Here is a 143,447-nt window from a genome sequence, read left to right on the forward strand (position 1 = left end):
AGCGTCATTACAGTGATTCTCAGAGCTGTCGGCTGAAAGCTTGGCACACACCTGCCGATGAGCTAAATTATGATGTGATTCTTGAGTCTCGTGCAAGATCCTCTGTGGCTCCTGTTTAGGCCTCACCCCTTCAAGTAATTTCTATACTTATTTCGGCACACATTGCGCAACATGCTGTTCTCCGTTGACAGATTCCAGGCAAAATGATTGAAATGGTGGTCAAAGTCCAAAAGAAAAAGCTTTAATAACTCAAGAAAGACAGTAGAAGCAGAGCTTGAGACCGGTTTTAAAAGACTTCCAATAAAAAGTCAGGCTCATTGGAGGCAAAGTAGAAACAAACAAGGAGGGGTTTAAAACTTTTGCACAGTACCGAATGTTTAGTTGACTTCACATATTTCTCACAATTTTTTATTTTTTTGTTGTTGTTGTTTGAAGCCTACGCCGAAGCATATTATCAGTTGTTAGGGAGGTACAGCCACACACTCAGTGACTAATGTTGAAATGATGAGTACAAAGCACCATAAAGCAGCATGTGAATCAGCAAATTTCCTGGTAAAGGACCGTTAAAAGCGAACATTCTGGTAATAATTCATTTATTTAGACACAAATCCCAAGTCCTGACAGTAAGTCACCGTAGGTCATAGATACTCCCCACCACATGTAAAATAGATCCAAAGAAGAACCACTGGACTTTCTCTGACATCAGTCAGACATCTCTGAACCTGTGTAACAGGCATCAGAGGATATCACAAAAAACCTTTCGCTTTCGTACTCTTCCTTGCAGGTTCTGATCTTGATTCATTGGAAAGGAAAAAGAAGAAGAAAAAAAATAATAAAAATAAAACATATCTCCAGTTTCCACAGCCTCTCTAATCACAGCAGTTTGTTCACTGTAACCAGCTGGACTGTAGTGAACAACTCCCTGACCAAACACCGAAGCTCCGCGACTTGTTTTCTCACATTCTTCATGGTTTCAGAGGACAGAGGTGATGGAGCATGTGGTCATTGTTTAGTTAGTCATACTTTTGCATAACTGGAAGCTTGCTTGTTCCATAGCTGTAGTCGGCTGCAGCTATGGAATGTCATAAATGCGTTGTTTGCAGTCAGAGGCGGCCCGAAGCTTGTTTGGGGTCCTGAAGAGAATGTGATTTTGGAGCTATAAGACCACAACCTCTGGCCACCAACGGGAGATCTAAAGCAACTTTTAAGTTGTACAAGCTCGACTGAACAATTACTTTGACTACACCGTGGAATGGGATTTTTCTTCACTGCATAATCCAATGCTATTTGATTCTTTCAAGGAATCAACAATATTTTTGAAAGTTTAAAAGAAATGTCAATTCTTTGGAAATTTTTGGAATAATTTTTCAATTGGAACAATAAGTGTACTTGTAAATTTGAATCTGGGAGGTTTCGTGTACATCCTGGACCTTTGAAGACTCTAAGAAGCTGCTTAGATTGCACATCCCTTGGGCCGGCTTACCTTACATTACAATTTTGTTGCAATTTACTGAAGTTCATAACATATGCTTTCCCGTTTTTCTTTCCACTTCATCTCGGTGGAGGAAAGTATGCTTCAGAAATGTGTGATTCAGCATTACTAAATGCTTATTGTATGTAGGAGGTTTTTTAAAAATAATCACCCGAGTTATGAGCTTTATGTAGATTTACTGCTAGTTTAGCAATCATGTCTGTTGGAAAGAGCAACCATAAGCCTGGTTACCGGCCTTCCAGTTTATTTTTCAGTTTTGGTACCTTTAAAATAAATGTAAACATATTCTTGTAGTTATTTAAGCTTTACAGTTGATGTGCACTGTTTTTCTCTCCCAATCTTCACTCGTGTATCCGACGTCGCATTAGTAAGGAGTTATGAAACAAGTCGTGATTGCAGATTTTCTGCGTCTCTCCGAATGTGACCCCTCCCCGCCCCCCCCATGCTTTTTCACAGTCTATCGTAGAGAACCAGACGGGCAGCTGCTTCAGACACGGCTCAGTGGTTATCAATGGAAATTTAATTTCTGTGACAGCTCAGACGTTCTGAAGGACGCTGCTTAAGATCAGCCTCTGCGTGAACAGAGTGCAAGGGGGAGGGGGGAGGAATAAAATCCTGATTAGTTGTTCAGCATGAAAACAGAAAATTGGGCATGTAAAATGAACCGAGATGAAGATAATTCACATCAATAAAATAAGAAAAATAATCACTTTAGTTAGCCTCTTAACAGTCATGAGGTTATTTCCTGTTTTTTTTTTTTGCTGTTTTTTTTTTTACTGTTTTATTCTGTTTTACTAACTTCTTTTATTTTTGTCTTTTAGTTGTAAATCTCTGTAGTCAGAAAATAATAAATAACAGTGCAAAGAAAGTAAGCTAAGCTCAAGATATTCCTCTGTTATCAAATGATTAGGCAAATGCAACTTGAAATGACTAAATCATTTAGTCAACAAAACCTTGAACAAAAAATAAAGAAAAAGTAGATCCTTACTGCTTCTGTAGAAAACAAGAGCAGGCGTAGCAGTCAGGTGTTGCTAATCAAACTAATATTCAACTAAACTGTGAGTAAATCTTCATTTAGCTATTGGGATATTTCCAGATAAATTCGAGTAAAAAAATAAAAAATAAAAAAAAAACACCCACCACCAATAAAACCACACTTCCTCCAGCTTTCAAGACGTGGACATCCCACCAACTTCACGGCGAGCAAACTACACCGACGAGAAACTCTAGAGCCGTAGATCAGACTTTACAGCTCCCGGTTAGTGTGTAAAATGTTAAAGTTTATCACGGGACGTTTGGAAAATAACTGAACAGCCGTGTCTCATTTGGAGAGGTTCCAAAGTGGAAAAGAACAACCAGCAGCAAGCAAGCAAGCAAGCATATAACTTCAGGCCTGAAGCAGTACAGTAGAAACGTTTCACAAAACATGAATGGAAGCCAAGGAAGAGATGCTAAGTCATAAAGCACGGCAACACGTTTAGAGAAAACCCAGCGCAGCATGTGAGCTCATTATGCCGAGCATTCACGCATGGTGGTGATGAAATGACAGAGACGTTGCAGCAACTGAGTTCTAACTATTCTGCACAACAGTTTCGTCTCCATAAGGCAGAACATCAGCTCCAACGCCTGTGTCTATTTTGAGTCAAATAGCATTTGGCAACTCAAATCAACCTCCTTTTTTCAATTTTGCACTTAAATCAGTTTAAGCGTTCCCTTCCTTGCGTAAGGGAACGCTTCCTTACGTAAGGTGTCATTAAAATGACAACACCAGGTGTTGCGTCTACGTTTACACAAATAGCACAAGTAAAAACGTAATGAACACACATGTTTTCTGCTTGATCTACAGCAGCGTTTCCCAGGTCTGGTCCTCAAGGTCTGCATGACCTGACCTGCATGTTGCAGATGTTTCCCTGCCTCAACACACCCCGTTCAGATGATCGCAATTCAGCAAAAGCCTGCTAATCAGCCATCAATTGAAATCATGTGTGCCGAAGCAGGGGGAAATGCCTAAAACATGCAGGGCAGCGAGGAACCAGGGTTGAAAAACACTCGTCTACGGTGTATGGATTCGTGCTGGCGGTGCGTACGATTCTAAAAATACTCCGATGATGTTTAAAGACTAGAATTGGGTGCACGAGCTTGAGTTTCTTGTGGATCTTCTCCCCCTTGCACAAGGTCAGTTTTATATGTGCTGATTCAAAGTTATACATACTCCCTGCACTTGAATTTAGTTTTATGTCGCTTCGTAAGATGGTGCAGCAGCAAAACCATATACAGAGGAAAACTCTGGCATATTTCTGACTGGATATTGGAGAACTCTTCCCAGCAGGAAAGGTAGAGCTCATTCAAAGTGCTTGAATCCCAGTAAAGACCCTGTTTTTTAAGGATAAGCTTAAGGGTTTTGAGGTAGGGGTCATTCCAGAAGCTCAGTGTTTGCCTAGCAAATCTAATAGACGTTTTAGTTTGTGAGTTTGGACGACCTATAGCCGTGCCTGAGTTTCAATCATCTAAGCGGCTGATTTTAGGTGAACCTTTCTTCATCGTTTTATCCTGTTTGCACGATACAGCAGTACAGCTGGCAGTTGTACAGACCCTAAGCATGATACTGCCACCACCATGCTGTGGAGAAAGTTCCGTGTTCTTACACTTAGTTCTTAGACTGCGTTCCTCCGGACTATCATCCAGTCATTGTCTCTAAATTACTCGGTCTTTGTTTCATTTGACCTTTACCCAAAAGGAATTTGGTTTGCCCAAATGGGTAGCGACACATTTCAGTCATCCCTGACGGTGCCGATTTAGAAGCGGTTGATTTGTGAGCAGACAAACAAATTATTTATTCGTTGACAAACAATAAATTATTTATTCGTTGCTGGTGATGAGTGTGAGTATTTTGGTTTCATTTTAATAGTTTGCAGACTTGTGCATATCTGCATACTACTCTCTGGATCTTTTCCCCGCATGTGAATTTAACAAAAGCCTCAGTTTGTCTGTACGCTTTACATCCTCATACCAATCTGTCTAAACACATGAGGGGGAAAAAAAAAGTCCTTCCATACAGCTCGCATTATTTGCAGGGATGACAGCTCAAACGGTAATTAAACGAAGGTTTCAGATGTGGTTTCTGACTTGTTTTTCTTTTTTTTAATTGAATCGTAAAAAAAAAAAACCCTTAAAATAGAATGTGAATATTTTTTTTATCTTATATACCACTTGTAATTTTACTTTGATGCAGTTGAGCAGTCCAGGAAAGAGATCAGTTATCGACTGAAAGTGCATTCAGTTTTGCCACTGTGAACATGAACACAATGGCAAGAGATAAAAATAACAAAACAAAACAAAAAAAAAAAACCCCGCTTCACTTCAAAAAGTGCATCAGATCATGAGCAGAAGAAACGCATTAACCGAGGCTGAAAAGCAACTTGCTGTCGAACAGGTTGGGTTTCCAGGTATCCACCATTTCTGGGCAGAGTTGAAAGACGAGTACGTTTTCTACCGCCGCGTAATTAGTTCCTCTAGAAGTAAGTATTTGATGAATTAATTATTTGCTAAGTGATAAACGTGAGTCTTGATCCAAAATGATGCTGATGAATACGGATGGTAGAGGAGCTTTAGTCAAGACAGCCGCTGTGTCTGCATCGAAGGAGTGAGGAGTTCTTCCACAAAGTCAACGTTTCTTTTCATTGAAATTATTCATTAAGTTCGTATGAGGTCAACCTGGAGAATATTTCTGTGCGTCGGCGTTCATTAATTTGCAGGCATAGAAACTTCACTGAAGACTCAGAGGAAGTTAAACAAGGATCTTGGTGTTGACAGTAGGAAAGACTCTTCTGTTTATCTGTTGACTTTACATCCTCATACCAGTCTATTTAAACTCACAAAGGGAAAAAATATGATGTTACTGACAGCTCAAATGATCTTCACTGATGACAGTTATGATAACATAAACTAAACCTGTAAATTCGAAAGTCCAGTTTGCCTTTTTGTTTTCCTTTTCATTCAGTAAAAAAAAAAAAAGCATTTATATATTTTTAGATTTTATATACCACTTTGTCATTTTGTTTTTGATGCAGTTCGGGGGAAAAAAGCAAACTCTAGAGTGAAAGTACTTTCAGTTTTGCCTTGTGAATGTGAACACAATAGCACATGGTAAAAAAGTCAAATAGGAAAACAAAATGCTTCACTTAAAAGAGTGAATTCAAAATATTAGATGAAGAACAAAAGTAACGCATTAAGCAAGGCTGGAAACAATCTGCTGTCGAACGAGTCGAGCTTCCAAGGCATCCATCATTACAAGATTGATGGATCTTGTAATGATCCATCAATTGAAAGACAAGTAACTTTTCCGCCCTCTGAAGAAGCTCCACGAGAAAGCAAAGTCAAGCCAAGATCTTTGCACTGACACAGAGAAAGTCATTGTATTCATCTAAATAAATCAAACTTCTCCATTTCATTTCCAATGAAATAAAGCTTGTGTAAAAACGGATCGCTTAGTGGTGTGGAAGAGTGTTTAAAACATGCAGTGTTGCATTTGAGACCACGGTGATGAAACTCCCACCTGTCTCAAAAAAACACCAGCTGCTTGTACGCACTTGTGTGTATTAATACACAAAAATAGATTTTGTCTCAAAGGACTTTCTGGTAAAACAGAGGCTGAATAAATAATAGATAGTAGAAGGGATTTCAGTCTGTTCTGCTTTCTATAATTTCACAAAGAAACAGAAAAAGGGTTTAGAATTGTTTCGTGAGAAATTTTTCAGTTTTGCCACTAAAGTCACTTTCTAACTTCGACTAGACCATAACTTGTTTGGTTTAAACTTTAGTTCTAAGCTAAAATTTTTTCTGCTGATTTAACCCAAATCATTGCTAAGAACCAGCTAACGCTAACCTCCTACCTGCCATTTGGATTTCTTACCAACTCGATTTCTCCATGATGATCTGCCTTCTATCTATGTTTTTGCTCTCAAGTAGCTCAATGGGCATTTCTCACTGATTTTATGCTACAGGCTCTAGTCTATACCATAGGTTGTGTTTAAACAACTGATACTTATCTGAACAAATGTGGCCTTCATGAAAAGTTTGGGTACATCGTGCAATACATCAATCAGGGTAACCTGCTCCTCACGTCAGACAAAAGTCTTGTTTTTAGACCTTGGTGCTGCTGCATTACATAGATTTACAGAGTATTAAATCCACTGTATTAAAATGTTTTTTTTTTTTTTACTCATAAATTTCCAGTCCAAGAATGTACTTTTTTAAAAGTCTTACATTCACCAGACCAGCTACTTGTCTGAGACTACAAAATGCCCAAGAAGACACTCTCACTAAAAGTTAGAAATATTTAGATCAGTGTCTTTTTGAAGACACGTTAACATGCAAAAATCAAACTGATAGACGTGGGAAATAGTGCACCACGCTCACATAAATACACACGCACACACACACACACACACACACACACACACACACACACACACACACACACACCGAGATGTGTACTCTGCCAGCTAAATTAAAAGACGATAATTCCTTTTGGCTGTTGCCTAATTAAAAGCTTGCCCTAACCTGTCTGACCTGATACTATCCACTTTAACTAATCACTTTAAGTTTGTTTAACAACTAAACATGTCTAGCAGGTTGTGGAGTTCTCAGAGACGGACAGCCAGTGTTTCTCATTAACTCTCTTCCCTTCCTTCCTTCAGATTATCCTATTATATGATGAGAGGCTCTCTGATGCCTGAATCCCCCTGATGCTGCCAAAATATCCCCTAACACCTACACAAAGTTGCTGAACGCAACTAATCAAGCACACAAATGCACAGAAAAGCGGAGGATCACACATGTGATGAGCTTCTTTCTTCCCCTCACTTTTTTTTTTTTTGCAGCTGTGCGTCATTTGAAGTAAATTGTATGAAACCTGGTATTCATAACTGCTGGCCATGATTCCACCCTGGAGTCCTACTAACATCATAATGGTTTAATCTGTGCGGTCCTGACCCGGGTCTGTTGTTCACATCTGACCTGAGTGGGAGAGAAGACGATCGTTCAGCGCACACAGCATCTGTGAGCTATTGTTTCTTTCCTCCTATCTGTCTTTCTATCTAGCTAGCTATGTAGCTAGCTAGATCTAGCTAGCTGTGTAGCTAGCTAGATCTAGCTAGCTGTGTAGCTAGCTAGATCTAGCTAGCTATGTAGCTAGCTAGATCTAGCTAGCTAGATCTAGCTAGCTTTATAGCTAGCTAGATCTAGCTAGCTTTATAGCTATCTAATGACAAATTACTTTCCACAGGACAACATTGTTTGGCAAAACACAAATCTGTTATTTCAGGAAGAGGAAAGTCATTATTGAACATTTCAGTAGAACATGGCGGTGGTAGCATAATGTGCGGCTGCTTTTCTTAATCAGGGAAGGTGTTCAGAGTAAGAGGACGGATAGAGCTAAATACAAGTCAGACCATGAATAAAACATGTAAGAATCGACAAAAAAAATAATAAAATTAATAAAAAAAATAGGGTCTAGGATGAAAGTTCACCTTTTAGCAGGATGACGGGGCCCTGAATTTTCAGCCGGACCTCACACACGTTGCAGTGGCCCAGCAAACCTCAGACCTACATCTAATTGGGAATTTGTGGCTAAAACCCAAAAACAGTTCTTCTCAGACGCTCTCCATCCAGTCTGACCGAGCTTAAGATGCGTTTGTGTTGGGAACAAGAACGGACAAAAACCTACACGTGCAAAAACCGGCTGAGAACAACTCCCAAAAGCCGCTGTCTCTGAAAACCGACGTGTGAGTCACGGCGTAGCATCTGGGAAAGATGGCAGCTCGGTGTCAGATCCCCTCTCTAACGCTCTCTCATGCCACGGGACTGGAAAGCGACTGCGTGACGCCCGCTGAGAGTTTCTCCACACCTTTGTGCAAAGAACAGCTTATAAGAAGGACCTAATTAGCCGGTGTCAAAAGTCCACCCTTATCTGGACAGGCCCTCTCTCCTGGCCAAGCGAAACCATATTTCACGTCAAAATGAGTGGCTGACATTTTCCAAACAATTCTTCACGTATAGCCTTGTCGCTGCGGGGATGTGAAAGAATAAAAAAAGAAAACACGACAACTTTGGTTAATCATTCCACATCGTCTAGGATCCAGCCCTTTCTTTGACAGATAAAATATATGACCAACGGGAGAGAAAAAAAGTCACAGTAATAGAAAGTGTTTTGTTTTTTGTTCTGTTTTTTTCTCATGTTGCTTTGCCTCCCTCTAAAACCGGATTCTTCAGAGCCGAGTCTCTAAACAGGCGATAACAAGACGCAAACCTCCAGGTATATCAAAGCAAAAGCCTCCGTATTAAAAGAAAACTATAAATATAATCACTAGACCGATGATTACATGTTTAACACGTACAGAGAAGGTGTGTGTTTGTGCATGCACGCGCGTGAGCGAGTGTGAAGGTTAAGTGCTTGATTAAAAGAGTGTGTCAAACGTTGCACATAAGAAGGGTGGAGACTCCAGACATTGTGGAGACAGAGGTTATAAACTTGGCAAAGCATTCTCTCACGAAACTCCATTGTTAGGCCACTTTTATATTTCAGATGACTAATGTTTCATGATCTGTCAGGACTCACAGTAGGCGTTAGATTTATTGCGCTTAAGCTGAATTCGTTGAATTGGTAAGTTTGGGTCCCCAAAGAGGGAGTTTGCCGTTTGGAGCTGATTGGGATTTTTTTTTTATGCGTGTATATAAGGTTGAAAAAAAAACAAAACATATATAGGATCTTCCTGTTGTCCAAATTTACTCAAACACTTGGTATTTTTTCAAGTTTTTTCTTATTAAAATCACAAACTTTCCACGTATTTTATTGGGATTTCACACGATAGACCGCCAAAGAGTAGTGAGTTGTGTTGTGGAAAAGGCAAATTGCAAATAAAGATTTCAAGAGTATGGGGAGATGTTTATACAGGGACCCCGGTAGGTTAACTTTATGGACAAATCTTTTACATCTTCAAGAATTTTGGGAATGCCAAAAAACTCAAACTTATTTGGGATCAGATGGTGAGAGCCTGTGAACATAAATGTTCAAGTCTTTCCCCTGGCTATTAAAGAGACTCAGATGTAAACTTCAACAGCTTCATTTTCACATATGAACAAACTGGATTTGAGTGACTGTAGCACTTTCTATCAGAGATTTATGCTTTCTGATCGCAATTAGGTGCACCGGATGTCAAAGTGAAAGGAGAGCCTAATATTTTGGCACGTCACCTTTTCAAATGTTTATTTACAACAAAGGATTTAAAAACCAATCCATCATCTCTCTGTGATCCGTCCACAGTTGAAACCAGAAGTTTCGATGCACCCAAGAACATTTTTTCCTCACCAACGTAAGTTAAACCCGGGTAAACTTCTCTTCTTTTAGATTACATAGGATGACCTAAGTTACTTCTATTTGCCAAATTCACAAAAATAAGATTAGAATATGTCACAGATTTAGTTATTTATTCAGATGTTTACATACTTGACAACATAGGGAATCCCAGATGATGTCACGGCTTTGGAAACGTCTGATAGGCTAACCGTCACATTTGAGCTAGCTGGAGTAACAATGGATGTATTTTTAAGTCACACTTCAAATACACTGCTTCCTCATTTGACACAATTAGAAAGTCGAAAGTAACCAATTAAAATATCTAGATATCTATATTTATTTAGATGTTAATATCTAGATAGATATATTTTTATATGTTACTTTTTTTTTTACCATTTTCTTCTTTTTTCAGTTTTAAGCCTTGGATCATGCTGCTAAAATAAGTCATGCATTTCTCTGATGACTTTTTACTATATAAAGGAAACAACAAACTGCTGGTTGTCACGGTAACAGAATTAGAAAGGAAGACATTTCAAGGAAATAATAATTCAATGCTTTTGTTGGTATTCACCAATTTGAAAACCAAGTGATATCCAATTAAATTCTTGTTCTTGAAAACAACAAAAATAATAATAGTGGAAAAACCACCACCAACAACAACAAAAGTTTTCTCCTTTCTTTTACACCAAGATGACAAATAACTGGTTACTGTCACAATTTAACTCATGTCAATTTCGTATTCCTGAAAAGCTTAAATTTAATTGAATGTTCAGGTTTCAATCCTGAACCCCCCCCTTCCCCCCAAAAAAACAAACAAAGAAAGGCTGACAGACCGAACTAAAATAATCTGTTCTTAGGAAATTCTTAAGAACAAGAACATAAAATCTGAGAAGTAGTGAAGAAAAACAAGAGGTTTAAAAACTCATCAAGAGAACAAGTTACTGGAAACAAAGAACAGGTGAGACGTGTGGCCAGCTGAGAAAACAGACTGGAATAGCTGAAAATAACAGGTTACCAAAAAGGTCTTTGAAAAAAACAAACAAAAAAAACCTGCTATTCTGATGAGATTGCAAATCCCACCAATGAAACCTCTCTCTTTTTTCTTTTTTTTATCATTCCCCATCACAGCGGTTCAAGCGTTCGGCGTCTGAGGGTTTTCCTATATAACAGTCTCGATTTCTTTCACTTCGTTACGTTTAACGACGAAGAAAATAAATGTTTGACCTTGGTTTAATGTCTTCTGATACCAGTCAGGGCTCTTTGATTGTGTCATAGTGAAAACTTTTGTGAAGCTAAAGAAAGACAGCAGAGAGAATGGGATTTGGTAGGAAAAAGTATTGACATCTGTTTAAGATGACGAGTCATCAAGGTTCGTTAAACAGGCAAAACATTGGTTGAAAGTCAAACGCTTTAAAAAAAAAAAAAGGACTCATGATTCATGCTGCTGAAACCTCTGCTTTTGGGACTTGAGACAAACGATTGAGCCGCAGTTGACAACAGGAGTCTGGACTTTCAAAATGCTTGACTGAATATATTTATTTATGTGTTTAGTTGTTAGAAAACGTGTTCATCTTTACTGGCTTCTATGAATTCATTTTCACACAACCTTGATTTCTAGAAGAGCATGCTATAAGCTGGGGTCATGAACTATGTAATTATATATTTTAATGCTTTGTTCAGTGCAAAACTGTAGCGCGTTATCACATAGAGATGCTCTCCTTGGTTTCGCATGTCGATTCTTGTCTTTTTCAACTAAGAATCCTTTAAATAAAACTGGAATTTTCTGAACTTTAACTCGTCTTGCATCCATTTCTGCCCTCTTGTCTTCATTTTGGTGAACATGATGTTCAATCCTCGCTTTACTGAATCAGAATTTCCTGTTTTTTTTCCTCATATTTGGGAGCCTGAGATTAAGAAAGAACACACCAATTATAAATGAAGTAAATTTATAATAAAGTCTATGCATAAAGGATTAGCTTTTGACAGTTTTACGAATTAAGTGTACATGTGGTAGATTTTCTTAAAGCAGGATTTTTAATGTTTGCGTCTCTATTTGTAGAAAGTCAAAGTTTAACGTGTTTGCTTCTTACTCCCGTACAGGCTTAGTTCCTGTCTTTCTTCGACAGCGTCACGGTCTGTCAGTCTCCCGTTTTGCTTGTTTTACTGTGAAAGACCAACATCGTCATCATCGACGCTACGGTGTCCCCAAAGCGGGATGAGGCGATTAAAGCCAGGGCTGCAGATCAATAAGGCTTGTTGTTACAGGTCTGCGTGCTGCCGCAGTCGCTTCTCCTGGAGGTGACCTCCTCCGATCCGACTTCTCCTGTTTGCCTGTTCTTCTCAGGAGCTGTTTGTGGTTGTTTGAGCCCCAGAGACGAGCTGCCAGTCGGCTCCTCTGATCTTTTCATTGTGTAACTTCACCACAGGCCTCTCAGTTCTGTACAAATCATTGTGATTCTTGCTTTCAGGCATGGGAGAGTCTGCTTCAGTCCTCACCACCTCTCTCTCTCTCACTCTCTCTCTATATCACACACACTGTCTCTACCACTCTCTGTTGGGGGCAGGAATAATATTTTCTTTGAAAGCTTCTTCAGCTTTGAAGATGGAAAAACAAGACATTATTATTATTACTACTATAATTATTATTGTTAAGTTATTATTGCCTTTCTTTCCTGGAGGTTAAGTTATCTCCAGTTTCTAGGAGCTTCGCTGGACAGTCTGTTATTGAGCATGTCATCAATAAGGCAGGAAAATAATCCAGTTACAGTCTCACTGTAATGCTCAGGCCAGTTATAATCAGTTTAACCTCAGTCGGAATCAATAGACTGACTGGGAGAAAAGAAGAGGAAATTAGGATTTGCTGCCCTCTGCCGGTCCACTTTCACATTACATACAAAAGAATTTGCTTCAGCTCTGCAGCTTTGTGAGCGAAACCAGTTGCTTCCAAAGCTGTAATTTAACCCCGAAAACCTTTAAATAAATAGGTCAAAATGACCTGGTGAGGTTGTTTTCACGCAGTATCTTTTAAACACAAAGTTGCAGCTATTTCATGTTTCAGCTATTTACCTAAAAATGTTTTATTGGTATTGCATCATTTCAATATTTTAGCGAGCCTGTCGTGGCTTTTTCAAAAGTTAGTATTTGGTGTTTTTAATCCAAGCTTCCATTAGTAGGTCAAATGTGGCCCGCGTTCACTTCCAGTGGAATTTCATTGGAATATTTAGAATGTAGACTATTTGTGACTGCAAATAAAATTGCTACATTGAACGTATTATCACACTATACATAATTAGACATACATGGTGAGGATAAGATACGATGGCACTGGTTTCAAAATCTAAAAGTCTGTTGAATTAGAAAGGCATTCTTTGTCTTTGTTGTCCTCAAAATACCAAATGTTTTCTCTAGTTTGTAAAAAGCTTCAGCTTTTCAGTCATTTCCATTGTCTTGTATTTACCAAAGAGACAACAGAAGAGGAGGGGCTATTGAAATATCCAATAAATGGCTGTCAAATAGAATGAGCAGCATAGGAAGACTGAAAGAGATTTCTGTACACAACCCAGAAAACATAAAGACTGCATGTTTTTCATGTACACTGGCTGCAACACAAAGAAGCCCCATTATGAAGCAAAACGTGAAAAAGCCGCATCTCGGTGCATCACGGTGAATAGGAGGGTCACTCGATGCTGCTCCGCTCTCTTTTTGCAGCTGGGGCTGATAACATTTTATTTAAAAGAAAAAGAACTTCAAAAACTGCCCTTTTTCCACCCTTTGAATATGTTGCCAAGCAACCATGGTTTACAAAGACCCCTGTGAATAATATATGCTTTGAAAGGAGTAGAATTGAAAGGAGAATTGTCCACTCAAAACGAAAAAAATCTAAGTTCAGTAACATCCACATTGGCTGCAGATTAGGCATCTATTTTATTTTATTTATTTCTATCCAACAGCTTCATATTTACTGCTCAGCAATGGTGCAACAACAGCAACAAAAAAAAACCAATCACTTTATGTCATCTTAAAGGCTTTCTACATTCACTCCAGTCTGTTGGTAAAAATAAACAAAGCATCCATCCATGATTTTTATTTTGTATGTTGAAAAGGTAAATAGCATAACAATCAGTCGGTACACATTGTGATTTTGTCTTTTAGTGTTTTTCTATATTTGTGTGGGAACCCAGTTCATGGACGAAACGGACAGCTCAAAAGTGAAAAAAAAAACGCTTTTTTTTTCCCCTCCTTTTTTCAGTTTTAACAAACTGTGCAGTTTGTGGCAGTGTTTGCCAAAGACAGGATGTAAAGATGGTTAAGCCCTAATTAGAGGTTTTAAGGTATCTGTGTGTCAAATTTTAAAAGCTTGTTAATAGAAAAGATTTTTGAGAAAAGGTGAAAATGTTGAGGACAGCAGCCATATATACAGGGCTTTGTAAAAGTATTCATTCCCCTCAACTTAGTCTTTTTTATTATTACAACCACAAACTTCGATACGTTTTGTGAGATGAAACCAACGTGAATTACTTCATAACTGTGAGGTTTGTTTTCAATTTTTTGTACATATTAAACAGAACATTGGTGAACAAACAGCATCAGGGAGAGCAAGCAACACAGCAGGCATGCCAAGGATAAAGGTGTGGAGACGTTTAATGCAGGGTTAGTTTATAAAACAGTTCGATCAGCTTTGAACAGCTCGTGGACCAACGTTCAATTCATCATCTGGACATGGGGGGGAAGCACAATTGGTGCTAAAAAAAAAAAAAAAAAACTTACTATCCAAGGTTTGTGGCTGCAATGTGTCGAGTTGTGAAGTTCAAGATGTGCAAATACTTTTGCAAACTTTCTTTAATCCTTTCTATACGCAGCCCCAGGGGGTGCTGAACATTTTAGCTTCATGTCATATCTCCTTTTCTTTTTTTCTTTCTTTTTGGCAATTGAGTGAAAACATTTGCCTATGACGTAATATCAAACATTGTATTAAAATCATGAGGTGACATGAGGTGACATGAGAGACGCGCTCCCTCGGATAAACAGTGTTAGTTGGTGGCAGTCCGAAACATTCATTTTTACAAAGTCCAGCGGTTCACACGCACAAGAGTAACAACAGCTATGATCAGGATTAGTGAGAGGATAAAAAGAAGTCACAATCTTCAGTCTGAGACGGAGTGATTATCATCAACATGAAACCAAATTACAAACAATCGTCCTTCTGTCGCAGATCTACTCTTTCATTTTCACCCTTTAATCATTTGCGTTTTTTCACATATATGTTATTCATTTATCTACCTATATTTACACATCTCACCTACACAACCAATGTGTATTTGACTTTTTTTTTTTTTTTTTTTGCCCAAAATTAAGAGGATCTTACTAGCTTCAGAGCTTTCAAAGTGCAAGACTGTGAAGGGAGTGATGAAGGGGTGGGGGTGGGGGGAATGAACGAGTGAATCACTCAACGAATGCCGTCGTATCACAGTAACATCATGTATTCACACACGGAACCATGCTGACACAATACTTTTCACACATATAAAATTCTTCACAACGTTTTCCCAGCATAACAACAGGAACGAAGCCCCACCATGTTCAGCCAAGCTAAGCGAGTCATTCTTCAGACGGCAATATGGCGCAGTTTTGTTATGTCACATCAAAGTCAAACCAGGACTGGCATCATCTTAACCTGATTGCCTCTAGACCCGGTTTTACCCCCCCTCCCCCACCGCCCGCCCCGCTTCCACAGTGAATCTGGCCAAACGTCACTGTCTGAACGCAGCCCTGAACGGCGGCCAAGTCTCTACTCACTGCCTGGCAACGCCGGAGCGCTCGGACGTTTTCCGCCCTCTAAAACTCAGCTATACCTCACTGTGAAGCAGGAGGAGGGAAAGGACTCCTGCCAAAAGCAATGGGACTGGCAATTAAATGCTTAGTTGGGTGTAAACAGTGTAATGAAGTTATGAGTTTAAAAAAAAAATAATGAAGAATTTATGTATATAAAAATAAAATCTAACAGATCGATCATTTTAATTAATCAGTTAATCTCCTAAAATGAACCACACAGAGCCTTCCAAAACGTATTCACACCACTTGAACTGTTTCACATGATGTCAGATTACAAGCCCAAAACTCCAAACTGGGATTAAACAAAGTAGTGTGTAAGGAAAGGAAGGAAAATGATGCATAGTTTTCAGTAAAAAAAAAAAACCTAAATAGTGTTGCGTTCTTTTGAATGCAGCACGACTTTCGCAATCTTTGCAGTGACAGACCATCTTAGCCACTTCCTCTCTGCCAAACAGCTCAAGCTCAGTCCGGGTTGGACGGAGAGGATTTAGGTGACGGACGCTGACAGGAAGATGTTCTGAGCTAAAATCGTTCCATCGCGTCTGCGGTTTGCTGGACGGTCGACCCCTGCCACGGTCTGAAGGCGTTTGCAGCCTCCTAACAGGTTTCCTTCCAGCTCATTTTCCATCCACCTGGAAAACTTTCTTTGTCTCTACTGAAGAAATGCCCCCAAGCAGCATGTCACCGTGTGAGAAAATGTTCAAGTAGTATGAATACTTTTGCAAAACCCTGTATGGATGTCATTTTTTATTTTTTGCTATTACAGTTAGAGAATAATAATAATAATAATAAAAAAAACTACAGTTCCAAAGGGAACTTTATGGCTTTGTTGTCAGGATTTTTCTGATGTGGGCAGTTGTGATGGGCAGATGGACACGGCGTCCCTTTTTACCGACGATGCGCCCCTAGCGAACATGGTGTGCAACGGAACGACACATTTGGGTCACAGGTGTCACACGCTTCAATCCTCAGGCTCGACATCAGACACACAAATGGCAGTTCTACTTACTGAACACACACACACACACGCACACACACACACACACACACACACATACGCAATTATTTCACAGCTCGCCTGGAGCTAAAATCTTTTCCACACTTAATAACACAAACGTCAATCTACATTCTCAATGCATGCAGTGTCGTGTTTACTCGGACTTAGTTACAAGGTGCCAGGTGTGTTTTTTAGTTGTTTTTTTGTTTTTTTTAGATATTTTGAGTTTAATTCAGGCTTATTAAATTGTTAGATAGTTGAACTCTTTGATAAGACTAAAAACTTTAAGGTGACATCATTTCTGAGTGAAATCTGACTCATTTTGTTGTTTCTTGTTTCGTCTCTGCTTCTGCTGACTGATGTCTGCTGACGCCCGAAGTGTGTGGCTAACAGTAGCAGCTGAAGCAGGGGGGGAGCTACCCCAGGTGGCTCTTAATAATGTATACAGTGCAGTTGTGTGTTAGTGAATATTTACATGGGCAGAAATTAACAACTACGGGAAGAGAGAGACGGGAGCTTGGCACACTGACACAGACCCAGGAAGGTCTGTACAACCAAGTGGAAATTAACATGTGGGAGAGATTGTATTTCTGTCTTCATCCTCTGCCTCTTCCTCCTCCTCCTCCTCCTCCTCCTCTTTCTTCTCACTGTGTGGGGGAACAGTCGTCCAGATCCAGCAGCTCCCTGACCAGTCTCTCTCCAAACTGCGCTCGGCTGTAGCGCTTGACGGCGTAGGCGTCGGACATCTTGTAAAGGATGTACGCGTTATTGATGGCGATGCTGATGCTCAACCAGAACACCTGCTGCCAAGTCTTGTTGGGCTTATGGAAGATAAAATATCTATAAGACAGAGAGAAAGAAACAAACCAAAAAAAAAAAAAAAGACGTGTGAGACCTGTGGTGCTCATGCAGTTTCACTTGTTGACCCCTTTTCAGGGCGGCTTATATGGGAAATAAAATGTGCTAAAGAGGTTATTGTTTGTAAGGCGATGTTGGAGTGTTACTTTCCTATTGCATTATGTCTTCCTACACCACTGAAATGAAGGACAGATACAAACTAACATGTTAGGGGTAGAACAGATGAATAAACTATATGAAAAAAAAAGCTGTTTATTATTGTGAAAAACTAAAAACATCGCAGGAACCTTTTTACTGAACCTAGTGGTCGTCATAACCCGGGGTTTTATGTTTAAATTTAGATCCTAAAATGATTTCCTGTTCAACAAGAAGTTTGTTTATGGTAGAAATGAGACGGGTCTCTCAAAGTAAAACCTATTGTAAATCGAGAATAATTCATGAAAATTTAATTATCATTTTTCTCAATAATCAGTAGAAACATTTTTTATTAAAGCAAAACAAAAAATAAATAAAAAAAATAACCCTTATATAATAGCTGGCCAGCTTTCAGCATGTTTCTACTGATATTTTGACCATTCAACTTTAGCGATGAGCTCAAAGCAATCTTCTGCTCCCTCGTCTGATTCTCAGTGATGTTCAAGTAAGGATTATTCCAGTAAATTCCAGTCAGTAGAAACAACATCGCTTTAAATTTCAACCTGCCAAGTGTAGTTTCATCTAGCCAGTACTGAGAACCTGGAGAGAACAAGCGAGCCCCATGCAGAGGCACCGTCAGGTCTGCACATACTTGCTGTACTTGTCGTCGTATTTGCAGATGTAGCTGAGATGTGCCGCAAAGGCTTCGACGGCAAGGGGGCACGGGATTTCTCCGCTTTTCCTCTTAATAATCACTCCTGCCAAAAAAAAACAAAAGCACACACAAGAAATAGCAGAGAGGTAGCATAGAGAACAGGAGAAAGAAAGAAATCCATGTAAACATACCTGCCACCATTTTTGCATTATTTTGTTGCACATTTTCACTTTTGCTCAATCGCGGAAATTAAAACTTGATACCGTTTCCACAAATATCAATCGACCGCGGTGTTGATGCTTCAAACGAAATGAAAGGATTAGAGGCTATTTTGCTATTAATTCCAGATTACAAACCATTCCCACACAGACTCCCACACACACACAGGCCAAAGAAAATCAATACTAGATAGTAACCGTTTAACTGATCTGCTTCCTCACTTCCACACTCCTCCAGCACAGAGCATGAACACGGCTGGATTTAAAACCTAACGAAGTGGATTAGACCGTATGAGGGTGTTTATGCAACATCATGATCCTCTCGGCTCCTAAAGAAAGGATTATTGTGGATTAAAAGCTCTCATTGTTTCTCAGTGTCAGGAATACTTGATAATGGGGGGGAATCTACTGATGGCAAACTCACATCGCAGAACAATGTTGAAGTTTATTTCACCTAATCAGAAGACAGTTTTCCTTTCATGCAGCAAAGCAGATTGTGTGTTAGAAACAGACATTTCAACCTAAAGCTGTTTAAACAGGACGCATTGAAGAAGGTCTTATTTCCTCATTCACCTTCTTTAGTTGGTGAGTAGGCATTAGTAATGAACCTGAAGTGTCCCTTATTGTACCAGCTGATCAGAGACATGCTGCCCTTCATCATCACGCGTGACTGGCCGCGCTGCGCCGGCGTGGAGCTGCAGACCAGCATGCTTTGGGGCAGACCTGTGCAGTCACTCTTCCTGGTGCTCAGCAAGCCACAGCAGTAGATATCTGAACAGAGAAGAGAGAAACATATACAAGCAGGGTTTTTTTTTTTTTTTTTCATGTCGCTACCTGTGATGGTTTGTAATATTAAATCTTAAGAAAATGCACAGATTCTTTTGGTAGCAGAGCAACAGAGTGTACAAAAGCCCAAGAGTGTGTGTGAGCACTTTTTCAAGGCTGGCTTCTCGGGTTGGATTTGGCGGAAATATAAATTTGACGAACGACTAAATGACTAATTTACGAACCACGAAGAAAGCTTTCGTTCCGTCTTCCTATTTAGTTTGGGAACTGGAAACCTGCAGGACCGTTTCGGCTGTTCACCCTCTTTCATCAGTGCGTACAATTGACTCTCTTTGCCTCTTCCTCGGGCGAGAAAGAGGCAAAACAGGCATGTGGGCGGCCACCGCTGATGTGTCAACGGTTCACAAAGCGGCTTCCGTCTCCGCTCACGAGTGTGCACGACTGCTGCAGAATAGCGCGGAGCAATTAAGTCCCCTAATTAAAGACGCGAGATAAAACTGAGAGACAAAATTGTTGGACAATGTGTGTTCAGCCAGATATTTATCGTAAAAGAGGGGGGGGGGGAGTGTTTACAGCTGCTACTAATAGTGATATCACAATGTTGATCATATCTGAGGTCTTTTAGTCGTCCTGGTGGAGGGACACTCAGGCTGAACATAACAGAGTGAATGCACTGTCACTTCACTTTCTCTGGTTTTTGTTTAGAATAAAGAAGCGCCGCCAGGCTCTTTATTATAACGTTTTGGTTCAGTACTGTTCTTAGCAATGCTAATTAACCTCGGCCAAGCGGCATGTCTTTTGCTTTGTACTAAAAAGATGCCACTGGCCAGAAAACAAGAGCTTAAATCACTAACTAGGAGCAGAGCCATTTTATTTATTAGTAAAACTGAAATCTATACTCTGATTGGTTTCTCTTGGATTAAGTGAAAAGTCCTAATGAAACCCAATTTCATTAGTGGGACGACATCTGACTGCAGAGAGGCGCCAGTTACTCTTGATAAATTAATGAGGCCCTGACTAATCAGATCAATTTTCCCTTGATCGGCTCCGATCTGTGCTGGAGCACAAACTCTCGGCGCGTTTATTCAACGGAGCAACGATTTGTTCTGTGACGTAAATCTTCAGAGGTGGAAGCGAGGCTGAGCAGTCTTTGGTTTTAATGCATCAATGGAGAAAATCCTGGACTTCCTTAATTTTCGGTTCAATTGGTTCTGTGGTTTCCTTGGTTTCCTAGACCAAGGAAACCACAGAACATTGTTTTCACTTTCATGTTTTAAAGTCCCCCAATAAAAAGAGGACGTTTTATTGGAGATCCGGTCAACAAGGCATCCCTGTTTACGAGGGGATCAGTGGCTTTGAACTGCTGTTTCTCTCTCAGTAAATATTTTTTTTTGTGGTCTTCAAAGCGAAGATTTGGAATCGGGGTAAGGGTGAGGGAAGAAACTACAAGTTTAGTTTGCTAACATAATTTTGGGTTTAAAATAGGTAAAGACTGAAATATAATGAGAATCCAAGCTACGATCTTTTATGTTGCGTGGTTTTATCCTACGCTAGTCCTGCCTGTTCTGTTTCAGCCTGAGGACTATGCCATCAACCCCGCTTTAAAACGAAACAAACAAATCAAATTTGTACAAAGGCAAAAGTGGAATAAGACAACGGGTGAGATTACAATCTGTCCTCCGAAGCCAGAGAAGAGGAAGCCGTCTGCTTGGTTACCCTGCTTGCTGAATTCAGAGAAGAGGCCGAGGCTGGTGATGGACGGCCCCGTGAAGATGACGGCGTTCTTGCCGGAGATGTTCTGGCAGAGCTGCTTGGCCACGAGGCTGTGGAGCTGCGGCTTGTTCTTCAAGGTGGCCAGTCCGTCTGCGCCCTGTCCCTCCTTCAGATGGACGGAGATCTGCACGGTGGGCGGAAACCAGACGGAACGTCAGGTACAGAGGGCCAAACGCTGAGCTGGTTTCAGCAAAATTCCCATATTGTCGCTTGTTCGTAGAAAGCCTTTTGCAAACTGGGCATTAAATCTGTACATATTAGAAATATAAACTTAGAATTATTAGCAAACAGTTTAATTTTTCCATTCTGCACTGAGTCAAATGGCATTAGTCTGATTATTCCAGATCTACATTAGCTATGGAGCCATGAAGCTGAGTGGAGAGAGTCCCTAATTCTGTGAGGTGCTTGGATATTATTTTGTAGTCCCACAGACGAATGATTGACATTTTTTTCTTTCCTTTTTTTTGTTCTCCTGTCCCTGATTTAGATGAAGAATACATCAGTGGAGAATCAAGTTGATGTGCAGCAAACTGGTGAAGGAGGAGCTGCTGCCAAATGGCTGCAGTCGGTGTGAATGCTAATGTTTCTTCTCTGAAATGGACGAGTTAATGGAACGTGGCTTTAGCGTGTGAAGCACAGCGCATAAAAGGTACTTTTATTTGAATAAAAGCACAAGAAATCTATGAATAAATAATTTATGTTGTTTAACAACTGCTTTCATGTAAGGGAAAAACAATAAATGTTAAAAACAAATGGTTGAATTTCAGCGCATCGACGCTTCTCTTTAAACTAAAGCAACTCTGGCTTGTTTTCCGGGCTAACTAACGAAACGCATGTTGTGTTTGTAGTTAAAATGCTAAATTTGATCTATTTATGGGTTCCTTGTAGTAAATTTACAATGTCGTATTTTTGTAACCTCTCTAATCGCGCCAGAAGTGTCGTTTTATTTGTTGGTCAGGTAATTCTCAAATTAAAAAGTGCTTAAAATTATGAGTCCGCAGCTAAAACATTCCAACATGCTTGGCTTCACTGCACCTTTCAAGGTGGAAGTATCAGGTTATTGTCTTGAAGACGTGACACCAGACTCTTTCTTCTTTCTGAGGGCGTTTCTGTCTCATAGATGAGCCTCGCTCTCGTGTTTCACGTCTTTGAAGAAAGTCTGTGTGCTTACAGGCCAGAAACCCTTTACTTTTTGCTGACCTTAATAAGAATCTCTCGATATTGTTTGTTACATATTGAGTTGAAGTTCTAAATTGAACTACTTTTCATTAGATTTGTTTTTTTTAAAGACAGATTACGTTGACAGGGTTATATAAAGCAGGGTTTTTCTATGTGAAACCTCCGATTTCACTGATAAGCTAGTCAAAAAAGGTTTTATGAACCTTACTGTCGCCTAGTAAAGGTGACAGATCTCCATTTTTGAGTAAGATGCCAGTAAGGTGGAGGAGTCCTTATTCCTCCTTACTAAGAGGAGTCTGTTGGACCTTTTGTGTCAAAAATCAACTCCGAAACCGACTGATTTGATGTCAGGAATGTTTACTGGAAGGTTTTGCGTTATTTTTGCATAATTCTCACATGGAGAGATGAAAATAAAAGAAAAGTGAGATGGGGGGTAAATGTGTGTTTTTCATTTAGTTTGGTAATTTCTCCCAGTAGTTGTGCACGTCAACATGTCGCCCTAAGAAAGCCAAAACCTCACTTTCACTTTCTCACAAAGTCACTGTTTCAAGTTTGACGTTTTGGGTTAACCGAGAGCGCTGTGGTTGGTAATTAATAAAAAATAATCCTAAAAAAAAAAGAAGAGACTTTTCTAAAAAATAAAATAAAAAAAATAAATAAATAATGTGCACACAGCACAGCTTTCAGGAGGGTTGGACCGATCTGACAGTTCTGGTCCTCGGAGGATTCGCGGCGTTACATAAGAGACGAGCGTAGGAGCGGAGGGTTGCGTCGAGGGCAACGCCGTCAGTCAGCACAGCAGCTCTATCTGTGATTGTAATCTGAAGCCAGAAAATACTCCACTCCGCGGCATCAAAAAGGAAACTAACAAACCAGCGTTTTAGCCCAGGAGCCATCTCTCACGCTCACATCCAGTTTTCAAAGCGAATTTTGCAGCCTGTGACCATCATTCCCCACAAAATGAAAAAAAAAATGTATTAAAGCTGTTTTCCTCTGTCCGGCGCACACAAGGAACGGGTCCAGACAGAGATCCGAGGCGGGCCCGGATCAAAGCCGCTCACGTCTTCATTAAAAGCCTTTCAGATTTCGGCCTGAGTGGAAACTTCGCTCTCTTATTCAATAAGTCGGTTTTTTTTTTTTGCCATTGTGTTTCAAAGCAGAAAATTAAAACGGACCCACATCCTTCCTTTGCTTCTTTCGAAACGTGCCACAGGTTTTTATTTATTTTGCTCTCAGCCGGCGCCTCTACCTGACAGATGAATCCGGTGGAGGTGCACTGCCGGACCCAGAGGCTGAACTTCCTCTTCTTCCTCTTCCTCAGATCTCTTTCTGTGCAGGTGGTGATAAACACGGGGTCCTCATCTATCAGTGGCTCATGAAGAACCTGGAAGTGCACAGAGGATTCAGTAAACGTTAGCTCGTGTCAAAACATTTCCATGAAACTAAAACCAATATTATTACTCAGGCTTGAAGGAAAAAAAAAAAAAAAAGTCTTCAATCTGAAGAAATCTGAAGAAAGCAAAATGATGATTTATTTTAAAATTACATCTTTAATCTTTGGTGTTGTGGATTGTGATATAGAGGTGATCTTAAATAATCCACATGCAAGAAAAAACATTTCACAAATCAGAAGTCAAACTGAGCACTGTGCTGTTTTGAAACCCCCAACTAGAGCGATGCTAATGTTATGAAACACTGCGTCAAATCTAGAGAGTCTTAAAAAGCATGAAATTTTTATCATGGAGACGTGTTAAAGACGCCGTAGCGCAGAAGGTGCTACTGGAGTAACAGGCTGGCTGTCAGTGTGGAAAACTAGGCAGAGAGTACAGCCATTTGAAGAGTAGTTTGTGTTTGAGTGGGATAATGATAAAAAAAAATGTTTTCAGCAGAAAAAAAAAAAAACACACCTTCTGGTTCGCAACTTTTGCTTTTTAATCACCACTGACACTTCCCCCCTACTGTTTAGATGCATTAGATAAATGTAGAAATTGGTGAAATTGCCAAACCTCATGACACTGAATATAGCAGCTGATAAGGATTGACTTTATTGTTGGTCGAGTAGCTAAAGTTAAACTTTGCATCTGACTTTTCACGATACATTTTACAAAAACAAATCTGGTTAGCTGTCAACAATCTTTCCTGATTAACTTAAATCATTTTAGACAGAACCAATTCACAGCAATGTAATCTCATGTGATCCCTTCACAAGACAAACAGATATCCACCTACATGCAATAATATAATATTAGTCCAATCATTTATATTGTGTTGGACTCAGTTAGATATAATCGCCATGTTTTTGGACCGTCAGAGGAAGCCGGAGCACCCCGACAGAAACCGTGTACACACAAAGAGAATATGCTAAACAGCAGAAGTTTAGGTTTGTTAGTTTAAAAAAAGATGTCTTTTTATAAGGTGTGTGTAAATTTATGTTTCCTGCTGTTTCTCTGTTGTCTTTTCTGCATGCTGAATCTGACTAACGCTGAAGGGAGCTGTGACTGTAAGCTCAGTTCTGCTCTGCCGTCAAACAGGACATTTCCCAGTCAAATATGAGTTTATCGTTTCATGAAAAAATAATGAAGCTTTCCAGCCTCTCGCTGAATGACTTCATCCAAACCTCAGATCTCCCCGTGGGCTTAGAGTCCAACCCGTAATGACCCAAGGCTTTGTTTCAAACAAACAAGTCCTTAGTTAAATCTTTACTGCTCAGCCTCTGAAGAAACAACAACAACAACAACAACAAATTATTTACTATCGGTGAGAATAAATATAAGGAAACAATATTGTGCTTCTCTTTTTCTAACCCCCCCAAAACACTTGCATATCAGACACTGGATCCATGAGGAGACCATTAGTGGGAAGAGGTTTAAACTAACAACAAAAAGAAAACAGGACAATACAGTTACTAAGAAAAGTCTGTTTCTCCATTAAATGTGTAAACTATTGTTTGACAAAGCAACAGTTTCACTCTGTGCTTCTCTCGGTGTCTGCACCCACTCTGTCCCTGGCACAAGTCAACTATCAGATAAAATAAACTGTCCTGGATGCGCGCGCACACACACACACACACACACACACACACACACACACACACACACACACACACACGCACACACACGCACACACACACACACACTCCATGGCAGCCATCCTGCCCTCATTATTTCAATTTTAGATGCAAGCAGATTGTGATGATTTAGCGTAAAAAAAAAAAAAAAAAAAAAGACAACTCGGGTCTATTTGACAATCCAATAACTCCACAATATTTAAACTGTTTCCTTTAAATTTGCAGAGCTGAATTAGATTTGGGTGTGACACGACAGAGGTTACGAGATTCCCAAATGAATTTCTGGAATAGTAGGGATCATCTTTCATCAGTTACGTTGATCCGAGAGGCACTTAAGCTGCTCAAACTAAAAGCAAATGAATCAGCTAGTTTCCTCTACTTCCATTACTTTTTTTTTGATGCAGGCATGAAAATTGATGCTCTTGAAATATGATTATTTATCCCAAGAGACCCTTCATGAGCAAATACTGACTATGAAGTACAGTGTGTTGGTTATTAGCAATGGATAAAGTGGAGCTAAATCAATGCTTTTATAAGAGAAACAAAACATGCAACCACTTGGAACATACATAAGATCTTTTTCTTTTAATTTCTTTATATCAACTGCACTTATTTGCTGAATTGTAAACAGTCTGTTGTCTTTTCAATGTTCGATGCATAAGCACATCACGTATTTATATAAATGCACTCATTCTAAAATCAAATTACAAAAAGTGCGGTATTTGCTAACTAATACACTTCTGGAAGCTGTTGGTTGTATTTTATTTCGCAAAACATGGGGGGTTTGAGATATTTGTGCCACACCTTATAGCTTCATTTGTTAAAAGAGCGAGACAATCACGTGCAAGTCTCCTTTTGGTTTACCCTGCGAATAGCAACAAAAACAAGGCTTAGCAACATTACTATTCATGCATTCGTACTCAAACTTGTTAAACTATCCACCAAGTCCATGAGCTTCATATAGTAGTTTCCTTAAGTAGTGACTCATGTTTTCAAACTTAAACTATAAAACAAGACTTTATGGTAAAGAACTGTTTGACCTTATCTGGGTTTTGAAAAATGAAAACATTGATCCAGAGCCTTTTATTCAATGATTTGTCTCAGATGCTATCAGTGCTGCAAACTGTGCACATGGTGTGATAGGGCGACCTCAGTCTGAGGTTACATGACCACATCTGCAAATGCTGTGCAAAATAAATCTCTACTGCACACAGCTGACGCTAGTAAGGTTCTGTTTTTTTTCTTTTTTCTAAAGTTGATCTATTTGTTTTTGGGTCAGAGCTCTGCATTTATTTATCAGGTAAAAATCTGAAACGCTTATCCTTTATTGTGATGCTGCGTGAAAAATAAGAGGACTTCTTCGACACAGTTCTCACTGCGACAGTAGCCGCCAGAATAAAAAAAAAATCCCTTTCTTTTAACTGTACATGTATGAAATGACAACTCATATTCATATTCCAATTCATAAATACTATATTGATTCCAAAGGGAACTTCAGTGTTGTTGTAATTTATATCAATGTGAAATTCCAATAATTTTGCATGTGCGAGTTTTAACTGAAACACATGAGTTGCTTTTGAAGGCCAAGCTTTTTGCCAGAAAGTGCAACCTCTGCTGTTTCATACCAAAAAAAAAAAAAAAACATTACCGTGAAATATTACCAGGAATATACCAACAGCGTCAAAAAGGGCTGACATTTCCACTTGAAGCAAAAGGAGTGCTTTCATGTCACACATCACAAAAACAGGCCACATCTGCAAAAATCTGAATTTGATGGTGGATTTCTGATATTTGGTTCTCTGAAGATTTGACCCGGCCAACAGCTTTAAGAATTATACCTAACAACAATTATTGATTATTTACATTAGAAGCAGACTGTGTGAAGCAGGGTTTTACTATTATCTACTATATAAGACAAAATGAGACAATGCTGACATTTTAAGTTGTCTTTAGCGTCTTATATAAGCGATTAGCATGATGAGCGTTGGCGACCGTCAACAACCATCCATTCTTTAAAGAATGTAAATCCATACAGTTTCATGGTAGAAAGAGGTTGAACGCTTCGATGAATACAACAACTTTGTTACTTTAATAGTGCCAGATTTTGTTTTCCTTATCCAAAAAAATTAAAAAGAAAGAAAGCATATAAATAAAAAATAAATAAAAAACATAAATAAAACGTGAACTGATTGCTACTTCTTCAACAACAGTGCTGCTCATCAGTAGCTGAAAGTTTTGGACATATTTCCTGGCAACCCAAAATAGAAAGTAAAAATAGTTCTCTACTGACCCAGTTGGAAAAGTGAGTCCAAACTGAAGCCAAAAAAAAAGAAATTTTGGAGGAAAAGCCAGATAATAAAAAAAAAGAAAGAAAAAAGCAAGCTGAGCTTTCCTACATAATTAATATGTGGATGGTTTTCAGATTGAGGTTCACATTGCTTCAAGCAAAGCCCTTCCATTGTCTCATTTTAAATGGAAGTGGGGCAATCCTTGCCTTAATGTAAAAGTTCACAGATTTGCTCATAAAAGGTTAAACATCATCTAAACTGCTGAGTCAGTAACCATCTGATTTAAACACTTCTACAACTACTCTTTTATGTCTAAATCTAACCTTATCTCCAATTTGACTTTGACTGCAGTTCAGAGAATTGGAAAACTGTCTAAACACAGTTGAAAACTTGCAACTTGGAGAACTAATTAGCATTACGCTAAGTTTCTCACTGAGCCACAAAAGCAAAAATGATTCTGCTAAATGACTCCTCATTTAGCAGAACCATTTCTAAACTTTTGCACTGTACTTTGGTTCCTCACATTACAGCAGAATGAAGAGTCTGAACAGAAACATCAGCCGGCGATCTGGAGACTTGCACGTACCTGTGTCTGCGAGGGCCTGAAGGTGCAGCTGAACGACTGCTGCAGCGAGTCCAGGAACGGCTGGATCTTGTAAAGGCCCTGATTGCTCCCCTGGGACGGGCGGAAAGCCACGATGTGAAAGTACTTGAGGATCTTCTCGAAGCGCGACTGGCTCATCTTCAAGGCGATGCTCCTGTTGCTGAAGAAGCCCGAGCTCCAGATGCTGAGCACCGACTCGCAGCGGTGCACGCTGGTGGAGATGACGAAGCCCAGGAAGGCCTTCATCTCCTGCGCCGTGACGGGACACCAGCCTTCTTCGGAGCCGAAGCGCTCCTGAAACTTCTTGGCGTACATGTTTGTCTGGGTGACCATGTTTTGGATGCAGTTGTCTGGGACGAAGAGCTGGAAAAAGTCCAAGGCAGTGGCAGTGGCCGGCATCTTCTGAATGGGTCCTGGAAGGAGACCGAAAGGAAATAAGCGAAATGCTGCAGCAAATGACACAGAACGACAGGAAGTCGGACATAAGCTTACTATCGGGAACGGCTGTCAATCTTAGCTCTTGAAGTTCAGTAACAGACTTTAGTTTGGCTCTTCTGCTCGATGAAATGTTTACTCTTTTTGACACTTTGACAGGAGAAAGTGAGCTGTCATTCTTTAAGCAGAGGAGAACAAACGCAAAGTGCTTCTTGCTGACATAAAGCACAATGTCACCTCAAAAGTAGAGAAAAAAACAGCATCAAAACAGTTTTTTTTTTTTTTTTTTTTCATGAATGAACCGTGTCAGCCTTTGGTATGAATGTCAAAGGCCGTGGGCCGTGGCTGGAAAGTTAAGAAGATTTGACAGCCGCCGCACTGTGGCGAGCGTCGGAGTTTGTCGTTTCTCTGCTCGCGGAAGGTCTCAGTGTCTCGTTGCTTTATTGTTATGGCAGGAAATGAGTCAGAACCGCGTCCCCAACTAGCTGAATCAGGCTTCTGACATCTGCCAATAAAGCCTCGGCTGATAAAAGATAGCGGCGCTGGGACAGGAGCATTTATAATTTAGTCAAGCAGACACACACGGCAAACAAACACTGATTAGGTGGTTTATAAAGAGACGTATGCTCGAAACGCTGCAGCTGCGGTTAAATATAACCCTTATCTCAGAGAAAACACAGATAAAATGTCCATTTAGACATAATGAGTAAAATAGCTTAGTTTGAATAACATAAACGGTGGCTAATTGTAGGTTGGAAGATAAATGAATAGAGTTCACAGTTCAAAAACCTACTTTCAAAGTAGGCTTTTCCACTATTTTCCACAGTTCAAAGCAAAAACATTAGAGACATTATATAAGTAAATGATTTCAGATTTGAATTGATAAATAATCGCAGCCTTACTTGGCTCACATTTGAGTTTTGCTCTGGTTGTTGTAGTTTTTTTTTTTTTTTTTTTCAGCTTAAGGCTTTTAACACTATAGACCACAGTCCCTCAGGGCTCAGTGTTGGGAACCAAAATTATTTGTTTTATTTATTAACGATATTTGCAAAGTATCCAGGATTCTCAAACCACTTTTATTTGCACATGATAATAATATATTTTGCTCAGGTAGTGATTTACAATTACTACCTGAAATGGTTCAAATAAATAGAAAAAAAAAAGGGATCAACATAGAAATGGTTCACAAAAGACACAATTACAAATTCAAATTAATGGGGCTAAGAAGAAAAATATGCAACATATTCTTTACTATTCAGTAATATTTCCATATTTAAGCTATTGTGCTGAGGTTTGGGAAAATAAACTGCAGAAGAACCATCCATCGTCTATTTATTCCACAAAAAAAAACTATCATAGACAACATCCACAACAAAAATCCAATACGGATTGTCATTTACCATGTTGGTTACAGAGATAACACAATTTTGCTGTTTTTAAAATAAAAAATGACGAGGATTTTACTGAATTCCCCAAAAAATGCAAATTATATTTAAAGCCAAATGTTTTCTGCTACCAGAAAACATTTAAAAGAAACGGGGAATTTCAACTTTCATCAGCTATGCACTGAAAAGCGTTTTACTTACATACTAATAAACAACAGTGTTAAGTCATTCTTCATAGTATGATGTGAGGGTGAAGCTTCAAGGATGGCAGAAATAAATGTAACTATCAGCTGATACACTAACATCCCTCACCACTCTGTCTGGTTTTTACTGGCTCATCTCAGTTAGAGGTTTTCTCTGAGCTTGTTGACTGCTTCGAAAAAAATAAATAAATAAATAAATTGGAAATTGAGTGGAACAATGTCAAGCTCAATTGAACACCAACGTCTCATTATCTCTAAACAGCAGACAGCAACATTTTCTCCTTGGATCGCTTCTCTGGCTTCTCTGAATGGTTTGCATCAGCTGCGTTAGCCTCTTAAGGTACAATTACAGACAGCGCCATCGGGACGGGACGTTAGAGCTCTGCAGGCCTGGAGGAGGACAGGATGTGGACAAGAGGGACATCGGGAACAATCACGAGAAAATGTCTGCCGCTTGCAGAGGAGATGGCCAAAATATGGGCAGGCTGGCTCAAAGCCAAACTCATTTATGTCCAACTAAACTTTAAAGTTCAATGTAAATCTAAGCAGGATGTAGAGGCACGTTTTCTATAAGGAACAAAACGAAAACATAGAGAAATGGCCTTGAAAATATTCAACCTCCACATTTTTACATGCTACAGCCACAAACCCGTGCAGTTTATTTGGACTTTAATTTGCAGACCAGCGTAAAGTAGGTAAAATGTCAGAAAGCAGATGTTTACACCTTTTCCTCAGAGATCTGGTCTCCGATGAAGAAACGCCAGTTTGTTTTTAGTCTAACCGGCAAATATGCTGTTTGCTACCATTGCCTGATGTACGTCAACCGGGGATTGAAATTATACATTTTCTAAATCATTTACTACCAAATCCACTCAAATACCCAGGACGAAGAAAATCCTACCTGCTGATCAGCTGATATTTTTTTATTCCAGTAGCTGGAGGACAAACATCTGCCTGGTAGAGAGCTTTTATATCCAGGGATTACACAGTGGGAGATTACACTATATTTGTGGCGCATAAACCCTTCACCAAACTGAACACGGTTCAGGCTCAGCTGAGGAGCCAGGAGAGAACTGAAAATGATATTTTGCCTGTCATCGTTAAGAGGGTTTCCTAAAATAAACTAAGATGGTCTGATTTTAATATTCAGAAAGCTATAAACAGAAAAACGAGACAAAAATTCAATGTGGTAAAATAAGCAAAGACAGAGAAAAATCTGAAAGGGGTTAAAATACTTTCTTTTTTTTTTTTTACAGAATACCTTACTCCTATTATAAAAATGCTTTGTTTCAATATAATATGTAATATTTAGAAAACTTCTGTTACAAAGAAGCGCAAACATCCAATATAAACATCTAATTGAAAGTCTACTGAAAAATGCATTTGTTCAGATTTCTTTAGGCATATCTATAGATTTCCTCTTCAGAATAGCCCATTGAAGTTGAAAAACCTTTATTATTTTTTGTGTCTCTGCATCAACATGAAGACAGAATGACATTTAGAAATGCCAGGTCAAAACATGTAACTTGGTATATGGTGAGGAGCAGCAGTCTAACAGGATGTCAGCAAAGTGAGTGAACTCCTAACTCCTCACCATAAGTTGTTTGTAGAATCTAAAGGTTTAGATATGGGTTTCATAATGCCTTGCTCGCTGTGCAGAGAAAACAAATTCTCATCCGACTATGAACCCTAAAAATCAACTAAAACCTGACCCGAGTGTTTCCTCTAGATCTGCACCTGTCTTCTGCTGCAAAACCAGAACAAACCATCAAGGGTTTGCATGAGGTTTGTGAGCGAATGCGTTCTGACAGGAGCCGATAATTTATGAACACATGACACGGCGTCCAAAGAGTGGAGCTGTCACATCCGCAGTGTGTTTGTGTGACGGGCAGCACACCTTGACAGAGAAATGGGCAGGCAAGTGACAAATATGCAGCCAGACAGGCAAAGCAGTCCAGACGTATTAATATCTCCCTTTGCTGCAGCGTTGGCCGACTTAAGAAGCTTCTGATGCCGTCAGTGTCAGACGCATATTCGTGCACCGATGTTCAGACCGGAGAGCTCCAGATTATTAAGTCTGCAAACAGTTTTGTCACTTTATGTGTTTTTATCTTCGCAGAGTAGCAGCCAAAACCCAGGTTTGCCGTGTTTGTGCAAACAGACACTGAATGCTTTTCTTTTGCAAATCCACCTCAGACTAAAACAGACAGACACACCTGCGCGCTACCTTATAATAACTAAAGACCAACACCACACCCACTTCAGGATGTGGGAAGTACAAAGCATCTTCAATACAAAGCTTTCCTTATCTCCATGGGAACTCTGGCTCAAAAAAAAAAACCCATATGCGCTCTTACATTTCTAATCATAAGAAAAGGTGGATTTTTTTTTTTTTGCAAGCAAGTTATTTCTGATTCTGCAGTGCTTTCCTTGCACTTTACCCAGAGCTGGGTTCTCATTTGTAAAAAAAAAAAAAAAAGGTCAACAAACAGGCTATGAGCACAGCCGGGCTTGGTTCATATCTTCCAGAGCCACATGCCGCAGCTGCATCCAAAGCTGCAGCGATGCTCTATATCACTGTGGATACAGACTGGCATTCCCTGCTGCTGTGGATGAACACGCAGAAACTGAAAGGGATGGACAGAGCAGGTGGATGGGTTCTCAAAAACACACACGTCGAAGTCTCCTTTTCTCTTCGCAGGAAGAAAACTGAACCAGGCTTGTAGCAAGTGCTAAAAACCACCAAGATTAATATAGCCGAGAACCACACAGCGTAGTGTTTAAAAGAACACATTTTTCTATTATAAAAAACAGTTTTAAAAAAAATCATTCAGGCAATAATTATTATTATTTCATGGTTTATTTCCTGTCACTGCAGCTCCATTTGGCCCTGACACCTCATTGGTCAACATGCACAGCTTGTAAACTTCACACCGATTACAGTAACTTCTATAGCTCTAGCCCTGCCCACTGACTGACTGAATGGTAAGGCAAGGCGTGTGTGTATGTATAGGACTACTCACTGACTTGTGGGGATATGTAATTGGAAATTATTTAACTACAGCATTGGCATTAAGCTTTTACAGTTTATCTGATTCCCCTATGAATAAGTTAGACAGTTTGTGTGAGGTACCCTGCTGCTTCTCTAAATTACACAGCATGTCCCTCCGCACTGCAATCAAACATGAACTCAGCAGCGTGTGTATCACAGCACTGAGGGGTGAAGTATCAAAGGCTAAGCGTGTGTCATTAACCCTCCAGTGCGGTGTCACTGCTCCTCTCCATCGCACATGGATGGAAAGGAGGCGTGCATTCAGTTGCGTTATCACTGCCCTACATTTTCGTTAGAGAGTCAGAGAAATGGCCTGTCTGACCTGAAAACCCACACTGTGTGTTTCCATTCACCTTAAAGCCAGGGGGCATTTCTTCTCTACTGCACAAATGACCTTATTCGTTCGTCGCGAATCGTGTCTCCCTCACCGTATGTCTCTTTGTACGGCGGGACCGTGACATCCTGCAGCGTCTCCGTCCAGCCTTCCTCCTCCGCCTGACTCCGGGTGAGGGAGCCCGGGGGCCCGCTGCTCCCGCCCGCAGACCCGCCACCAGACCCCCCGCTGTGGCCACAATCCTTGTCCCCGCGTTTTGGATGGTGGTGGTGCTGATGGTGGTGCTGCTGCTCCTGCTCGCCCGCCTCGGCTATGTAGTTGTCGGAGTCGGAGTCCCCCGAGGTGCTGTAGAAGGGATTGTCGCTGCTGTCATCCCCGGACTCGCCGAACACATCGTCGGATATCTGCAGGCTCTCGTACCGGGAGCGGGCCGCTTCCAGGAGAGACAGCGCCTTCCGCCCGCATTCGGCCATCTCCCTCAGCAGTGATGCTCCTTTCCCCCCACCCCGCTCCCCTTCTTCCTCTTTCTCTCTCTCTCTCTTTCTCAGTCTGTCACTACGTCTTTCCTGGCGTGCAGGTAGTCACGATCTGCCAAGATCTTGCAGGAACACGGATGTGTGTGCCTTCACCGTGACACACAGCACCTTACCGTGCACTAGGGAAGCTGCACATTTAAATCCACCTTCCTCTCCCGGCTCGGATGTAGAGCCTGGCGGCCAGACGACTGAGCAGCCGGGAAAAGCTGCGCTTCAAAGGTCCGGAAATAATTCCGCCCCTTGCTGTGCCGACAGGGCTGCGCACTGGGCAGTGCTCAGCATCCGGGTTGATAGAGCGGCGATCTACGCTCTCCACGGAGGAGCAGAAGGAGTAGTAGCCGTCTGCGTCCACATCACCTGACACTGAATCCCCCCAGCGTCGACCAATAAGATCACATTTCCTGATCCAAACCGAGAGGAGGACTTGCACTCATAACCCATGGCAATAATAATAATAATAATTTAAAAAATAATAAAATTATGTTATGAAAGTGGCCCAGTTTTTCCAGCATTTGACTACACAAATAAAACATAGAAAAAGAATGCATTAATGCCTGTTCGTTGTATGTATTAAGGAATATTGTGCATCACTTAAATTCTTAGAAATACACCAAGTGCATATAGATGCATGCAGCCATTTACTAAATACCCGTATAAATAATTGAATGATGAAATAACAAATTCCAGATAATGCATATGGCACAGATTTTCCATGCAGCAAAAACATTGCCAAAAGTGCCACCATCCATTAAAGATTTGTTGAATACTATTAGTAATCGAAAAAAAAGAACACTTAAGTAAATAATACAGACCATGTATTCAAATTAAAAGCTGTTGATTATTTCTGATATAAATAATCAAAATAATTAAAATGCATACTATAAATATGACTATGATTTTTTTTTGCCTTAGATCAATTACATAAAAAAATACAAAACAATAATAACATTACTTGATGACTACATTAAATAGTAAAAAAGTGTTATAATCCAATTGCTTATGTCTTCAAAATAAACTACCCCTACATATTGCCCTCAATACCTACTGACGTCAAAAAGTGTCACAATCCAAAAAATATGTATTTTGTTAAAGAAATATTTGTATATGTGATATTTGAAATTATGAAGAAATTATCTAGAATTACTTAAATATTCAATAACTTTTTAAATACACAAATTCAATCATATTCAATAAATTTGAATATGCGTTTAGATGAGGCTTGACATACCTTTTGGCTATTACAACCTTTAAGCAAGTTTTAACGATTTTCAATAACCCCACATCTCTGTATTAAAAATGTGTTTATTGATCTGATGTCATTTTCTAATCTTAAATGTCTTGTTTTCATTAGCTGTAAAACATCCACCAGTATGTAACTGATCTATGTGCGGTGATTCACTTAGTGAATTGAGATTCTGAAATAATCAGTATTTACTTAATTGAAAGAGATTTTTTCCAAAGCCTCAAATTCTCACAAAAATAGTACAATACATATTTATTTTTACCAAAAAGAGTTTTCATATGATAATGTAGAAACTGAAACTGATGGGAAAGAAACCTACAAGGACATTTAGTCTCAGATTAAAAATGATAGTTAATGGATTACATTGACTCAAAACATGTAATACTATATGTCACGTTTCACAAAACAGTAAATTATGAACTGTCCAAAACAAGAACCATAGAGCAATGGATTTATTAAAAGTTCAATTCCCCATTTGTCAGAGAGTCATTCACAGTCAACAGGCTTTAAACTTACAATCATCCCTTTTTATTCAGGATTTCTGCTGGCTGAAATGAGTGAACATCTTTCTGAGGAGGAGTGGCGAACACATTCAGGTAAACCTTGTGGACTGGAACAGCAGGGATAACACAGCTGGGGTTTCAAGAAGTCTGCAACTTTTGTCCAGTGGTGTGATCCCCCTGATCGCTTGAAGCTTGATGCGTCAATCTGCCAGTGAACCAAAATAAATAAATAAAAAAGGTTGTTGTGGGCGTAAAATGAAGAATTTCACATGAAACAGCTACAGAATAAAAGTAAAACTCAAACTTTACTATTAAAATGAGCTCGTGACTTATCCATGGTGTACTTTGTTTTTATTCAGGCAGAGATGTTTTCATAAAGCTAAACTTTCTGTTGCTTACTGCATGTACCATCATTATCTCTAGTAATACTGGCAAATACAAAAAAAATATGTTTGTGATTAAGATATGCTTTGAGAAATAAAGCAAAGAGCAGAGTTGACGTGCTCTCACCAGACACTGGTTCACTTAATCTAACAAACAGAGTCACTTCCTGTCCTATATTGGTTTCTGCAAGAACTATGCAGGTTTAATGAACTTGCAAAAACTGAAAGAACTCCTCACAGGTACTTTTAATAAAACTGACAGAAACTTTTACTTTTGATGTACCTGTACGTTAAATAGCAAGGGGTAGTTAATACAATACCCCTTGCTGTTTGCACTGGGTTCAAAGTGAAAGAAAGGTTTTACCCCCAGAAAACTTGCAAAGTCCGGTGGTTGGGTGCAATCATTCATCCAGCGGCCCGTCGTGTTTTTGAGTTAAAAATGTTTAAAGTTCACAGGAGATTTGAAAATATCACTTGATAATTATGTGTTATTGAAAGATCGAAAGATTTATACCTGAACACCAACTATAAAGTCTAAAAAAATGCAAACATCTTAAAAAGACCTAGATAAATAAGCAATGCTTAGCCTGGTGGGGGCACAAGTAAAGCCAAGGTTGCCCACCAGGCTTATAATACACTGGGGGGAAACTGTGGACAGTCTTCAACATCACAGGGACAGGATGTGATCCCAGTTTTGTTCAGTGTTTTCATAATTCAATAAATCATTTCTAAAGAGATGACATTGTGGAGCTAACCCTCCCATTCCTTGATGCTCAAACATTTGATAGAAGTTAATTAAGTTTTTTTAAAAATGTTTTCTTCTTGGAACTGACATTCTTTACAGCTGATCACTGCACTTACCAGATTCCTGGAGCAGCTCGATCTCTATTGCCTCTGATAGCATTCCTCTTTCTTCTAATCGTTCCAGGAGTGACTTTAAAACTTGTTTCTGTCTCCTCTCTCGATCCTTTGCATTTCTGAGTTGTCGTTCCAGCTCCTCGATCCGTGCTTGAGCGTCAGATAGCTTTTTTTTTACTTGAGTAGGATCGAGAGCATAATGATGATCCTACAGAAGGAAAGATTTGTTGACTAAAGCAACACTTTTGCCGTAAATTGCTGTGAACTGTTTATGTTTTAAGAAAGAAACAGTTTTAAAACTCTGAATCATTTTGGTTTCCACTTCACATCTATGTTCTACTCTGCAAGTGAATCACATATAATCTAAATAAAGTATGTTGAATTTTGTAGATTTAAATGAAAAAAAGTCCGAAAGCTTTTGCATGACACTTTACTTACAGAAACTGCAGGCTTTGGAGGTTCTGAACATTTGGGCGCAGGGACGGGATCCTTGATTGGTTCCAATGCACGCCTTGATGTCTTCGTTGACCTGGTTTTAATGGGCCTCTTCAGATTTGAAAACAGAGATATATTAGTGAGAAAAAAAAAATAAAATAGGTGGCAACCCAGGTAAATCTGTAAGAAATCTGTATGTACTAACCCTCTTTAGATGGTTTGGAAAAGATGCAAAAACAGAAGGGATAACACCTTCCCTCAATCGAACAGTTTGACCAGTTCTGTCAAAATCAGCTTGAGTAAAGTGATCACTACAGAGGACAGTTTTATTAGATGGCTTGAAGTCCAGTCTTCTGAATGCTAAGATCCAGGCTTTTCTGAGTCCAGGGTCTTTGGGGAATCTTTAAAATAAACAAATTCGTGAGAGATTTACTTCTAATTAGGGCAATAATTCGGTGAGTGTGCATAAAGTTAACAACGTGAAAGTATGTTTTGCTTGGTAACAACAATCAAAGCATATACCGTTAATGTTTTTGATAGTTTAAATTACATTAACAACGGCAGATAAGATTGAAATACAACAAACGTCAACTCACTGGTGAAAAGTTATCCCTCGATGTTTACTTAGAATGGTTCGTCTGTTTTTACAGCCATAAGCCGAACAGGATACCGGCATTTCTGGATGTGGTCACGTTTACAATAAAAGCTGCTCTAATCGCCTGCTGCCAACGTTGACCTACCTAAGATGGCGGACACGAAGACGTACGTCTGAACATTAGCAAATACGGTATCTAACCGTATTTATCTACGGTCAGGCAATTTTTGTAGCACAGTAGAAGTACAGTTGTACTGCTACAATAAATCAAAAGTGAAGAAAATTTACTTATTATAAGTAAATACGGCAAACTCTCAGTAAAGCGACAAGACAACACTCCTCACCGCCTCAATGGCGTCTGAAGACCCCCCAACCTCTAGAGGGCGCGGTGGTGTCGCGGGAAGTGCCATGTTTGCGGAAGCTACGCTGTAGAAGCTAACCTGACAGTTTGTCATCTTTATCCGTGAATGTTGTGCTGAGCTGTCGTTTGAGATCTAAAATGAATTTACCGAAAGGACCAGATTCTCTATGCTTCGATAAAGATGTTTTCATGAAGGTGAGAGTTTGTTAAACTCGCGTTATTTTAGAGGGCTATGGTTAGCACCTGCCAAGCAGTTTAGCATTAAACAAGACAAATGTCGATATTTGATGTTAACTGTTGATGTTTAAAGATTTTTTTTATGATATTGTGTCCAAAAATGTATACACATGCATTCGCCTGCGGTTTTAATTTCCAGCATCTGCTTTATTACAACTAGTATGTCTTAAGTAAAGGACTAAATATTCATGTTCTCAGGATCTCTTATTTACTTTACCTTGCAGAAGTACCTACACACCTTTAACTTTTACACTTCGTCACTGAATTTGATAGTTTTAAACACAGTTGTGCAACATTGTTTAGAACTAGAAATCTCACACGTGTGACGTTCATTTGGTGAATGCACAATCCTCATTGTGAATTTATAAAAGCAAAGCTGAATCTAATATAGAATCTAAGTCATAATTCGAAAATGTATGTATTATCCATGCAATTTAGCGAAGATGCTGCAGACACACCCCAAAAGACTTGCAGCTGTTATTACAGTAAAGATTGGCTCCACAGTTGACTAAAGGGGAATGAAGACAAATGGATGCCACACAATTTGTAAAAGAAAAACTTGTATCCATTTCTTTCTGATTCACAAGTATGTGCTACTTACTTATAGTGCATCATATAAAATCCCACTGAAATACCATATAAGTTTGAGATTTTTGTATGAACAAAAGAAAACTTGGTTATTTTTTTATGATTATCTCTCTGTGTTGGAACTGCCACTCACATTTTCTGCTGTTGCCTCCAGGACGATTTTGACGTCGACCAATTTGTGGCCGAGTGTCGAAAGCAGGTCCAGCTGGAGGAGATGAGAGAAGACCTGGAGATGTACTACAAACTGCTGAAAACAGCCATGGTGGAGCTCATCAACAAGGATTATGCAGATTTTGTCAACCTCTCTACCAACCTGGTGAGTTGTTTTCACTGCATGTCCATCGTTCCACTGGCAGATTGAAAGAGATCGGTAGGACAGGTCAGTTTATATGAATGCATGCGTGACAACCACTGCTGATAATAACACCAAAAGTAATAAGTTACATTTTCGTGACGTCACAAAATTAACACAGCAACAGATCAAGGATCTTTTCAGTGCATTGATTTGCATTTTTATTGTGTTTTTTTTTTCCTGGTTATTGTCATGCTTTTAATCAAATTTTCTTCCTTCAGAAGATTTTACTTGTTTTCTATATGGCTGCAATAAAGCATTTAAATCTAATATGAGAACACAAACTTGGCTACCATAGCAAAATTTCCACATAATTCTACTTTAGATATATATATGGTAGAATCTATGTGTTTTTTTTAAACCATAAGTTTTAAAAAGCCTCCCTGAATTTAATGTAATATAGTAGGAAAGACTTATAAGTTGATTGATTTTTTTTTTCTCCCAAAAGTACACAAAACAAAAATAGTGTTAGAGTAAAAAGCATGACCTCATGTGGAATATATTGCTAATTTTGAAACAATAAAACAGTCACAGTAAATAATACAGATTGTCTTCATGCATAAACGTGGCCATTAGGAAACTTTTAAACTCATTTGCATTCATTTTCAAAGAAGGGGATGAAACTTTATGTGGACCTCTCTCTCTGCCCTCATATCAATGTACACAGGCAATTTAACTTTCACAACCCGCTATATTCCCCAAACGATTTAAACAAAACCTTCAACTAGAGTTATTTTTTTAATTATTATTTTTTACTTCCTTCCCAAAAATATTTTCATCAGCTCTGCATTTAACAGATCATATTTGTCATAACTCATAGTTCGTTTACATCAAAAATAATTATAATATATAATATGTCATTCAGCTATCGCTTAATAGCAAGCAGTTATGTAAAGTGAGTCCGTTCATCTCTCATTGGGTATGAGAGATGAACGGACTGATTGAATCAAGATCAATTGTCTTGGATGTCTGCAATGATTTCGGGGATCCAGCAGATGTCGCTATTGAGCAATAAATGGTCAGTTTCCGAGTCGTTAGAATGTAAGAAACGCTCAGTGGAACGTCATCATCTGACATTGTCCAAGCGTGTCCGAATGAACACAGGCTTCATCTGTTCCCCTCAACTGTGATCAAAAATCTGTATTTGCCAGTAAAATGTTAAATTCACTGTGTTCTCAAGAACTTCCTACAGCACTGATGCATTATGAAGCGTTATTAGGCTTATGCTCATCAGAGGCAATTAAGTTTGGATACGAATTCTACAGAATGAGTATTTCTGTGTACAAGGCAATAAACTCACCTCAGATAGATTGGAGGTATTATATGTGTTTCAAAGTAGATATTTCTTACTGTGAGTATTATTTCTCATCTCAGGTGGGAATGGACAAAGCCCTTAATCAGCTTTCGGTGCCACTGGGACAGTTACGAGAGGAGGTTATGGTATGAAGCCCTAAAAAAAAAAAAATCATAATAAGTTTTGATCTTTTCTTTGCTCTGTGTTTTGATACCAATTCAAAATATGTTGTTGTTGTTTTTTTTTTTCTGGCAGAGTCTGCGTTCCTGTGTGAGTGAGGTGATACAGGCCATCGATAACCAACTGTCCAAACAGGAAGACCTGCAGAAAAAAAAGGTTTGGAACTTTTCCCCCAATATCTGATCTTTATCTGTAATGTAATACAGTCACCTGCTGTCTGCGGCAAACTGGGCGAATTCAGTTAGAAAAAAACTGAATTCTACTTCTCTACTGTTTAATTAGACAACAAAGTGGAGCGTCTCCGCTTTGTGAGGTGACCCGTCTTTGTTATTGCCCCTCAGGTGTGCGTGCTCAGGCTGATTCAGGTGGTCCGCTCGGTGGAGAAGATTGAGAAGATCCTCCACTCGCAGAGCTCGAAGGACTCCAGTTCTCTGGAAATCAGCAGGTGGGAAACAGAACAGACTCTCCATTTGAACTTTTTTTTTTTTTTTTAATTGATGAACAAAAGATGGTTCACACTTTACAAACAGCAGATGCCGTATAAAATTATACAAAGCTTCTATTACAGAAATAATATTGATTCAGTATTAATTTCCTACTGACTTTGCGGAAGGCAAATACATGTTGGAGGTTAATATTTGCTCAGCTTGGTTATATGTTTATGTCCTCATGAGTGATCGTGTGTCTGTGTGTGTATGCATGAACAGCCCTTTGTTAGCGGGCCAGATCCTGGAGCGGATTGCAACAGAATTCAACCAGCTTCAGTTTCACGCTGTGCAAAGCAAAGGCATGCCCCTGCTCGACAAAGTCAGACCTGTAAGTGTCGAACGGTTCGCCGTAGAGACGATTGATAAACGAATAGCTTCTCTCCCACTTGATTGAATGACTTGATTCTCTTTTTATCTGTCCTGATTGCCCAGAAAAGCCTTGTTGTGTCTGTGTTGTGCTTTTTCATTGAAGTCATATATAAAAAGACGAAGCAGTGGCAGCGTCTGTTTTTGACGCAGTTTGTTGTGTTCTGGCAGCGCATTGCGGGGATCACCTCCATGCTGCAGCAGTCGCTGGAGGGCCTGTTGATCGAGGGTCTGCAGACGTCCAACGTGGACATGGTGCGCCACTGCCTGAGGACGTACGCCACCATAGACAAAACCCGAGACGCAGAAGCGTTGGTGGGACAAGTGCTGGTCAAACCATACATGGACCAGGTATGCATCTTTGATGGTTTTTTTTTTTTTTGCTAGTTTTTTTTTGTTTGTTTGTTTGTTTGTTTTTGGGGGCGGGGGGCGGGAGGAGACTTCAGATGTGGTTTTGTAAAATTTTAGCTGGGCCACTTTTCTTCTTAACTAGGCCGTACGAGGAAAACATATTTTAGTTTTGGGGGGGAAATCTTAACAGGTGTTAAACTTGCCGTGTTGATTTTTAATCCACTATTAGACTAAATGTGACCTTAGTTTAATTTTATATTCTACACGGGAGCAGGCTGCATGATGCAAATGAAAAAAAAGAAAGATTTTAGCAAAATCCTGCATATTTTGCTTGTTGGCGCTAAAGATCGCGCGTCGTCTTCTCTTTCCAGGTTATAGTAGAAGAAGTTGTGAAGTCCAGTCCGAGCGGTCTTCAGCTGATGTTCTCCAGACTGTTGGACTTTGTTCCTCACCACTGCAGACTGCTCCGAGAGGTGACTGGAGGAGCTATATCCAGGTATTATTAAAATTAGAATAAATTCAACATGAAGTCATTCTTTTTGTACTTTTTAAATACAAAATTAGGTTAGCTAGTTGGCACTACTTGCTGTGCATCTTCTATTTTTTTTTTTTTTTTTTTTTACAATCTAAAGAATACCACATACTCTTAATAATAACAACAACTTGGTAAACCAGTGAAAACGGCTTTAATTTGTCCTTTTCCCCCCTCAGTGACAAGGCTGACACCGTGCCAGGTTATGATTTTCTGGTGAACTCCGTGTGGCCGGAGATGATCAAAGGAGTAGAGGAAAGGTTGGCTTACATCTTCAACCCTGGAAACCCCGAGATATTCTACGAGGTACGCAAATGTTTCTGGCACGTTGCTCAAATCGCTCTTTAGCAGAAGTTTGCCATATTCTATGAACTTCAAGGTTTGATCTGCGCTTCTTCTCCCGTGTTTTAGCGCTACAGCGTTAGCATGGACTTCGTCCGGCGTTTCGAGCAGCAGTGCAGTTCTCAGGCCAGTGTGAAGAGACTGAGAGTTCATCCGTCGTACACCAGCTTCAACAACAAATGGAACCTGCCTGTCTACTTCCAGCTTCGGTAAATATGCCCCCTAATTTGTTTAACGTTTTATTAATCCTGGATATCTGTTACTGAATACACAACGCACTCACACACACCTAGAGTCGGGCTGTAAATCCAGGCTTTGTACAGCGCCGAGTGAAAATAAACTCACTCACTTTCAAACAAAGCTTAAAAAAAAAAAAAAAAATGCGTTTTTGCCTAAAATGAGTTTTTAGCATCCTGAAGGTGAATGTCAGACGGTAACGAAGCAAACATTTTAAGGCTTTCTGTGGAAATGCTGCATCATGAAAGGAGAAATGTCTTGCTGTAACACTTTTTCATCTCCTTAAAACACAAATAAATCGTCACCTGAAATGTAATATCTTGAAGATGTGTACGGAGGTAACTTGATCTTGTATTATTTAGCCCATTGAGTGAATCAGATCAATGAATAAGCTTCAGTCCGCCTCCTCCAGTTACACTGACAACAAACATCTCTAAGTTGCTTTTCAGGCTCCCAAATCCTTGATCACAAGAACGATGGAAAATCCTGGTTTCCCCTGATTTTGACAAGAAATTCAGTGAAAGTGTCTCTGCTCTTTTAGTTTTCTCCAAATGTGCTGTGCATGTAAAAATAAACATCAACCGCATGGTTTTCACAATTTAAGGATTTCATGTCAGTCGATGTCAGTATGTTTTGGATTAGCTTTTGTTTTAAGTACAGCCAAAGTAAAGGGGGCACACCGCACTTTTTAAAAAGCTGTTTGTAATTTGTGGCTGTAACGCGATCGAATGTGGAAAAGTGACATGAAACCTGGAAAGTTTGTTCGTTTTACTTTGTTGTATCGACCCCAAAAACTAAGAAGATGGACTCATTGCTTATTAGATTACATTTATTAAAACTGAAATTATTGATTTCAGGGATTTCTTTTCAATTCTTACTAAACCGATGATCATTTTTGAGGGGAATGCATTTTTGCAGAGAGGAGTGCATGTGAAAGTCAGAGTTTGGGTCCAAGTGAAAATTCTGCTAAGTGTGTAATTTGTTAAATTGACGTTTCTTTGCTTTTTCGGGCCCAGAGAGACAGACTGAGATTAAAATAACGGCCTGTCAGCGTTCTCTGTCGATAAAGACAACTTGGCAGGCGCTCACCACACGAACAAAACTCGCTTTTACCAGAATCTGGGAAACGACTTCTGGCCGATGGTCTCACAGAGACGAGTGACTCATAACAAAATGTCAATTGAGAATGTGTGTCAGCACATTACTGAACGTTGCTCACCGCTATGACGGTAGATCCTGGAAGAATGGCTGCTGGTGAGGTTGGGGAAAAAGTACAGAAGTCCTCCCGCCGCCCCCTCCCTCTCCCCCACACAGAAACACACAATAAAACACACAATGTGCAGGTTCATCTCTGCACGTCAGAGCAAAGATCAGGCCGCCTGTCCACATTTCACAACCCAAACCCTCCGCGGCTCAGCTGTTCCGGGAAGTCAAAAAAGTTTCCACGCACGTGGTGTTGAGCGTTTTCGAATCCGTGCTGGCGCAAACGTTGAGCTCGTAACATTTTGTCCTTCCGTTTTGAATATTTTCCTCCGTTTTTCAGGTACAAAGAGATTGCTGGGCGCCTGGAGAACACCATAGGAGACGGATTAGGAGCAGCGCCAGGTGGGGAGTTTATTCCCAAACGTCGGTGTTTGCCGCACACGTTTCCCCACAACGCCCCTGTGTTTCTGCTCCTTTCCAGCTGGCAGCTCGTTCCACCTGCAGGTGTCTGAGGTGTTGTGGTCCTGCTTGGTGAGGTGCTGGTCGGACAAGGTCTACCTGTCGCCTTTGGCTCATCGCTTCTGGAAGCTGACTCTGCAGCTGTACTCGCGATATGCCAAGTTTCTGGATGAGGTAAAAGCCAAATGCGGAAATGAAAGAGGAGCGAGAAGAGCGACCCTGTCCAGGCTTTACCTAACCGAGCCAATCCACGCAGGCGCTGACTAAAACCCCGGCCACCGAGACGCCGAAGGAGCCGACCAGACCCCTGCCGAGCTCGGCCTCTTCCACGTCCAGCCGAACGTCCCTGGACGAAGGCGGCAGCGAGGGCGGCGGCCCGGCAGCTCTGTCCACCAAACAGCTGGTTTTCATCGCAGCTGACGTTCAGAAGCTGCAGGAGAAGGTGTGTGTGCACACGGTCTGAGGACAGAACCACACCGAAGGAGCACTGAGATGTTGCCTCCATTACACATCATCTGGTTGTGGTGTTTGCTTTCCCTTTGTTGGTATTCCAGTCTGTTTTGTAAGATTACAACCCCAAACTTCAGTATAGTTTTTTTTTGTTTTGTTTTCTGTCTTCTTTCGTTTAGATCCCAGAGTTGTCAGAGATGGTCAGACAGCGATTAGATGCTATCGGGATCAAAAACTTTGCAGTTGTAGAAGGTAAGCACACTGGGAGCAGGTTTTTTTTATTTATTTATTTATTTTCTTGTCAGAATACGACGGAAAGGTAAAAAAAACAATCAGAATATTTTTTCACTGTTCTTTTTATATTTCTTTAACATTGAGCAGTTATGAAAAAACTTAGGATGTTTACACTCCTGGAATGTAATTAAACATCAAATCTCACGTGTTTTGTTTCTCATTTTTGTGGACATTTTAAGTTGCGCTCTTTCCAGTTGATTCTTTTATGAAACGAGGCCAATTATGATACCAGTCAAATAAATCTTTAATCTATTTATAAGACACATGAGCAAAAACTAAGAAAGATTACTTGTCAACGCTTATATGAAATGACTCACTGCATGTGGGGAAAAAGAAATGCATGGGTCACATCTTAAATAGCACACAGTCAGAGAAAAACAGCACATTTCCCAAGAAATGTTAAAAATGCTCCCTTTCAAAACTGGAAAATTAGTTACAAAAACGCGGAAACTATAAATAAATAAATAAAACATGCAGGAGTCGATGATGACGTTCGTTCTCTATAAATTCTTTCGCTGCCGCTTCCTGGACTCTCACAAGCGTTCTGTCTGACAGATGCCCTCGCAGACTCCAGGGTTCGCCTGTCCAGCAGCATCCCGTCTCTGAACACCAGGATGACGCAGCATCTGACCGAACGCTCCTGCCGCTTCCTGAAGAGCGCCTCTGAGGTCCCGCGACTCTACCGCAGGACCAATAAAGTAGGTGGATCTTTCCCCCTGCCCCACATATTATCAGCTCACACTTGTAATCTCTTCGAATATTTTGCTTTTTTTGTTCCAAACAACTCTTTCCGTGTGAAGGACCTACCAGTTCGAGCATCGGCATACATGGACAACGCTTTGCAGCCATTACACCAGCTGCTAGCAGACTCCACAGGGCTGGTCAACCCTCAAACGGCACAGGAATGGCTCCGGGTTACACTGTCTGACTGCACACAGAAGTACGTCTCAAATATACATTTGTGAAACTAAAATAACCCAAAGAGGTTGTGATGCTACTTGAAAGAACGTCCTGTGCAATGAATTTGGTCTTTAAAAAAAAAAAAAAAACTCTTCTTCTCTTTTTTCAGGTACTACGAGACCATCTCAGAAGTGCTGAGCTCGGTGAAAAAGATGGAAGACAGTCTGAAGCGTTTAAAGCAAGCCAGAAAAGGTGCAAGCGCCGCTGTCGCAACAGGAACCAACGGTGGGCCGACGGACGACAGCAAGATCCGTCTTCAGCTGGCGTTGGATGTGGAATATCTGGGCGAACAGGTACGTGTCGCTTTAATACACAAACACACACGATCAGAGCTCAAAGCGCCTAGTGAAGTAGCAGGCGTTTTAGTTTTACGTGTCATTTCTCTGTTTGCTTTTGTCTCAGATTCAGAAAATGGGCCTCCGGCCCAGTGACATCTCCATGTTCTCCACCCTGATGGAGCTCGTGAAAGAAGCCCGGGACCTCGCCGAACAGAACCAGTAGACCGTCCGCTCCGAAGCCAACGGGGATTTCTCTGCACACCTTCAGATCTTTCTAAGAAATGAAAGTTTCGATAGCGACGACACGAGTACGAAAGAGAGAACTGACTTTATGGAATCATCTTCCGAATCACTGAGCCGTCGCGGTGCAACAAACGACCTGGCTCCATGTGTTACTATGGGATCATATGCTACTGTGTAGCGTATCCTCGCTGTAAAAACTGCTTTATTGTTCACCTCTTGGGGTTTGAATGTTTCTAATAGATCCAGATTTTATTTTAAAGGTTAAACTCAGTAACAGCATGTTTATTTAATTTTTTTAAATGCCTCACAGATAAAAAATGGTGTTAATGTGGAATATGTTCAAACTAAGGTTTCAGAATCCAACTTAATAACTTGGGAATAAAGAAAAAAGGCTTTATATCATCTGTGTCTTTATTTACAGATGATTTGGTAGCTACAGGTGATCCTGAACAGGTTGTTTATTTCCTTTGTGTGTTTTTTTTATTATTTCTAAAGATCTATTAAAAAGGGTAACTCTGGGAAAAATTGTTTTGTCTCATTTAATAAAGCGATTAGATTAGGTTAATTTACAGAACCATTCTAACGTTTTTTCAGCCCTTTTACCGAAATTGTCAGGCAAATATTTAGATTTTTTTTAAGATTCATTAACAGTTTTTCTGGTAATTTGGTCACTCTTTGGATCATAATTCCTGATCCAGTTGTTTTCAGTTTTCTGGCAGGAACCACAAGATATTCATTTAAAAAAAAAAAAAAAAAATCTAAATTTTAAGGTGTTCATGAGGCGATGCACCCGACCGAAGCCTCCATTGTAACTGAAAGAGAATCAAGCCCACAGCACCATACATCCTCTACAATGCTTAACAGTGGGAATGCAGCATTTTTACACCAGACCCTCACAGAGTATTTTACAGAAAAGCTCAATTTTGTCTCAGCTGATCAAATCATTTGCATTTAAATGGTAGGAGTGGAAAATACCTAACATCATATCTGACTGTTTGGTGTCTCGTTTTTAAGCTCTGCTTTTGTTTTGCTTGCTCCTTTATCACTGCATTGTTGATTAAAATAAAATTTAACTTGGGTCCTTCGGTAGGAAGTTGAGACGAGCAGCATCCACACATAACCCATTCTTCTGGAATGTTTTATTTATACAATCACAGGCAAACAAAAATAAACTCTTAATTACAATATTATAAGAAGTTATTAATTTCAAATAGACTACTTTACCAAGCCTACTGAAATGTTTTGTGGAGAACATCATGAAAATATTACAAAAAAAAAAAGGATGGGAAGTTTTAAACTAGTTGTCGGTAAAGAAGTCTATCCATAAATACTACAATGAGACCTCCAGTGATTCCAGTAACTTTCTGTGTGCTGACCTTGAGTAACCATAACACTGTTTTAATGCTGAAAGAGACAAAGCCGTAGCTTCATCTCTCGTCTATGCTGTCTGGTAATTTCTTTCAGACACAGCAGCACTTTGACGGTCCGGTCATCTTCTGTTCAGTATCAAACATCTTTAGAGGGTAGGGTTGGTGATCTTTCCCAGCAGCAGGATCGATTCGTAATGCTCCTCTATAACAGAGAAAAAGAACGGTCTGTTGATGGACAGCTTCAGAGCGACGCCTGCTTCTGTAGGCCCGGCATGAGGTTCTGCAGCTTCTCCTGACATCTCAAACATCACGTTGTTCATGGCCTGACAGAACAAAAACAAAAACACAGAGCTATTAATGACACAAACTGTGAGCGTTTTATTTTTTTTATTTTTATTTTTTTTACATGACCACAAGATCAGTTCATCTGGTTTACCTTGTCTACGGAGAAAGGGCTGGTGTTGCTGAGGCGGCTGAACTCGGCCTGGGAGCCCAAGAGCGTGGACCCCAGAGAGTTGTTCATGGTGGACAGCAGGTCATGGATGTCAATCACAGAGGACAGGGAGAACTTAGGGAGGGACAGCTCCAACAAACTGAGAACCAAAAAAGGAGAAAAATTGAAATTTCTATTACCAAAATGGGAATCGTCTCATTCTTTCTCTGTTGTCCAGACAACTGAGGCCAATAATACTGTATGATGGCAGTAAAAATGTTATAATGAAATATTTTCTGAACTTGAATGCCCAAGTTCAGTTTCCAATGTGGCTGTTACTCATACAAAAAAGTTACTTTTAATGTTAGAAACTATTTAGTTGTGTTTGTGATGGTTGGTTTGTCATTAAACAAAGAAACTGAACAACATCAGCTTATATTCGTAGTGTTTAAATGCATAAAATAGGAAGAAATAATTATCTTTCTACATAGTAACTAGCCACAACATGTGTAGTGCCTATAGTGAGTTATCATTGGTCACACCACAAGCTCCTGCAGCCTGAGCCACCAGTCCTCCTGCACCAGAAAGTCCCACTTATTTTAGACTTGCTACAAATCCTCTAACTTCTGTACTCAGAAGTTTGAAGATTTTTGTTTTTCCTAATGCAACAAGAAAGTCGCCTGAAATCGAAATTTCACCCGAGGGCGTCAGATGTTGACAAGCAGCGTTCGGTTTGATATGTGATGTGACCTCCATGCATGAAACTTTGCAAAACTATTCATGAGCGCTTGTGGCAGTTTGTTTTTTTCTTAAACCAGCGGCAGACAATGTTGTGCAACCTCTGTTTCTGAACATTTTCCTTTGGTGCTCGAATGCATGAAAGAGAAACAAATATTGCTATTTTGCATTTGTGTTAAAACACCACAACAACTAGCAAATTCACTTGATTTTCCAATTTTTAGCTAGAATACACTCAATTCGCGTGAACCCGAGACAAATATCTTCACAGCCTCTGGCTGAGCAGTACAGCTGATCTCTGGTTGAACTGGATACAAACTCTCAGTTGTGTTAATAAGGAGTTTTAGTAAGCTCTGCATGTTTACGACAAACTGCACCATTACATATTGTCATTACTTTGTTATTGGAAATGGAAAAAAAAAACTGGTTAAAATACAATATTTGTTTACATTTATATTCCAACTGTCTTGAACTGCTGATGCGTGCGACAAAAATATTTTCAGTCCGTCCGCTTGACTCTGAAGGGATTAATTAATAACTCTCTTTACAAAAACCTCGTCTCACCCTTCCCGGAGGTTCTTGTGCCAGCCGCCCATGAAGCTGGCGAGCAGTTTGTTCTCTACGTGACCGAGCGTTGTTCCTTCGTGAGGTAGCATGAGCAACATGTGGCTCTGTTTACTGAGAGGCAGCTTCACAACAGTGCACCTATTCACCTTCAATAAAACACACAGCGGAGGAGTCAAAATCTCTTCTCAATCTGATGAACTGTTGGGCCATGAATGTAAGGAACAAAAGAAAATAGAATAGGAGAAAGCTGTACCTTGTCATTCAGGTAGTGGTAGTTATAAGTGCGCGTCATGGTTGAAGTCGTTACTTTTGTCGTTTCGTCCACATGAAACTCTTCCATGGAGATCTTATCAGGTTGGAAAGCTGCCATCCAGTTGCCTAAACAGACACAAGCAGAGAGCAAAAGTCAGGTTTTATCCTCCAGTCGTTCCTGTGATTGAAATGGAAAGGCAGAGCTCATGCCTTTGAAACTGAAGGATGAGATGAAGAGAAAGTTGCTGCTTGGGTTCAGGCCTTTGAAGACATTCGTCAACTTCCCGTCGGACGTTTTCTCCACAAAGCTGTTCACCAGTGTTTCCGCCTCCTCGTGCTTGGAGAAGTCCACGCCTCGGATAAACGATTTGTCGGAGAAGTCTTGTGTTCCCTGAATAAAGTCTCTCGATAGCTGAGCGTCGCTCCGTGCGAAGGCCCAGACCCGAGTGGTGATTTCATCTCCAGACCCATCGTCCACCAGAGAGTTAATGTCTTGCAGTGTACTGAGGATCTTATGTCCGTCTACTAAAGACACACAGTCCTCTCTGTCGGTGCCACTACTGAGGCCTAGAAACTCCTAGAACAAAAACAAAAGATTGATAATGAGCAAAGGATGAACATTTATGATGGCAAGGTCAGTAAGTTGTGCTTTCCAAAAATAAAATCAAAGTAGAGCTCAAAAACTACCAATAAAAAGCAAATCGAAGGCATGCACCTGAAACGAGCGTGCCGTCTTCTTAGAAGCTCCGAGGTAGAAGGCAACAAGTGACCCATAAGTGTTGACCGGAGAGAAGACGGTGTTGTTCTGTTTTCTGCTGAAGGCATGGTACATCCTCAGACCCAGAGGGTTCAGCAGGCCAGCCAGGACTGCCATCCTCTTTGTCATGTTCTGCGTCTGTGCATCCAGGCTTGACCGGTCCCTGCTGTCGGGGGTCAAAACCTCAACATCGAGGGCCTCCACGGCGACGGTTTCGAGAGGCTTCACGGCGGAGCCTTGCAGAGTCTCACAGCTGACATTGTCGACGGCAAAAAGGTGGAAGGGGTGAATGTAGACGCGGTTGGCTTGGCTTCCGGAGATCCAGCAACACGCCAGGGCCGCTAGAAGAAGTGGATGTAGCTTCTGCATTTTGTCTTCTGTTGCTAAGACGGTTCTCTCTCTGTGGGTAAACACAGATGCATTATTCAGTATTAAAAGTAACTCACTGTTTTATTTCATGAACCACCGTCTCTGCCCCTCAGAACATTGGGGTTTGAGGTTATCTCTCCCGGTTACAGGGTCATGGAAACAGCTTTCATCACTAATCTGGTTGCATCCGGTTTTGGTTCTCTGAGAGGTCAGCTGGCAAGGGAGGCTCACTGATCGCAGGCAGAGATAATACACACAGGAGAGGATTGGGGGAAATCCACAGTAGATTCAACAATTCAATCACGAGCTTAAAGGGACGAAGTTAATAAGACACAAATGTTTTTAGTAAATTAGTAAATGTTCAAACTGCCCAGTAACAAATTTGAATGTGTGGACTGATGGACTCTTGTGGGATTTAAGCAAACATATGGTCTGTTATGCAGCACAGACCACGGCCTTGGTTTCTGATCAATACGACTGGCGACTAAATGTTTGTTTATTATTGAGAAAACTCCTGAGCTGCAACGACTTCTGTCAAAAATAATGACAGATAATCTTTATCGTCTCTCCCAAAGGTGACAGAAGTTTTCTTTTAACAGGAAACAGACTGCACAACTTTAGCAGCTCTTTAAAATGTGGTTCTCAGTGTTTGTTTTGAACTGAACCATCAAACGAAACTCGGTTACCAAGCTGACATTTGCAAATGCAAAGATTCTCTGTAATTTTTCAGCTTTCTAATGCAGTTTTTAGTTAATCTCAAAAAGACAAAACTGACTCTTACCTTGTGTGTCCGCAGTGACTGAGTGAGGTTCAGAATGAGGATCCCAGATCTCTGCTGCTTTATTTAAGTCCAGCTGGTCAGCAGCGGTGGTTACACATTAACCAAAGATAAACTGAGTCAGGGGCTTTACTGTCATGAGTCACAGTTCGCCTTGTGCTGATGAACAACTGCTATAGATTAAAGTTTGTTTTGACAGAAAGGGGAAAAAGAGGAAGAAAAGCTTAACTTCCATAGAAGTACATCAGGAACCTCTGAACTTGTGTGTATTTTATTCTTTTTTTTGTAATATTGTCTGGCTGAAAAATTGCAGAATAGTGGGAATGTTTAGGTCCAGAAGGATTGTGGTAATTTTCCTCAGCATAGGGGTCAAGCAAACAACGAGTCTACAAGTCACACCAACGTCAAAGAGTTGACCAAACAATGACCAAAAGTGAAAACAAACCAGATTTTTTTATACGTGACCATGTTTTTTCCAATATGAAAAATTATGAGTGAGGCTCTGATGAATCAGTGTTTCCCTGAACTTAGAAGTTTGCACCTCAGAAAACAGATCCTTTATTTTATAGAGAAACTCACTGAAATTTGGTTCCCTCATGGGAGGACATCCAAATTATTAGCATAACTTAAAAGTTGGCAAGATTTGTAAAATAATGTTCTTTTATTGCATATTTTTAACGGTTTTTCACACTTTTGTCTTTACTTTAATTGGGATGTTGTAATTTTTAAATTCTCAAGAATCCCTCTCCAGAGGGAACCAAATTTCAGTGAGTGCCAAGGTGATGCAGACAAACAACAGTCCTGGGAAAAAAGCTAATAGTAGTCATGTGTTCCACTTTGTACTTTGTTATGCAATGTTAAGCTGTATTACGCTATTAGAGTCATCATCTCCGGTGTTTAGGTGGAAAACCTGCACCTGATTCAACAAGGACAGTTTTATTTCCTCATCCTGTCTGCTGTTTTACAGCTCTTCTTTAATCTTCTGTAAATATTCTGACTGCTATAATGAGTACAGGTACCACAAAAATAAATTTATTAAGGAAAATGAAGAATAGCATGATTTTTTTTTAACTTCCTCTGAAGCTGAAAACATGGTGTTGAAGTTTTATTAACGAATTAAGTGCTTAGGTGAGATATTACTGCTGAATTATTCTAGTCTGTCTTCATTTTAATTTGTAATTTAACTTATTTATGACATTGTCTCTAAGAGACAGTCAGATAACCTCCTCGTCCTAAGGAGTTTGTGAAATGGTCGTATTTATATTTATGTTTTTACACTGAAATTTGTAGAATCTTGACAAGTGTAATTATTAGATTTTAAAGAGTAGAAATGGAAAAAAAAACGCGATTCTTGAGAATTTAAAATAACATCCCAATTAAAGTAAAGACAAAAGTGTGAAAAACCGTTAAAAATATGCAATAAAAGAAAATTATTTTACAAATCTTGCCAACTTTTAAGTTATGCTAATAATTTGGATGATGTTAACTTTACTGGATATATCTCTTAGTACATTTTCAGTTTTGATCTGAAACACTACATGCGCTTTAGGATCTATCCAATCTATCCATCATTCATCTAAAACACAAAATAAATGTGTTATTATGAGACTGTATGTCTCATAATAACAGATAATAAAGTAATGCATTACTTTATTATCTGTCTGTTTTTTAAGGTTTACAGACCCCACGTGAGATCCTAAACACGTCCTGAAGCATCGGGTGAACCATCATCATTTATTATATTTAATCAGCTGTGTGCTTCTCATATGTATATGTTACTGGGCGATATTTCACTCAAACATTTGGTGACATCAGAAGTTTTATGGGTGCAGTAACAAGTCAGTTGTTGAGCATAAAAGCAGCAGAGATCAGGAGATGAAGCAGATTGAGAGTTGGGGAAACAGGTTCACCATGAGAGCTCTCGTGTTTCTTTGCGTTGTGCTCATCACACAAGGAGTGCAAGGTATGATTCTGTTAAACTTCTTATTTTATTATGTTTTTTTCACTCTTAGAACATCAGTTTATAAGCACTATCTAGTGTAAATCCAAACAATATTTAAGATTTTAGATTACCACCCCTTCCTCGACTAACACAATGTGTTTTAAAATCCTTCAGGTTGGACGACTCCGCCAGAATATTACAGTACAGACGGTAATTGAGCACCATTTAATGTCAATCCAAACATCATATTTTCAGATGATTACTTTTACCTCAACTAATGCAGCATTTCTTAAGATCTTCCAGCTTGGATAACTGACCAGATGGATTATCCAGCAGCAGAGGACTGAACATTACTTAGTTTGAAAATATTCTCATACTGCAGCTTTATGAACTGGTGGTTTCATTCCTTTTATTTTCACTGTCAATCCACTGTTATCACAACAACAGGGGCACTTTTTACAGCCTCAACCATCCAAATGAAAATCCAAACAAAGTACACCTGCATGGTACATCAGACCCGGCCATCAGGTTATTCGTTTGGAGTTGTTTATAAAGACATATGTTGCCATTTTAACAATAATTGTTTTCTGTTCACTTGTAGATTATTCTTCCTGCAAAAACAAATGTGGTGGCTATGCTTTGTACTGTGCTTGCATTGACGATTGTGAATACTACGGGAGTTGCTGCTACGATTACTCAAGTAAGCAGTGATGCAATGCAACAAAATGCACTTGTGTGGGGTGTTCAACCTCGCAGAAATGTCTTTGTTTCACCTAACAGACAAAAATATGATTTTATGTGCAAATGATTGTATTTTAAAGGCTCAAGTGAAAAAAAATGTGATTCACAACATGATTACAAAATGACAAATTTTAAGTAGAGCAAAGACCCTGACGTACCTTCCTTCCCGAAGGAAGGTACGTCAGGGTGAAGAAGCGTAGAAAACATACGCTCGCTTTCCCCCCAATTTTTAACATGATTCAAGGCAGTTAGTTGTAATTAAAATATATTCTTAAATACTTCTTGGTTGAAGTAGCATTCACATTTTAAATTCAAAATCATCAGAATGCACCACAAATATCTATTGCTGTCATTAAGAGGATTTATTAATTGAGAGGATTCTCTGTTGTTTGTGTGACAACAGATAAGCGTGCAGCAGTTTCTGCATCTCTCTGTTCTGACAGCTTTGTGGCTATATATATAAAAAAGATGCTGCACAACAGGAGTGAACAACTGTGACCCTTACTTCTGACATCCTTACATCTCGTTTCAGCTTATTGTTCAACAACAACCGAACAACCAGAAACCACCCATTATCCAGGACTCACCACCACAGGTCTGACAAGTTACTTAATGTCCTACTGGTGTTTTATTAAAGTAACAGCTGGATGGGCAGTTGTTGGATGAAAAATTGTCTGTTTGATTCCAGCTTCTGCCGTCCCACTGTGTGGTGTCCTTGTACCAGATTACTCCATAATCCTAATTTGTGACTTAGTGTTAATTCTAAACTAACACTAAGTGTTAGTTTAGTATAATAGAGATGTTATCTCTATATAATAGAGATAACATCTATACAGAGATTGTTTTGTAAAGACAAAACAATCTCTGTATAGATGTTATCTCTTTCATACAGTGTTTATGATATGAAGTGACAGTTTTGTCTTTTTTGATTAGTGAGGAGTTTATCCAAACCTTAGTTTTAACATTTCTCTCTCAGATCAACCTTCTTGTCGAGACAAGTGTTGGTGGGACCTGGGAAGCTGCTCCTGTGACTATTCCTGTCAGTGGAATGGAAACTGCTGCCATGACTACCACTGTAAGTGTAACCTCAACAGGTTGTTAGTTGATAGTGCTCATAAAAGCTTGTTATAAACACTGCTGCAAAATGTTTGTGCATTTGTTTTCTTGCAGCATACTGTGGATACCTCTTTTCCACCACCTATCCCATCACATGTAAGACAACATCATCATCAGAGCCTTTAACAAAATTATTATTATTATTTTTAAAGGTTACAATGAATGGACAAGACAAAAACAAGCTAAGCATATTTAACTTTTCTTTACATTTACATTTACAACTGCAAACTTGGATGTATTTAATTTCGATTGCACAGCATAGAAAAAGACAAAGTTGTGGATGACTGTTTATTTTTCACAAAATAAAAATTAAATGCATCCTTTCACTTTCCTGGACAACGTCCAAACAAGAACATGTTACCCTGTTTTTAAATATAGTTACAATAGTTGCCAAACGATAAACTCACCAAGTCATTTGAGCCTCTACATGTACAGAGAACTGCAGATGTGACTGCACTTCTAAAAGATGTTTACCAAACAGGTTGGAATAAAAATGGATTTTCCTTTTTGTTAAACAAATTGAAAGTTAATATTTATATTTCCCCAAAATTATAATTAAACCAATACATTTTTGTGGGTTTAACATAAAAATAATGTTGCAAAAGTTGAAGATGTGAACATTTTTGTAGGATACTGCATCCACCAAAGGTTGGAAGAGCCTTGCAGATACAACATTTGTGAATTACTTGTTTACTTTCTCTCTGACCTGCTCAACAGCTCAACCTTCTTGTCAATACAACTGTGGGTACAACATGGGAAGCTGCTCCTGCTCCAGTTCCTGTGATTGGAATGGAAACTGCTGCGATGACTTCTACTGTAAGTGTAACCTCAACAGGTTGTTAGTTGATGGTGCTCATAAAAGCTTGTTATAAACACTGCTGCAAAAAGTTTGTGCATTTCTTTTCTTTCTCTTGCAGCATACTGTGGATCCTTCACCTCAACCACCTATCCCGAGCCCACCTCATGTAAGACTGCTTCCAACCTCATTATATCATTGCTCAATTACATCATTAGAGCCTTTAACAGAAGAAAATTAATACATTTGCTTCAATGTTTTTTAAAGATTAAAACAAATGAACATGGCAAAGATTAGCATAGCACGCATCTGCTGGTTTTTTAAAAAGTATTTATACCCCTTGAACGATTTGTGTAAAAGGTTGAAGACATGAAAATAATGTTGCAAAAGTTGAAGACGTGAATATTTTTGTACGATAACGCATCCACCGAAGGTTGGAAGAAACTTGCAGATACAACATTTGTGAATTACTTGCTTACTTCCTCTCTGATCTGTTCAACAGCTCAACCTTCTTGTCGGTACAACTGTGGACGGCACATGGGAAGCTGCTCCTGCTCCAGTTCCTGTCAGTGGGATGGAAACTGCTGCGATGACTACTACTGTGAGTGTAACCTCAATACTTTGTTAGATGATAGTCCTTATAAAAGTATAAACACTGCTACAAAAAGTTTGTGCAATTTTTTTCTTTTTCTTGCAGCATACTGTGGATACCTCTATACCACCATCTATCCCACCACAAGTAAGACATCATCATCAGAGCCTTTAATAGAATTTAACACTTTTTTTAAAGATTACAATGATTGTCAAGACAAAAACAAGCAAAGGATAGTTCCTTTGAAAAGTAGTTATACCCCTTTTACTTTTCTTTACATTTTGTCACATTACAAACACAAACATTTATGTATTTTTTTTTCTATTGCATAGCATAGAAAAAGACAAAGTTGTTGATATCTAATAAAATAAAAATTAAATGCATCCTTTCACTTTCCTGGACAACATGCATATAAGGACATGTTACCCTGTTTTTAAATATAGTTACGATAGTTGCAAAACGATAAACTCACCAAAATATTCAAGCCTCTACATGTACAGAGAACTGCAGATGTGACTGCACTTCTAAAAGATGTTTACCAAACAGGTTGAAATACAAATGGATTTTCCTTTTTGTTAAACAAATTGAAAGTTAATATTTATCTTTCCCCAAAATTATAATTAAACCAATACATTTTTGTGGGCTTAACATGAAAATAATGTTGCAAAAGTTGAAGATGTGAACATTTTTGTAGGATACTGCAACCACCAAAGGTTGGAAGAGCCTTGCAGATACAACATTTGTGAATTACTTGCTTACTTTCTCTTTGACCTGTTCAACAGCTCAACCTTCTTGTCGATACAACTGTGGGTACAACCTGGGAAGCTGCTCCTGCTCCAGTTCCTGTCAGTGGAATGGAAACTGCTGCCATGACTACCACTGTGAGTGCAACCTCAACAGGTTGTTAGTTGATGGTGCTCATAAAAGCTTGTTATAAACACTGCTGCAAAAAGTTTGTGCATTTCTTTTCTTTTTCTTGCAGCATACTGTGGATACATCTATACCACCCACAATCCCGCCACATGTAAGACATCATCATCAGAGCCTTTAATAGAATTTAACCCTTTTTTAAAGATTACAATGATTGTCAAGACAAAAACAAGCAAAGGATAGTTCCTTTGAAAAGTATTTATACCCCTTTTACCTTTCTTTACATTTTGTCACATTACAAATGCAAACATGAATGTATTTTTTTTTCAGTTGCATAGTATAGAAAAAGACAAAGTTGAGGATATCTAATAAAAAAAAAATTAAATGCATCCTTTCACTTTCCTGGACAACATGCAAACAAGAACATGTTACCCTGTTTTTAAATATAGTTACAATAGTTGCAAAATGATAAACTCACCAAGTCATTCGAGCCTCTACATGTACAGAGAACTTCAGATGTGACTGCACTTCTAAAAGATGTTTACCAAAAAGGTTCAAATAAAAATGGATTTTCCTTTTTGTTAAACAAATTGAAAGTTAATATTTATCTTTCCCCAAAATTATAATTAAACCAATACATTTTTGTGGGTTTAACATGAAAATAATGTTGCAAAAGTTGAAGATGTGAACATTTTTGTAGGATACTGCATCCCCAAAGGTTGGAAGAGCCTTGCAGATACAACATTTGTGAATTACTTGTTTACTTTCTCTTTTACCTGTTTGACAGATCAACCTTCTTGTCTATACAACTGTGGGTACAACATGGGAAGCTGCTCCTGCTCCAGTTCCTGTGAGTGGAATGGAAACTGCTGCAATGACTACTACTGTAAGTGTAACCTCATCAGGTTGTTAGTTGATGGTGCTCATAAAAGCTTGTTATAAACACTGCTGCAAAAAGTTTGTGCATTTCTTTTCTTTCTCTTGCAGCATACTGTGGATCCTTCACCACAACCACCTATCCCGAGCCCACCTCATGTAAGACTGCGGCCAACCTCATTATATAATCGCTCAATTACATCATTAGAGCCTTTAACAGAAGAAAATTAATACATTTGTTTCAATTTTTTAAAAGATTACAACAAATGAACATGGCAAAGATTAGCAAAGCACGCATCTGCTGCTCTTTTTAAAAGTATTTATACCGCTGGAACGATTTGTGTAAAAGGTTGAAGACGTGAATATTTTTGTACGATAACGCATCCACCGAAGGTTGGAAGAAACTTGCAGATACAACATTTGTGAATTACTTGCTTACTTCCTCTCTGACCTGTTCAACAGCTCAACCTTCTTGTCGGTACAACTGTGGACGGCACATGGGAAGCTGCTCCTGCTCCAGTTCCTGTCAGTGGAATGGAAACTGCTGCGATGACTACTACTGTGAGTGCAACCTCAATACTTTGTCAGATGATAGTCCTTATAAAAGTATAAACACTGCTACAAAAAGTTTGTGCAATTTTTTTCTTTCTCTTGCAGCATACTGTGGATACCTCTATACCACCATCTATCCCACCACATGTAAGACAGCATCATCAGAGCCTTTAACAAAATTTAACAGATTTATTTAAGATTACAATGAATGGACAAGACAAAAACAAGCTAAGCATATTTCGTTTGAAAAGTATTTATACCCCTTTAACTTTTCTTTACATTTTGTCACATTACAACTGCAAACTTGGATGTATTTTATTTCAATTGCATAGCATAGAAAAAGACAAAGTTGTGGATGACTGTTGGAAGAGCCTTGCAGATACATTTGTGGATTACTTGCTTACTTTCTCTTTTACCTGTTCAACAGCTCAACCTTCTTGTCGGTACAACTGTGGATGGCACATGGGAAGCTGCTCCTGCTACAGTTCCTGTGAGTGGAATGGAAACTGCTGCCATGACTACTACTGTGAGTGTAACCTTAATAAATTGTTAGTTGATAGTGCTCATAAAAGCTTGTTATAAACACTGCTGCAAAAAGTTTGTGCATTTTTTTTTTCTTTTTCTTGCAGCATACTGTGGATCCTCCAACACAACCACCTATCCCACCACATGTAAGACAACATCATCAGAGGCTTTAATAGAAGAAAATAAATACATTTGTTTCAATATTGTAAAGATTACAGCAAATAAACATGACAAAGATTAGCAAACAAACACCTCTACTGTTCCTTTAAAAAGTATTTATACCCCTTGAACTTTTTCACCATTTGTCAGATAATAACTGCAAACGTGGATGCATTTTCCCCCATTGCTAAAGACAAAGTTGAGGATAACTGTCTACTTTTCCATTGATTATTGAAATATCTTAACCCTCCTTTGTGTGGCAGCTCAACAGTCATGTGAAAACTACTGTGGCAGCTACCTGGGAAGCTGCTCCTGCCAATACTCATGTCAGTGGAATGGAAACTGCTGCCATGACTACTACTGTAAGCACAAATTTGCCAACATCACCTGGATCTGCATCCATATTTAGACATGCTTTGATTACAGTTAGTTTGTTGTGCAATATATGAACAAAAAAAATATATATTTTTTGATTTATGCAGCTTACTGTGACTGGACCACTGAAAGTCCCACCTCAGGTAAAACATTTGTTTTCTGTAGATCTATTTTAAAGAGAGACACGTTGAACACAATAATAGAACTTGTTTCTGGAGGTAATCTTTAGCTATATATGTATGTGTATATATATATATATATATATATATATATATATATATATATGTATAAATTTAATACAGTTTATTTAAATAATGCTAAGTCAAGGCAATTGTAAAATTATAATACATTTATAAAAAAACTTAAATGAGATCTTTTCCTCCTGTATCAGGGCCATGCGGAGGCTCCCTGTTTGGTTCTGGTACCATTTCAAGCCCCAACCACCCCGACTACTACTACGACAACTCCTACTGTGTGTGGCAGCTCAGAGCTGCATACGACCAAAGGATCTTCTTGGCATTTTCTTACCTGCAGTGAGTAGAAACAGTCAAATCTAGTCACATTATGAGAATGGAAAGTACTGTAGGATTTGCTTTTAAATTTCTACATTTCTACAAATCCTTTTTCAAAAAGTGTTAACATTTTCCTGCCGCTTCCACAAACAGATTGGAGAACTGTTGCAGCTGTGACTACATTTCAGTCTACGACGGACCGTACACTTATTCACCATTTTTGGGGAAAGTGTGCAACACCAGTCTGAGCAATTTCTACTCCACCTCCAACTACATGACAGTGGTCTTCCACTCGGACATGTCTGTGGTCGGCCGGGGATTCAGAGCTGAGTTCATGAGCTCTCTGAAACCCAGCTCAGGTACGCCTGGGTTTTCATGTCTTTATCACTCGGTTGTAAATTCTACATGAGGCAATTGCCGAACTGGTCAAGCTGTAGGGCACAATTATCTATTTGTTTATTAAATATTGAACATTATTCTCCTTCAGGTCGTGTTGACTGCTCCTCAGACTACATGAACATCGTTATCAACAGAGCCTACCTGAACTCTCTGGGCTACGACGCCCACAATTTGTACGTGGACGATCCGTCCTGCAAGCCACAGATTTCCAGCTACGAGGTCATCTTCAGTTTCCCCCTCACCTCTTGTGGAACCGTCAAACACGTGAGCATCTCGCCCCATTCTCAAAAAATATGAATACCATTTAAACATTTTCCAGCATTATTCTTTAAAGTTCGCCAACTCTCGAGAACCGCATGCAGATTCTCATGTCTGAAAACCTTCCTTGACGAACAGCTCAACAGCGGCAGAATTGTGTTCACCAACAACATCCGCGGATTTCCCTCGTCGCAAGGAGAGATTGTGCGTCAGTCTTACCTGAAGATGAACGTCAACTGCACCATGGAGCCGGATTCTGTCTCCCAGATCACGTTTGTTGGGAGTAACGGGGGTAACAGCAGCATCGCTGGTACGGGGCGATACAACACCAGCATGGCTTTCTACACGTCCAGCAGCTTCTACTATAAGGTATTGTTTGATCATGGAGATTGGGGCCGTGGAAAGTCTCTGTTGGAAATGGTACGATGCTGATATTTCGCTTTCTTCCTTTCAGGTGACTGATGTCCCGTATGAGGTTGCCCTCAACCAGGACTTGTATGTTCAAGTGGACATGAGTAGGCATGACAGTAACCTTGTCCTCTTCCTGGACACCTGCGTGGCCGCCCCAACGCCCTTCGATTTCGAAACCAGACCTTATTACTTAGTGCAAAATGGGTAAAACAAGAAAATGCAGCTCACCAGAGCTGCCTTTTTCCTCCTTGTTTTTTGTTTTTTTTCTTTTTTTGCTAAAAATAGCTTTTTTTTTCCTGTTTTTACTTCCAGGTGTTCTGTTGACAGCACGTACCGCCCCTTATCTTCTGGCAGCTCGTACAGAGCCCGTTTTACATTCAAGGCCTTCGTGTTCCTGCGAGGCACAGACTCTGTGTACCTCCAGTGCAAGGTCCTGATCTGCCCCGCCTCGGAGAGCAACTCCCGCTGCCGCCGCGGATGCAGCAGACGTAGGGCCAGGGAGCTGGAGCCCAAACACGAGAGCCAAACTCTGGTCATGGGTCCCATTCAGCTCAAAAGTAAGAATGTATCTCAATTTATTCCATACAGTGCCTTGAATGCGAACAGAAGCCCAAAGAAATGTTGTGACTTCATGAGAAAAATTAAGGTTGAGCATTTTTCTGTTTGGCAGAATCTGAAGAAGAGAAGAAAGAGCCTGAAGAGCAGAACGAGGCTTAAGCCGTTTCTGCGGAAACGTCATCCAATCAAACCTGTATCCCTTTAAATGAAATGCTAGATTCTACTGAACCTTTCTTTCCTTTGTCCCTCATTATCTGATTAAATGCATTATTGAAAGACAAGCTGTGCGCCTCATTGAGTCAAGCTCTCAACTAAAGTGATTTTTTTCCAGTAAAAAAAAAAAAAAAGTGACATCCATCATGTTTCCTTTATCCAAGTTTGATTTGCTGGGGTAAAAACTACAACAGGAACCCAGATATTCCCTTTCCTGCTCGTTCTGGCCAAATTTAAGGTCAAATCTAGGTCAGAAAAGATGTAGAGTTGTGGGCCTGCTGCAAGGTCTCCTCTTAGTGGAAAGTTCCCAAACTAAAGCTCCAAAAGAAGACACTCAGGAGGAATCCTGATAAGATGCTGGAACCTTCATTGACTTGTTTTGATGCGCAAATCTTAATTATTGGGCCATGATTTTCTGATTTTAATCTTGAAAAGTGCAATATGAATAAAGTGAATCTGATGCGCCGTTCCTCCTGAACCCAAGATTTGACAACCGGTCAGACCCTCACTTCCAACACCCTTACAGTAAACATCCCTCATTTGTCAAAACACACTTTTAGCCCCCATTCTGGAAAAAGACAAAAATTTGAAAAACCCTGCCCACCAAAAAGAAAAACAAAAACAAAAAAAACGAGGCAAAGTTCAAGTCAGTTAGAAAACACTTTACTTATAAATTAGTAATCCATATCACAAGAAACTCTTCTGCCATCTCAGCTCAGGGAGACGGTGATGGTCAGAAGTTTAACATTCATGAATCTACGACAGACGGAGAACATAAGGCAGCCTTTTACTGAATGTCTCCATTAAATTTAGGAACAATAACAAGGTGGTGTTTCTAAAAACAGCAACTCCACCCTCTATGTGTGTTGGTAAGCAACAGACAACAGTACCCGAGACAAAAGACAACCTTGCTGAAGTCTTACAGCCAACACAGTTAAGCTTTTTTTTTTATTTTTCATTTTTATTTTTATTGACATGGAACACCTATCCAATACTCAATAAATATTCAAAGTAAAAAGCACTGGGATACTTATATTTAATGAAAGATTTCATCGAGAACTACCAAAGGCTAGATCGTGCTACGTGGCAATCCTGAAACAGTGTTCATATGAGACACAAGTTTGATTTTGGATTTAAATACGGAGACACTTGTTACAAAATGACTTCATACAATGTCAAAAAAGTCAGACGGTGACATGATGATGTAAAAAATATATATATTAAATTCGGACAAGACGACTTAAAAGAAACACGTTAACCACGCCATCATGATGGAGGAACTTTAAAACACTTCCTGACCAAACGCTGGCCAGGTTTCACTGCTTGATGCCACTTTCTTGTTCCAGACAGAGCTGGCATGAACTCTTAGGTTAGTTAGCAGCATTCATGGAGAAGAAATTTTGGCCAGTAAAATGTTGAGAAATACAATCACGGCAACCACAATCAACCCTCAACAACCAGCTTTCCTGTTATCCATAAGGTTCTGGGTCTAGCTGCTATAACAAGAACAGGAAATAGTATTTTTAAAATGACAGTCGTCTCAAAATTTTGACACACACAAAAAAAAAAGATGACAACGTCAGGCACTGCAAAGAAATCGTAGTAACGCACCGAGCACAGAAATAATTTCAACACGGCTTCGATAAGGCCAACTGTAAATATCTGAGGAATAAGTAGAAGTAACTTTGGGTGTGTTGAGACTTTATTTTTATGGTGTTGTCAAAGATGTAAAAATATAAAAACCGGATCGCCTGATTTGTTCAGTACCAAGTCAGATGTTTACGAGCACTAAACACAAGGCAGACACCTCAAACTGTTTTTAAGGCAGTTAATGGTTTAGCTGAACAGTTTTTTTTTCCCCCAAGGTGGAATGATTACAAAACGACAGTAATTTAGAAAAAAAAAAGTTTTAGTGTACTGTAGTGTTTTCTAATCCACATAATGTCAAAATTAGATGCATATGCTGCGGCAAGTTGATGCACTTCTTGCAATCATGGCCGTGCTTTCTTTAGGCCCAATCCTGGCTGAAAAATTGACAGTTTTCGTTCTAAAGTACAAAAGTTCAATTATCTTTAAGCAAATTTTAAACTGTTTGGGAGAGGAGCCATTAGTTATGCTCACTTAGCTCAGACGCTTAAAATTTTGACAAAACTGTTTTTTTGTCTTTTTCAACATTATGACTATCTTAAATATTCTATAAAAAAAAATGGTTCCAGGATTTATAAAACATGTTCCTTCTGGATAGATATCCAAAAGCAAGACCTCGACTCTAAATCTGTGGACAATCTTTTAAAGCAGCATTTAAACCAGAAAACCAAAAAATGAAAACAACCAATCCTGACACAAACAAGACTTTCAGCCAGAACAGAAAGTTTGTTGATAGCTACAAAAAAGTAGCAATGAGCAATGCAAATACATATTATTTGGAGTGTGTTTATATATGAGACTGTATATATAATTTGACCACAGTAAATGTAACAGTGTGCACCCAATTTGTCTTTCTGAGGTTCACTAAAGTTTTGTGTTGTATAATAAATCCATTTTGGAGAAGAGTTCAAATGAATCATTAAACACCCAAAACCAAAGACATTCATACGAAGCTGAGTGCATGTAAACCTCTGATGGGCACTGAGTTTTTCCCCCAAAGGAAAAGGTGTCGAGTGCAAATTTAAAAATACGAGCTGGAAAACTCATGTTGCTCCAGTAAGCACCGGTGACTTTCAACTTGATGTAATTTTCTGTTCACAAATCAATTAAAACTTTGTACGTTTAAAATTCAACACAGAAAACTGATTGAATATTTAGGAGATTGCTATTTGCTAAAACGCATCCACATATGCAAGTTTGAGTCAAATCCAGTGCATTCCAAATAAATAAACCACATAGGAAAAGGATCCAGAATAAATGTGACTTCTACCACCACCACCGCAAATAAATTCTTGAGATGTCAAAAACACTGATTATTCCTTTGTAACACACTAGAACGGGGCACCTTTAGCTATGCCTAAAAAATAATGTTCTGAATACCAACGATGCCCTGTGCAAGTATAACTTTAAAAGCCTATGCTACATACAGGCCAAGTGAAAGACCAATAAATAAAATTCCTAGTAAGTAAAAACAAGCGGTGTGCTAAAAGAGTTCTCAAGAGTTTTTTTTTTTCCACCCCCATTCTGTGATCACTTGTGCTGCCCCCGGGCGAAGTGGCAGGCAAAGTCGTACTTGCTCTTGCACTTGTGGCCGCAGATGTTGCACTGGAATGGGTTCTCGTAGCCGTGGCACCCCATGTGGATGGTGTAGAGGATGTTGTCGGGGAAGTAGATGTCACAGTGTTGGCAGTGATGCAGCACGTGGGGGTCCTGAACGGGGGCGGACTGGCCCGGGGCCGGGGTGCTGGGCTGGCTGTTGGATATGCTCGGGGTGCTGGTGCGCCCGCTGTGCTCGCTGCACGGTCCGCCCGTGGGACTGCAGTTACTGTGCGGAGGGGCGCGGGGCTCCGGGGTGATCGGGGAAGAGGAAGCGGCGCGAGTCATGCTGGCAGTGACGGCAACAGGGGCGGTGGCGGGGTGCGGCTGCTGGATGAGGAAGGGCTTTTCGTCCACTACGGACTCGGCTCCTGGAGACATGGGAGGCTGGGTCTGGGCCTGGGCTTCTGAGGGAAGGCTGGCCAGCTGGCCTGCAAGGGTGGACAGCTGGTTCAGAGGGTTATCCATCACCATCTCATGGTGGTGGTGGTGGTTTGGGTCAGAGGAGAGCCCGTCCTCCGCCGCCCGGCTCTGGTTGTCAAAGGTTTCTTGGCGCAAGTGGGGCAACTCGTGGGAGAAGTCGTTGGCCCCGTCAGCTTTGTGCACCACCATCGACGGAGGGCTGAAGTTGATGAGGAGACGTCGACCGTAGGCCAGAGAGCTGGCCTTCTTCTGCAGGACACTCAGCATCTTCTTATGGGTCAGGGAGCGAGCACCTTTCATTGGCAGGAGTTTGTGCCGTCTGCGGCGATGGTGCGACAGGTTGCTGCGGTCGCTGCAGCGGAACGAGCAGAGCTCACACTTGTAAGGCTTCTCGCCCGTGTGAGAGCGCATGTGAGCTTCCAGGTGGCGCTCATAGGCGGAGGCAAATGGGCACAGGTGGCAGCGGTGAGGCTTCTCTCCTGTTTGTCAGAAAAAAAAAATTTGACCAACATTTGTTTGCAAATATTTTCATGTCACATAAGTCACTGTGATTTGTGGAATGATCTCTGAAAACATACCTGTGTGAATGCGGATGTGTTCAATGAGTCGGGCTGTTCCTCTCGTGGCATAGTTGCAGTAGCGGCACTTGAGTTTGCCATCGTAGGTCCTCTCGAAACCATCAACCAGGATCCCTGAGCTGTCCTCCAGGGATATGTCCACCGAAGGATGGTCCAGGCCATTCTGGCTGCATTCTGTGACCAAAATGTGTTGCACAAAAACCAAATGAAGCAACATACAAATCTTTTTGTTTGTTATGTGTTCGTGGATACCGTTGCACTCTTTTTATATTTAAAACATGGGTTTACCAGTTGATTAAAACCTGCAAATCCTAAAGGCAATTGATTGCACTGCATTTTGTTTAGTGGTTTCAAAGAAAAGGGGGCTGAATATAAGTAGACGCTCACATTTTATTTAATTTAAAAAGAAAAAACTCCTTAACATCACCGTGATATTTAATTTCCATGTGGAATTTAAAAAGTATCTCAGAAATTAATTAAACTGAATTGCTCTTCACACTACTGTGTGAGGGTGCTTAGCATTAAAGCACTCTAAAATGCATTGAAGTTTCTGGCTGTAACATGGCGAGATTTGAAAACGTTAAAAGGATACAAATACTTTATTTGAGGCACTGTACTTACACGCAGAAATGCATGATAAAATCAAATTCAAAAATATTTTATTAATCCCAAAGGGAAATTAAATAACCACTTAAACAGAACCAAGACATACTGTCATGTTTGAAATAAATAAATCAAATAAAAATAAATAATACTCAGTATGTCTTGGGAGTAATATGTAAAACATACAGTTGTTTGTTGATACACTATGTTGACTAAATTGTATGGTGGCCTAGAAGGTTTTACAAAATGTAAAAGCCACAACGGTGAAGTTATGCTAGCATGTTTTTCATATCTTCTGTTTTAGCATAAATTCCTTTGTGGGTTTTTGCTGTTGCTATGTTGCTTTGGAATTTTGCTGAACCTTCTGAGCCACCGTAAAACGGTGATCAATATTTATACACATTAATACTGAAACTACCAAGCATATTCCTGCAGATTGCTGGGGACATTCATAAAGCTACAAGACAGAACAACAGTAAACACATGAGAAACACGTCACCTGCTGGCAGCTCGTCCACCTCCTTGACCCCGCTCACAGAGCCTGATATCATGTTGACATGTTGAGTCTGCTGGCTGAGATACTCCTGGAAATCCTTCACAAAGTCCAGCGTGTCCGGCTTTTCCTCCCCCATCGGAAGAAAGTGACGGAGGTTCAAGTCACTGCTTAACAACATCACATATTAACAACATCACATATATGGACACTTATCAATGAGGACAACGGGAACATTGAAGCGATTAAAAAAAAATAAGAAAAGACAAAAAGATCTGGGCAGGTACATGTAAAACGCTATGTTTTATAATCTCCACATTTGTCAGTGTATTTAATGTTATCTAGTTGAACTGTACAGCATACCAACCTCCAAAGATAAAAACAGCCGGATGATATCTTTAAAAATAATAATAATAAAAAAATTGGTGTTAAGTCCCGTTTACTGGCTAGCCAGACACAAAGACAGAAAAACCCTGGAGAACAATGATTGACAAGCAGGAAATCGGCGCGATCCAATGTCTGGTCGGTGTTTTCTACACGCAGCTCCTCCTCATCATCGTTAGCATCACCGTCATCGTCATGTTTGTTACCAAAACCGTGTTAGCCGGCCAGCTAACGTTAGCTCCGTTAGTGAAAAACATCTTTTTTTAAAGACTCCACCGAAAATCAGACAAAGGTACAAGAGTTTACATCAGGGAGAATGTTCCAGTATGCTAAAATCACTTACAACGGTCACAATTATGAGAACAACAGCAAGTATTTCCCAGGGAAGCTAGCGGGCTAAATCAAAACAATTAACCAGTTAAAGTCCATGTTGCTCCATTAAAAACCGTCCCCTAAAACTGCAACACCTAAACAAAGGTTCCCACCGGGAATGTAGCGGCAGCAAATTTTATTTTTGATTTTATTTATTTTTATTTTGTCAGCAACTGATTTTGTCTCTTATGCTTTTCTTGCACGCAGTAAAAAGGTCCACCAGGATAGCATTAAAAAGCAAGAGATGAAAAAGATCTTTAAAATTACTGTATTAATACTATAAAAACATTTTTAATTTGGTCAGAATTGTTTAAACTTAATTGCCATATGAAATCAAGACATTCTCATTTATTTGTTCGGGAACTTTAAAGTCTTAGTCTTTAACACTTCATTAATAGTTAAAAATTAAATGTTATAATTAAAATAAATGTTTTAAATTTTTATTTCAAATTTTTAAGAATCTGCAAATTCAATCTACTCTAGTTTTTTTTCTCAGGCCGCTTTCATGTTTTTCTGAAATTGATGCAAGTTATCTCACAAATGGTAGAAAATGTCATATATAGAGAAAGAAATATTTTCAAATAAATTTGAACTTTTATTCTTCTTCTTATTTATCATTATTTCTGTTTTTATTTATTATATATATTTTTACATTTTATCACGTAACAATTAATAACTTTCTCTGGTAGGTAAGCACAGATGTTTTTACACGTAAAATGTGTGGCATGCTTGCACTCATGACCCTTAGTATGAGACTCCCAAAATAAAGTCCAGCACAACCAAATGACAGCAAAAGTCACCGAATTAGGTAATCCGAGTTCATATGTGTGTAATTTGTTCCCAGTATTAAAATAAGATAAATTACAAAAGCTTTGTAATTTATCTTACAAAGATAAAAAGATCAACTGAACATGTCTTTCTTAGTCATAACTTCCTCCCTTAGAGTAAAAAGAGCACATTTGTCTTAACAAGTGTTAAGACAAGTGTGATTTTAAGAGTCAATTTTTGAGTCCATTTTTGTTGAAGGAGACTCTGTGCTTGATGTTTGTGCTTAAAACATTCATGGGCTGATCAAATTTTCATTGAGGAAGATTTACACTTCCATTGACTAAGTTTATTAAGAAATTTTAGGGAAATAGACACAGAAACCATAACTGATTGGAAAACAGTGAACGGCTAAACTTGCTCATGGGAAATGGAAACGCTGTAAAGAGTTTGTCAGAGAGGAAACTGGCGAAGGATGTGTGAGTCACCCCTTTTTGACTTAGTTGCTCTAAAGATGTTGAAAAAAATGCAACATAAAATTTGCTTGGGAATGTCAGACCCTTTCCCTGGTAAAGTTATACTCTACAATCCCATTGTGTCAAGTGTCATGTCACATATTTTTTGATAGCATAGATCATTTTCTTCTTTGAAGGTAAAGTGGCGTTGTTGCAGTTGCTCAGCACCAACGATTGTCTTCTGCTTACCTAAAGGGACATACAGCCCTCTACTCAACAACACTCTACAGCTCACTGTGAGATCAGTGTGTTCCCTGGCCAGAAGAAATAGATCATCCCAAGAAAGTTGTGGTTCTACGTTCACCAAACCGACTCTTTTTTTTTGATGGGGTGGAGCAGGGGCTCTACTCCCTAACTCTCCTTGGATAACAGTGTTCCTCTACTCAAGTCTAAGGCCAAGTCCACTTACCCTAAGACGAATGAAGATAATTTCTGCTGCTTCTGCCGGAGACCATGTAAATCAAGAGTCTTTTGGCTCAGATCTTTATTCATGGCAACTAATCAAAGCAGCATCCACATTACTGAGGGCATGGCTCCAACCCACAGCCCATCTGTTTATTTTCTGCTCTGCCCCACCTTCACTTGTGAGCAGGACACCAAGAAACTTGAAACTTCCACTTGAGGCAGAAATTGGCCTTGATTTAAGAAATAAGGCCTTAGACAGAGGAGACATCTCTCTTACTCAGTCTGCTGCCCTCCTTTGGCAACCTTAGGTCCATGTTTACACATCTCTTTCCCTTTTAACCAGTGATTTTGCTTTTACTGAGAGAGGAATGTGCTTGGTTATACATTTTAAATAGTTTGTACATCATCCAAACATTGGACTGTTCAAACTGATATGAAAATAACCACAGAATGAGTTTGTCAATTAAACTGGATGTGGTATCACCATGCAATCACCAAGGTGTTCTATAAGATGAAAGACAACCGAGAAAGAGTTCTGCATTCATTGATGGTTTGCACTTGACATTCACTAATATTCTGTAAAAAGCATCAGAAAACTTCACAGAACAACCAAGATTAAATTACTCCCAGGTGAAGTAGTTACAGATTAAGGTTATGTCTAAAAGCATTTGGTTCTACTGGATAATACTAATAGGTGTTTAATTAAACAGGGGATGGCACACTTTTCAGATTTCAGACTTGGATAAAAAGAGTAAAACATTTATCCCTTAAAATCTTTCATCTAGTTTTTTGTGCTCTATCACCGAAAGTCTCACCATGTCTCACTAAAATACATCAAAGATTGTAGTTGTGATAGGACAAACTGTGTAAAAGATCAACTAATATGCAAAATTATGCACCGTTCTGCTTAAGTCTGTCAGTTAAGTGTCCTCTTTATATTGAAATATATACACAGGTAATTATTTCCTGATCCTTATCCTCTGTTCATTACCTTCGGTGTCATTTTTCACAGAGAAGTGGAAGCACCCATCTCTTGTCACCAGCTGATGAAATTAACCAATAGCCTGTCATCCACATACCATAAGACATGACACACTTTCAGATGTACAGTTTGTAATTATACTCAAGTGTCAAATGAGGCACGGCAATAGCAATACGTCCAGAGGCCACTGACAGATTCATTCAAATTTGATCACAATCAATAATTAACAAGTTAAGTGCACACCGAAGATCATGTTGCCCCATTTGTGTCAAACTTGTAGGAAAACCACCGAGGAGAAGATGATAAACGGCCAATTAGATGGAGACTACTGTATCCTTTTACTCCTCAACAACTGCTACCGTCAGAGCATGCATGTCACAGCAGTAATGAAAACCTGCTGGCATCTTTACTTTGCAATTTGAGCTGTTCATTTAGAGTTCATTTTTAGGTGCATCTACCTGACTACCATCTGATCTTTACAGTAGGTCATTCTTATGTAAAATGAGTAGGATTTTTACCATTTGAGCAATTCTTTGGTAAGTTCAAGTAGCTCTCCACGCTTTCTGGTACAGTAAAGAATTTGGACACCAGATGGCGCACACGCACCAAAGGTGAAAATGGCTTCGCTCACTCTGCTTGAATTAACACTTTGAGAAGCCAGCACATCCGGGATGTTATGGCGCATAAACTGAGATTACACTAATTAAGGCTGTGTCTTGAACGTCTCATCATTGCCAAGATTCTGGAAGGTTCTTGCACCTGCGGAACCAAAGGACAGTCGACCTTATCCGGTGAACCTCGGCCACGAGAAGAGCCAGTTACATCACCCTCCAACAGCCTGTCCTCGCTAATGTTATTTTATTGCATTTTAATTATGCTCAGGTTTCTACCGAGGCCTGAACCTCCTGAATAATTTACAAGCAGCCATGGTGATTTGTGGGCACGAGAAGACAAAAGAGCACACTTTCCCATTGCAGTGGTCTAATTTGTTTCAATAGTTTTGTTTTTAAAAAAATCCTGCCGTAGAAATTATTGAGCCACTAATCTTCGGTCGCATTTAAAACTGCGAATCTCCAGAGGTTTCAAATCATTGTGGCCTCTTGACTAAAGGAATGATTTATTGCGCCTAAAAATACTAAAGGGGAGCATTGGGTCAAACTTAATTTTGCATTCATGACTTGTTCAATTCCAGATACATTAAGCTGTTCCGCTAAAGGGCAGCTGCTCTGCTAATGAGACTGGTAGCAGGTTATACTCTTATTGCATCCAGTATGTGACTCTTTGCAGTACAGGTATGTGTTTTTTTTCCCACATGAAAGATGCCTTTGGAGTTACTAAAAAGTTTTCAAAAGGTTATACATTTAAAACAGTTTCATAAATCAGTCGGTTACACAGTAATGTGGATTTTTTTTTTTAAAGGAATAGGCTTGATTTGGGTCATTGGACTCAAACCAGGTTTGGTGTCATGCCCTTACAAGGCTCACATGTGCAAAAAGTGGAGGTTTTTGAACGCTATGGCTCCAAACCCAGGGCGTCTTCCTCTTGGGGGTACTAGATGCTCTTTCACAAAAAAGAGAGGTAAAAAAAACCATCATATCTCATTTGTGCCCTGAAAGAGTTTTGTATGTTGTGTAAATGTATGTAAATTCATCTCCCATGTCCTCTTAGGTTAAAACATATCACAGCAACATTGGCTTGTAGATTTTGTTGGAAAACCCATAAAACACATATGGACACATGTGGACTCATGCCTATAAGGGCAGCTTAGAGAGAACACTTAACCTGAAAGTTATGTTTATAGTTTGTAGGAGGATGGATCCCCAGGAGAACCATGGCCAGGATTCAAGCCCAGAACCTTCTTGCCTGCAAGGTAATAGTGCTACAACGGCTTCACTGCACAGTCCTGCTTTTTAAAAAAAAAAAAAAAATCTACTTTGGGTCCCCAAAACGTGTTGTCGCAGATTAATGCAGAGGGAAGTCCTCCTAAAACCTGCTCCTAGCAATAAAACGTTGGCACGCCGACATTATTTCAACAAATTAATATGTGTATTATTATTATTATTATTATTATTATTATTATTACAATATACGATGCAGAACCAACCCAGGGACAACACCTGTCTTTGAGAGGCTGGCAGTGTTATCCACTTGCTCCGATTCGCATTTAAAAGGCCTTTCTGGCAAGATTTCCTTCTCCCCTTAATCACTTGATTTAAAGGCCTCTTGTTGTTTAACACTACACTGGACAATTAATTTACTCCTCCTTTCCCTGAAAGAAATTAGAATTTAATTTAAAGAAGGTCTTTAGCAGTTTTGTGAGACTCCGTGCCATTTGTTATGCTTGCGTAGAAAGCTGTCTCGGAGATCACCCTCCTGGAAAAGCTTTTTAATCCCAGACAAGTGCAGCCATAGTAACAGCAGACAGGAGCCTCTTGGAAGCAGAAGGGTGAAGGGGAGGCTTGGAGATTTATTCTCCTTTGACTGAGACTGTTTCTTTTCTTGAGGTCTCCTGCTCCACGTGGAGAATTTGAAAAAGAACTGAGAGGTGGGGTGGATAGGATAAAGGAGGTATATATTAAGCTTTTCTTTCCTCTCACCACTTAATTTCCTTGCAGGCGCGCCTTGCTCCGGTGTAATGAATGTAATTGCCGCCTTTGATGAGAATGCTATTATCTGGATCACACTTTACATGGGCAAACAAGACTTGGCCCTCCCTCCTCCTCCGCCTCCCATTTAACTCAACAGTCAGACCCCCCAATTATGCAGAGAACAAGTGGCTTTTCATAAAACCAGCGTGTCGCTCTCGATTGGTGGGGCTTGGAGGCGGCTACATGTGGACAAAGGATAGATTAGATGTGATATAGGTGCACCAAAACCCCATTTCCTTGATTAATTTCCTGCATGGCTCATAGGAAAGGTTCTACTATTTCCCAGCTGAACTTAATCTTTCCTGCGAAGATGAAGGTTTTATCATTTGATAGATGTGTCAACTCGGTGGACGGCGAGACATCTTATTGGCCTACGGTGGATTGTATTTATAGACTTTAAATGCGTCATTTTCTCATTTCAGTGTATTTTATTGGGATTCTGTTGCCCTGCTGGGAGTTGAACTACAGTCTGAAGTCTTTTGTGTCCTCGTACAGGTTTTGTCCCAGGATCGGCCTTTAGGGGTTAGTGTGGTCAAAGCCAAAAAGGCCAAAACGTCAAGTTTTGATCCACATGTCTGCATGTCCCTTTCAAGGTTTCTTACAGTCACCGAACACGCTTTCTTTCAACAATGGCTTTTTCCAGGTCATTCTTTCATACAGGCCAGATTTATTAAGTCTTCCACTAATGGCTGATGGGATCTCTGCAGCTCCTCCAGAGTTCCCATAGGCCTTTTGGCTGCTTCTCTGATCTCCATGTTAGGTTCAGGTTTACAGGTGTACCAAACTTTTTGCAATCTGAGATTATATTTTATGACCTGAACCTGTCTTAAACCTGACTAATTTTTAAAGTAATTTCCTATGGTATCACCATGTTATTCTGAAGGGAGTTGGTTGCACTGGATTTTATTTGGGGTTATTGGGGTAAAAGGGATTGAATATAAATACACACTACACTAAGTTCTGTAGGTTTAAGTTGTTTGATTGCAATCCTTCACATTTTTTTTCTGGCCTCAACCTAGTTTCCATGCTGATCTTGTTCTGCCCTACTGTCATTACTTCACTCGCGCACAAAACAAATGAGGTTATTCACACATCATCTTTGTCTCTGTGTCACACATTCACAGACAGCGGTGCGCTAAATGCTCATTTAATAACAGGGGTGAACAGATATGGTGGGATTTTATGAAGCGACGCGCAGTAAAGCTGCTGTCACATTAGGAAGTCTAAGCAGGGTATCACTGCCCCACATTCATATTGAAGTACCACTCAGCTACACACACACATACACACACACACACACATGCACGCACACACCAGACTGGCTGCAACAAACCAGCGAGATTCTTTCCAATATTCCCAACAGGCAGAAATATCAGGAACAATCAAAGCGACTGTCACAAGTGACAAATTATACTATTACTCCTCAAAAATTGTCATTCTTGAAATCTATTCGCAGCCGTTTCATCTTCATCAATGAGTGATTATTCCTCTAAGCAAGCAATTCCCCCGTGATTTATTGGTAATCAATTCATTTGACTATTAAGCTCTTAGCATCGCTCCAAGCAAACCAGCGGCAGCCGCATTCACTTGCATATGTACCCAAGCGGCGGCTCGTGGCAGTTTCATGGAGTGATGAATGCCGGCCGCTCGACCACCTGACTCTCGGAGGTTTATGCCATCAGAAACAGGTCGCTATCCAGGCCCCAGCCACGGCCAAGAAAGAATTGGCCAATATTTTTGAGTGAAGTGGCATTTTAGCAGTATTTATTTGATGGCTCCCACTACCAAAACCACGGCCCACAAATAAAGAAGATGGTATAATAGCTTGTGACTGGCCGGCTGGCTCCCAACTTGAAATGAAGTGTCCGGTCGTGAGTTATCGTGGCCAAACGTCATTTGTACAGCCGGAAAAGTGGGGACATTTTTCTGCCTTGTCACTTTCTGGCCATAGCTCATTGTCCCGAATGATACCTCTGAACGCACAGTTGCCCTAATACGAGCATTACACTTGTGCCGTGAGAAGGCTGGTAATGGATCAGCCTGTCTATTGGAAGATAATATATAGCGCATCCACTAGCACATCCTTAAACACCATGGAGTAATATGTGATGATGTGTATGTCAAACTGCGTTGCAGTCAGAGTAGTATTTCAAAATAGTTGAGTTTAAACATAAATAGATTTAGTTTTGGAAGTGAGCAAAAAAAAAAGTTTTTTAAATTATTTTGAAATCACGTATATTTATCTGTCGTGTAATGCAGTTCATTTTTAAAAAGCACAAGTAGAACTTAGTGTGATTCTTCTATGAGGACAGAAAAACACTTAATGCACTTTTTATTCTATTTATGTGAATATTTTTTGTAAAGCAGGGATAGAACATTGGTTTTCTTAAAATAATGTAATATATTTTCTTAAGGACTTGCACAGTAAAGGTGCTTTAATTTGACAAGGAAGATAATTTCTGGTAAAATACGTCAAGCTGCAGATCTATTGAGCAATGGGGTTTTGTCGATCAAAAAGTTCCACAATATCTCTAAATAAAATAAAACTTTTATTTGTTTTCTATTTTTCTGTCCAGGACTAAAAGATGGTGTCTTTTTGTCTTTATTGTCTAACAAACCAAATGTGCTATAATTTGACACTGAAGTGAATTTGACATTTTGTGAAGCTAAATAGGCGACGCGCGTAGGCTTATATAAGGTGAACGTCAAATCTGGTGTTCAATTATGAAATGATTAATTATTTTAAAAATGTACATTTGCCCTTAAAAAATGATTAGCCTCTAGATATTCACCTACACCATAAAATCGTAGCAGCATGTTCATTTTATATTTTCTTCTCATATGTTTTAGTCAAATTTGATCAATAATTGATGTGTATTCTATCTTTATTTTGAGTTATTATTATTTTACAGTATGTTTCAGATATTAAGTTGTCATTTAAAGCAATCTACAATTCTTTTGAAACAATTACAATGTTTAACATTTTTTGGTATGACATGAAAAGTTCATGGTTGTGAGGAAAACAAGGATCTTAGGGAAAAAAAACTGAGGTTTGATTTGTTGAGGTGGCTAACTCTTCTGACTGAAGAGTTAGTGGTCTGTGTTGGTAAATGCATCTAATGTGAAGGAAGTTTTAGATTAATGGGCTCTTTGCTCTTTGAGAATATTGATCTAATGCTATCTGGCCAGGAACGATTTCCCATGTTCCTCTGCTGTAATTTTAATAATGCATCACCATCAAGAACAAAACTGTGTTCAGGGGAGGACCTGCAAATATATATATATATATATATATATATATATATATATATATATATATATATATATATATATATATATATATATATATATATATATATATATATATATAATTTTAAAAGTCAGAGTCCTAAGGAGTTTGAGGGTTTTTTAAATGATCAGCTTGGACTCAGATGAATCTGTTTAAGTGATAAAATTAATTAGTCTGAAACTGTCAGTCCCAATTGGACTTTAGCTTTTTTGAGGACACATTTCCACTCGTGCAGTTTCAAAGCAGTCCTGGCTAAAGAATAAAATAAAATCAAGTTAAATTAAATTAAAAAGTTAATTAAGAGAAATTATATTCAAGTGAACTGGTAAAAAAAACCTTTGACAAATAATCCCCATGAACTTCCTACAAAGACTTGTCTTCGTTTGGGAATGATTGCTGGCAATGATGATGATTGCTGTTTTTTTTTTCTTTTCACAAAATAAATCACCTTAACTGAAAAAAAAAAAAAAAAAACAAGCCCACGGAGGTTGCATTTGTTAAAAAGAGACACAAAAAGTGTTTTGCAGTTTAACAATGTGGCATATTTTATCATTTTCGCTCAAAACCAGTTTTTAGAATAAAGATGGGAAACATCCCTTCAGAAGTTAAACATCTTCAGAGTCGATGCAGATTTAAGCCTCTAAATCTGAGTCCTCTCCCTGCAGTTCCTCCTTTTTTCCGGCTCTCCTGCGGGCATCGTTAGCCAGATGATGATGGGAGCTACCTTGGCCATAATAGGAGGGTTGACTGACCCCTGACCCCCGCATCGATCTGCTGGCTCTGTCCAGCTGGGCCTCCCCAAACCCAGTCAGCTGGAGAGGTGTTTAAGAGCAAAACACTCCAGCTCCCATCCTCTCTGCTACACCCTCATTAATTACATCATTTACCTGTGACAGTGACAAACCTGTGTGGCCACGCCACACTTTATTAAGGTCACTGTATAAAACCTGAGCCAAGCCTCAATCAGGGGCATGTGTGCGCGAGTTTCCCGTTGAATCCATCTTACATATTTTGAGATTATGAGTGCAGGCCGGTCAATCCAGAATCAGAGGACAAAGTAAGCATGAAATAAACGACCCGTTAATTTGATTTGTTTTGCTCAAGAATCAAAGATATACTTTTTAAAGAGATTTTCTATTCACTGTGTGCTATGCTACATGAAATCCCTAGTACTGAGAAAACGAAAAAAAAGTGTATATATATATATATATATATATATATATATATATATATATATATATATATATATATATATATATATATATATATAATATATATATATATATATATATGTATGTATGTATATTCGCAAAAAATGATTAATACATATAATTTCACATAAGACTTCACTTATGCTCACTCAGTCACTGAATAGTCGCACGCTGTTTGTTTTTTTTACAAATGTCATTATTGAATTTCAAATATTTACTTAAATCCCATTTCCATCAAGTCATTCAAACTATCAAAATGTCAAATACTTACTATTTAGGAACTCATTTAAGTTTTTTTTTTATTTTTAAGATGATTTGGTTGCTAGGTTGAATATGTCTGATTACAGATCATAATGTGCTGAAAACTGATGCTAATTTTATCTTTAAACAGGAACAGATGCTAAATTTAATGTTTCTGATGATTTCAATGATGATTTCCAAACTTTGAATAAATGTGTCCTATTCTGCTGATCTTCATGGTTGCATTTGTTAGCGTGACACATTAGACCAAAGATGGCGGATCTGCAGTCTGGATATGATGTTAGCATGAGGCTTAATGATATTTTCTAATGTCATGTGAATAGCTGCCTTTCCTCTTCATATAATGCTAAATTAGAGGCACAAATGTTGCTATTATTCAAGTATTTAAATATATTTCTAACCAAGATAATTGTACATTAGTTCAAGAAACGTGTGCCATCAAAGTCAAATCATACAAGAAAGTTTTTTTTTAATATAATTTTAAGTTCTTTTAAAAAGTGGGATGAGAAAAAAACAAAAATGTACTTTTATTTTTTTCTCATCATACATGTGTCAGTTTTTTTGTGCCTGGATTACTTGAGATTTTCTGGCCGGGACAGAAAATCTCTTATACATTTGGAATGTTTCAAGGAGATTTTGACTTTATTTTGATGAACATCATATCTTAAAATAATAATAAAAATATTTCCAGCAGTTTTGAACAGACATAAATGTAACTCCAAGTGCTTTTAAACACTGAGGGGAAAACCTAGCAGCTAATTTTATCATTGTTGTCCTTGTGAAACACCGAGCATGGGAAGGGTTTTGACATGTTTTTGGATGAAATATAAAAGCTTGCAGATTTAAGACCACTTTTGGTTTATGTTCTCTCTCTGTTTTTACTTTCAAAGCCAACTCGCTGACTCAGTTTTTTGATTTTTTTTTTCTTCTTTTTTTCTTTTTTCTAGCCCTTGTTACCGTTGCAGCTCAGGAGCAGCCGGATGTTTGTGTGCCATTCATTCTTCCACTTTTACTGCTACATTTGCATTGCCTCGTATTTCTGCAGCTGCCTCGTCTCCCGTTCCATATCCACCTGAAATCACCTTCTTTCACCCCTCTGTTGTTTCACCTCTTTCACTATTCCCCCTTTCCCTTTCTTCCTTTTTACTACAGCCCCCACCTACACACTAAAAGACTATTGGTTTCCTCTTGCCATACTTTTCCCCACTACACACTAGTATTTCAATCTCAACTCAATTGAGAAGGCTGACCTGCAGACATAAAGAATTGGCTTTAAGGCTTTCAAAATGGAACTAAATCTCCTGCAGGTCACACTGGGGGAAAATAAGCAGCAAATGTAAGTAAGCATGAAATAGTTTTTCATAAATAATCCAAATGACAGGTGGCTTTCTAATGGTACCAGGGGGCTGTAAAAGAATATGTTGGCAATTTCTCCCCTATTAAAGTGAAATAGAAAGCCGAATACATAACGCCGCTGACGGAACAGTTGCATACTAGGGCCCATTGGAGTGGAGATTGAGGACACAGTTGGGTATTAGAGGCAGTTGTAGTTGGAGGTAAGATGGTGGAGTGATTGCCAGACTTACAGTCAAGGTCTTTTCCGCTGTGGGGAAAACGAATGCCCCCTCCTTCAGATCGAATCAATTGGTCAGTAACTGTCCCCTATCCATGAGCGCGTACAGGCGGCTCTATCCTGTTTGCAGGGCGCCGGGCGTTGGATGTGATTTGTGCTTGGGATTTTCAAGTAATCAATGCTACATCTTGGACTAATATGAAATCCAGCGCCGAATGTACAATGTCAAACAGAAATACAAGTAAAGATCTTTTACTGCAACTGGTGTTTTACTGGCAGGAAATATATTAACCTGGATATCTGATGAGTGGAGGAAAAAAAAAAGCTATATTATTAAACACAAAATCCTGGCTCAGCTCTAGTTTCAGTGGTTGTAGATTAGTAGAAGTTTCAGTCTGAAATGTGGAAGTTTGAACCTCGTATCCCATGAAGAAACCTTCACTGTTTCTTGTGACGTTCCTGTCGGTGTGAAATGGGCTTTCCAACACGTTGCGACATTACAGCTACAAACATCAAATTGTTTTATAGTCTTTAGCGGCACAAAGTAGTGGATAAAAAGTACTTTGGAAAGTGGAGGATATACATGCATAAGATTACACAGTTTGCCACATTTGTACATGCATTAGTGAAAATAGGTATGATCCTTGAAAGCCTCGGAGTTTTGTTAAAAGGAGAAGATCGAAGAAGACTAGAAAGTGAAGTTCACATCTGAAAGAAAGACAACTTGAAGAAGTTAAACTTTTGATCAGATAAAGATAATCTGAACATTTATTCTCAATTCCTTTCAGAATTTCCCCGACCTTAGATTTAATCTTTGTGTCAATTTGTCTTGTTTCTTTACTTAATCAATAAATTTAGTCTATGACATGGTTAGTGAATGAGGTAATCACTGTGAGTTTTTGTGATTACATACAGATGTATTCACTGAATTTACAGGAGAAGTGTGACAATCATGAGATTTAAGATATATTTTCATTATATATTTCTGTCACTTAGGCCCTCCGCTAAACATAAATAGATGTTTTACACATATACAAGTAATTTATAGATAATTTACAATTAGAAACAAGTTTCTTGGTTGAATACAAATATTTTATGATCTAAATTTTGGACTGAAGTGCAATTAAACATGCCCTTTTTTAAACTCAACTAACTTTTGCTCTTGCTGTGAATTTGTTGCTGATTCTCAAGTGACATTTAAGGCAGCTCATTCATAAAGATTGCAGCATCTCGGATTATATGAAACAAAAAATGTCTTTTATGTTTAACTGGAACGTGACTGAGAAATCAACCTCAGTCACAGACGGCGTCCCTTCTCTGTCACCCTGATTTGACTGGACTGTTTGCTGGTAAGCCGACATATGTGGCTGCTCCTTGTTTTGTGTGCAAGTGTCTGAAAGGAAAGAGTGATTTGAGGTCCCCTTGAGTCAGACTCTGTTATTTATTGCTATTAAATGGTTAATTTTCCTGGGTGCCCTGAGGACTGCAGGGCTGCGTTAAGACGTGAGGAAGATAGAGTTGTCGAGGGGTTACTGTGGATACTTGATGTATTAAGAGTCCAATTTTAAGAGCCCCATTAGGGATTGATGCTGCCCAGTGATCTATCACATTTTTGTTCAGTGTGGGAGAAAAAGATGGAACGTCTACAACGAGTTTTGTTTGACTTTATGATTTGGGCGCATTTGATACACCGAAGCTCTACACACGTGAATGCATGTATATTCATAAACGTCTTTACATAAGCAGATCTGTTTGGACACTTATTTGTTACTAGGTGTGTAAGAGAGTGCATCCAAATCATGACATGAGGTGATGTGGAATATTCGGTTCACAAGAGTGAGACGAGACAAGATTTTAGCTCTGTGGGAAAATGAGGATTTCCTATTTTTGTGCTCAAAAACAAATGAAATCTTTCACACATTACAAATTGTGCTTTTAAAAAAAAACCTTGATCAGTACAGAACTACCTAACGCTGAAAAATCTCAGTAAATCTTTGAACATGAGAGCGACTTGTTTAAGAAGTGATAAGAAGCTCTGATGTGGCTTTAGCATCGTTAGCTGCTAACAATCAGCCAGTTGCCGCATTCTCGCAGTATTTTAGGACTGCAAATAGTCAACAGATTGTCTTCAAATCTGTCTCCTGTTATTCTTTATATAAAGTGTGCATGATGGTGCCAAATAAATCATTTAAAAGTGGTGGGAGCTTTAGTGCTTCTGTAACCCAGTGTTGTAAAACAGTTTAACAAGCCATGTATGTGTATTAGTTTAAAAAAAAAATAGTTTTGTCAACATAACAGGGTAAGTCAAGAACTGCTTCCTTTGTCAAAAAATATAGGCACAATATAGCAGATAAATACAAAAACTCTACAGCACCTTATAAAAAAGACAAAAACAAAATGTTTTTGTGTTGTAATAAAATGTGTGATCACAAACTTTCCCGTCATTCTTCCAGAATCAAATCCAGGACTCACGCATGTGACTTTTTGATAACAAATTTCAAAGTCACTGTTTGCAGATGTTGCTGCAGAACAAATGTTGTGCTACACATGATTGAGGTGATGAATCCATCCACAATCACATAAGAGCCCAATTAAAAAAAAAAAGCACTGAAGTTTGTTTTCGCGTCAAACGATATAAAACTTCAGTAAGTTTAAATGCTGCCCTCAGGCACTGTGTGAATCTAAAATCTCAGACTCACTTTCTTACTCCTGTTTGGCAGCTTTCACAACTTCTACAAGAGGGAGATGAGCTATGCAAAGCAGCTGACTTTAATGGCGCTCTTTTTCCACCCCATGGCACAAAGAGGGAATGGAGAGACAAAATAAACACTCATTACTGTCCATCACGACGACTGAGAGAGGAAGGGGCAATTATGTCTGAACGTACTTTGCTGTCATGTGCCCCTTTCTCTCGTTACAAAACAAACACAAGGGGTCAGGGAAATTGTGTCAACAGGAAGGATATTAGTGTCAAGTAGGAAATTACACTTGTTGGTCTTAAACCTGCAAAGAACATAATTGTGGAGTTTGACAGCCGCGTTCCTGTTTTTGTGTTTGCGTGTTCTCACAGTTGATCTTTTCCGTTTTGGAGGATTGATCCCGCCGTGTGTCGGATGGCAGACGCTTTTCTACTGAGCTGAGTGAAAAGCAGGGAGAAAGAGGCAATCAAAGTGCTGTTAGTTTTAAATGGTTAGTAATGGGCTCTCATTCACTGTCCAATTTATTGATCTATTGGTAATCAATTGCGGCTCATTTCTAACCTGTGAGCTGAATCTCAATACATTTTCTGTGTCATGTGAGTGGGAATGAGTCACAGCAGGGGAAGAACCGGTTCTGGGGTTTTGCATATCAGGATAGAAGACAAGAATCAGGTTTTAACAGGTTTCTAAAACATTAAAATCTAGACTCGGGTCGGTTTAATCAAGTCATTATTTACAAAACAAAAGGCAAAGCCAAAATGGAAACCCTGTTCAAGTACAATGTTGATGATTATTTGATTTTTTTTTTAAAAAAAGAACAGACTTATTTATTTTCAGCTTAGTGGGACTGTTTCTATAAAAGTCCTTTGAACATAATGCCAGGTATGGAAGACATCAACAATGAGAGTAAATTATTGCCGCTCATCAGTCTGAGACTTTGAGTCAAAAGGCAATTTTCAAACCACCTGACATCTGTCATTCTGCAGAGAAAAAGCTCGCTCACAAGTGGAAAACCACTAAGAAACAGGCTTCCTGACGAATTCAAACCAGAGTCCTCTCATCCAACGGTCGGAGAAATTGCAAAAAGCCCAGGAGCTCAATTTCACTCTCTACAAACCTGAGTTTGTGGAGTGTAAAGTTAAAGTTCATGACAGTTAAATTAGAAAAATACTGAAGAAATGTGGATCGTTTGGAAAACTTTCCAGTACAAACCCACCTTTATATGGCAGCAAAACCCCGGGAGAAAAAAAAATTATTTGAAAAAATGAGACAAGAGAAGAAATCTCAACTCTCTCAAGCACGGTGGTGGTGAATGATGATGTGGGCTTGATGTGTCATCACAGAGCCTCAGCTCATCTTTCACTGACTGAATCCACCATGGACTCATATGTAAACTAGTGTGCTTGAGACATGTATGAAACCACCTGTTCCACAACCCAAGCTTGGCTGAAATCAAACCTTCATCAGGACAATGATCCTGAACTTTACACTGAAATTCTGTGAACTGAGGAATTGTTGTAAAGCAGAGTGGACTGAAGGTATTTCAAAAAATTTTGCTTGCAATACCTTCAGTTTCAATAATTTTAGTAAAGCTGAATGTCTTTTCCATTGTACTTAGAACCTTGAGATGAAAACAGTTACATTATTTTTTTCCCCCTCAACTATTCACATCACTTACAACAAGTAGAAATGACTCTTGTTAGTTAATGTCAGATTTATGAAACGGCAGACTCAAAGGCTTTCCGACAGATTGGAGCTCTGTCCTGTGGATGGACTTTGTCTGTTGGCTCATTTGAGTCTGATCAGTTTCTGATGGGTCTAAGGTAACACTTTCCCATCGCTCTCAGGATCTCATCCTTGAGACCAAAAGCTCCTCAATTATGCAGCAACACAGAAAGATCAGCTGTCTGAATGGATAATGCTCTGAGTGTACGTTATATAAAATTTCTGGGTCAAGGTTCTGGGTTAGTGGGGCCTTGTAAAAAGACAGGGACCTCCGAAATGGTTATATTTAATTCTGGTTGGGGTGAACTTTAGGCTATCTTCAGTGAAATATTTGGGTAACATCCTGCTAGATCTTAACACTCCTCGCTTTCTACTCCTTTTCCTGCTCTCTGGTCCCTTAATTCAGTCAAGGCAAAGTGATTCTTCTTCTCTGGTTTTTGCTGGAGATATTTTTTTCCTGTTGAAAGGCAGATCTCCTTTTGCTCCGCCACATCCAGTGAAGTGCACACTCACAGCGAGAGATTGGAGCAAAGTAAAAAAAAAAAATGTTGCAATTGGCATTTTAAATGTAACCGTACTCTGAATCTGACAGCACTAAATTGAACTGGATCATAAGTTCTTTGAATAAGACTGTTTGGCTGCAGTGAATTAGATGAAATTGGACTTCAACTGGATTTGAAGATGACATTTTGTGCACTCAGAGATGATGCTTGTTGCAAATCTGTGCTTCACAAAGAAAAAGGAATGGATTTTTGATCACATTAGATTTTTCTAGCTAACTGTGATCATTACTGTGTTGAAACACCGAACCAAGTTGCAAATTCATTCCAAACATTTGACTTCTCTTAGGTTAGTGGTCACTTTTTTTTTTTTTTTTTTTTAGAATTATTGGTGTTCAGGCAAATTTAATAAGCTCAGATAATGATGTTGGAGATTAGAAATTGAAAATCTCAAAGAGTACATTAGAAACAACCGTGGCTGATGAAACAACAAATGACCTCCTGTGGACCTCTGTTTTAATCGAAGGCTGCTAAAGAAACATGCCAGAGTTTATCCTTCAATTTTGAATTAACAAAAAAAAAAAAAAAAAAAAAAAAAAAAATTAAGTCCAGCAGTCTCACATTAAAATGTAAATTTTGTGGTATTTAAAATCAACATCCTGGCATCCAACCACTGTGTGGTAAGACTGAAATAATTGGTCAGCATTCAGCTTTGTTCTTCACAGTTCACAATGTTTTATTGTTTTTAGGAACTCAAGAACATCAACAGACATCTGCCTAACTTGAATAGAAAACTCACTCTTGTCTTTCCCGTTTTGAATAATGGCCAAAAGAAACTTGCATATGCCACAAGTCTTTTATACCCCAAGGAAAAAGGAATTATTGTTGATGTTGCGCATTGTGAGATGACTTTTGTTGCAAATCTGTGCAAAATATTGCGCAACAGTTTTATTAGCTTAAAGAAGTATAGCATGTAGAAGAATATTTCAAAGTATATATTAAAAAAATGTCCAAAGAAAAACACAACAGTAACTTATCTGCAATCAGTAGCTTGAGTTATTACAGCGTAATATTAATTCATTTAGGGCAAACAACAAAATGCAAAAAAAAAAAAATGTTTTGGACAACTTTTTATTATGTATATTTATGTTTAGTTATTACCTCTTTATAAACATTTATTTGTCTACATCCAGCAAGGTTACATCTTCTAATTTAAAATGTGTGAATTTGCATCAGTTAATTATGTGATTAATACCATATGAAACAAACAAGCGCCGTTGTTTTTTTTTTTTATATTCTCGGTTTAACGGAGAACCTGGGTCACATTTAGATATTGTTAAGTGGCTTTGAATAGGCGCCCTGAATTCACAGCTCCAAATGACCCGCGATAATCAGGTAATTAAAATCAGGCCATTCCCCACATCTGACACACTTTACTCTCACGCTTCATCTGAATAACAAATAAGTCCCGGCCTGGTTTCTCTTACAGAAAGGGTAGAAATAATAAATAAAGTAGGAGAAATTGGCTTCCTCTTCATTTCAATATTAACGTTGTCTTCGTCTTCTAAAGAAAAGACAGAAAGTGAGTTGGAAAAAAGGGGGCAAAGGTCCTGTCAAAAGTGCCAGTGCCTGTATGGAAGTACCCGGTTTTCTTAATTCATCCCTTAGGACCGGATAAGTCTATCAATCTGTTAAATTGGAAAGCCATTAGGTGCCCTGGTTTATGTGTTTCAAGCTGTTAACTAGAGGCTGATTGATTGTTGTTCCTTTGATGGGATATGCTGATCTAATCTCACTGTGTGCACGTTTGCAATAAATTACACAATTCATTTCCCCCATTTAGAGAGAGGGTGGGAGGGTGTGTGTGGGGGGTGGGGGGGCTCACACCTCCAGGCATGCCTACGCTATGCAGGCAAAAGAGCAGGGAACCTATTTTATGGTGCCATTTAGCCGGCAAGCTTTCAGCAATCCCAGCGTTCTTTCAAGTCCCCCCTCCTCCTCCCCCTTGGCCTCAACCCTTTCCAAAAAATCGAAGCATAATCAAGGTGTATGTTTAGAAAATTTATTGTTATAATTTTCCGCCATAATCTCCTCCATTTTCCCGCAGCCGCGCCGACATATATCATCATCTAAGAGGAGAAAATGGATAGCAGTTTAAAATTTATCGGTCTTTGATTCTCAATTATACATGTTTATGACTTCATCTGTCTTCAGTGACTTCAACCTTTTCCATTATAGCAGAATATTATTTGTACGGAATCCATTAAATTCACAAGGCAGGGCTGTAATGGCGGGGCTGCAGCGATTTGCAGGGGGAAAAGTTTTGAAAGGTTGGCTTTAGGAAAAGCGCAGCTGTTATGACACAAGAAATTGCTTTATTGATGGTGTGCTCTGCTGCCTGTGCATTTGGCCATTTGTTACCGGGCCCATATCTATATCTCAGGCTGACGCTGATGAGAACCTTTCTGCTACCTTCTCCGGATTACTGACTTGTAATGACACATGCAGGCAGGCTGTGTGAAAGACGACAATCCAGGGGAGAGTTTCGAGAGGTACAGAGGATGGACATTTGGGGCAGGTGGCTGGAGGGCTCAGATTAAACTCTGGATGAAAAGATAAAAAAAAGGCCCAATGACTGTTTCCCTATGCGCCATCTGGAGGTCAACATCTCTGCAGGGGAATAAGAGAGAAAACAATAATAATAGAGTTAAGTCAAAAATATTCAAACCCCTTGAATTTTTTCTCACGTAGTCAAGTTGCAACTGCAAATCTCTCTTCTGCTACAGTTTTATCTGTTAGACCAACATAAAGCAGTGCAAAATTGTGAAAAAAGTAAAGTATGCGGCACATTTGTTTGACTATGGTTTTCTGTGCATAAATCAGGCCTTTATGGAACAATAGCACAACGAAAGCATGTGTTGAAAACAATCCATAAAAAGTCCCATTTGTTGTTTGCAACAAGGTGGCTCGACAAACGTGAGACCAAAATGGAAAACACACATACCCTGAAAAGAGCACTTCCTAGCAGGAAAGTGGGGGTGTTAGCATCGTGATGTGGGATCAGATGTTGTTCGGCGTCGACAGAGAAGCAGGTCAGAGTTCACGGGAAGATAAGAGGAGCTACATTTAAGGGCAAACCTAGAGGGAAGTCTGTTAAATTCTTTAAAATACTTGAAACTAGAATACTGGGACATTTCTACATGCAGCCAGAGCTACAGTGGAGTGGTTTAGATCGTTAGATAAAGTGGTCCAGTCAAAGTACAGACTTGAATTCAAGTAAGAATGTGTAAAAGAAATTGAAGATTTATGTAGACAGAGGCTCTCCATCCAATCTGAGCTTTAGCTGTCCTGCAAGGACAAAGCTAAAAAAAATGTCAGTCTCTCAATGTGCAAAGCTGCACTGTAAAAAACAAACTCCAAAACAAAACAAAACAAAAAAATTCTCTGTAATACCTACAGCTGTAGTTGCCGGAATTTTGCCATATAAATCCAGTAAAATCCATATTTATTCAGTTTTATCATATAAACAAGGTAGAATATGTATAATACATTAAAATTCTGTGGTTCCCTGGATTTTACGGTAAATTAGAGAAAATTTATTTATTTACTTTTTTATTTTACAGTGTGGTCGAGGCACATCCAAAAGCTTTACAGCTGAAATTGCTTCTGCTTCTACAAGATATTTAACACAAATAACTGAGTACAAGCGCACACCAACTCTTTCACATGTTGACTTTGGAAAAGTTTTCACACTTTGCATTGTTTTGCTTCCACCGCATGACAAAATGTGCAAAAGATCACGGAGTAACAGCTTTTTATACAAGGTCTATGTAATAAAACTAGGCAACTGAAAGATCTAGAGATGTATAACAATGACAGCGTAAAAGAATATATTAGAATTTGCACTTTTATCCACGATTTTGCCTGTTTTACACACAAAGCAACAAGATTGTCTTCTGTTGGGCTCGGCTGAATGACATTGAGCTCGTTTCGACTGCCTGGTGCAAAGGGGCCGAGTAAAAGTTAATCAGGCTGTAACTCAAGAGCCATATGGCCACTTACAATCAATGCCTGCACAATCCCAATTAAAGCTTGCCGGGTCAGTGGACAGCCACTAATTCCTTTAAATGCAATGCTTAAATCTAAGCAATCTCTGTGTGGCCTTCGTTGGTTCAATGGCTTGTTTCAACCTGAAATCGAGAGTTAAGAGTCCAAGAAGGACACAGAGTGGACAGAGTTTTGGTGATAAATGCCAAACGCCGTTTGGGTGGAGGGCGGCTGACGCAAAGACGGGCAAGCTCTGTTTTAATTTGTTAAACTAAATGAGCTCAAAAGGTGATCATAGCAAGATGACAGTTCATCGCTATACATTGTATTTGTATTCAAAAAAATAAAAATTTTGCATATTTATATTAATAATCCAATCATTTTCATTCTTACAGCGATTTTTCTTTTTTTTTGGAGGTTACTTTTATTTGTTTTAAATCCCCCAAATCTTAAAGAAAAACATTGTGCATCCACTATGCGGATACTCAAATGAATATTTTAATAATATTTTTTCCTCTCTTTTGCCTTTAGGAATCACATTTACATTTAATGCTGGATATTCATTCTTCTTCTCTTTATAGTAATTCTAGATTGTATTAGTTTTACAGCTAAACTGAATGAAAGTAAAATGAATATATCCTTTCTTGTGACTATTTAGAAATTACTTGTTTCTAAATTATTTAATTTATGACAAGTTTTAAATTGTATTATTGCTGTTATTATTACTGTTGCCATTATTATAACACCTAAAACATAAAATAAACCATGAAAAAGAATACTATCAGGCAAGAGCTAAATATCGCCGTCAGGCAAAAACCATGAATCGCAAAAAAATATTTGTTTTCTTGCAAAAATCAACTGTATTGCTCTCATCTGTCTGTAGTTTAATTGATAAATATCCATTTAAAAAAGCATTAATAGCATCATGGGACTTTGACCAAAAAGAAACAATTCATACTTATAAATAAATTATTTTTTTCTTTTTATGTTAGAGGCAGAAGGTTTTTATCAGTGGTGGAATGCAAAATTAGTAATGTCAACTAAAGGTGTCATTTTACAAGAGAGCTTAGTCGGGAGACATTTTTAAAGAATAATTCTCCATTCTGGATTTTTATTTTTATGGTGTATTCTTTATCAGCACTACTGTTTTCACTCCAGTTAGGGGTCCAAATCTTTTCCTCCTGAAACTCACAACAAACTCCCAGTTTCACTGTCAACACCTCTTAGTCGCTTGTTTGCCACGGCCCTCTCTCCTCCTGCCTTCTCTCCCTCTGAGCTTTGGCCGTTGTCTTTTATCACAATTCTGACCCACAGAAAGGAATTCTCACAAGATATCAAAACAAAAATCTATATTTAATATGGGAGCAATTACAAAGCAAAGTTGGCTGCACAGGGCTGTTGTCACCAGAGCGCGTGTTTTTCATCAAATAGGTCATTAGACGATGATGGATGTAAACCTATAAAGTATCTAAACTGGACCTTTTAACAAACCACGAGCAACACTATCATTTCTCTAATAGAACCTGCTGACCGTGTCATTCCCTGCTGCCATTTGTCATTTTTCCTTGTGAAATAATCAATATCTGGGCGCTTTGAAATAAATAATATAAAGGCCATAGTAACCTACCCAAGGAGCAACAAAAATAGACTTATGGAGCATTCAGAGGGCCTAAATGGCGCGTGGGCACGGGCTACTACATGTTGGTAATCAATGCATAATAAAAGCTCAAACTGATTGTGTAATACCATTTTTTTTTTTTACGTTCTTTTCAATGATGGGGTCTCGAGTATCAGTTTTTTTCTAGCCACATGGAGTGCAGTAAGAGCAGAAATCCTGCTGTGGTGTATGTTTCCACTGAGTTTTCATTTTTACATTCTTTGTTTTTACGCACTCTACATTTAAGAATCTTATGTTCGATTTTGTAATATTTCCAATGCCTCACAAAAATAAACATTGAGTTTATTCTCACTATGCAAAAACAGACCCCTGCAACCAGCATTCAATGCTGAATTACAGTTACGGATTCATCTGTGAACCTGAACCAAAAAACACACAAATATAAAGTGAATGGTTTATATTTTAGTTTTTATTTTGTTTTTCCAAACATGACAAAGGTTTAAATATCAAGCTTTAAGATGTCTAGTGTTGGATAGTCATGTTCATTCAAATAGTTTCAGTTAATCAAAGAGAGCAAACTCCTCATAAAAAGGTTAAACACAGACTTATATTAGAATTAATTTGACAGCTACAAATCAAATCTTAAATTCAGTGTCACAACTCACCCATGGTCCATTCACAACTATTTCTGGTTGTCATGGTACCTACACTGTGCACAACACAGAGTTTGTTGGCTGAATGTGAAAAACTACAGCTGACATAGTTGCTAGCCTCCGGCAACTATGATGAGTTGAAAACCCTTAGTCTCACTCCTGACTTGAGTGTGCTGTGTTTAATTTTTTAAATTTTATTTATTTATATATTTTTTTTAATTTGGAGAGATGACTTTCCCTGAGTAATAAACTGATTTTTACTCAGTTTTCTCGTTCAGCACCAATTCACAACAAATATGTTCAGGGACTGTAAAAAAAATAAAAAATTTAATTAAATAAAATCTTAATCACTGAATTTACCTAAATCAGTCCATTATAATCCATTCATGTAGATTCAAATTCACTTACATGAATTCAAATGACCTCATAATGATGATACACTGAAGTCAAGTTCACTTTATTTTACCATCTGGAGAAGATTGATTTTAAAAAAACTGGTTTAGCAGCAATCCCTCGACCTGAGCTAGCATATGGTGACTTCAGACTGTTAATCATACCAAAGTAACATATTAACTAGTTATTCAAAATAACTAGTATAATTTAGCAGAACAAAATAACAAAAATGCTGCAGAACGAAGCTTATTACATGTTGCTTTGATGAAATTCTCTTTATCAAAGATGTGTTTATTTGCACCTCAGTTGCAATGATGGCAGACATTGTAGTCTCAGGATGTATCCATCTGAGCAGTTCATTATGAAACAGTTATTCTATGCTTGGATTTGACATTACATGTTTAAACTCTAATTTATCATCTAAAAAACAAGATCAAGCATCAGAATATCCCACTGTTTATAGTCAGAATGAATGAATGAAAGTACATGTGTAACTCAGTCTTTTGCAGATCTACCATTTTTGTCCTCCCTATTGTCACCTAGCGTTTATCTGGAGAATTTATTATGTGCATGACTCTTCCAATTCTTTTTTTTTTTGTCTTATGGGGTCCTTTTTCTGTGACTTCCCACAATCCTACAGCGTGGACAACAGAGTTGCCCTCATAAGGCGGGGGAATCAGGCACATGCTCCCTGCTCCCCACAGAGGGCGCTGTCCCTCCGCCGTTCCTCCTCCGTATCAGCCCCAGCAGTTCCCCAACCAGCGCGGCTGCTGCTTTTTAACAAGTCAATTAATATCAATGAGTGAATATACATGGCGCATTTTACAAAGAGCGCAATCTGGGGGATGAATTAACAAAATCGATTAGGAATTTAAAAAAATATATAAATAATAATAAATGAATGACTGCACGACCCGCAGACATGGTGGAAGTGGCCCTCGCTGGAAATCAATGAATTAGAAATATGAATCTAATCGCCCATTGGTGACGCGCCGTGCAGCTACATACCTTTTTTTCCTCTTCTTCTCCCCCCAGATTATAGGAACAGAAATTGACAATAAATGAATGTACAGAGGAACAGGCATCGCTAAACACATGCAGTGTATTTAGGCTTGCACGAAGTAAAAGTGAACCGACTATCCACAAAGAAGCAGATTGTAAATTGATTTATTCAATTGTTATTTATTTAATATTATTGCTTCACATTCGTTATTTATTAGGTGAGATAACAATGTGGATAACAGGCCCGTGCTGTTGGTAGCTCTAAGATGATTGTTGACATGAGACCCCACACCCACTCGCGACGGGATTTGCTTTTAGAAATAAATTTGGATCTAATAGAAAAATGTTTTATTGAAGCAATTACCAAAAATTGTTGCGAAAAAAGGGCCTACTGTGCAGGGGATTCTTGAAATGCATTTTCAATTAAACTGACTTTTTAAAACAATACTTGTAACAGCCTCACGTCTCCCAGTTACTTTTTCAATGCTCGTTCAAAAAGCAATTTAATTTAAATTTTAGAAAGAAGAAGAAGAAGAAGAAGAAAGACTAAAAAAATTGAAGAGTTAAAGCACTTTATATTAGATGAAATAGAGGCAGATTTCTGTGAGCGATGCAGTCTTTGTTCCTTCTGAGACGGGTCCAAATCCTTCCTTTTGGTGCTGTTCAATTGTCGCTAATTGTACTGTATGAGACCAATAACAGGGGAGCGCGCACAGCCTGCAGCCACAGGGCGCACGGAGTGGGGAGAGGAGGGGAGGATGGTCTCTCCCTCTTTTTTTCCCTCCCTCCCCTCGCCGTCTCTCCCTTAATCCCATTTGCCATTGTACATGCCCAATCGCCTATACTTTCCGCATTTAACTTGGATGACATTTTTATTTCATCATTAGCATCAGACACCGACTGACTGACACGCTGGGACACGAAGAGGTTTTTTTCTTCTTCTTCTTCTTCTGCTTCTTCTTCTTCTTCTTCTTCTTCTTCTCCCCCCCGCGCTTTAAACGGAAACACTCCGGGATGAGACATCCCCATGATTGTCTTTTTGTGACACGTATCAGCGCTTTATTTTATTATTTAACCCGCGGAGAAGGAAGTGTGTTTTGACGACGCTCTCCGGGTGTGAAGTAGAGTTAGAAAAACAGGAACTCAAAGTACCTGGGATTTCCACAACCTGTAAGTCAGCATTTTTTTTTTTTTACTTTCACCCCCTCCTCTGCTTTTGATAAGAAAAAAATAAATAAATAAAAAATCCTGGACCTCTGCGTTCAGACCGCAGCTGCAGCGATGCCAGAGACGACACAAGAGACGTGCGCTCCGGCCAAGGATTCCCCTTTCTTCATCAAGAACCTGCTGAACTGTGACAGCAAGCCGTCTAAACCCAAACCGCCGCTCGTCGCCTCCGCTAAGGCGGCCTTAGAGGGAGGATTTTCCCTCTCCCAGGTCGGGGAATTCAACTTTCCACGCTTTGACGTGCCCGCGCAGCGGTTCACTCTGCCGGCGCACTACCTGGAGCGCACCTCTGCGTGGTGGTACCCCTACACCCTCGGCTCGGCGGCTCATCTGCACAGAACTGAAGGTAAGATGAGTGATACCTATGCAGTCTGATTTTGAATAATAAACGCGACAGAATAAACCGATTCTGTTTCGACGTACCTAAAACGTCTCCCGCAGAAGACAGATTTCCCATAAAATCGCGCATTTCGTGCGTTTTCCTGAAAGGCTTCGCAGGCGTGTGGAGATTTAACACCTTGTCTCCTGCATAACCTACTTTGTTATGCCACGACACGGTATAATAGATCAATAAAGCGACACGCTGCGCATAAAACGAAGCAGACATGATGAAACCATTGGATGAGGGCGACGATGCGCAGCTTGCTTTTGATTTGTCTCCTCGCGCTTGTGGTGGACATCTCACCCCGGAGGCTCCGTCACTGACAGCCTTTTTTTTTAACACATCCCCGTTTTTTTTTTTTTTTAATGATTTATACATGTATGGTCATAACGAGCTGACCCGAACAGGTCCGTTTTAGAATCAAGAACTAAAGTAACTTTGAAAATCAAGTTGTTATTATTATTATTATTATTATTATTATTATTATTATTATTATTAACCTTTCACAATGTGTTTATTTGTGGGTAGAAAAACTGTTTGACAGACAACTGTTTCCCTAAAATCTGCTGAGTGGTTCATATCAACAGGCGGTGATAAATGCCCCAAAACGCATACAAATATTAGTTTTACTTTTATTATTATTATTATTATTATTATTATTCTGACATTTCTCCCCTGCTCGTGTTTCCATTCCAGCAATCGAGAAACCAGGAGCCAGAGATTCCTCCCCGACCTCTGGCACGGACAGAGACTCCCCGGACCTTGTGCTCAAATCCGAGCCGGACGCGAAAGACGACGACGACGAGGACGAGGACGAGCACAGCAACAACAAAAGCAGCGACGAGATCATCCTGGAGGAGAGCGACGCGGAGGAGGCCAAGAAGGACGAGCTGGAGGAGTGGAAGAAGCGCGACGAGGACAAGAAGCCGTGCCGCAAGAAGAAAACGCGCACGGTGTTCTCCCGGAGCCAGGTGTTCCAGCTGGAGTCCACCTTCGACATGAAGCGCTACCTGAGCAGCTCGGAGCGCGCCGGTCTGGCCGCCTCGCTGCACCTGACGGAGACCCAGGTGAAGATCTGGTTTCAGAACCGGCGGAACAAGTGGAAGCGGCAGTTGGCCGCCGAGCTGGAGGCCGCCAATCTGAGCCACGCCGCGGCGCAGAGGATAGTCCGGGTGCCCATCCTCTATCACGAGAACTCTGCCTCAGAGGGCGCGGGGGGCGCGGCGACTAGCGTGCCCGTCAGCCAGCCGCTGCTCACCTTCCCGCACCCGGGAGTCTACTATTCCCATCCCATCGTCACGTCTGTGCCGCTGCTCAGACCGGTTTGAAAACCGCCGAAAAGAGTTTTGGTGTTTCATCTTATGACAAAATAATAATAAAAAAAGAAAGACAATATTTTTTTAAAACAAAGTCAGACACTGCGAAAAAACAACAACAACAAAAAAAAAACTAAGAAGAGACTGTCACTGTCAGGCAAACATGGACTTATTTTGTCAGATAGGTAATTGTGTCATTTTCCATAAAGGTACCGTTTATTATTATTATTATTATTATTATTATTATTATTATTATTATTATTATTATTATTATTATTATTATTATTGACATCTCAGGAGTCTGCCCACTGTATGAGTGTATTTTTTTCTTATTTTTTTGTTTTAAAACCTGATTGTTGCTGGACAGGCCATATCTGTGCGATGCAAAAAAAAAAAGGAAGAAGTGGGGCGGGGGAAATCTTGTTTACATAAAAGTGGCGACCTTCTCACCTAACACCCTCATTTGAATTTTATTTCCTTTTCAAGAGCTGGTGACACTGCTGTCAGATGAGTGAATTCACTAAACGTGAAACACTTGTTTTGATCTTTTTTTTTTTTGTTTTTCCTTTTTTTAAGCGCTTGAAGGGGGACAATCAAGACACTCTAGCTGTAAAAAAATATCCACGTAGCTTTCTGTTTTTAGTGATTCTTTTAAACCCTCCTTCCACACAGACAGTTCTCTTAAGCACAAGTCTCCAATGACAATTTGTGTTTTTGAAACGGAGGGATTAAAAATAATGAGACAAAAAAATCACTGGTGTAAAAAAAAATGTAAATGTATATATTTAATGAGACGCGGAAAAAAGAAAATTCCTTACACGCTTCTCATTTGTAAAGTAAAAAAAAAAACAAAACACGTTTTGATATTGTATTGCTGGATCATGTTGTGAAATAAATCGAAAATATTCCTTACGTTTCGTTTTTTGCCTTATTACACTTTTGTTTTGTTTTGTTTTCTCGCTACCATTTAATATATGTAAATATGTAATTAAAAGTTAAAGCAGGACTTTACCCACTCACTCTTTGAGCAACAGCAGGTGGCTTCTCTGCCGTCGCCCAAAACGTTATTTTACATAAAGAGTGGCTCGGTCAATTACGTGCGTAATTGGCACCATCGTTCCAAAAGTACGGATAATGTATTCGAGGACATTATTCTCCAAGTACGAGCGTTTGTGTCATGTCAATCTGAAAATATCGATTTATTATTGTTCTTGCATTTGTTTTATTTTTAGCTTGTTGTTTTCACCATAAACTTTTTTTTTTTTTTTTGCATGGCTTATTATGAACTTATGTGTAGCTTGTTTATTACATCACTTGAATTTAAATACGATAAAGCAATTTAGCAACATTAAAAATAGCCTATAATATTGACTGGTAACGGCTTTTCTTTTTTTTTTAAATCTGTGATTACATATAAATAATAACATAATAGTAATAGTGCACAATTAAAGCTTGCAGTATTCTACCGTAACCCAAATTACAACCCCATCCATATTAAAATGTGCAAAAAAAAAAGAAAAAAAAAAGATGTAAATCTTCAAATTAGAGATACATTATTTAACAGGTACTTTGTCTCAGAAGGTTCTACAGGTGTCACTGCACTCCTGAGGTCTAGCTCATACCGGGAACATATGATGGCAAGGTCATCATATGTTATAACCAAAACACCTAAAAAAGTGGATTAAGCTGTCAAGCGTGCCCCGTATAATGGCGAACACCTTATTCAGTCTGGTTCGTAATTATTTAGGACGCGTTTGTGAAATTTGAATAAAGATACAAAACACATCAACGGGACCTTTTTTTTTTTTTCTTAAAGGCCTTCTTCTGCATGAATCAGATCAGACGTAGAGACACATGATGTGTTTATATCTCTTTTTAAAATGCTCATATTCTGTCCAAAGTTTATGAGGGAGAAAAACACGGAACTCAGACCAGGAAGGTGAAGAGAGCATCTCGCTTGTGCAGAAACGATAATCTGATGGTGATATTTAAATATTGTTGTGGCGAAGTTTTTTTTTTCAGTTTTGTCTTTCTTTCTGTTTTACAAACATAATTCTCCACTAGATTTTATTTAGGCGTCAAGGGCTGGTTAGTAACTATATATATATATATATATATATATATATATATATATATATATATATATATATATATATAGATTGATTTTCATTATTGGAAACTAATCAGTCAGTATGAACTCTGTTGTGATGACCTCATCAAGAGACAAAGGGTTCATTCAAATATCATCATATCACCCGGGTATATTGACGCGCACCTTACCATGCACACTCAACACGGCCCCATTACTGCAAATTAATAGATTAGTATAGCATTATTCCTCTGGCACATATCGATCTGTGAACGTCTGCAGCACGCTGCGTCAAGTAAAGCGCAGCAGCTTTCACACGCTGCTTCGGCCAAGCTCATGACCTTGATTTGCGCGCATAAATTGAAAAAAAAAGAAAAAAAGTCACCACTCGATAATTTCCATTTGTGCGACATCTTTATGTAAAGGAGTGGAGGGGAGGGTGGAGCAGAGCGGGAAAAAAAATCAGATTAAACGCATTTGCACGAACAGGGACAAACTGACGTGACTGGGTGTATTGTATTAAAATGGAGAGCTGAATGGATAATATTCAGCAGTCCCTGTCACAGGACTCAGGGGCCAGTTGGGAAACACTCAAGTAAGTGAACTTCTTGCATAATACCAACCAGGTATTTTTATTAGCGAGTGTCATGCGCAGAGGTTAAAGCGTCCACATCAAGAATTTTGTCGCAAAAACGGACCCTGTCAGGCAAGAAAAACAAACAAACAAACAAACAAACAAACAAAAAAAAAAACAGGGGCGCATCGAGGAATTTTTCAAAGTGGTGGCCAGATAAGTGTCACTTATGATTGGTGTAGCTCACTGAAAGCAAACACGTGAAAGAATTTCAAAAGTTTTGATAATTCCATGTCATGTTTCTGTGGATCAGTTTTTGGGGGCTTGTGAGAAGAAGGAGTGCTGCTATGAAATAAAGGGCATCACACAAAATGCATGTGTTGATATGGGTATCCCATTATGGGTTACATGAGCCTTACATGTAAATCATCAGTGTCAAATGGACACCACATGAATTTTAAAGGCTTCGTGCGGGAATCATATGAAATTTACGGCTTTCCCGTGTGCATCGTGCATAATTTTGAAGATTTACTTGTACACCACATTAGTTTTCTTGGTTCCACGTGGTCTTTACATGAAGTTTATCATTCCAGATGGGCATCACATAAAGTTTAGCGATTTCACATAGATGCCATATGTGATTTACAAGTTTCACGGTGGCATCACAAGCATTAAGTTTATGGGTATCTGTTGGGTACCTCTAGTACATCACAAAGGCTTCACATGTCAGCGTACATGTCTTTCACATACACCATCAAAATGTTCTAAATCTTTTTTTTTTCTTTATGCAAAGCGTTTTACATTATCCAACATACAATTTTAATGCAATGCTTCACATGGTCATCACGCTCATGTGACCTTACATTTTCCCATGTGATTTATGAAATGTAAAATTGCATCTTTCTGTCAGTGTTTAACTGCAATTGTTCAATGTAATAATGGCTATGCTTCATGTGAATGTACTTTGAAGCTTTATTGTCTCAATGTTGCTAGGTTTTTTTTCATTATATACAAAGACAGACAAACAAAAACACTAGCTACTTTGTTCATCTTATTGACCATAAAATGACTTAAGCAATGTTGGCTGTGTTTTCTATATCTATGTTTTTCAAGACACAGCCCCTAACAGTGCATGCATTGAAGTGAACTTTGGAAAAGCATTGGACTAAATGCCAAAGAAATCTTAACAAACATAACACGTGAGGATAAATTTGATCATTTTATGATCAAATGTACTAATGAATCGTCCACAAATATACAAACTCACATTAAAATGGAGTTTGTCCCCTAGACAGTCAAGACCCAAGAGATTTGTTTGTGTTTCCAACAGACATGCTATGTAGTCAATTGATTTAGTTTATTTCAATGAAGCAGGTTCACAGCAAATGCCATCTCAATTAAAACACTTGACAAAAGTTCAGTTTATTTAGTTTAGGTTTAGGTTGTCCATTTAAGGCAGGTCATTCAGTTGCTCAATCCCTTCACAGCAATCCCTTTTTCTGAGAAAGCATGTGGCGACAGTGGACGTTTGATTTCAGCAAATTGAAGAATATGTTGTTGACCTCCTTTGGAGTTATAATTTGACTGATTGAATAAACGCTGCTACCCCTTGAAGCTTATTCTCTCCAATCTTAAAGAAAATATTCTTATTTTTCAATATGAATTAGAAAGCTGATGCTGCTAATCTTTGGAGTTTCTGTAACTTTATCATTAAGGATGCTTGGGCAAAAATGGTCAAACTTGATTGTGAAAGAAAACAAAACCCTCAGCCTCCACAATTAAATGTAGAGTATCAAGCAACAGATGAATGCCAATCAATAATCAGAGACCATACAAAGGTGATGCCCTCACCGCGCGCTCCCGCGTCACACATCACGCGTCTGAAGAGGAAATCTTGTTTTTCTACCGACGCCATTTGCTTTCCTGATTGAACGCAGGGCATCAGATTTTCATCAAAGTTCTATTAAGTGAAACATAGGTTGCAGAGCAGCGTCTGATTGGAACAGTTTAAATTTTAATTGTGTTTTTAATTTGACATATAGTTGCTGTGAAGAATGACACCAAAACGCCGAGGGGGCGGTCGATTTTCTTAATTTCTCCCCGAGGAATTGATGAGTCTATCAGGGCAGTAGATTGGAAAGCCATTAAAACTCAATGGTTGGGTTGTTAATTGGAACTTGATGGATAGGAGCCCTTGGATAGGCTGTGGCTGATCCAATCTTCCTGACTTTGTGTTTTCCAATAAATTACCCAGTTCATTTCCACACTCGGATTACATAAATTGTACACCTTCAGGGCTCGGCTGCTCTGCTTGCATTTACAACTCTCTCCACTCTCTCTCTGTCTATCTCTCTCTCTCTCTCTTTCATTCACACGCACGCAAGGCGCGCACAGAGGAGGAGGGGGAAAAAAAGGGAGCAGCCACCGCTTTCTTGAATGAAAATCGAAACATAATCAACGTTTATACTTAGAAAATTTATTGATATCATTTTCTCTGGTAATTTCCTTATTCTAGACTTGGACACGCCATATATCATAATACACACGTGTAAAGGCTCTTTGTTTAATATTTATCGGAGCTTGATTCCCAGATCAAAGCGCCTCATAACTTCATCTGTCTTTCTCAGAGCTTTCTCTCCTGCTAAAGATCTTGTTCAGTTATTGTGGTAGGCCGGCCGTACGCCACCTATCATTGTGATAGAGCGCGAACTTAAGGCGCGCTCCTCTGCTGTTCGGGCCTGAAGACACACAGGGAGGGGATTATTGTTGCCACAATACCAGAAAACAACCGCAGCTCGCCTTTTGCCGCTACTGACCTGTAAACGTCAGCTTTCCCCATCAAGGTGGTATGCGTAATTTATTCTTTTTTTCTTTCTTTTTTTAACACTACAGCAACACGTCGTGTCCACCATCACCGATATTTTTGTTAAAGTAGTCTGAAAGTGACGGAAGAGGCGCGGCGACGCGCTGATCTTTGTATGAAAAAAAGCGGCATATAAAAAATAAACCCATTTAAGTGTCATTGCAGATTTCACGCCTTATGTGTTACCACCATAAATCTAGCATCCGCCTCGACTGCCCTCGTATAATTCCGCAACCCCCCACCCCACCCAAAACCCACCCCTCACCCCCTCCCTGAGTTTCAGCGGGACCGTTTAGCAGCTGCTGGCATTGCTGCCACTTCAGAATATTTACGCACGGCCCCAGATGCCTCTGACGACGGCAGGATCTGATGTCAGCACCAGCAGCATCACCTCACCTGCATAATTAACCCAGCGTCTTTTCTCTTTTTCTGTTTTTTTTCTTCTCAAAGGCTGTCCAAACAACATACCGGTTGTGTTGGTACGAAGAAGGTCGCTGACACGCAGAGTAGGCACCAGATTGTATGGGGACCAAAGCGGATGACTTACAGTTATTACCGCACCAGGCAGCCACCGTAGCGCCATTAATTGTGTTCTGCTGGGTATTTAACAGTTCTGGTGTCGCGGATTTTTCCCAGCAATCAAATTGACCACATCGCTTGATTATTTTTGATACGGGCAACATGGGCCCACTGCCCAGGGCTCCATTCTACCGGAGGGAGATCAGGACAGTATTTGTCATATTCGACCAAACCTATCTCTTTCTTATTTGTGTGTCCAATCAACCAGAGCGTCCCTCTGTGTTGTGTGCAGGGTGACCCCTGACAGAAATATCTGATCACTACTTGGTGCCAAAATTTATTTTTTAAGTTTTTCTTTTGGTTTTGCTCATCTGGACTGACTTTGATAATCTGAAATGTCTGAAGTGTCAACACACATCCAGTCTACAATTGATTGTATTCAAACTGAATGCAAAAGTTTTTTGTTTTTTTTTGAAGACATACAAATTGTACTTTCTAGTAGCAGTAAGGTTCACTGCTCAGGGTGACTTTTGATATCTAATGGTCAGATTCAGACTTAGTGCTAAACTAAATGGTTATTTTACCGTTTTCTTTTATGCTTTGATCAGTTTGAAATAGAAAACACCCAGCTTGATCAAACTTGAAGTGCACAATCATAGATTGCTCATAAAAACAGTTTGAGATTTCTAAAACATGTACAGTAAAACACAATATAGTACTTCTATTGTTCCTTTGTTTTTTGTTGGGCATTTTGACCAACTTAAATAACTGGAAGTGTCAAAACTGGAAGGACAATGAAGGACTGACCACAAGGATGTTTTCATGAAATAGCTACTGAACAGAAATAGTCCCCCCCCCCCATGTGTTGATTAGAGAATCACAACATCACATGATTGAGATTAGGTAGGTTTTGGTCTGTAGTGTATGGTACTTATGAATTGTTAATTAATTTTATGGATTCTACTTTCTTAATGAGCTTGTGAAACCACATATGTGAGGTCAAACCACAGACGAAATATTTCCGCTTAAATCTAAGATATTCATAGACGTAATATCGACCTACACCTCAATCACTTCTATTTGAAGCCTCAGTTTGCTCAGTTGATAATTTATTTATTGCATGCTATTTATCAGTTTTATCTTTAGTTACATTGTGGATAAAATGTGACATTAGTACAGAAATAAACAATAAAAAAATAAATAAAAAATTTGCAACATAATTTGCAACACACTGTGACAAAACGGTAACAATTGAGATGATCTTTCTCTGCATGAGAACAACTAGTACATTTGCAAGGTTTTTTTTTAAACATAAATAAATCTAGATTTTACATTGTAAATATTTTAAAAATAATTTTACACTTCATATTTAGAGCAAAATTAAAGTCAGGCTCATTCTTGATCAATCTAATAGGTTTGGAGATCTACGTCCTGTATGAGAAGTAGAGCACTCTTCTGGGCCCCCTGCTGGCCTGGGGGCCTGAAGCAGCAGCTTAGCTTGCAAATGCCTTGGCTCGGCTGCGTAACTGTTTGCATGGTGCTAATGTTAGATTGTGTCCGCAGGCAGACACAATCTAACAGGGGCGCGCGCGTACACACGCGCGCACACGCACGCACACACACACACACACACACACACACACACACACACACACACACACACACATTTTCAGAAGGTGGTGATGCGCGCTCACTATGCTCCCTGCACCGCCGCGTGCGCGCCCACAGCCTCCCACCACCTCCAATCAATTAGTCAATCAATTAGCCGGCCTCCACTCCATGCGCGGTCATCACGAGGCAGATTAGCTCAGTAATGATCAAATTAATTCTTAATCGTAGATAATGGACGGGGAATGAGTTTATGATTTTCAGGGGGAAAAAATGAGTTGGGTCTTTGTCTTAGATCCAAAGGCTTTGTGTCACGGCAGCCAATTTGGCATGCATACAAAAAAAACAAAAAAAAAAACAAAAAAAAAAAAAACAACCGAACTGGTTTTAATTCAGGTCATCCACAAATGACTGTCATCGTTTTGAGACATGCATATGAATAAAATACATTTTGTTTTACTTTTTTTTACTAAAACCATGTATTTTGGTAACATACAACCACTCTAAAAGAAAAAAAAAACTTATATTTTACTATTTATTCTAATAAAAAATTACTTTGTATATTACGCATTGCATGCAACAAAATACATAGAAAATTGACCACATCAATATCGCATTTTACAGTTTCACGTAAGTTCTGAAATGTGTAATTTTGGGCATATGAGCGATCTCTCCCTCTCCACTTCCCATCTCAAAACCCTGACAGGAGTTTGAAATTTCCGGGCTCATACTGGGTGCTGCGATTGGCCCAGTAGGAGCTTACCTACATGCAAATGAAGCAACGCAACTTTGTTGCCTCGGATCCAGAGCGTGAGGAGGAGGACCGGGAATACACTCATGTTCCCCGAGCTCTAGAAAAAACACCTCCACCTCCTTCAGTGTTAAAACGCTACAATTAAACCGGCTTGGGGGGGTTTAAAGAAGAAGAAGAAGAAGAAGAAGAAGAAGAAGAAGAAGAAGAAGAAGAAGGGAAAAAAAGCGGACAAAAGAAGCTTTGGTAATTTTTACGCACCAGTCGTGTAGAAAGCAATCACGGAATCCAACGGGACTAACCGATTCAGCCAATACTTCGCTACTGTTATGAAGCGAGAATGAGTAGCGCAGACGACAGCGGGAGCAAGTGCTCGTCGGGCCCCGTCTCCAGCTTCACCATCCAGTCCATTTTGGGCACGGCGTCCGATGAGCCGCGCTCCGGAGCCAAGGAGCTGTCCAAGGGGCCGTCGCCGCCGAGGAGGCGCTCGCTGTCGGTGTCCTCCGAGGAGGACTGCAGCGGAGGGGAGGACTCAGCGGACTGCTTCTGCTCCGACACGGGTCAAAGCGAGCCATGCACGCAGCACCAAGCCCACAACTTCTCCTGCTTAGGTCAGAAATCTATTATTATTATTATTATTATTATTATTGTTATTATTATTATTATTATTATTATTATTGTTATTATTATTCCCTATTAAATTATTTGGTGTTGGTGTTGGTTGGCTTGATTCTAGCTGCTATGTTCAAACCATGCACCATTAGTTTACATTCTAACACTGTAACACTCGCGTGCAGCCCCGTTCACTTCCACTCGTGTGTGCACGCACGAGCTCAGACGCAGCGGCGAGAGTGGAAGGTCGCACAAAACAGCCCCACGTCTAATCCTCTCATTTCAAATTTAATTGAGCCCCACTAATTGATGAAGCATGTTTCCAAAATGGCTGCACCAGGCCCTACACACACACACACACACACACACACACACGCACACACACACACACACACCCACCGTCAATTGAGCGTTAAATATAGCGGAATTTAATTAATAGCTTACTGTAGCTGAACTAAGCACACTCGACATTGATGTGTTTATTCAGAAAAGTCACCATGTTTGCCACTCATTTCGTTGAAGTCAAACTCACTAAGTCTGACTGTATAAAAAAAAAAAAGTAATTCGCATTCTCTGGCTGTTAAACCGTTCAGGAACGGTTCTGATCGTGCGCTTCTCTTGACGCTATCAGGTTCCGCTAAAGGTCTTCTCTCCGGGAGTGACGGTCTCGCACGGCGGCCGCACCTGTCCCAGCCTCTGCTGCAGGATTACAAGAAGGAACAGGACAGACCGTGCCATCAGATGTCTCCTCTGTCGGAGGAGAGACAGGCGGACGGCGCGGACAAGCACGGCAACTCGGCCAAGAAGAAGACGCGCACCGTTTTCTCCCGGAGCCAGGTGTACCAGCTAGAGTCTACCTTCGACATGAAGCGCTACCTGAGCAGCTCGGAGCGGGCCTGCTTGGCGTCCAGCCTGCAGCTGACGGAGACTCAGGTCAAGACGTGGTTTCAGAACAGGAGGAACAAGTGGAAACGGCAGCTCTCCGCCGAGCTGGAGGCGGCCAACATGGCTCACGCCTCCGCACAGACATTAGTGGGGATGCCGCTGGTTTTCAGAGATAACAACCTCCTGCGCGTCCCCGTCCCTCGGTCCATCGCCTTCCCGACGCCCCTGTATTACCCGGGGAGCAACCTGCCAGCGTTACCTTTATACAACCTGTACAACAAAATAGAGTACTGATAGACTGTTCTCTACGTGTACCACTGCAGTCCACGAGAAAAAAAAAAGAGACGCATTTCAAACAATACAAACTTTATATACGTGTCTCCATAACTCCATGTATATTAATTGTATCACTTTATTTGTTGGGAAAAAAAAATCTGTACTTTACAAGAGAAAGCAACCAAGCTTCCCCATGCATATAAAATACACCATGTGTATTGCTTATAACGATAGCAAGAAATTTGTACCGTTTTTATTTTTTATTATCTTTCACTGTTATAATATTGGATTTTGGGACTTCAAACAAAACCTGGATGAGTGGATTTGGAAGAAGCTGCTTTTACACTTTTATTTATAACTGATGATTTTATTCACCTAAGGACAAGAAAAGACATAATTGAGGAAATATATCATTGTTTTTTTTATTGTAATTTAGACCTTCAGTTATAAACACATTCAATAAATTTTTCTATTTCAGTGACAAATGGGATTGATTGGTTTTATTATACGGAATTTAAATTTTACTCCTTTTCGAGCCTTTTTGGATTTATAAGGCAACAAAATCAACCTTTCTGATGACCACAAAGTACATCATAAAAACAAATAAACAAACAAAGAAAAAAAACAAAACAAGGGGAAGTTAATTATTTTATTTGGGGGAAGGGATTTTTAATTTAGTTCTTATTGCTATATTTAATGAGCTTTATTTTCTGTCTTCTTGGATCCAAAAATAGCAAATTATTAAGATTCTGTGTGAGAAGCTCTGGCATGTATATAGTTGTTGGTTTTAGAGCATCAGCAATCATTTGGTGAAATGTCGTAGAAAGAATTTTAAAATGAAAACATGAGGGATGAAATCTACAGCATGTTAAGTAAATTAAGTAAAACTGCATCCAAAGATAATTTTCTAGTGAAAAACATTCAGAGAGCTTCACCTTATGAGGAATAAATAATAAGCTGAAATACATTGGAGATATTTGTCTAAGGGTTATAATTATCGCTTCCCGTTCCAAAACCAAAAGTGCGACACAAAATTACCAACTTTCGCTTTTTAAGCCTCGTTTTATTTTATTTGTCTCATATTACTATAGATTACAAGTGACCAGGGATCTCTGTCATAGATGAAAACATGCATACTGGGAGATAAAGCACATTTTAAGGCTAGAAACAGGATGCTCACTACCATTAGCCAATCACGCCCCTGGGCGGGATCTTCTCTCATTTGAAGTCTTGCCTCCAATGGCTCTTAGAAGCACCAGGCCTTGTATAGGGAGGGAAACCTAAGAAGGAGGCACGTTGTAAAAGTTCAAGACTCTTGTCATTGAGCTGCATCTTGTATTCTCCATTTGTGTAATGGATTACAGGACAGGCCGCGCTTTGCATCCTGGACGGCGCGTCCTCGTCCTTTAGAGGCCTGTTAGGATTTTCAAGAACTTCCTCAAAAGACAAAAGAGGGGAAAGAGGGATCTCAGATTTTATAACAATTCGATTCATGCAAACATGAAACACACACCCGGACTTTATCACACACACCGAGCCTCTGCCAAACCCATGTTTAGGCTCTCGGGTGTCTAGTGGTTGATGGAAGGGTGATAAAATCGTGCCATTTGCCAGCTTTTTCTTGGGTGTCACATCCTGTGGGCCACAAAGGGGAGAGACCTGTCCACCCGTCTGCTTCCTCGCTCGCTCTCCATCCCACCAACCTCTCTCTCTTTCCCCCTCTCTCTCTCTTTCTGTGTGTGTGCTAATGGCTACATTACCTGGCAGAAATCATGACTAGCCGGGCTCTGCTGCCTCACAGATTATGCCTGACCCAATTTCTGCAACAGCCGCCCTGTGTTTCAGGGAAAATGGATAGCGTTAAACAACAGATGTGATTTATGGGTAACTGTGGCTACATGGCAAGGAGGAGGTGAGGTACAGGAGGATGAATTTGTGACAGATAGGAAAAGGGAAGGGTGTGTGTGTGGGGGGGAGGGGAGGGGGGGACGGTAACGCTTGCGAAAAGGAGCAATAGCTTTGCTTGAATGAAGCTGTTTATTAGTTTCCAAGTGGTCATTATGTCATCTCGCGTGACGGCAATGCGCCACGCTTTTGGATGGATGTTTGCACCCCACTGACTTGTGGGAAATCTGCATGACCTGTCACCCTCAGGTGTTTGATTTACAAGACAAGGGAGGGGGTGGGGGAGAGAAAGAGACGTGCAGCACGCACGCAGAAGCAAGGGAAGAGCGTTCTGTGTAACTATGTATCACGGCAATGGCAGGTGTGAATTACAAATTTTAATAGCAAGGCAATGAAAATGATTTGAAGTGGCTTAAACTGCAAAGAGACGGAGACTGGCACAGTGATGAAGATTTGTTGAGATGATATGTTTTGCCTTAGGATTCATCAAACGGTCCTGGTAAGGTGAAAAGCAAGTGTAATTCACTCTGGGAGATAATTTATGAGAGGAGTAATGGGAACTGCGGGCTCCATGCGGAGGGGAGGGGAGAGTGCACCGAGTAAATTGATTCCCAGGCTAATTTTTTTTAAAACATATTTACAGGATCATTATGAATTATAGGAAAACTTCCAGATATCACCTCCCTTTACATCCACAGATAAGATCTAATCTAACTTAATCAGGATTATTGAGTTTAAACAGACTAGCAACAATATTATCCAACCCGCCTCAAGATCCTCTTTTGTACAAATCCCCTCCTTCCATCATTTGCTGGACTGAGGGCCTTTCAGCTCGCTCTCAACTTGTTTACAGACATTTGATTTATAAATGAAAGGGAACGGCGTGGCTTAATATTAGAATAAAGGGACGTAACACCAGAAATAGATGCGGGCACGAGTTTTAAAAGCGATCGCGATGCATTAAGCCAGGCAACTCTCAAGACCTGTTTTGCTCCCTAAATGAATTTGAGAGGAGCATAACGAGGTTTTTGAAGGCAGGCCCTGTCATCCGCCCAGCTTTAACCAGCCACTGTATTTATGGGTTAATGGTTAAAAAGGAGAGCTCGAAGCAGGAGCGATTTTTTATGATTCTGTTTTATATCAACTGGAAATGAAGGAGCTGAAGGGAAATTGTGTTTGCCCACCGACCCCCTCCCCGACAGAAAGCCCCTTTTCTCTCGACAGAAAGGGACTGTGCTACCTGGCAGGCAGGATGGTAAATGAAACATATAGACTTATTTATTAGAACTCATTTAAGAACATGAAAAATATTAATAATAATGAAGGGAAATAGTCACAGTGCTATTGAAAAAGTATTTGCCCCTTGCGTATTTTGTTAGCTTTAGTATTTTTTTTTTATCATCCTGCCATTATTACAAATGAATATTTTATTGTCAGAGATAACATATAGTAAATACAAAATGCAATTTTCAAAATATACATTTATTAATCAAGAGTCAACCGGACTACTAACCCCTGTAAATCACTAATTTTCACTCTAAACGTAATAAATTGTTGTTCCAACAATTAGAGTTCGCGGTGACTGACAATGAGTCTTTTACGTCTCTGAGGAAATTTTTTTTTGCTAAATTCAACCACCTGGAGGGTTGTACCATCATGGATGCACAGCCACTCATTTAGATTTCTGTCCAGACTTTGACTAGGTCTCTCCAACACAATTAATTCGTGAGCCAGTAACAGCTGGACTTTCTGGTTTGCTCTGGAGCGCCATCCTGCTGCAAAACCCCAGTTTGCCTGAACTAATGGGTGGACAGTCGCTGTAACGACTTCCAGTTAGAGTAGAAATTTTGCTTACATCAATACCAGGAAGTTGTCCAGTTAATTAAGCAAAGCAACGCCAGACAGTCGTAATACCAACACTTTGTTTAGCTGTCTTAATATGGCATTTTTCATGAAATGCTGTTTGAGTTCACACCAGGTTTACAGGAACCAAATAAGTTCCACTTTTGTTTTTTGCAGAATTTTTTCAAAAGCCTCTCAGATCAAGTTATTAGTCGACAAAACAGCAAGTGAAGCATCCAGATGTGTGCTTTAGAAAAAAAAATAGGTTTTACTTAGCTGGGAAGATTTCCATTGTTCCCTCCAGACAATGGATGGATGGATAAATGGTTCCTCACTTTTCAATGTTTTCTCTCTTTGTGTATAATGGGTTTTACTCTGGTTCTCTAAAGTCCCAAATCCTCATGATGATGACTTTGTTTCTCACTTGTTTTCGAATTTCTTTAAGTTGATGTGCTAATTTTGGCCTAGTTCACATTCAGACAGGTTGTACTGATGTGATGATTATTTTTTCACAACATATTTACCATACATAGCCTCCTCCCCCACCCCCTGCCATATATCAGCTAATTATTTTAATGCTGCCTATTGTATTTACTCAAGTTGTCCATATCAGACATTAAAATACGACTTTTAATCATAACCCACAAAAAACAACAAAATAAATCTGTGAGAGGGAAAATGCTTTTTTACAGCATTGTCCATATATCCATTTTCTTTTTCAATTTGGTATCTGGAACAAAATCTAACTTGCTTAAACTCTTCCTAATGTGACAGACAACTCAGATGTAGGCGTATTTGCAGCTAGCAGTCACATAAAATTGGTCTTCTTTTAAACTGAATGGAAAAAAAACAACAAAAAAAAACAACTTCCAGTCTCCAAGTTAAAAATCCTCAAGAACAATGTTTAACTAAAGACATGGATCAGACCTTCATTGGCAAACTGAATCACACTTCATTGTTAAATTACAGACCATTTCTTGAACTGTCTATTTGAAGTGCTCCTCTCCCAGCACAATATGCACCAGACTATTACAGACTACAGTATGTGTAGAAAATGCAGCCATTACTCTGGAGATAAGTCCATTAGCATTACCTTTGACACAATAATGGCTGTGACATACAATTTTCTGCTCTCCATTTTTGTATTTGTAGGGATAATGGGGGGGCTGGCAGAGAGTAGGGGGGACGGTATCTTGAAGGCCTCGCACTACACACTCAAGCGTGAGACCACCGAGACAGAGAGCTCTGCAACAGTTGTTTTACCAACCCCCTTACCCCCCCCTCGGTCCGTCCCCTCTGCTTCTAAACCCCTCAGAGGGAATCAGGGGAGATAAAGCATGTCATTATTCTATTAAAGACCTACAATTTTTGTAATGGGACTTGCAGTGGTCGGCAGAAGTGCAGGCAGCTTCTTCAATATCCTGGACATTATTTGCTCGTTTAGTTAAATGATGTTTCTAATTCCCTCATAATTACTTGTAATGAGGCTGTCTCCCTCGTTTTGATGCGGCCACATCTTAATACGGCTTGGCATTCTTTTTTAGGGATAATTACCTCTCATGAGGCCAGGGAGCGAGCCTGCGGTTCGCTGTGCGCTGCACACGTGGCAAATTGCCTTGTTTCCTGCCATCTTGTCTTCCTGCAAATTGGTAAATTAGGTTTCTCGGCTGGAGCATTACAATTGTTAAGTTTGCCGTCTTGGCTCCTTCAAACGGTCTGCTTCCCTGATAACAAGAAAAGCTGTTGTGTGTTTTGTGGTTTTTCTCTCGATGCAGATTTTATGTTTGCAGAGTTCACAGAAAAGGGGGTGCCGAATGTTGGGGGCATTAAGAGCAAAATGCTAAAGGAGCAGCTTGGATATTATCTGGACATGCGATGCACATTATTGAGCAGCAAAATAAATGTAAATGATTAAAAGTAAATCTTGTGATTCGAAAGTGACACCTAAGTAGCAGCGCTGCATTTTTCAGCAATGATCTGAAAACATTTATTATATATGGCATAAAAATATGGTTCTGTCACTGAGATCAAGCTTTTAATAAGTCACAGTTACAGAAAAAGATAAAGTTGTGATCTCTGTGATTTATAGTCATGTTAAAGAGATGCCATAAATAAAAAAACGTGGTGGTCAGCGGTGTGATGCATAGAGAAATACAGTGCTGCCCCTCCCACACCCATTGCTGTCAATTTCTGTCTGTTTCTTCTGATTAAAAAAAGGAAAAATAAAAATTTTTGTGGAAATATTGAGGGTCCTAGAAGGAAGAGTATTTGAACGTTTTAGCAACAATGAGAATGAATAAGTGTTGCTGTTCTGTTGTAAATAAGATCTTATACATTACTGTGATAAGTTGTTTTTTGTTAAACATACCATAATATCTTGGAACAGTAAAATTTTTCCTCAACGTACTTTTGTCTTCATAGATTTTTGATGTTGCTGCTCTAATCATGTTAATAACAGACATATAAACATGCCAAATATGTCTAAATCAGCTTTACGATTAGTTATATGACAAGAACTTTGATAATATCGATATGGGATATTCATCACAGCTAAAACAATAAATATTGCTAATAAAAACAATTGATATCCCAACATGCAAACTGTCCAATTCCAGTCCGAAGCCTTAGAACAGAATATTTTCTCTCCTGTCTCTCCTCGGTCAGCGGACCTGTCCGTGTTGTCCCCCTGAAATGATCCAGCTGCCGTACTCAAACCACAGCCGTTTGCAGGGCTGGCAAAGGGGGTTTTATTTCTAAGTGCTGATGTGTCGCAGACAGTTTGGCTCTACAAGGGCCTGTTACACGCCGATTAAAGAGAGGGAAGGAGTGCTCCCGCAGGGCGGGCTTGTACATTTACCCTGACCACAAAAAGCTCTAACGTTTACACCCCGGTGCTGACATGACCTTCAAACAAGGTCCCTGCCTGCTGCCCGGGTCTATACTGGAAGTGTCTGAGAGCAGACCTCCAGTGGACCTAACAGAGAGACAGGAAAGAAGTCATATCTTTGTATCAGAAATGACCTGCGATATCCTGAAAAGTAAGAAGATATGGCTTTTATTGGAAAATCCAGTTATTTTCTGCACTTATGATGGAAATATCCTCGTGTGTTCCAATAGGGTTTTTTTTTTTTGTAGAGTTTACTCCCTGTTGGAAAACGTCACGTCTCCATTTAAATGACTACATTGAGCAAACTGACAGTAAAAGTATTATAATCTGTCCAGTTACCACTATTAAGCTAAACCGTCTTTCTGGAAAATTACAATTTCAAAATTAGTAAAGATTTTACACAAATCTCTCAGTTTGGGTGGAGTCACTCGAGTTTTCTTCAGCTGTAAGAAGAACTGGATTGAGGAGATCAGGCTTCCTTCCAGAATTGTTTCTATCAAAATAATTAAGTTAAATTATTATACATGGCAACACTATTATGACTTTAACAATTCAGAGGTTCTGCTATTGTAGCAGCAGCAAGAATCACTGCTGTTGTACAAATAATTGTCAAAATTTTTGATTTAAAAGAAATGTAACTATTTTGTGTAAGTTTTACACCTTTATTTTTTGCACACATCTTGTCATTTTCTTAATCTTTTTTTTTTATCTGTATATGTTTAGCAACTCATTTACTCATTACAGCAGGTTTCTAAGGAGAAGTAATGGACGATTCTAAAATGTTTGTATCAAAAATGATACATTTGGTTTAATTAAGTTGAATAAAATTAATTGAGGGAACATACTGATAAGACGATTGTTTTGAATTTTTGTGTCTATGCTGTGATTACATTCCTTATAACCACCGTCCTATGAGAATTTAGTTGCAAATTTCTTTTAGCGCAAGAAAAAAAAAAGTCACTGGTTTTTATTTTTACTTGCAGGAACACAAACAGATTCTCAAGTGATTCTTTTTTTTCTTTGTTTGGCGAGTGGTTTTGTTTGTTATGAGATTTGATATTAAGGCTTTCTTAATGCAGAGAGTGGGGATCTCTTTGTAAGGACCAAGTGGTCTTTTTCAGGCTGCAGGGGTCTGGTGTATAGAGAGATGATCTGTCACTTCAGTCCGAGACTGACTTCTGACCACGTTGCCTGGAGCGCAGTGGCGGGGAACACAATGAGCGCAGCACGCTATCACCTGACAGCTAATTAGGGATCACTCCGCTGGAAGGGAATACATTGTCTTTGTCGGAATGAGAGGAAGAAAGCAAGAGGTCAGTGAAATCCGTGTGAAGTGTCAGTCAAAGCCACAAGCCACCTGCAGTTTCTAAAGACGGCTTCTTGAACAGCGCATGCTTGGTTATCACTTTTCCCAACTTGTTAAGTACGTAAAATGGTAGTAAAAATAAATACTTCTTGTTTTATTCCGGTTTGGCCTCACTGCATTGACATAAAAATGTAAACCTCAGCATAACTAATCTTTTCCAAGTCCCTCGCTTTCAAATAGCCCCTGCCTTCCCATGCTGCTGTGTTCATGTTTGTGGCACCCCAGTGTGTACGCGTATGCACATTTATGGGGGTGTGAGTGTAGTTTATTCCAGAGACCAGGGATTTCTTTGAAAACACATTTGTAACCATTAGTTGCGTGTAAGGTTTCATGTGCAGAGTGCATCCTCTGGACTGGTGTCAGAGTTTCTGTGAGGCTCTGCGGCAGTCTCTTTCGAAGGGACACCGCCGAGCGAGAGGAGGAGGATGGACGTGGTGATTGGGGAGGCAGAGGAAGAGGAGGAGGAGGAGGGAGCAGTGGAGCCTGGGAGTCCCACCAACAATGCATCACGGCAGGCAGGGTGTAACCTGAGCCCCCCCACTGGCTCTGGTGTGGCCTGCCACAGCACACTCCCTCCAAGCCCTGTTTGCACCCCCAAGATGCTTTTAAAGAGATTTGGCCAGTGAGAAAACAGTTCTTCAAAAGAACAGTTGTCACATTAGAAAGGAATTAGGCATGCCCAAGGCCACGGATCCCCTTCCTTGACTAATGCTGTGCCCCTTAACAATCCGTCTCGGCGGCTGGCGAGGCACGCTTTCTGCCAGAGAGATTCCCATGGTCCTACAAGGGAACAAACCTTGCACAGGTAACAGAAAGATTACGGTGGAATCCATCTGGAAATAAATTTGGAGATAAATCCAAAAGACCCCAATAAGAAATCTCAAGTTAGTAAATAGAGTAATCTTCTTCAAGCAGAACTTTTTTTTTCTCTATGCAGAAACTGCATATCAGCTCTAAGCCACCTGTTCTTTGAGGCCTGCAGGGCCCAGTGACAACAACCACAATTAGACAAAGTAATCTGATTGAGAAAAAGATGGAAGCAGGGAGGGGCTCAAGCTTGCAAACCACATGCTGCAGGGTGGGACATGAAACCTCTTCTTTTCCATTGGCTCTGATGGCTGAAGAGCTTTCATAGCCTATAGCATGATCAGTGTATCACAGAGAGGGAGAAAAATTGAAAGATCCAAAACACAGGATTCTAGACAGACATGCATTATAAAAGTTAGACTTTATTTTACACATCTTAAAACCAAATGGACTTTGAGACAGTGCTTATAGTTTTTGTCTTTTCTGGATGCTTATAGCTAAAGCATGTATAATATCCTCTGACTGATTTGGTGATAATATGGGGTGTCAGGGAAAACCCATGCATGTTACACTAGTAGGACCAACAATGACACTGAGCGATTGACCAATTAGGAAGTGGGCCATCATGCCAAGCTAATTTGCAAAGGGAAGGCTTATCCCCCAGGGTTCGAAGGTCAGGATCAAAGAGTGGTCCCCCTTGGGACGGCGCAGGGATCCTTGAAGAAAAGCTGATCCCAAGCTTTTGTAAAGGAATCTTCTAATTTCAATAAATCTCCACTGCGAGCTAAAAGCAGGAGTGCTTGGTACAGTGGCTATTTGATAGCTGTGTCCTGATGAGGCCCTGCAGGTAGAGACTACAGCTGTCTGGGCTGAAGACTGATAGAAGATAGTGACTGCCGGTAGGGTTGTGGCCTCTCATTTGCCCAGGTCAGAGCCTCGGAGTGTGATCACAGGTTTGAGGGCTAAGACTGACCAGCACCTCTGAGCCTCTGTAGCCTCTGGCAAATAACTGGGTCTTTGACCTTGCACACAGATTAGTATCAGTATCAGTGTGGAGAGTGGATTAAACTTGTGTTCTTCAAACTCTTTTTTTTGTCTTGTTTTCTCATAAAGGTACGTTCGACTTATGTGCTCAGTTGTTAATGTTTGTGAGAAGTTATGCAAATTATTTCTATCTGTTGAAATGCAAGACTGTGGTTATTTATTGGGATGTAGAGATCTTGTGGATCTTGCCATGATATAACATGGGGCTCCATCCAGTTGTTGTCAGAATGTCCCTTGGTCTTGAGGAATAAGCATAAGCTGTGAGTGCAGAAGATGAAGCAGATAAGTAAGGAAGTAAGTATCTTTTGAGTTTTGCCTTGTCGACAATGGTCAGTTACATAAGTATAGAAGAAGCAGCATTTCACTTAAATTATTTTTGTGGTAGGGTTTTGGATAAGGAAAAGAAATGATGAAAGACAGGATGCAGACAGTTTTACTTTTGCGTAACCAGGTTGTTACATGTTGCATATTTCTGCCCAGGTCCCACTTGCAAATGAAATCTGGATCTCAATGAAGGAAAGACAAGAAGAAAAACAAAACAAAACAAAAACAGTTGGAAAATCACTAGTCACTAACAAGGCTAAAATTAATTTCTGATTTCTATCTTCATAATTAAAAGCTGTTTCGCATATTTTTATGATCATCTCTGACCAAAGTGTGTAAAGTGGTCAAACCTAAACTGCCTAATCTTATTATTATTTATGAAACCTCATCTCTTTGTGAAAACACAAAAAGGCACAAATTCTGCAAACCTGAAGAAAGACATATTTTGTTTAATTGTGAACTGGAATATTCTGTATTGACAACCAGTCCTTGAGGATAACACTTACTTTGTTCACTCTTTACTCTATTTGTGAAAACAAAAACTGTATTCTGTTTTCTGAAAACCATTGGAAAAATCTAATTTTATTTCATCTAATTTTTGAAAACCTTACTTATTTACACTTGTTGACTTTTTGTCTTGTACAGTTAATAAACATTTTAGATGTTCCTGTCTGGGTGTAACACAAACAATTATAAAAGTACCACATTGCACATTGCCGAATGTGATCAGATGCAGAGAAAGCACTTTTGTTAGGACAAAGTTTGGATGATGTTCTCAGTGGGGCAAAGATGGGGTGGAGAGAGGAAAAGGAGGGAAAAGCAGCATTTTGTTCTTCCTGCAATTAGCATTCACGGTTAGCTAAGCAGAACTAATGCAGCGAATCTTTGAGTCTCGCATTACCTGCTCACCACTGGTGGGATACCTGCAGGCCAGATTAAACTGTAACAAGACAACAACTAGCTGCTGTATCGGTTACAAGTCTTTTACCATGAACAGTGTTATTGCTAATTCCTTTTGAATGGCCACGACTAAAACTAAGCGTTAGCCAAAGCAGCAGGCGGATGAACAGGATACGGCGTGGGTGGGGATGATTGTCTCAGTCATACTGTAATTTTGAAAACAAACACAGCGAAAGGAAGGTGTAACTCCCAGGGGCGACATTTTGATCTGTCCTGTTTGAAGGAATAAACCAGCAGTCACAACAGTCGGTGTTCCGATCACATGCCTGAGGAAGAAAATCTTATCGTCGTCATCATATTTTCATCTTACCTTTAATATCTTTTATATTTCACCCATTCAGGTGAATCCTTAACTGTTCTCTGCTTTATTTTTTAATTAATAGTCTGTTTTCCCTGGCAGGTACTTCTCCCCTGAGTCTTCTAGTATGCAGCTAAGATTTAATGAGGTCGTCATTAAGAAGCTGTAGCTGTAGACTCTCTCTCTCTCTCTCTCTCTTTCTCTCTCTCCATAAAGGAAAACAAACAAATGCAAGGATGTGAGATGAAAAAAACGTCACAATACATTATTTCTGCATTGTTGAAATATTTTTCAGGAATCTCTGTAACTTTTTAGGAATATGCCTCCCTTCATTTTCTTCCTGGTTCCCGACCTAAACTGAGGAACCTTCAGAAACCCAACAATCTCTGCCAGAACAAACAACCAGTCCGTGAAATCCCAGCTGTTTTGGTCAGCTGTTTCCACCAACACTAATTTCTTTAGACTGAGAAACTCTTGGACAATGTCAGATGATTAGATTAGTTTAGATTGTGATATTTTCATTATTTAACTTCCCAGTTAAAATGTACTCTTTTTACCATTAGTTTGCATAATCCTGAGTGTTGATTGCTTTTGTTAGATGTTTGCTAATGCGTTTAGTAAGTAAGAGTTTACATCGAATTTTTATTAGACGTAATTCCTCATTATACTAGTATTTATGTCTCATTTTATTTTCATCAGTGTTTTTAATCTTTGTGTTTGCTCTAGTTAAATCTGAAATCCTGAGAAATAGTTTCCGATTCTTGTTGTATGTAAACGGTGAGGCTCAATAAGTCGTCCTTCAGGCTGATTCTGACTGATTTTTTTAAAACTTTTATATGGTTTAATGCAGCTTAATATTAAAAAATGCCTTTACTTCTAAGCTATTAACTGTGTCATGAGAAGAGAGAGAGAGAGAGCAAAACAGAAAAGCAAAAAAAAGAAAATCAAATCTATTTATGTTGTACAGCTCATCTAAAATACAGTTTCCCCCATGTTCATCCTAGTGTTTGTTTTTTCCAATAAGTATTTTGATTGGCTATGTTTATGTTTAGCTAATCATTACCAGTTGTCTGAAGTGTTGTCTTATCAGTTACAAACAGGTACAAGCGGCACAAGTGTTGCCAATTGATCCACTGCAGACTCCCACCGTCAGGAGGCCACTGTCTCGTCGCACCAAGCCCAAGAAGAGACACTGCTCCAAATCAATACGTCCTCCTGTGTCACCGGCTCTGCAAAAGTCCACACTTCCAATACCGTTTCATTGAGACTGTGTGAGAGAGTGTAGGAAATCATTTAAATACAAGTGATACTCAGGGCTGCATTGATGATATTAATTGCAACAATTGTTTGCAAGCAATTTGACCCGTCTATGTAACAAATAGGTACAATCTCACTCAAAAATGTGTCCCCAGATATGAAAAATACTACAGTTCTTACAACTCAAAATAACTCTTTTTGTAAAAAAAAAAAAAAGTGGTAAAGATTACAAAAAGTTAGGCTTATTGATAACTTATTCTGTGTCTGAAAGCATTTAATTAGTGGAAAGTTGGTAATAATGTCTCACAAATCTACAGTAATACACAAAAAGGATCAGAAATAAATGTGTTGCTTTGTTTAAATAGGTTAGATAATGATTGAGAGTTTATTTATTTTTACCCTGTCAATTCAGACATAAAGCTCAGCTAATATACAGATTAATTACTCAGAGTAATATAGCGTTAATAATTTAGATTATTAGCCCTTACCGCTAATAAGTTCTGAAAATTATCTTCTCAGAAAGTTACATTATTATGAAGACTAACAAAGAAAAATCTTGATTCATTTTATGATGTGCATCCTCATGAAAAAAAATAATTGATGTAGAAGTTGGCCATCCACAAACTGCTATAGCCAAGAATATTAATGGAAAATTTCGTAGAAGGAGAAAGTGTGGTAGAAAATTTTGGACAATTATCTAGCTTGAATAACTGAAGCATTGCGACAAACCAATTCAAGAGGAGAGATTCGGCAGAAATGTGACTGCAGCTGAAATTAGTGCTTTCAAAGAAGGACATCTCCTGGACACAGGCCACATCTATTACTATTTTTCATAAACATGAGACAAAACAAAAAGTTTCCAGTCCTGATGCTAGGTGGGTCAAAGTCCTCCCATCAGATGAAAGGTAAATTTTGAATTTCATCTAGAAATCAAGATCATGGCGTGACGAGGAAGAGTAAAAATATTTGAGCTCCAGCATGAAGCTTTTCACAGTCAGTGGTGATTTGGGGTCCCATCCCCTCCACTGAAGTTGGTCTGATATATTTGTTAAGTCCGATGTTTTTCCAGGTCTCTAAATATTAGAGCAATTCAAGTCTCCCTCTGCTGATGAGCTTTATGGAGACGTTGATTTCGTTTTTCAGTGAGACTCAACACCTGCTCACACTGCTAAAGATCCTGATGCTGTAATGACCCTGGCATTACTCTGTTACACAGACTCACCTCCCCTCAAATTCACAGGGACCCTGGTGTTGGTACCACAAGAACCAACAATGCAGACCGGCTGACGACTCTTTGAGCATATTTAGGTTCCTTAGCATCTTAGCAGATCCACAGGTTGGACCCCGTCATGTCACATTGCGTTATAAAGTTAAAGCACAGAGTGTATTTAGTTAAAAAAAAAATAAAAATAAAATCTGGATTCTTATGAGCAGACTAACATTTATCCAATATAAAACAACTTTTATTTTTTTGTAGTATTTGTATTTTCCCTGAACATATTTGTATCTTATAAAAAATAAACATTACATATATCACTCAGTATATAAACAACTGATGACAAGCTGCAATGAAATATTTTCTTCCCCTTTTCCTAGGTGAAGACAATTTAAATTTACCTGAAAGCTGGCTCTTACGTTTTTTTTTTTGTTTTTTTTTTACGTAAACACTAGCTTTCAAAGAAAAAAAGGCTCCGTTTGATTAAAGGTTAAGACATATTTTGTGTAAGTGGTTTAGTGCACATTTTAGTAATGACTTTTTCATTTTAACCATGACTGAATATATCAGATTTGAAGCACAGCTCGAAGTATTGCTGTCACTTCCTCTAACATATCTATTTGTGACGCCTCCTTGTTGAACCAGGCTTTTCTCTACTTGATGCCCAATATAAATAAAAAAGATCGTAGGATAATGAGGACTTGCCGTGCCCATTATCCTACGAAAATGGGCACGTAGGATAAACTGAGGGTTTTTTTTTTTTTTTTTTACATCTCTTCTCAATGGGAGAGAAAAACAGAAAGAAAGGAAAACAGTATTTTTCCATGATTATGAAAGGAGGTTTAAGGTTACCAATTAATTTCCAAGTTGTTACCTGTTGACAGGACTACATCCGGACTCCTCTGCAGTTTTCAACGAGGAACAGTACAATCTGTTATGCTGTAGGGGTCATCAGCTCTTCCTCAGACAATGATTACAAGTAATTACCTGTTTTTTTGCTCCCCCCCCACCCCTCCATCCATGCCTCCATCCCTCCTCCTCTCCCTCTCTCTTCCCCTTTCTCCCTTGAGCTATTACCCTAACTGGCTGTTGTGGAGCAAAGAGGAGGTGTGTGCAGAACAAGGCAGGCTTTTATGGACTCCCCACCAGTGCCACTCCACACCGCTCCATTTTGAAATTATCGGGTCCCCTTGCTTTTGAAGTCTCTGTAAGCGCACCCTCCTATTTTCGTGATGGCTACGTACTTAAAGGTCACAGATTGATCAAGAGGTCCTAAAGATGGCCTTTTCACTGAAAGCACCGCAATACCGCGGCTTCCACAAGCCACATCTGTGCAGGGAAAAAGGGAAAATAAAATGCATCACTCCTCCAAAGTCAGGCATATTCAGACTTTAATGCACAATCCCATTTAGCCCAGAAAATGCTACAATTGAATATGGAATTCACAATGAGCAAAGCAATTTATCCAGGCTTTTTTTTTTTTTTTTGCCCATTTCTGTTGGTTCAGGCGCAAGAATATTTTGCTCGTAGATTACATTCAGGTCATTTTGTGCCTTTGAGTTTAACTGAACTCAAGAACGTTGTCTTGTGCGCTGTCTTCCTGAAAAACCACAGCATTTACAAAAGTGTCGCTACCAGAAATAATGATTCTGTAAAAGTGAACCTGCGGTTTGTGAATTATTTTTAATGGGATTCAGTCCAGGTCATCTATAGCAGCACACTGCAGCGAGTAACAACAAGAAAGATGAAATTTCTTTGTCGATTTATGTTGAAGGTTCAATATTAAAAACTGCGTTTGTCTTGCCCTAATCCATCCATCTGTCCCTTCGTCCATTCATCCGTCCATGCAGGGTTGGTACTGTTGGCTATTCCTTGGGTGAGAAGCATGGCACACTCTGAAACAGTCACCAGTCCATTCAGGCAGAGGCAGTCCTAGCCTGTTTGGCGCCCTGGGCGAACCACCCCACCGGCGCCATCAGTGTTGAAATTGTCCCTTCTTTCTAAATACGAGCAACCCAAACGCAGCTATGTCTAGTCTGGGATGGGATATCCTTGCTGACCTGCTGCAGTCGTGCTGCTTGGTCCCATCTCCTCAGTGACGTTGGCCACTTCAGCCTCAGTCCAGTCCTTGTGCAGCTTCCCCAGATTCTGGAATGGATTTGCTTGACAGTCCTCTCAGGACTGCAGTTCTCCTTGTTGGTGATGTTACCTTCCCCTACCGCACTTCTTCCGTCCACTCAATTTTCTGTTAATATGCTTGGGTACAGAACTCACTGAACAACCAGCTTCTTCAGCAATGACCTTCTGTGGCTTTACCCTCCTTGTAAAGCGTATCTTTGACTGGTCATCTGTCAAGTCAGCAGTCTTCCACAAGACCCAGACTGAGATCGATTGAGTTGAAAGGAAACCTTTGCAGGTGTTTTGTGTAAATATGCTGATTAGGATGTGACAACCAGAGTTTCCATTTATGACCTTTTTCACAGTATTGTATTTTCTGAGACTCTTAATTTTGGGTTTTCATTATCCGTAGCCATAAATATCAAAATTAGAAGAAACAAAGGCCTTGGATTATATCACACTACGCAAGATAATTCTGCATAATATATAAATTTCACTTCCTGAGATGACTAGCAAAAAATATTGCATGTTGACGCAACATTCAAATTTTTTTTTGGAAGGTCTTGAGTTCACTGACACCCTCATAAAACTGAAGAAAGGTACAAAATGCTACTTTTTACTATTTTTGCCAAGATCATGTTAAAAATTAAAATATGATCCGTTGAAGTTGGGTAATGTCATTGGTAGTCATTCATCAGTTTTTGGCTCGTCTGACTCACCTGGTTGTCTCAGATTTGCTCATTCACTCAATGTGACAGCAGCAGATAAAGCTGCACTAAATTTGTTAATGAAATTGTCTTAAAATAAACCCATTATGTTACTATTAGTATTGATATATGATGCCTGAGGAGCATCTTATTTATCACATTAATGGGGGGATGAAGGGATACAAGAATACAAGATCACTTTTATCCAGTGTGTTAAAATATACACACTGGCCAAACAACTTTGTGGCTGCGCCAACTGTATACCTTTATTGATTGCGTCACTCTCTAATAACATGATGCATGCCATATAAGAACAACATGGAGATGAGGAGCCACAACACAAGGACTAATGAAAGTGTTTTGAGAGGTGGGAATGTAGAGATGGATGTTGTTTTCTACAACATTAACCTTGCAAATTGCTGCCAGAGAGAAGCAATGCGTCATGCCACACACACACACACACACACACACACACACACACACACACACACACACACACACACACACACGCACACACACACACACACGCGTGCGCGTGCACATTCTCACTGTCAGTGCTGGCAACTTCCTGATGGTTGACATTAACACCAAGCCAAAAAAATCTCTTTAACCATTAAAAACACCTGTGCACATGCATGGAGGTAAACAGGAGTAATCTATTTCTGAGTACATGAAAATCTTATTAGCATCACAGCGGCGCTCATGGCAAAAACAACGAGCGATTTGAAAAGTGTCTGGTGCTGTCTGCAAGCAGGGATGACAGATGAGGTGAGGATGATGTGAAGCGAACGGCTCGGAGCCCTGGGTGGGGTTGGGCTGCTTGAAGCGGGTGCACAGGAACAGACCCTGAGTTAAATCCCTTCAGAATGAATAATCTTACATAATAATGCGCTCATGTGTCTTGATAAGAGCAAACCTTGAACAAGCCGACAGCGTCTGTCTGAGAGGTCTATGAAAACTCACTAACAATGTTATGGATCCTGAAGGCGGCTATATCTATGGCGAATATGCTCTGCGAACCTCTAATTTGGAAGCTATATCTTCTTTAACGACACCATTACCGCTGGCTATCACCATAACTGCGTCCACGGCAACAATCCCTACAAAAATCCCTGATGTGAATCCACGTTGCACGGCAAAAAGGAAAGCAGGCTGCAAAAGCCAGGGCAACAGAAAGCATTAAATGGTCTCTTAAGACTGAATTAGTTATCTGGTTTTGTTTTAACTGGGAAGTAATTAACCGAGCTCGTCGATAGGCGGAATGGAAAGCAAGACTGCGAGGCGTTTACGGGTCCCAAGAGTGAGATGAGGTGAAAGGGTATGGGAGAGCTGATATGTTTAAAGTAAATGACCTGACAGATTGATGATGTACAGGGCTGTGAAATTTGCCTTTTGAACGATTTCTTCTGTTTCAATTTTTTTTTCTTAATGTTTCAGATCATTGAAGAAATCTTAACATCTGACTGAGACCCTTTGTAAAGAATAAAATAAGTTTCTAAATGATTATTTTCTTTAAGGGAAACGGACATCAAAATCTATCAGAGTTTCACCCTCAACCTTTGGTAAATCACAAATTATATGGTTAACATTTCTTGCTTAACTACTGCCGGACCCATGCGATCAAGAAATGCCTCAAAAAGGTCCAAAAATGTGAACACGTCATACCCTGATCAAAAAGTTGTGGATATCTGTCTGGAAAGGATTACAAAACCAACTCCAGCAACCTGAGAGCCATCATCCACAAATAAAGAAAACATGAAACAGAGATAAACTTGATTTATGATCATCACTTTGCCATCATGGTGTTTGGAGTGTGGAGGATCCCGAACTGCATTGGTACTTCAGCACCTTTAGTTGATGCCATTGACTGGACCATTTCTTTGACTCTCTTTGCTTGTTGATCAGAAACACTTAAGTGAGCCAAGGTAAGCGAAAACAAGAGAAATCAGCATTCGGCTTAGCTACTTATTTTTAATAAGGGAGCTTATTAAAAATAAAAAAATAAATAAATAAAAAAATGTTGTCATCCACGAACCACACCACACAGTTTCACTGTCTCAGTTGTGTCCGTCTGTGAGATTTACTGCGACCGTTTCATTCATTTGACAGCATGCGCGTTTGAGTGGGAGTGTTAATCAAATGCACCGAATGTGCTTTATGGAAAGCTGCTGCCGATCGGCAAATGTCTCTTTTGCTAATCATCTCTGCTGTAGCGAAGGGGAGGAAAAAAAAAAAGGGAGAGATAAATGTTTGAGTGGAGAGGTTGAGGGCGTCTCTTTCAGACCTGCCCCTGCTGTCTGCGAATAAAAGCCTGAAAAGGAGCCACGGCGACAGGCTAGAAGTGAGTCCAACTGGGCTTTGAAAAACCCTGCCTCTTCTCCCAGGCCTCGGTGCTAATGCATCCGACTCAAAGGCTGGAAAGCCAGGGAAAGAGAGAGAGAGAGACGGAAAGAAAGAAAGAAAGGGTTGCGAGACAGGGAACTGGTGCAACAAAGGACAAAAAGCTCCAAGGTGTGTACTCGGTATTCAGTAATTGGTAAAAGAAGCTTCATTTCTTACAGTGATTTCCTGTCTTTTTACTGTCTCTGACAACCCTGATGCTTTTAATAGGGGTATGAGTAGGGGCTATTCTGTGCGCTCGCACCCTCCCTCCGTCCCTCCGCTGAGCCCCCTCGAACACCAACCTGTCTGGCTGCTCAGCCTCTCCGTCAACCCCCCACCACCCCGCCTCCTCCACCACCGCATCTCCTTCTCTTCTCACAAAATGGGAAAAAGAAAAGGAAAAAAAAAAGCATTAACCATATTCTTTCTGTCATTCTCTCTCTTTGAATACCTCAAACCCCTTTAGCTTTAATCATTTCTGGATCAGGCTCAGTCCAAATAAGCCAAGCCATTTTCTGCACTCAATTACTCCCTTAACAGCATCAAAAAGAAAAAGGATTCAGGTGTAGTGAGGAGAGAAAGAGGGTGAGAGGGAGAAAATTGTGAAGCATCTTCATCCGCCGAAATGCTTTGAATGCTTCGAAAGGCTTTCTTTTTTTAATGACAAACCAGTAATAAGAGATGGTTCTGACTATAACAAAATGTTTACTGTCTGCTCGCGAGCTGTGAGCTCTTCACTCTCCCCCAGATAAATTGTTAAAGATGGAGCAGCGGGAATAAAAGGTTGGGCTTTCGAATTATTAGATTTTCCATTGAGCCCTACTTTCATTACCAAGGAAAATATATCAGGAGGTACTTCATTCCGAAAGGTATTTTAATAATACATTACTTTTCTCATAACTACTCTTAACCTTTAGATACAATGCATTTTGGATGAATGTAGCTGTCAGAGCTTGGTATTCAGGTAATGAGACATCCAGCCCTTATTTACTGTTGTCTGTCTGAAGAAGAGATGTCACACATTGTGCCGTCTGTCTGGAACCAAAGCAGGCACATCTACACACCATCTATCTATCTGGACGCCCCTAGGTATTTCATGAAATGTATGCAGGAAGTACATCTCAGTAGTTTCCCCCCCCCCTTTTTTTTTTTTTTTGTATGAAGCAGCACTCAATCTATAAGCAGGGGCTCCAGGCTTAAAAACGCTGCCCTGTTTTTCCTCATCGCCCAAATTGCCCACATTGTTCTAAATGCCCGCCAGTAGATACAAATCAAGTATGAAATGTGTGAACACCAACAGAGGTCAATAAAGCATGTCCACAGTAATATAATGTGATTGATTTTCCTCTGCAGCCCATTCCATACAGAATTCTGCAGCCAGCACATTGACGATGATTACACAAAAACTGCTGATGGTTAATCATAATGGCCCAGGGTGAGCACTTTACTTTGGCGCGCCCCTCTTTCCCGCACCCCGCGCTCATTTCTGCTCTTAGCCGGCTCGCGGCCCCGTGAGGTCAACATGACACACGCGTGTCTGGGAGCGGAGGCTGCCGTGTGGACGCTTCGACCGAGATCCTCTATCGGTGCCGGCGGTTTTTCCTCCACGCTCTCTCATTATACCAGCAGCGCTACAGTGGGTGCTGGGGGTCGAACACTGGATGCTTTTCTAGGGTCCTCGGCGGAAAAAAAAAAATATCTTTGCCTGCCAGTTCAATACAAACAGTAAACAGAGAAAGTAAACAGGTAGGTGTGAACCTCTTGTGCTGCTATCAATACGCGCTACGGTCCGTGGGCAACAATTACGAGTGTCAACACGTTCGAAACTAGTTTCAGGCCCCATCTGCACTATTGCAGATGTTTTATCTAACATACAGTGTTGTCTCTGTTTTTGAGAAGATTCATATCTTCAAAGTCTGTGGGTTTCCAATCAACGCTGTAATACCGATGCCGGGCCAGCAGGAGGCAATAAGAACTTTTACTACATCAACACCTAAGAGAAGAAGTTCCTGAGCAATGCTGAAGCAATCCCGCCCAACCAAGCCACCACAAAGGCAAGACAGATGTGGAGAAAAAAGAATTTAAATGACTTAAATCGGGTGCTTCAGAATGTGACAACAAAGGTAAAATATAAATAGTAGACCTATGTGCAATCTTTTTTGTCAGGTGTCACAAAACAAACTGTCATGAAAGGCTATCTTGACGAAGAACTCAATGTGGACACCTTGTGTAGCTCGTAGAACTCCGCTTTATTTGTCCCAGTGCCGCTATACAACTGCTGGATGTACAGCGCATGCTCATCAGTCTGCCCCCGCCTACGGAAGCCTAACTGTGACATATCACTACACAAACTAGTTAAATGGAAAAAAAGAGTCATGAGAAACTGCTACACAAACTGGAAGAAAACCTTAAAAATAAACTTCAGTTGTTGTGGTTTTTCAGCACAGAGATAATAAGTGGGCATGTGCAAAGTGGGTTTATATAAACACCCCATATACACCACAAAACAGTTTTGAAACATTTTTATTTCAAGCAGAAACACAATTTGCATGCGAACAGGAAGTAAAAACACACACAAAAAAGTATGTTCGTAACTGTAGACAAGACGGTATTATGCTGCAGTTTCTCCGAACATCATATTTGTGACTGTCATCGTAGTGACTATATTGGTTTTATATATTTTTGCATGATTTTAGGAAATAATTTGCCTTGACATGAATGACATGACTATTGCTAACGAGCAGCTGACGCCTGACACCTCTTTCTTACCAAATGAAGGCGCATTTCAAACACGGGAAATGAGTGGAGCCTTGCTGTGCAGATTACATTTGGTGTTAAAGCTGACAAAGAGAAGTTATAAATTTTGGGCATCGAAAGAAAGGACTAAACAGTGATTTCACAAACCACCTTTTAAAAACATACTCAAAATTATAGCTCTCGTCTTTTGCCGAGATGATCATTTACAGCACATGAACAAAGCTGCCAGCTATCCAGGGTGTTAATTAAATCTAGATGCCTTTTAATGCATTTAAACACCCACTTAATGTTCTCCACTTTTCATCTTTCCACAAGGTATTTCACCATTCCCTTATTATGCTCTTTTAAGAAGAAAATCTGGGCCAAATGAATGTTCACAAAGCTTTGACTCTTAATGGGCATGTTAGCGCGGCAAAGTCGCTAATGGACGATGCTAATTATCGCAAGCTTGGAAGCCCTCACAAAGGGAGTGGATCAATATGTGACGCGGCGTGCTTTGCTCATTCATGGACGCTGGATGATGACATTCGGTTGGAACATGGCACTAGACAAGAGTCCATTGTGCAACCGGGATGGTGGTGGTGATTGGGAGCGTGAGGACCAGGAGTGTTCTGCTTTTTCATTTCTGATGTGCATTGGCTTAAAGAGGATACCTAATGCTTTGAAAAAGGCAAACCACAGACAAAAAAAAAGAAAGAAAAAAAAAAGAAGAGCAACGTGTTTGGATGGATAAAGGAAGACAATAGAGCTTTGGTCTTATTGAAACTGCTTGTACATGAGGGTAAACAGGTAGTAAAAGGGGAAGAGGCTGAAAGTAAAAGAGATTAAAAAAAAGTAATAATCTTTCTTAAGAAGCAAAATGTTTATAAATAGCTTAGGAAAGCTTTGATCAGTGATCAGTCCAATTATGTCTGGTTTGTAACCCTCTGCACTTTTCTTTTGGTTTTGGTCATCTCCAACCAGACTCTTTCAGGAACAAAATGGAGACGCAAGAAGTTTTGCACCAATCAATCTAATCTAAGCAGTTGCACTTGTAAACTATACTGATTCTCAGATTTACAGACCCACAGTTTTTCCTTTTATGTTACACAACATGTTTCAGATCAATAAAGAAATTAGAATATTGGATAATGAGAAGCAATAAAAAAAACTAATTTCCAAATGATGATTTCCTTCATTGATCTTAGCTCTATGTGAAATATGACTTCCCCTCTCTATGAATTGCAAAATACTCGCAATTAACCTCGTTTATTGGTTCAGTATCAGGATCCACAGTCAGATTACTGCCAGACCAGACGAATAATTACATCACTTAAAAAGAATCTGTCTACAACATGAAGTAGGCTAAAGGAGCTCAAACAGCCACTTTCCACAAATGGAGAAAATATAGAAAAGTGTTCAACCCTCCCAGGTGTAGTTGACTAATCAAACTTATTTGAAGAGTGCATCTTTAAAGAGGTTTGCAGAAGGTCATGAAACGCCCACAACATCTACATGACTTAAGATACAACAACAAGAAAGAGACTGGGTAAAAATGGGACTTATGGGAAGTTACAAGGTGAAAATCATTGCAGCAAACCCCCCACCCCCTGATTCCCTCCACAAAAAAACACCCGACGCTCACTTGGGGTTTGCAGGAGAACAATTACCTGAAGCACAGCAGTAAGTCCACCTTTGAATGACACTAAGTGTATCGCCACCATTATATTGTCCCTTTCAACAGGCAGCATTTTTTTTCACGTTTGATTAGAGTAGTGAAAAATAAGTTGGAAAACTCAGTCACCCAAAGGCACGTCTTTAAATCCGTGCAAAGTAAATTACTGTAATCATCCATAGATTTGTTCTTGCATGTCAGAAAGTGCAAGGAAGCTTTAATATGACTCTGACTGTTTTCTTCCTATTTTGAAACGTAAAGTTTTGAGGATCTTTATTTCCGTTCAATTCTGCTTTGCAATCTTTTTATTTCTGTTTGTATCCTGATTGTAAAACATGCATTAGAAATAACAAGGACTATTATAGACCAGAAATGACTTCCATTCTGACTGTACAGACTGTCTGCTGAGCTTTTTTAATCACTTTCCTTTCAAATTCTGCTTACTTTCCGCACTAAATTACCTGTGCAAACACATCGCTGTATTCAATTTGGTGTTTCAAATTTATGGTAAAAGAAACGAAAAAAAAAAAAAAAAAGTCCTACTCAGTAGTTTTATTTCCTGCATGACTTTAGCTGCCATTGTGTGTACACACCAACAGTATGGACAATGCTGTGTCAATGTAATCGGTAATACTAGTCCCAAAGACAAGATCCTTGGTCAGTGTAGCATGGGCACACGGCCAAAACAGACAAGTGAACATTCAAACTGAAACATCTGAACAGGTAACTGGATCTTCTACAACTTTGGAGGGTAATTTAGACACACCGTGGCACACTTTCATTGGGGGGCAACATATCCCACACCAGGCCACCTCCTCCTCCTTCCCTATACCTTCGAGAGAGCCCCATTGATCCACTGTCTGTTAAGGCCTGTGTCTCCAGTATCAGGATAATTCCAGGTGGGATTGGTTTTCCCTTGTTACCTTGTAGTTTGGAGCCTTGTTCCTGCCCCTTCCTAATTCTCTCCGCCTTAACTTCCCGTTGCCGGTGAACACAACTCGGAGACAAGAGTCTCCTTTGTCCTCGATTTCAGGAAGGAAATGGAGGAGATAGAGTTGAGAGTGAAAGAAATGTGTTTGATTTTCCTTTATAAGCTACAAAAAAATGATACAGCAGTGTAAAAACATCTTATCAAAATGCAAAAACATCCGAGCCTTTTTGTTCCTCGGTTATCCAAAGTAAAAAACTCACACAACTAATTTGTTTATCTTTGAAAATTTGAGCCTCCTGGAAATCCCTACTGAAGTTTCATTCAAATAAGGCTAAAGCATCTCATGCTGATATATTACTTCCACAGTCACGATATCGGTACAATGTTTCCTTTTGGGTTGTTTGTTCCCCCGCCCCCCTTGATTTAAATAAACAAAAACTTAAAAACTGTTCCAACTCTTCCTACCTGAATGTGTGCTTAAAAGTTTTATTGCTTTGTTGGTGTTTCAAATATACTACACATGTTGTTGATTCAGTTTAATCTAAAAATGGAGTATTTTCAAGACTTATTAATGCAAGTGGTGTATTTTAACCCTTGTGCATGCAAGGACTGAGGCAAACGTAGAGGACTGTGGCAAATGATACAAGTTTTACAGGTGTAGGGTCGGTTGGACCCCATTTGTAAACACAAGGGTTAAGTGTGTGCAGAATTATTAGGAAAATGCTTATTTTTACCATATTTCATTGTAGGCATATTTTCTAACTCCAAGGTAGATAAACTTGAATACTTTATGTTTTTATGCATACTCTAGCAGCTGAAGTGTATCTGTGTAATGAGGGAGGGTGTGGCCTAAGTAGGTCAACACCCCATTTCAAGATGTGCATAATTATTAGGCAGCTTCTTTTCTTGAGGCAAAATGGGCAAAAAAAAAAAAAAATTCAACTCTAAAAAGTACAAAAATAAAATCTCTAAAAGTCTAAGCACTCTTGAAATTACTAAAATATTGGGGTGTGATGACAGAACCATTAAATGCTTTGTTGCAAATAGTTAGGAGGATTGCACGATGTATACGCTGGAGAATCTAGACTGGCCCAAGAAATATCTCAATGCAGATTTTTCAAAGGTTTTATGGATGAAGTCTCTGCAACCTCAACCTCAGGGTCCACGGCCCAGATTGCAATGATTGAATGACCTCCTCCTCAATCATAATGTGAAATTATGTTTTACCGAGATGCACATGTAATCGTTGCACAATTCTCTAATAGAAATATGGGCTGCTTGTGACACTGGACATCTCTTTTATCCATCTCTCTCTTCCTCTTGCCCCAGAACAACAACATGAGGGCTTTTTTTTTTTCCTCTATGAACGTTCAAACACAGGTCAGTTTTATTTTCCGTTCACTCTTCCTACTCCATGGCACAAACAAGGAAACGAGGCATCATTTGATTTCCATTTATATGAAATTTGTAGAATGAAACAAGCAAGTATCCATTTGTAGATGAGCCACATCGGTGTTGTCCAAAGTCTTTCACAAATAACCTGAAATAAACACTAAAAAGAATAGTATTCACCCTGAAAATGTTCTAAGAAATATTGACAGCACCTTAGTGCTTTAGACATGAAAGACATTGAAGAAACATGAGAACCTTCCATCTTTTTTCTCATTTATACCACACTTATGACTGTGCTCACTTCCTTTTGGGTCCTGTATGGACAACTTTTATGAAACATGTTAGTATGCAACATGTAATTCTTTACATTAGTGTGCATATATAGTATCCTGGCTAAAGCATGTGTTGTGTGTTTAGATGGATTCACATTCCTGCAAAAGACCTTAGTTTAAACAACCGCGTTAAATTTACCGCACTATAAGGCGCACCTAAAAACCTTCAATTTCCTCAAAAGCCGACAGTGCGCCTTATAATCTGGTGCGCCTTATATATGGACCAATATTGAGCCACAACAGGTCTAGCAACGACCTTACCACAGGGGCCGCGTTTCATTGACTAATGCCCATTTTACGTCACAGCGCAGCTACCACGTGCGTGACCGTCTCACAAACACAAGCTACAGTAGTAAACACATGCTAATGTACATTGTGGACCATCAAAACCATGAATGCCGACTTACCCAGCCTTGCAAGAACAATAGGCATCAGTGATCTTGTCCACAGCTATATGTATGCTGAGGGTGTGAGGATCTGCTGTTTTCCTCATCTATCGGTAGCTTTTAGCTGTGACGCGCACAATGTTGGAGGCATCCGTGGCTCAAACACCTTGATGTCGTCCAAAAAAGATGACATGAACTTGTTGGTTCCCCTGTCCATTGTCGTGGCTGATATTTTGTGAAAATCCGGCAGAAATGCTAGCTAATTAACTCAGATCGAAATGAAAGACGTATGAAAGACGTCATGTTTACACAGACATGCAGTAGGCTGCTTAGTAGTTGGTCCACTACTTTAAGCAGCCGCCAACTTATTTTTCCCCCTTAGAAGAAGTGCGCGGTGCATGCTGGGATAGTTGTCAGAACGCTGGTTTGTTAATAAAGTTTGATAATACATTTAAAGCCAGGGGGGAGGGGCAGGGGAAGAAAGACAGAGACTGCAGCGGCAGCGTGTCGGTTGGTCTGTGTTACCCAGAAAGCAGTTGGGCATAATATCGCAACACCAACACCGTGAGTGAAACAACGACTGGGTCAGCCTACTATATAAAGTACTCGGGGACCATTTTTTTTCAATAGAGTCTATTCGCCTTATAATGCGGTGCGCCTAATATATGAAAATAGGTCATTCATTGAAGGTGTGCTAGTGCAGAAAATACGGTACTAAATTCACCTGCTGCCATTTAAAACCCTCAGTCAAATGATGCATTTCCTTTCAAAATATAACATTAAAAGCCATGTGAAAGCTATTTTCAGTAGACCTGATTTTTGGTGTCTTCTAAAAAAATAATAATAATAAAAGAAACAGTCACGCAGTTTCGGCCTGACCAATCACCAGGACATCTGGTTGAACTGGTAGTTAAAATCTTCATGGTTTATAAGGCCGTAATGCATTTCAGAGATGCTACATAAACCATGCTTACCACTCGGGTCTTTTCAGATCTGCTCACCCAGGACTTCCTGGTGAGGCAGCATTTAGTTTCAGTGCCACTCAGTTCTGGAACAAACTTCCTGAAAACCTGAGATGTGCAAAAACTGTAGACTCTCGGGAGGGAGAACTATACAGTTTACTGCAGCTTTTTCATAAAAGCAAGCAACTGGTCCAAAAGGTTCTTACCTGTTTTAAATAAGTGCAATATTGTGTGTGATGCTCGAACTTTTAAAATTGTTTTCATGTGTGATGTGTTTTTAGTGTTATCCTCTGTAAAGCAAATGGACGTGATTATGCACAAAAACTAGCCTTGTTTACATATTTTGTATTAACAATGCTCTGTATTGGAACCAGAAAAAGAGCAAAGTGAAATGTAAGTGAAAATTAGAAAAACAAACAAACAAACAAAAAAAACAAGTTTAAACTTCACAAACCTTCATCATGTTCTGATCAAGGTGAAATGATCAAAGTTTATATGTCTTTGATCTGCCCAGTTCCTCACCAAACCTTTCAGGAACCAGAATCCCGCCTGACGCGCATCAACATCTCTTATCTTGTGATGAAAAAAGCTTGTGCGGCGCACACAGCTAAACAATATTTCACTTCCAGGTTCCAGGTCTCATTTGAAGAGATCACATCGAGACATGAAAGCACTCCTTTTCCCCCCCACCCCCCCTTCCTTGTGTTCGACCCCACTCATGTTGGCCTGAAGCGTCGATCCTCTGATGGTGGTAAATGAGTTAGAGACAATCCAAGTCTTGGGTAAATGGAGTAGTGAGCTGTTAATGCTGCTCGAGTGGTTGTAACAAAGCACTGAAGAGACATAAAACACAGAAATCGAAAGAAAAGAAAACGGAAAGAGAAAACACACCACACTGTCTAAGAGATGTGGGATGACCGGAGATAAGCACAGGCAGCACATTAAGCAAGACGCTCAGAACAAGAGACAAGAGAAAGCAACATGTGCTTCAACCGAACTTCCTTCACTTTTAGTGTGCAACTTCTAACAGCAGTTGTTAGACAGTAGTCATGATTATCGTGGCAATATCTAGCCTAATTAAGCATCCCACGATAAATTATGGTAATGTATCAGTTGAATAACTTTTCTCCTCTCATAAGAGGTTAGCAGTTTTTAATCTTGCCCAATTAACACATTAAACACAAAGCGCTACAGAACCGAGCAGCACTGGAGCAAATGAGCCCACCAATCTAATTGGGAATTAATGAATGCTTTAAAGTGCCAGCAGCCAGTGCAATTGTAATTCAAAACAAGACAAAATTAATCACAACAATTTGTGGGAGAGAAAGTTAGCATTAACATAATTGAGGCAGAGAGAATAAAAAGGCCATGGCGGCGCAAGTAGAGCACATCTCATCAGTAATCTTCCACTGAGGAAATTGTTTGTTATTCCTATTAATTATCCACTATACTTAATCACCCAAATTGCAAGTGAAAATAATGATTTGCCTTTTGCTTCAGCTTTTATGTCACAGAAGACAAACTGCCCAAGCGCGCTCATTGGTGGGTGGGAGAAGGGGTCAGCAGCAGAAGTGCAGCTAAACCCCGACAAGATGAGCAGACATTGACTGAAACAAAGCTGCATGTGTTCAGTGTGTCCTGTAAAAGTATTCATAGCCACAAAACTCTTTCATATCTGATCACGTTGCAGCCACTGATCTGAGAGGATTTATGTGAGAGATCGGCATAAAATTCTGAAATTACTAATTGCATGAAGTTTGGATGATGTCTAAAATTTTGTGACTTCTAATTTCAAATTATTTAGATTTCACCTATGTGTAATTTAATCTTAGGGAAAATCCAGATGTTTGCTGAAAGCCGCAGAGGCTTGTTGGAGAACATTAGTGAACAACGCCAAGTAACATGTAAGACGGGTCACAGATAAAGCAGGGTGGGTTTAAAACAAACAGACAAAAATATTCCAATCTTTGAACATCCCAGAGAACAAATAGAAAGATTACGGCTCAGTTTCTGACCTACAAATGCATGACCGTCCACCTATTCTGAGGATTAAGCAGAGGTAAGATGCCCATAATAACTCAGGTGGCCTGAATAGAACTGCACAAAACATATGCGGTCTTTATTTGAAAAACAAACACAAAAATAAAAGCCATTTATCATTTCACTTCTACATTTACGCACTTCTTTGTGTTGATCTATCACATAAAATTCTAACAAGGCTTCAAGATTTCTGGTTCTAATGTGTCAAGGGGTTTGAATACTTTTTTTCTTACACTACGAATGTCAAATCATCTCAAGTTTTAACAATGTTTTTTTTTCCCTCTCATTATTTTCTTAACTTCCCTCTGAGCGAGATGAGTAATATGCTTTTGCAGACCTCGGTTATTGCATGAAAAGGCATAAAAATATCCAATTCACTGGCGGTGATGCAGTCTGCTGTGTATCTTTAGTCCTGAACAAGCAGCAACATTTATCCTGGACACGGGCATAATTGTAATGATGCTGGAAAAGAATGTATCTGTTGCTTTCAGAGCATCTGTTGCCAATGCCGGCGCGATGGCATTAGCAGCAAAATGCCATGGAACATTAACTGCTCCCAACAGAACTTCCAGATGGATTTTTGTTCTAATGGCATCATTATACGCTAAATTAAAAGGCGAGCAAATGGAAGTGTAAAAATTTAAATGACTGGGAAAAAAAATCTCTCAAGCTCAAGCTGTCTTTAGCGGGGGCCTCCGACAGAGAGATTGTGAGCCGAGCCGTGCAATGAGCGTTAATCATACACATATATAAAATAGTAATGGTGAAATGAATTGTGCAGTGGGATGGCGGTACACATTAGGCTGTTATGTTTAACGCAACAGCTAAGTCTGAAACGACTGCTTTATGGACAAAGGTTCATCTGACGTCTCACTTCCTCTAGTTAATTTTGCTTTGATGTATTCCCCATTTCAGTGTTAAGATTTTATGGAAATATTTCCATTTTTATGCTTTGTTGACAGCGGCTTAAGCTGATTCGTAGATTCTCTGTGTGCGGAATACAAACGGATTTCAAGCCACCGCTTCCAGCTCTGGTTCGTTGTTATTTTTTGAGCTATCAGTAAAGCGAAAAACCTGATATATGATGTATTATAAATATTTCTTTTGCGTACCAAAGGGAGCCATTATTCACAGAACACTTTGTTCTTTTATCCTAATGCTAGTTAAAGTTAGAAAGTACTGACTGCTCTGCTGGTAGCAAAATTAGAGCAATTTTGTACCCAGCATTGTGACATTGTGATATTTCAGTGTTTATGTTTCAAAAGATGATGTAATACCTGGACGTTGTTCCGACACACCCAGGAAAATGTTTGAAAAAACAAAGTTGAGATTTTCCCTTTCATATATTTCCAATCCACGTCCAGTTCAAACTTTCACGTCTTGGTTGAAAGGACAAAGTGTCTAAAGCTGGGTGTGCAACTTTCTACAAATAGGACAAAATCTTTTGTCGTAAAAGAACTTCATGAAAATGTCTGGTCTGTGGTCAGACAGTGTGACGAGTTCCCTGACCACCACATTGGTGGTCAGGGAACTTTGGTTGAGATCTACTTTATTCATAAAACATACACATTTTCTACAACTCACCGTTTAGAAAATGTATCATATTTTCTACGTCAGGTAGAAGACTTAATCCCTCCTCAGGTCAAATAGATTTCTTAGAAACTGAAATTGAAAATGATTTTAGTAAAAACAGAAGTTTCTTTATAATAAGATAAAGAAACTTCAATATAACTCTGAAGTGGCACCTTCTCCCTAATTCCACCTGCGTCCATCAGAAAGTGCATTGTGAAGAAGCAACTCATAAGCAAGAAATATTGAGGTAAATTTAACTTAACCCTGCAAATAAAAATGACCAAATTCAGTGTGATTACATAAAGTATTCTGTGTTTTCAATTACTTTTTTTTTTTTGGCTAACTTATAAATATTGAACATCTTCTGAGGAGTTATTTGTATCTTAAAGAAGCTAGATTGCTCTCTAGTGTGCACATTACAATTTATGCACCATAACCAAATAACGTATCTTCTGCCATCCTCTGGAGGAGGTTCAAAGAAGTCTCGTCAGATCGTGAGGCTCCTTCTGGTCTTGTCTCCAAACCAACAAACTTTGCACCAGAATTTGGTTAAAGGTTTTTCTAACATCTGACAGCTGTTTTGAGAGGTTGAAATGGATAAAATGTGAATAGGATTTTCAATATGGCCATGGTTGAAAATTTAAAATGTGCATCGTAATGGTTCTTGTATATTAGCTGATGAAGTTTTTACAAATTCTTAACAGATTTGTAGATTTGAGTATTGGTAATACCGATATATGCTGCAGATGTATTTCAGACCAGCAGCATCATTTTCTGGAGTATCTATCTGAAGTTCCTAATTAGTTTGTGATAATATTTCAAATTGCGCCTTATTGTAAAAGTCAGCCAGAAAAATTTAAATTTAGTCACTTGAGGTCTGCCAGAGCTTTTTTCTGTTTGTGGTAAAGAAGAAAAGCCATAAAGTAAGACGTGGCTGATGCACCGGAACATCAACTGGGAGCACAGACTTGGGGTCACCTGGACTCCTGACCCTGACTGAGACCTTTCGACCTCTGTCTGTCCCTCAGCAGACACTCATGGCCATAACCTTTACCCTTTGACAAGCTGTTGCTTTAAAATCCTACACAATGTCCACGTTGAAGATCTGGTTCTTCCTTCGATCGATGCGACTCATAGTCGGCAAAAAAGGAATAATCATCCCAAAGATGATCCCAAAGAATCAGAGGATCCCTATTTTTAGGTTGTTCTTTGTGCCTTAAAAAATCTTATTGTTAACAAAATATGTACATTTTTCAGAGAAAAACATAAAAAGACAACTACTATTTATGATTTCACTCTGTTTACATTCCTTTTTTTTTTTTTTCAAAACTGCTCCCAGTGGAGAGCTTTGACAAAACTAATTGAGGCTGCGTTTTTCCGGCAGAGGCACCGAGCGTTCTCCGCTGCTGCGGAAAGGGTCAGCTGCACTCACTGCTGTGAAGAGGGATGAAAGAGAGGGAGTTTGAGCTGCTACCCTCTGACCAGATAATTAAAAAAGGAGAGATTCCACAAAACGCCATTATCAAAACAACTCTCCTAAACCCATTTAACACGACTTACTTGTCAAACACATAACGGCTAATGTAACTGAGCAACCCTTGTCGCGATGATTACTGCTAATGTTCATATTGTCTGCATTTAGCATGTTGTGTTTAATTGTGCGGGTCATTTTTATTTATTTAATTTGTTCGTTTAAACACAGCTATTATGCCGCCGTGGTTGTGATTATTTATTATTATTATTATTTTTTTTTTTAGACAGATACAGTCTGCTTCTGTTTTCTTTGTACCCTGCATCACAACTGTTCTGCCACTAATTTTGTTAAAACGAATTTAACTTCCACATGAGATAACAAGAGCTCCGAGTCGGCTCCTGCTCCTCCCTGCTCGCAGCACCGTCCACCATGTTTGTGTGCTTTGACAAAAGCTTCATTAGAGAGTCCCAGCCATGCCAGTAATTGGCCCCATTTATTTTCAAAGGTACATTTAATGGTGTCTCTTATTTTTCAGCAGTGCGGTGAGGATTAAAGTACAATAGATGACGATGCCCCATTTCTCATGGTTGTATTTTCTTCATTTTAGAGGTGGCCAATTATGAAATTATTTTCACTTTTTCTTTCATCTGGGACATGCAATAAACTGTGCAGCCCTCTTTGGGTAATGGCGGTGGGTTTCTGCGGTTACTCCGGATTGTGTGTAACTATTTTTAAAAGTAGCTTAGTGCGTATCAATATGTTTCATTTACAGATGTTTTATTTCCAATGTAGGTGTGCGCTGTATATTTGTATGACGTACGTTTTCGCTCTCGATCCCAGACGTCTGCCTTACCCGGTTGCGGATCCGTGTGTGTTTTAAAGGGCATTTCCATATCTAGGAGGAGTGTTGTGTCAGACACCCCTCAATCCTTTTATTATACGCCTCAAAAACATCAAAAGGCATGTAAGCAACCAAGGTGGGGAGAAATTACTTTGTGTGATTTCTCTGGCTCGGTCTCCCCTGTCAGCTCTCCCCTTTATGTCAGTAATTGTGGATGATTATTTTAACTGTGAAAAGGGTAGCAGGTAATAGAGGCTGATTAAATCCAATGGACAGCGGCCCAGACAACCCTTAAGACACAGCCGCGTAATAACAGCGAGAGTCAGCGACACCAACGCGAGCCTGTCCACTCACCTTATTTTCAGTGACACGAGGCCAGATGCAATTTAATGCATTTATTGTGCTGTGAGTCCTTATATTGACAGCTGTAAACAGTTGTGGTTAAATTGAATCTTGAAGCAGCCCGCTCTGGCTCTCGATGGTGAAGCTTATGTTACAGTGACAAAATGTGCTGGTGTGTTATAAAACGAGAAAAAAAGCAAACACGTGCGCACATGCACATCCACACGCAGGCAGACAGGCGGATGATGTTCTATCATTTGGCAACCGCAGACTGACACAACAGGTATTAGTGTCAGCGCTAAGGTCTTTTTCTCAGAAAAGAAAGAAAGACTAATATGAAAACTATGGCCGGCAAGGAGAATGAGCTCCTCCTATTTCATTCCCAAACAAGACATCTTGTAGTTTCAACTTGAGATATCCAGTTAAAAGGCCTGTTGGAACAAATGAAGCGCAGTCATAATAGATTAGCAAGTGACACGTTTTTCTTGTGAGAAATATGATGTTCTAATTTGTTTACTCTTTTTTCAGGGGCAACCATGACATGAAAGGTGGCATGGGGCAAAACATTGTTCAGACGTTCACATTGTCAATGAGCAAAAAAATTAATGAACAGAAATAAATATATATGTATGTATATATATACTGGTGGAGAGCATTGCAGAAGTTTTTTTGCTCTTTGATTCTTTTCACTTTGTTTAATTTTAACTCCACGTCAATAAAGAATATCAGTTAAACCAATAAGAAGTCGGGAATTAATATACACTGGAATATTTGTTTTAAAAAGAAAATACTTTGTAGAACAATCTTTCACTGCAATTACAGCTGCAAGTCTTTTGGGGTATGTTTTCGCCATCTTTGGTCATCTGTAGACATATATATTTTTTAATTTCATGAGAGATTGTACTGTGAACATCGATTTTCAATTTTTGTCACAGATTCTTCATTGGCTTCAGATCTGAACTTTGACTAGGTCATTCTAACAGATGAATATTTTAACTTTTTAAAGTAAAAGTATTTAACTGTTCAAACTACTTATGTGTTATTAGACTTGTTCCCCAGCAGGAAGTTAAACTTGTCCCTTTTTCAAATATGTTTCAGTTCCTAACATGTTTTATTCCATCATTTGCTTGATTTAAATCTTCTGTTGTCATCTTTTCTGTCTCTTTTGACAAAAAACATCCCTACAGCACAATGCTGTCACCACCATGTGTTTAACGAGATGCGAAATGTTAGTTTCTCTCCAAAAACATGTGTTTTGTGTTAAGGCCAAAAAGCATAATTGTATTATTGTCTGACCACCTTCTAGAAGCTTAAGACAAACGAGTATTAATAGAAGTTGTTATGGCTTTCTTTAAAAAAAAAAGAAAAAAAAAGAACAGCAGAAACAACTTTTTGTCGATTTGTGCAATTAACAACTAGGAGTGGTCCTGCTGACAGATTCTTCCACCTGGATGTCTGCAGCTCCCATAAAGTTGCCGTGGGCCCCTTGACTGCTTTCCTGATTAACATCCTCCTCGTCCTGCCTTTTAGTTTAGGTGGATGACCATGCTGTGATAGGTAAGCACATGGGCCTTACACTTTTCATTTTCAGTTGATAAACTGACCCATTCTTTGAAAACTGATATATTGTTTCATATCCCACTGTAACCCTGCTTCAAGCTTCTCCACAACTTGTCTGCTTTACTCCTTGGTCTCTATGATTCTGTTTGCTCTCTAATGTTCTGTTACTAACCTTTTTAGGCCTCCGTAAAACAGCTGTGCTTGTTTTGAGCTGAAAATTACACACAAACCGGAGAAAACAATGGCACAGTTTTAAGATTTCTTTTTATTCATTTGTAAAATAAAATGAATAATATATATGTCTACCATTTCATAATTATACCCATCTTACTTTGGTCCATCAGATAAAATTCCTGTAAAATTCATTACATTTTATTTGTGTAAGCTGGTACATTATGAAGACATTGGAGGCGTGTGGACAGTCTTCAAGTGTGAGTGGATCCTTACATTTTATTTATAAGGCCAGCCACAAGGCATCTACATTCCCACAACTTCACACGAAGGACTGAATAGTATCATGAAAAGATCCACATGAAAAATACTACTACTGTCCACTATTGCTGATTTGTCTCAAAAGCATAAAATCAAAACAAAAACATTTTGCACATATTTCTATGAAGGAAATACTTTTTTAAATACTTGATTTTTACTTTCGACAGACTGACATTTTACTCCTTTGTGTTGAAACCTTGCATCGAGTTTTACACCCGGAGCCGTGAAAAATTCAGTCCTTTTGCCGGAAGCGGACTACAAACCATGGGTGACTACTTATTTAGAAAAACTCTGCTGAAGTTAAATCACCATCTACTGGGTTTGGGCTGAATTCTAAATGTGATCTTTATTGATGAACAGAGGCTATGAGCACAAAGAAGTCGGCCTGTCGGTGGGGGCGCCTGGGCGGACATAAATCATGTCTTCTCCATGCCATTACCTTTTGGAGCTTTAGGGAGGTTAGGATTGAGGCTGCTGCGGGAACATCCCCTACAGAGACCTTTGGTGGATGGGGACTTTACACCCAAGTAAACAACTCT

General features: G+C 39.5%; 8 protein-coding genes across 11 annotated transcripts; 4 read left to right on the plus strand and 4 right to left on the minus strand.

Annotated features, from left to right (window-relative positions):
* Nucleotides 1-16,742: 16,742 nt before the first annotated feature.
* On the minus strand, nt 16,743-34,604 carry pgbd5 (piggyBac transposable element derived 5). The gene is made up of 7 exons (XM_014968138.2): nt 33,744-34,604; nt 28,223-28,653; nt 23,531-23,665; nt 21,046-21,226; nt 19,117-19,314; nt 18,323-18,428; nt 16,743-17,517 (listed from the first exon to the last, which is right to left on the minus strand). The coding sequence occupies exons 1-7, from the start codon at nt 34,120-34,122 to the stop codon at nt 17,322-17,324; spliced, it is 1,626 nt and encodes a 541-aa protein (XP_014823624.2). The 5' UTR covers nt 34,123-34,604; the 3' UTR covers nt 16,743-17,321.
* Nucleotides 34,605-35,865: 1,261 nt separating this feature from the next.
* Nucleotides 35,866-38,557, minus strand: LOC106904025 (THAP domain-containing protein 6-like). Its single transcript, XM_088012928.1, has 5 exons — nt 38,204-38,557; nt 37,813-38,008; nt 37,611-37,718; nt 37,176-37,380; nt 35,866-36,136 (listed from the first exon to the last, which is right to left on the minus strand). Exons 1-5 carry the CDS (start codon nt 38,281-38,283, stop codon nt 36,132-36,134), a joined length of 594 nt encoding a protein of 197 aa, XP_087869054.1. The 5' UTR covers nt 38,284-38,557; the 3' UTR covers nt 35,866-36,131.
* A 59-nt stretch (nt 38,558-38,616) lies between these two features.
* cog2 (component of oligomeric golgi complex 2) lies at nt 38,617-47,942 on the plus strand. Its single transcript, XM_014968090.2, has 18 exons — nt 38,617-38,758; nt 39,543-39,704; nt 41,115-41,180; nt 41,290-41,370; nt 41,556-41,659; nt 41,922-42,030; nt 42,240-42,419; nt 42,791-42,915; nt 43,131-43,257; nt 43,363-43,502; nt 45,074-45,135; nt 45,215-45,366; nt 45,449-45,634; nt 45,822-45,894; nt 46,492-46,634; nt 46,737-46,876; nt 47,006-47,189; nt 47,299-47,942. The coding sequence occupies exons 1-18, from the start codon at nt 38,702-38,704 to the stop codon at nt 47,395-47,397; spliced, it is 2,190 nt and encodes a 729-aa protein (XP_014823576.2). The 5' UTR covers nt 38,617-38,701; the 3' UTR covers nt 47,398-47,942.
* Nucleotides 47,943-48,541: 599 nt separating this feature from the next.
* agt (angiotensinogen) lies at nt 48,542-52,742 on the minus strand. The gene is made up of 7 exons (XM_014968075.2): nt 52,685-52,742; nt 51,493-51,934; nt 50,988-51,354; nt 50,779-50,903; nt 50,523-50,671; nt 49,224-49,380; nt 48,542-49,110 (listed from the first exon to the last, which is right to left on the minus strand). Exons 2-7 carry the CDS (start codon nt 51,901-51,903, stop codon nt 48,934-48,936), a joined length of 1,386 nt encoding a protein of 461 aa, XP_014823561.2. The 5' UTR covers nt 51,904-51,934; nt 52,685-52,742; the 3' UTR covers nt 48,542-48,933.
* Nucleotides 52,743-57,232: 4,490 nt separating this feature from the next.
* LOC106903946 (CUB and zona pellucida-like domain-containing protein 1) lies at nt 57,233-63,644 on the plus strand. The gene is made up of 21 exons (XM_088013443.1): nt 57,233-57,296; nt 57,398-57,445; nt 57,779-57,877; nt 57,974-58,015; nt 58,651-58,749; nt 58,851-58,892; nt 59,526-59,624; nt 59,726-59,773; nt 60,077-60,175; nt 60,272-60,313; nt 60,594-60,692; nt 60,796-60,837; nt 61,114-61,212; nt 61,333-61,368; nt 61,617-61,758; nt 61,891-62,096; nt 62,225-62,400; nt 62,533-62,763; nt 62,849-63,009; nt 63,118-63,362; nt 63,476-63,644. The coding sequence occupies exons 1-21, from the start codon at nt 57,233-57,235 to the stop codon at nt 63,520-63,522; spliced, it is 2,166 nt and encodes a 721-aa protein (XP_087869569.1). The 3' UTR covers nt 63,523-63,644.
* Nucleotides 63,645-64,217: 573 nt separating this feature from the next.
* Nucleotides 64,218-69,742, minus strand: ikzf5 (IKAROS family zinc finger 5). Of its 4 annotated transcripts, none has more exons than XM_014968056.2 (4): nt 69,644-69,742; nt 68,923-69,083; nt 67,821-67,994; nt 64,218-67,721 (listed from the first exon to the last, which is right to left on the minus strand). In XM_014968056.2, the coding sequence occupies exons 2-4, from the start codon at nt 69,053-69,055 to the stop codon at nt 66,754-66,756; spliced, it is 1,275 nt and encodes a 424-aa protein (XP_014823542.1). In that variant the 5' UTR covers nt 69,056-69,083; nt 69,644-69,742; the 3' UTR covers nt 64,218-66,753. The 4 variants fall into 4 exon arrangements, with proteins under 4 accessions (XP_014823542.1, XP_014823549.1, XP_014823527.1 ...); XM_014968063.2 differs by having other exon boundaries at nt 68,923-69,086; XM_014968041.2 differs by having other exon boundaries at nt 69,284-69,742.
* A 25,002-nt stretch (nt 69,743-94,744) lies between these two features.
* On the plus strand, nt 94,745-97,795 carry hmx3a (H6 family homeobox 3a). Its single transcript, XM_014967984.2, has 3 exons — nt 94,745-95,128; nt 95,225-95,531; nt 96,264-97,795. Exons 2-3 carry the CDS (start codon nt 95,240-95,242, stop codon nt 96,893-96,895), a joined length of 924 nt encoding a protein of 307 aa, XP_014823470.1. The 5' UTR covers nt 94,745-95,128; nt 95,225-95,239; the 3' UTR covers nt 96,896-97,795.
* Nucleotides 97,796-104,079: 6,284 nt separating this feature from the next.
* hmx2 (H6 family homeobox 2) lies at nt 104,080-107,545 on the plus strand. Its single transcript, XM_014967859.2, has 2 exons — nt 104,080-105,898; nt 106,531-107,545. Exons 1-2 carry the CDS (start codon nt 105,628-105,630, stop codon nt 107,076-107,078), a joined length of 819 nt encoding a protein of 272 aa, XP_014823345.1. The 5' UTR covers nt 104,080-105,627; the 3' UTR covers nt 107,079-107,545.
* Nucleotides 107,546-143,447: the final 35,902 nt, after the last annotated feature.

The sequence above is a fragment of the Poecilia mexicana genome, unplaced genomic scaffold (assembly GCF_051168715.1).
Source record: "Poecilia mexicana isolate PSO_F unplaced genomic scaffold, ASM5116871v1 scaffold_15, whole genome shotgun sequence".
Lineage (NCBI taxonomy): Eukaryota > Metazoa > Chordata > Actinopteri > Cyprinodontiformes > Poeciliidae > Poecilia > Poecilia mexicana.

Excerpts from the sequence above, each read along its gene's own strand:
- hmx2 (XM_014967859.2), top strand. The coding sequence starts at position 105,628 with ATGAGTAGCGCAGACGACAGCGGGAGCAAGTGCTCGTCGGGCCCCGTC. Across the intron at positions 105,899-106,530 it reads CCACAACTTCTCCTGCTTAG|GTTCCGCTAAAGGTCTTCTC; the intron begins GTCAGAAATCTA and ends TGACGCTATCAG.
- agt (XM_014968075.2), bottom strand. The coding sequence starts at position 51,903 with ATGCAGAAGCTACATCCACTTCTTCTAGCGGCCCTGGCGTGTTGCTGG. Across the intron at positions 50,672-50,778 it reads ACCACTACCTGAATGACAAG|GTGAATAGGTGCACTGTTGT; the intron begins GTACAGCTTTCT and ends GTTTTATTGAAG. Across the intron at positions 49,111-49,223 it reads GCCCTTTCTCCGTAGACAAG|GCCATGAACAACGTGATGTT; the intron begins GTAAACCAGATG and ends TTGTTCTGTCAG.
- LOC106903946 (XM_088013443.1), top strand. The coding sequence starts at position 57,233 with ATGGGAAGCTGCTCCTGCTCCAGTTCCTGTGATTGGAATGGAAACTGC. Across the intron at positions 59,774-60,076 it reads CTATCCCGAGCCCACCTCAT|CTCAACCTTCTTGTCGGTAC; the intron begins GTAAGACTGCGG and ends CCTGTTCAACAG. Across the intron at positions 63,363-63,475 it reads GGGTCCCATTCAGCTCAAAA|AATCTGAAGAAGAGAAGAAA; the intron begins GTAAGAATGTAT and ends TCTGTTTGGCAG.
- hmx3a (XM_014967984.2), top strand. The coding sequence starts at position 95,240 with ATGCCAGAGACGACACAAGAGACGTGCGCTCCGGCCAAGGATTCCCCT. Across the intron at positions 95,532-96,263 it reads TCATCTGCACAGAACTGAAG|CAATCGAGAAACCAGGAGCC; the intron begins GTAAGATGAGTG and ends TTTCCATTCCAG.
- pgbd5 (XM_014968138.2), bottom strand. The coding sequence starts at position 34,122 with ATGGCCGAATGCGGGCGGAAGGCGCTGTCTCTCCTGGAAGCGGCCCGC. Across the intron at positions 19,315-21,045 it reads CTCTGAATTCAGCAAGCAGG|ATATCTACTGCTGTGGCTTG; the intron begins GTAACCAAGCAG and ends TTCTCTGTTCAG. Across the intron at positions 17,518-18,322 it reads TACGACGACAAGTACAGCAA|ATATTTTATCTTCCATAAGC; the intron begins GTATGTGCAGAC and ends TCTGTCTTATAG.
- cog2 (XM_014968090.2), top strand. The coding sequence starts at position 38,702 with ATGAATTTACCGAAAGGACCAGATTCTCTATGCTTCGATAAAGATGTT. Across the intron at positions 45,635-45,821 it reads TTCAGAAGCTGCAGGAGAAG|ATCCCAGAGTTGTCAGAGAT; the intron begins GTGTGTGTGCAC and ends TCTTTCGTTTAG. Across the intron at positions 46,877-47,005 it reads CTGTCTGACTGCACACAGAA|GTACTACGAGACCATCTCAG; the intron begins GTACGTCTCAAA and ends CTCTTTTTTCAG.
- LOC106904025 (XM_088012928.1), bottom strand. The coding sequence starts at position 38,283 with ATGCCGGTATCCTGTTCGGCTTATGGCTGTAAAAACAGACGAACCATT. Across the intron at positions 38,009-38,203 it reads CGAGGGATAACTTTTCACCA|ATTCCCCAAAGACCCTGGAC; the intron begins GTGAGTTGACGT and ends TTTATTTTAAAG. Across the intron at positions 37,381-37,610 it reads CTCCAAAGCCTGCAGTTTCT|GATCATCATTATGCTCTCGA; the intron begins GTAAGTAAAGTG and ends TTCCTTCTGTAG.
- ikzf5 (XM_014968033.2), bottom strand. The coding sequence starts at position 69,097 with ATGTTGTTAAGCAGTGACTTGAACCTCCGTCACTTTCTTCCGATGGGG. Across the intron at positions 67,995-68,922 it reads GGTGGACGAGCTGCCAGCAG|AATGCAGCCAGAATGGCCTG; the intron begins GTGACGTGTTTC and ends TTTTGGTCACAG. Across the intron at positions 67,722-67,820 it reads ACACATCCGCATTCACACAG|GAGAGAAGCCTCACCGCTGC; the intron begins GTATGTTTTCAG and ends TCTGACAAACAG.